This window comes from Phodopus roborovskii, unplaced genomic scaffold, assembly GCF_943737965.1.
Source record: "Phodopus roborovskii unplaced genomic scaffold, PHOROB, whole genome shotgun sequence".
NCBI classification, from domain to species: domain Eukaryota; kingdom Metazoa; phylum Chordata; class Mammalia; order Rodentia; family Cricetidae; genus Phodopus; species Phodopus roborovskii.
In genome coordinates, this window is record NW_026125281.1 from 36,293,077 (window position 1) to 36,436,102 (window position 143,026).

The following is a 143,026-nucleotide window of genomic DNA, read 5'->3' on the forward strand; positions in this document are numbered from 1 at the left end:
CCATTTCTGTTCACTGTCCTCCATTTCTATACTAAGCTTGTCAGGGCCTAGAAAAGTCACTGACACAGCCAACCCCCCTCAGTGACTACAGGGCTGCCAGTCAGCACTGACACTGTGTGGTAGGAAACACCCTGGCTTTGCTACTGAGCTTGTTCTGTGACAGATGTTTCCTCATGGGCCAAGCAAAGGTGTGGTGCAGTCTCTTCATTTCGGCCCGGCCTACACTTCTGCGACTGTGTTCGCCCTCCTTATCCGTGCTGTCTCTTCCTTTGTAGTAAAAACTCTTTACCCCGTTTTTACTTTCTCGCCAAGCTCCGGGACCTTGCCAACTCCCTCTGGGCTCGGCAGCCCAGCCTGCCAGTGCCTCCCTCTCCTGCTCATCCGATCTCCGCCCCTCCCCCACCCCTTCTGTGCCCAAGACTCTTTCCTCTCTCCCGTCCCGTCTAAGTGAGGATCCACTGCCTGGTCTTTCCTGTGCACATACATCGGCTCTGTGTGTCATACGAGGGCAGGTGAGAAACAGCTTCAATTACATCTGGGCCCTCTGTCTGGGGAGCAGGGTCAGAAGGCTGCTACCACGGGCTCTGAGGATGTACAGAGGGTAAAGCCTTGGCAGTGACTTAGGGAGATGTCACAGCACAGACATGAACCCCCTGATGGCCCGGCGAGAGGGAGGGAGGTTAGAAGCGCTGGAGGGAGGTTAGAAGCGCTGAAATGCCGGAACAAACCCTCTCACTAAGGGCTTGGTGCAGCTTCCCCTCCCTATTGGAGACCAGAAAGGTCCCAGGACATGGCTTCAAAAGGCAGAGCAGACTGGGTAAGAGGGAGAGCCTGGTTTCAGAGGTGGGGGAGAGTCAGAAACAGTGTCCTAACACTTAAAATTCTTTGCTTCTGCTTGAATAGATAAGAGCCTGGGGGTTGAGGCCACAGGGTGAATGGTCCTAGGAACCTATTGGGCATTTAAGGCTGTGTGTGTGTCAGGCCCTTCTGCTCCTCAGAGGAGCATATCATAGTCCCTCCTGTCCTGATCCCCTACCTGAGGGAGCTCTAGGGCCTAGGGAACGCTGAGAAAAGATGACCCTAAACGGAACCCAGCCAGGAGTTAGCAAAGGAGCCTAAGGCATTCAGGCAGAAATGGTGAGTGCCAGGAATTCAGATGCGCAGAGGACAAAACAGGAGAAGCCTTCTCCCTCCTTAGTCTAAGGGAGACACGTCAGCCTGAGCCCCGGCAGTCTCCGAGGTCCCGGGAGGGGGACGGGAAGCTGGGGACGGGCTCTAGGGCCCGGCGGCCGGGCCGGGGCGGGGTGGAGTGTAAGGTTACAGGGACCGGACTAGCGACCCTCCGGGGCAGCTCCGGCGGCCGCGAGCGCGGGGCGCTCTGGACCCGGCACGGGGTGGGGCGGGCGGGACTGGGAGGGGACCTGGGCATCCCTCCACTTCCCGAGCACAGGGGCGCCCCTCGCCGCGCCGCCCAGCCGCCATCCCCCAGCCGCCGCTCTGCCAAAGCCAGGATCGCCCCATGATCGCCCCATGCGGAGGGCAAAGTCGCGCCGAGGACCGTGTGAGCCTGTGCTGAGAGGTAACCGGATCCAGCCCGGGGCTCAGGGAGGGCTCCCCCGGCCTGGGCCGGGAGGTCTCGGTGCTTCCTCCCGGGAGCCCAGGCTGACATCAGCTCAGCTCCAGAGGTGAGGACTTAGGCGGCCAGATCGGCGCTGGGGCCTCTGAGTGTCCCGACAGGGATAAGACAAAAAGCCGAATCCGGTTCCGTGCCCCCCTCCGAGTGCCCAGCACCTACGGGGCGGATCCCCACGGGAGCCCGGGGACCGGCATCCGCGCGCGGGGCCCCCGACCCGGGACTGGCCTTTCCCGTGTGGCTGGCGGGAGGGTTGGCGGGTGCTGCTGCCCCGGCGCAGACAAAGGCGCGTGGGGCGCCCAGCCCGGACCCCAGGACGCGCCCTGGCCAGGAGGCTTGGGGGCCCCTCCGCCCTGCGCCTTCTTTGTTCTCCCCAAACAAGTTTCTTGCACAGATGGGGGGGTGGGGGGGTTGGATCCGGCTTTTCCCGGCCTGTTGGCACTGCCTTGAAAAAGAATCTGGTTTCCGGGAGGAAACGTAAACTTTCCAATGGGGAGTTGGTTGAACTTTCTTGGAACGTGACATTTGTGGCAGGCTGGAGAGTGACACATCGGCCCACGAGGGCCCTTGACAGCCCAGAGGGCTGGTACTGCTTCCTAGGGAGCCATGCTGGGGGATGAGGTCCCCTGCCCTCAGATCCTAGGCCTGTCCGCCCTCCCCCCAATCCTTTTTGTTTTTGGATAATGTTTGCCTTTCTGCCTTTGTCGTGTGTGTGTGTGTGTGTGTGTGTGTGTGTGTGTGTGTGTGTGTGTGTGTGTATTGTCTCTATAATCTGGACTGTAGTAGCTTCAGGACACAGGACTCCATCCCAAGGGCCTTGATTCTTAGATTTTGGATAGAATTTGGGGCCCTCTGCTTCCTGCTTCTGTCCACATGGTTCTCTCTCTCTTTCCTCTGAAGACTATTAAAAGTTTGCTTATAGAAAGTTCTTGGTGGTGGTGGAGGGTGCGATGTCTCAAAACAGTGCCAACTCGGCTCACCAGAAGCAAACAAGAGCAAACTAGGGGAATATTCAAACAGCTACAATTCCACAAGAAGCCTTTTCAGGGAGTGAAAAGTCAGGGCTTGAAGAAGGAATGCTCCGCTCCTGGCTTCCTGCTGCCAAAACTAGGCTGTGGATCCTGCCAGACCGCATTGAGATTCTCCCTGGCGCCGACCATATGGGGCCCAGGTCGGCGTTGCCCGGTCCAGCAGTGGCGCTTAAGGATCTCTGGGGTTCAGGATCTTGACGATCAAAGCGCTTGCTAGGGTCGTGCTCTGAACATCACATGGTTTTTCTCTAAGATGGTTTTTTATGAGAATAACGAGGAAACAGTACTTATGTTGGTCCGTGTGAAGGAAAGCAAAGATTTGAGCAGAAAGAAAAATCCGGGTATGGAACAGAGAGTTCTAAAGCCCTCTGACTCGGCGGGGTTTGTGGTGTATGCGTAGGTGGCGATTAGATTTTAGGTGAGCTGGTTTTTGTTTCGTCTTGCATGCCACATTTTTTCCCGATGAGGAGAACTTTGGTCCATCTAGAGGTGACAGGCAAGCAGGAAGGTGCCGTCCCTGCAGCCCCCCCCCCCCCGTTGAAAATAGACTCGTGTCTAGGTATTTCAAGTTCTGTTCAGAAGGTGTGGGCCAGCCTGCACTGAGGACACTGGGGGACGGAAGCTGTTAAGAGCGCACCTTTCCTCGACAGCTGCACATGGATGTAGAAACGTGAGTGAGTTTCTGGGAAGGTGCTCTGCTGAGAGAGTGGAGAGGGCCTCCTCCCAGCCAGCATGCCTGTCTGGAGCTTCCCTGGGTGGTCCTGTGCTCTGCCTGATGTCCACCCCCACCCGGAAGTGTGCCCGGAGAGGCCAGGAGGGAGACTGAACTAACGGGCTGGGGCAGGGGCTCTGCTGGGAGAACAGTTGCCAATGTGCATCCTGCAGGTGTGCTGCCGGTCTCCCGGGTACTAGGGAAGAGCTTTGGGGATGATGAAGCACCCACCGCAGGACACAGGCCTTAAAACACCAGCCTCAGATCAAGGGAAATGCTAGGGACCTGTTAACATTTCTAACTTACCAAAGTTCTCTCAAGAGACACTTGGCTGGGGTCTGTGTGTACCTGTGCGTATGGAAGCTCAGGCCAGGAATTTTGTAGTAGTTTTGAATGTTTTTGTTACCATCGGAGGCTATATTACCCAGAATTCAGTAGGGGCACAGAATCCTTGAAAAGCAAGAGGTGAGGGAGGAGTCAGGCCAGAGGATGTATTTGATGACAAAGTTTGCTAGGAATTGTCTGAGGTTATTGAGGTTTTATGTTTGTTTGCCTAGAGATTTGTTTAAAGTCCTGTTGGTTTGACTTTGCTTTGTCTTGGAGGAGTGGTCCTGTGTACAGCTGGCCATGGTGCACTGCTTTTTCTGGAAGGGAGTTGTTGGTACTCTTGGATGTTGTGCTGGTTTGGGTAGCAGGCTTCTGTCGCTTGCATTCACCCCAGGCTCTGGGCAGAACTCCCCGCTTCCCCAAGGGGCTCGGCATCAGGATGTTTTTGTTTGTTTGTTTTGTTGTGTTTTCCCCCTTCCTTTTTTAGGAGGAAGTAGAGAAGTAGGTGTTAGGGATTCGACCCTGTTAAGTGTCTGCGTGCAGCTTTTTAAGTGTTATGCTGTTGAGCATATCTGACTGTGGGTTTGGAGGTCTCCCTGGGCAGGCTGCAGCTTTGTCTCCGTTTCTGTTTGTCATCTCTTAAGTATGCCCGTAGTGTACTCAGCATTGACTTTCCATTTGAAATGGTGATAGCTTCAGAGGATGTTACAGAATATTAGTGAGGTCTAGCGGCTGGTGGCCATTGCATGGTCATGGCACCCTAGCAGAACAGAGGTGGCATGAACGTAATCCTCAGAGCCTAGCCAGGGGCCTTCAGATCGCATGCACATGTGTGACATGTGTGTACCGTGTTTGCACTTCCCATGAATCTAGTTCCACAGTCAAGATACAGAGCTAGTCCGGTTCTCGGGGTCCCTTCTTGCTTCCTGGCTATGGCGGCACCCGCTCCCTCACCCTATGCCTCCGTCCCTGAATCACAGTAACACCCTCTCACCTCACTCAGTTCTCTGTAACTCTGTCCCGCTTAAGGTAAACAAAGCCTTGAAGCACGGAACCTTTGAAATTGGCTCTTTACTCTGTACTGTTTCCATGAGAAAGCGTTTTGTTTGTATCGATGGTTTGTTCATTCTCATCGCCCAGTAATATTCCAAGGTCTGGATGCTCTGTGGTTTGGCCACTTATCTGTTAAAGGATCCCTAGGATGCTTTCAGTGTTTGCTTAGTACTGATAAGGTTTCTGTGGATGTTCGCAGACAGTTTTGTGTGGATATATTTCTTCACTGTTTCAGATAAATACCCAGGAGGCTAGATTCTATGTGTGTTGTTAATAAAAATAATTGCTGAAGTGTTCTTGAGTGGCCATTTCATTCTAGATTCCTCCCTGCCGTGTAAACACCTGGCTTTTCTGCACCCCGACCAGCATCTAGCAGGCCCTATGTGAGCTCACTGTGGTGTTAGTTTGCACTTCCTGAAGGCCTGCAGGCTTGTGTACCCTCTCTGCATATGCACTGTCTGCTTATCTCTTTGGGGAAAGATTACTTCGCTTCCTTCTGCTTCTTTCTTAATTGGGTGGGTTTCCCACCCCCAGTGGATTCTGAGCATCCTTAGCGTGCATAGCTGTGGCATTGCCTCTCCCACAATGGGGTTTGGGCCTTTCATTCTCTTTCTGGAAGCATTTTAAGAACCTTAGTCTGTAATTTTGGTCAAGTCCAATCAACTGACTCTTATTTTTTTCTCTTTATGCACGGAGCTTTTGCTGTTCATCCCTCTTGAAGATGTCTTGCCTAGGCCTGTGTCCCAAAGACTACCTATGCTTGCTTCTAGATGTAACGTTTACATTTTATGTTTAATTTGTAAATCATGTCTTTAGAATCTTTGAGTTTCAGTGTTGACTTTTATTCATTTTTACATGTATAGAAAAAATATTATTTATTGGGTGTGTATACGTATTGGTGTGTGTGTGTGTGTGTGCTTAGTGGTCCCTTTTCTGATCTCATGACCACGACCTCACACATATAAAGGCTGAAGTGTGGGATCTGGTCTCTGACTCGGCAATCTCCAAGCCTAGTCCCAAGTACTAGGACCACATGCCCCAAGGACTCCTGAACAGCGCATGAAGTGACAGCTTTGAAACACGGGTGGAAAGCTCATAATTCCATAGCACGGAGAATGTGTAAACTGTGAATGCATTGAGTTAGGATATATTTAAAAGAAGAGATTGATCCTTACCTCTGCCACTTCCTTCCTGTGCGTCCACAGGGAATTGGGTCTGCTGAACCCTCTGAGGTAGAGTGGGCTGAACGAAATAAGGCGTAGGTCCTTCTCAGCACAGTGCAGACACGCTGGAGGCCTGTGGCGAGCATGTGCCACCATTATTCTTAAAGAGTGCTGATGAGGAGGCTCACTGGGGGAGCCTGATGACCCGAGTTCAATCCTGGGGACACACATGGTGGCAGAAGGGAACACGGAAGATGTCATGTGACCTGCACACGGATGTGGCGGCATGTGCCTTGCTCCCCCGCCCCCATGAAATAAATATAATAAAAAATGTGCAGAAACAGTAGGCAAGCAAACTGCTTCGTAATTTTAAGTGTGCTCTCATGTGAACCTTACAGAAACCCACCCTCCTTCGGCTTGGGGCACTCCTTCAAACAACACATACGATTGATCCTGTGGTCTCGGAAGTGAGGATGCTGTATTCACAGGGTGTAGAACAGGCCTTTTCCTTTTTAGTGAAAGATACCCTTTCTGTGCTGACCACAGCAGGTGGCAGGATGTATGGCTGCTTCCCAAGGCTGAGTGGCCAGGATGTCATCCGACCCAACCCTCCTGACCTCCGGCTGTGTCCCCCCCCACCCCAGTGACCTCCTAATTTTGTTTCCAGAGGGGAAAAGGCAACGATTCTCACCCTGGGAGTGCACAAGAGTTGGAAGGGTGCTGAGGCAGCCCCAGGAGGCCATGGAGAGGCCTAGGACTTGGGTTTCTAACATGTCTGAACTGCTGAGCTGAGCTGCTGAGCTGCGCTGTAGGACCACACATGGAGAAGCCTGCCTGCCACAGAGCAGGCTTTAGGTTGGGCCGGAAGCAGCCTGCTTTGGGACAGAGTTTGTCTGTGTTTGTAAGGTCACTTTTGGAATGGGCTGGTTTCTGAGGTGAGTGGTGGGTATCGCTGTACTTTCTCCTCGGCTCTCTCTGGTCAATCTCTGTCCCATACTCTCCCCACCCACCTGTGGCTTGTCACTCAGAACACATGCCAGGTCTGGGTCTGGGCCACGGTAGACAGGTCATAGTGCCTGAAAAAAAAATAGTGGATTTGCTCAATATTTATATCCTAAGGTTAACAGGAGTTTAAATGCGGCAACGAGTATAAAAGTTCTACAGAAGACATGAAGGTAAGGTACTGTGAAACCAGGCTTAAAACCATTTTGTTTTTAATTGTGTGTATACACATGTGTCCATGAGAGACTGTGTGCACGAGAGGCAGATGTCCGTGGAGGCAGGTCATCAACCTTGCATCCTCTGGGGCTAGAGTTACAGGGGGTTGTGAACACCCTGACGGGGGTCTGAAGACTGAACTTGGGTTCTCTAGAAGAGCAGTGAGTGTTCCTAACACTGTTCACTCATGTCTCCAGACTCTTTAAAAATGGTCCCATGCATCTTTAATATGTCTCTGGACTTGGGCTGGGCCATCTCTCCAGATGCTAAGAAGGCCACCAATCAATGGCCTCTGCGTACACTAAGACAGTTGCATAGACATATGGAGAAGGTTCCAGCGGGGAATGAGCAGTTGGCTTGGGTGTTTGGGGGCTTCTAAACCAAGATGCTGTGGAGGCGCATTGACAGATGGCTACAGCAGCAACCAGAGATGGGCACAGAGGCTCAAGTGGGGAGACATTCCGTTTCCTTGCGGGACCAAAATGGGATTCCCCACACCTCCCCCGTCACTTGAGGACAAATCTGTTTATCTTTATCTCTTTTAAAGCTGTAGACCTCCAGTGTTCATAGACAACACCAGCCCCCCTTAAAGCAATGGCTACTTAAATCAATGAAAAGCTGAAAAGCTAGGACGTCAGCTCTGATGGGCACAATGCAGGCTCTAGTAATTATGTCCACTGTTGCAGTCAGTCTGCCCAGTGTTGGTTCACTGGTTAGCTGTCAGGTGACAGAAGCTCACTTATGGAGGAAAGGCTGAGTGCCCCCTTGGAATTCAGCTGCAGCCAGATGGGGAGACTCTCCCCCAGGGTGAGCGCTCAGTGGGTGGATGCTTGCACAGGTTGCTCCTCTGTCTATAAGGCAGATCAGCATGGTATCTGTAGGCCAGGGTACGGCACCCAGGCTTTTATCAAAAGGTACCTTCTATTTCTAGGGATTCTCCTAGGGGCTGCTACTCAGGTCGGATACGCAGAAGGGCTGGGTAGAATCAGTACAGAGACCCTTCTTAGCAAGGCCAACACAGCCAGCTTGGCCACCCCACCTTGGTCAGGCTCACAGTCCAACCAGCTTTGGTCATTCAGTATTGGGGGTTAGCCCAGAACCGTAGAACCAGCTTTGGTCATTTGTTCAGCATTGGGGGCTAGCCCAGAACCGTGGAACCGGCTTTGGTCATTCAGCATTGGGGGCTAGCCCAGAACCGTAGAACCGGCTTTGGTCATTCAGTATTGGGGGTTAGCCCAGAACCGTAGAATCGGCTTTGGTCATTCAGCATTGGGGGCTAGCCCAGAACCGTAGAAACAGCTTTGGTCGTTTGTTCAGCATTGGGGGCTAGCCCAGAACCGTGGAACCGGCTTTGGTCGTTTGTTCAGCATTGGGGCTGGTCCAGTTCCTCTCGGCAATGTTTGGCCTTTCTCCCGTCCCTCCTGGGCCTGTCATCCTGACTGTTACGCCATTTGAAAATGTTCTGTAAACTGAGTCCCTGTCCTAATCAGCCTCCTGTCTGTCCCCAGGTCTTTGCAGGTGACCTCCGATGACTTCCTCCTGCTTCTCTTTCCTTACTAGTCTTCCTGGCTCTTGTTTGCCACAGGCACCACGCGGCAGGCTTCTGCTCCGTCTCCCAGGCCTTTTGGGCTGTGTTTTCCTTTCTCTGGTTTTTTCCTCCTCTTTTCCTCCATCATCTCCAAACAGGCCCATCAAGACAAGGATGGTAGACAGCTGGTCTGGCAGGCTTGCTTTGCCAGGAGCCAGCCAGGAAGGAGGCCTCTCCCACCCGGCTGCTGCTGCTGCTGCTGCTCCTGCTCCTCTACAGTTAGGGCAGCCTTGGGTACTGTGGCTCAGGAATGGGTGCAGGAATTCACATGAGAGGAAAGCCTCTTCCTTCCTGAAGGGCTTGGAAACCGTGTTTCTTGTTAGTCCGTGTCCTTGTCTGGCCCTGTGGAAAGTACTCTGGTTAAGTCTGGTGCCCTGTGGATGCTGCCCCTCACCCCCGCCACAGAAGTTCGTTGCTCATTCTGAAGATGTAGGGGAAAGTTGAAAGATTTAAAGGCCGACATGCGAGGAATTTACTTTTGTGGAACTTTGGGGAATTACGGGCACTGGAGAAATAAGGGTAGGCAGTTCGGGACCGTGCTGTTTCAGGATTACGTAAATAGATTTACACGTGCTCCTATGTAAAGCAGGCCATGTATAGAGTGGGGAGGTAAGAATATGGTCTCCTCTGAAATACATATTTTCTTAGTTCTGAGTTTAAAAAAAAATGAGATTTTCCAAAACTGTGACGTTCCTTACATTTCCTCCAAAGTAAATTCCGAGAACTTGGGGGTGAAAAAATGAAATAAATACACACATTTATATTCAGGTGACATTTACCCAGAGGCTTAGATCATTGCATTCATTTAGGGGCACAAAGCAAGGATTTTAGTGAAGGCTGCTTATAAAATGAACAAGTTTGCAGTATTGAGGTGGTTTGTATGTACACAGCCACTCGTGGGTGTGGGTGCTGGAAGGTGCTGTGTCTTCCTCCCTTGACCGCCACCCTGTTTTCCGTCTCCCACTGAGTGTGCACTGGCTGAGATGGCTGGCTGATGAGCTCCGAGACCTGGATGTTGGGGATGGAAACTCTGGTCCATCTCTCCCGCCATAAGTCGACAATTACAGATATGTTCCTGGAACTTCAGCGTATTTCAGTTTTATGGAGGAAGGTATCTGCTGAGCTTACTGAGGTGGTGCGTACTGTTTTTAGACAAATGAGCCAAGATGGTGCAGAAGTGTGAATATGGAATGTCCCCCGGATGAGTGCACACTTGTCCCACGTTATTTAGATGTTTCCAAGGCCCTGGAACTTATGACAGGAAATAGACTGAGCTGTCTCCCCAGCCAAAGTAAGAGCAATTTTTGTGTCTTGTGTCTCATCTTGGCTATATCATTCCAAGGCTCAGTGTTTGGGGGGGCGCTGAACATTAATTGCCACAAGTGTTAAGATTCTAGAAAGCCCATTATCAACATCACACACTTAGTTTCCTCTGCACTGTGAGTGAAAGTACAGGGTCGCCCCCTCAGGGCACAGAGGACCGATTTGACCCTGACCTTTACCTCAGTACGCCACTTGCGAACTGAAAAATTATAAAGCAAAGGTTTGGGGAAGGTTATTTGTTTGTTTGTTTGCTTGCTTTCAATGCAGAAGGCAGATCTGTCCCACCCACTTAGCACCCTGTTGTTGCCAAGCTTAAGGGGCTGTGAACCTTAAAGCCTGGCTTCTGAATACCTCTGCAGACCCCTCTGCTCTAGACTTGCATGACACACAAGTCACATAATTTGGGGGCTTGGAAGAGGCTTTGGGGAATGTCAGATATTCCTTTATTTTGCTCTTTGCCAACAGGGCTACAGCAACATGGTTTCTGGGAAATTATCGGTGTAGCCTTCCCTAGTCCTAAGTGGTGGAGTGTGAAACCAGTTTCAGTGCGGATTGTTCGCTGAAACTCTGACCTCAGAGTCACCTTGACCTGCTGAGCTGCTTTCCACTGTTCTTACAGACTTAACTGATTCCTCATCTCTATGTGTGAGTCCGTGTGTGTGTGTGTGTGTGTGTGTGTGTGTGTGTGTGTGTGCATTCGTGCATGTGTGGTTGTGCATATAAAGACCATGGGTTGACACAGAATTTGCATCAATAGCTCTCCGTTGTAATTTTTGAGACAGGGTCTCTCACTGAACCCGGAGGCCATGAATTTGTCAGGCTGTCTGTCCATCACAAGCTCCAGGGATCTGTCTATCTCTGTCCCCCAGTACTGGAGTTTTAGGTATACTACCACATCTGGTTCTTCGCGTGGGAGCTGGCACCCTAACTAAGGTCCTCACACTCATGTGGCAGGCATCCGCCTGGCTGAACCTTCTCCCCAGCTCCCCGTGATCGTCTTGTGAACATTAATGCTATTGTTGAACTTCCCTATTTTCATAAAACAGATGTAACGTTCACTGAGCACTTACTCTGAATGGGAACACTGCATGACCCTTGTCTCTTCTAGTACTTGTGATTATTTGCATTAGCTTTTGGTAAAATCTTAAGTCTGATGTGATCCAGTAGTCATCCATTATAGGCCTGGATTCTGATGCTAAGCAAAACGAAGCCCAAAGTACGCATGCCTTTGTCTGTTTGCTCCTGTCTTCGTCTTCCAATACTAGGGTTTTGTGTGGCAGGGTCATTCTGTTACCTCGTCAGTCACTCCGTCCTGGTGTCCTTCCCTTTGGGAGTCTGTCCTGGCTTCCTGCTGGATGACTCACCCGTGTCTTTCCCCCTTCGTAAGAGCAGAATGTGTCACGGAGTCCCTCCTTCACCCCGTGAAGTAATCCTTGTTGGCTTGCATCTCTGCTCACGAGCCTTCCCACAGGGTCAGCGGGGTAGCTGTCTGCCTTGGGCGGCACTGTCCTAAATCCACAGGCTTTCCCTCACCCGACAGAGCTCAGCAGTCTTCAGTCTGCCTTCCTGAGTGGTTCCCCGGAGGTGCTAGGCTTCCACCTTGGCCTGGGCTGGGAGGTGACTCATTTCTAATCAGAACCTATTTGTAGCATTTCTCTTACACCTCACATCTTGCAGATGTGCTGCATAGAAGGGATGGGTAAAGTGTGTGATACAGAATAGTGTTTCTCAGAGTCCTCCGTGGAACCCTGGGAGATTCCTGCGTCCTAGCAGTTCTGCGCATGCGCACACTTTTCTCTGCAAGTTGCCATCTGCACCGGGGTGCGGGAACAAATGCTCCGGTGGGCCTGAAGGGGTCAGGGTGCCGCCCTCGACTGCCACACACAATAGAAATGTAAAACTTAGGAATGCTCTAGGTGATGCAGTACAAACGATTAACGCACACATTTCCTCTCAGTTAATGTGCCATGTCCAGGGGGAACGGCCTCTGCGGGGGGGGGCGGGGATGTGGGAGTGGGGGTGGAGGCGTGTACCCGAGATGAGGGACATTTAATGAGCTGCTTTCAAAGGGGAAGTTTTGAAAATCCAGTATGCATTTATTGTATGTGCATGAGTGTTTTTCCGGCATGTGTGGTAAGTATACCATGTGTGTGCAGTACCCACAGAGGCCAGAAGACGGCGTCCAATCCTCTGGAGCTGGAGCTGCAGACACTTGCGAGCCGCCATGTGGGTGCCGAGAATTAAACCCAGGTCCTCTCAAGAGCAACACGTGCCCTTATCCACCGAGGCATCGCTCCATCCCCGAGCCTCTCACGGTTGCAGGGTGCAATAATAGCCCCCCAGTTCTGTTGTGTTGTGAAAATAAGGCCCTAGTACTGTGAGAACATTCCTGCACATGCTCAGTGTAGGGTCCGTGGTTTCCCCTTCTCCCTGAGCCCCACACAAGCTACCCAGAATATCTATTGTTGACATAAGAAAGAGTGGCATTTCCCGTGCTAAAAAGATCTCAGGCCAGTTTCCTTCCCTTTATCGTGGGGGCTCCATACAGCAGCCACCTGACTGCACACGCTGATTACTCCTGGACCTCCACAGCCTTACACTCCTGCATCAGAGCCCTGACTGCAGAATCTGCGCAACTGTGTGTGTGTGTGTGTGTGTGTGTGTGTGTGTGTGTGTGTGTGTGTTCTCTGCAAGTGAATCCTGGTGTCGTAGGACAACGACTGGCTTGCTTACTTCTTTGTATTTAAAGCTCCTATCACGCTGTTCTGGAACACTGATAAGAGCTCAGAGACATTTCTAAGTAAGCACAGCTAAGTTAAACTTTAGACAAGTTTAAATTGTTTATCACACATTTCGCTTTGAGGGAGTCTAAATTAAACAGACATCAGTGTGTTGGCTTCATGTGTTTTCTGGAGTCGGAGGCTTGGTCGGTGGATCAGGATTCGAGTTTGATATGGGTTTGCAGACCATCATGTTTGGGGCTGAGTCTTGGAAGCTTCATGTATTCCCTCCCACACCAAGTCTGTGTTTCAATCATGTCTTTCAGGGACAAGAGTGAGCAAGCCCATTCCACCGTGCATTTCCTCTTAGGAGAGTGTACACTGTGAGAAGGTTGTATATCATGTATAGGTGTGTTGTGCACAGGTGTGTGTTTGTGCACATGTGTATTGTGAGCAGATGTGTTGTGTGTGGCGCACAGATGAGTGTTGTGCACAGGTGCTTGTGCACAGTTGTGTATTGTTTGCAGGTGTGAGCAGGTTGTTGTGCACAAGCATGTGTTGTGTCCAGGTGTGTGTTATGTCACGCGTGTAAAGGTGAAGAGGCTGACTCTGCAAGTCTCACCTTGTCTCAGGTGCCTGCCGTATGACGTGGCTCATCCCTTGTTTTCTGACTGTGCTCTTGGGCTCTCTAGTTCTCTTTGGGCCAGTGTTTCTAGGCCTGCATCTCCTTGACAGGGCTATTCCACACCCCAGGGAACCTCCAGTCCTGCCGGGACCAGGTGCCAGGTCACTAGGTTCAACTGCGAGCATTTGGCACACTCAGCAATTCCTCAGCCCTTCAGAAGGTGAGGTATTAGCTCTGGAGTTGGTTGTGGTGGCTGAAATGTCTCCTAAAGTTAGAGGAGCTAGGGTATGCTGGCAGTGAAGCAGGTTCCAGGTGCATGGGAAGCTTCGGATGATATGTAACAGGAAGTCTGGCACATTGGTGACATCTGGGAATTGTCTTGCTATCACATCTTGGAGGAATGGGCCTGTGGCCTGCAGACCCCAGAGCCCCAGTATTAGCTGCAGAGGGGACAGAAAGCGTTCCTGTGTCTTAGGGAGCCCAGGGTGCAAGGAACTATCCGGAACACCCCAAGGCCACTCAGAGAGGGATGGTTAACTTTTCCTCTCAGCTGTGTGGTGCTGAGAGTCCCAGAGAACCCTGCTATATTCTCTGTGCAGTCAGAGAATATGCTTAACAAGTGCACAGCCTGCCCTCAAAGGCTTGGCCATCTCCCGAGGGTGGTAGCAGCGCCTCACCTTAAGCAGCGCTGTCTCCAAGTCCTGACTGTGAAGTTAAGTGCTAAGTCGTCCATACATGACTTCTGTGGTGGCCGATGGGAGGCTGTGTGTGTTGGGGGATTAGGAAAGGGGGTAGGGGGCCAATTCAGCTCAGGGGAGGCGCTCTAGAGGAAGTAAGCCTAAAGAGTGAGCTAACTGAGAACTTAGAGCAGTTGGAGGTGTGGGATGGGGGAGCACTGGAGGATGAAGGTGACATGCTCACAGGATGGGGGGGGGGATGCTGCCAGCCAGAGGAGGGGCCTAAGGATACACAGCCTTGGGAACCAAAGCAAGTCTGACTTCAACATGATAGACCAGAGTTGTGTATGAAAGAGGTGGGGTGTGGGTAGGGACCAGAAGAGGGGAGTCCTAGCGCGCGCACGTGTGTGTGTGTGTGTGTGTGTGTGTGGTGTGTGTGTGTGTGTGGTGTGTGTGTGGGTGGTGTGTGGTTGGTGTGTGTGGTGTGTGTGTGGTGTGTGGTGTGTGTGTGTGTGTGGTGTGTGTGTGTGGTGTGTGGTGTGTGGTTAGTGTGTGTGTGGTGTGTGTGTATGTGTGTGTGGTGTGTGTGTGGTGTGTGTGGTGTGTGTGGTGTGTGTGGTGTGTATGTGTGGTGTGTGTGTGTGGTGTATGTGTGGTGTGTGTGTGTGTTGTATGTGTGGGGTGTGTGTGTGTGTGAGGTGACACCATGACCGATGACTAGAGTTTAACCCTCAAGGGGACTTCTGAGTCTGCTCAGTTGGCATGGTGACAGATGCTGATGCTCTCAGAGGCCTCCGGTTACCATGGGAACGGAGTTGCGATACTGCTTACAGCCCTCTGCCCTGCCTTTTTCCTCCCCTAGAAAGCTGGTTTTAGTTTAACCCCAATTCATTTTTCTTCAACAGTGAGGCCCCTGATCATCTCCCGTTAGTGAGAGAAAAAGCTTTGGCCGGGTCGCACCACCAGCAGGCCTAACAGACAGTCACAAAGAAAGGAACGATCCAGAACCTTGGAGGGACATACACACGTTTCCAGTGCCCCCAAAGCTCTGAAGTGTGTGTGGGCGGCAGGATTCTGTGGCTTGTGATTTTGTTACGGAAAGGAAAGGCTCTTGGTGAAAGGGGCCTTGTAGGTGTGGGGAAATATTAAACTCCATCGGATTTCAGAGCATCAACTTGTATTGAGCACGCTAGAAAAGACAGTTGCCTCCCTAGACCACCTGCCCAGAGACCTGGTACCCCATGCTGACCTTGGCTTCCTTTCCTGTGTTTCGGCCCTGCCTCCAAAACCTTCAGCAGAGGGTCTGGTTTACCAGAGGTCACCAACTCTAAGTCACTCTCTTAGCCCAAGGGGCCTTGTGTGGAAGCCCTTCGGGTGCCCCTCCACACAGCCATGATGCTGCTGAGCTAGCAAACCGTGAGAGGACCTTGGTCTCCCTACTTGTGGGTCCCTGGGTCTGAGCCAGACCTTAAAGGGGCCTTCTGGGTGGCAGTGGTGTCTGGACAGCTTTTGTGGCTTCTTGCAGCCCCTGCTCCCTGTAAGGAGGTAGCAGCAAAGCAAACAGCATTCTGCTCAGCTGTGCATCTGCTTCCAAGTCCTTAGTTCAAAAATCCTTGGTCTGACATTTGCTTAAGAAAATAGAATAGATTTTTGCTAGAGAAATTCCTTGTGCAAGTCAGTGGAGTAAAATGGGCAAGAAGGACCAGGAACATGTGTCAGAATCCCAAGACCATGTAAACATTTGCTGTCTGACCTAGGAATCCCGTCCAGGCTGAGACGAAACCACAGCCATTTTCCTGGTGCCGTGTTGACTCTGGTTTCTTAGGCAGGGTCAGTGCTGGATAACTGCACTGTCTATTGCTCGAGTGGAATAGAACTACCTGGACCTCTCATCTGTGGACTTCCTTGCCTTTCATGTCTGTATATGTATGAAAGATGTCTTGAGTGACCATAGACATCTGGTATAGACATCTGGTCATCGCTGGGCACAGTGTCTTTGTGTGTGTGTGTGTGTGTGTGTGTGTGTGTGTGTGCGCGTACACGCATGCGTGTGCTAGTTCTTTCATTGGAGACCATGTAGTAAAAGGCAGTGTGTTTTGGAGATCATCTAAGCACAGGTTCCTTTAAAGTCTGCTCTTCCATGGTTTGGCATACTCCTACTTGGCTATCCACGGAGAAACGTGATTGGTATGAATGCTGTTGTGGCTGTGACGGCTAAGTTCATTGTGAGAGCTATATTAAAAGTGCACACATTCTCTCTCTCCTTACATGCATTTGTATATACTCTATTGCTTTTATTGTATTCAGAGCTCAGTCTCTTAATCACATGACTAGACAATACTAGAAAATAGCCTGTAAAGTTGTTAAACGCCATGCTACCCCACGCCACTCCTGACTCAGCACAATTTTAAGAAAACACAACCCTTTGATTGGAGCACATGTGCTCTTGACTCCAACCCCTACACGGAGTGAGCTTGCAGGGTAGGGGTGGGTGGTGGTGTTTTGTGGTTTATTTTCTTCCCTGATGGGTCTCACTTTCCTCTAGCTTTGGGACCCTAACATTCACTGCATATCGGAGTCATTTTAACAGCTTTGTAAAAGACAGCCTGTATTAGTCTGGTGATATATGCCTGCAGCTCCAACTACTCTGGAGGCAGAGGCAGAGGGATTGCATGTTCAAGGTTTCCTAAACTATAGAGTTGAATTGAGTTTAAAACCAAACCAGCCTAGGCAACTTAGCAAGACCCTCTATCAAAATAAAAAAAAAAAAATATTGTAAGAAGCAAGAAATATATCTCAGTCAGTGGTAAAAATACTTCCTGGTATGCCCAAGACATTGGGTTCAGTCCTCAGGACTACACACATAGACACACACACACACACACGTGCACACACACAGATACACACACACTCACACACACAGATGCACACACACACAGAGATACATAGACACACAGAACACACACACTCACACACACCCAGACACACACACCCAGATGCACACACATACTCACACAGACACACATAGACACACAGAACACACACACACACACACACACACACAGATGCTCACACAGAGCAGAGTTTGCCTGGGTTCTACCCTCCTGTGCTGGGGTTTGAAAACTACCCTAGCCTGTGCCTTGTTCCCCTCGTGTGCAGGTAGGAACGAGGTGGGGACTGTACTTTAGAGCAGAGCTGTGCAGAACCTTCCGGATTTATAGGTGTGACAGATGAGGAGCAGGAGGGAGCCTCAGTTCTCTTTTCCGGACTCCCAGGGTTCCCACTGGGCGCTGCGGAAGGAGATGCCCCCGGCATTAGGACTGCGGGTTTAGGCTGCTCTTGGTACAATGTATCTTTCATGCTTAGTGCATGCTCATCTCTTAGTGAGAGTCCCAACTAGATTTATTTCAAATTTACAAGATAAGTATTTCAGCCGTGGAAATCCTAATTTTATCTTTCTGGGCCAGACGTGCCTATGATCTGGTGAGCACACACGAATGCTATTTTACCTGTGAAGTGCGATGACTCAGGGAGAGGGGCTCTATTCCTGCCTCTGGCCCTTGGGTGTTGTGAATCACTAGTAGCTCCCATCTTGTGCAAAACATAGTGGGGATTTCAGGTGCCTGGTTTAAACCATTTCTGAAAATTTTTTTTCTTTTCTTTTCCAAAATGGAGTTATCTTTCAGGCAGGCAGGCAGGAATTTTAATAAATGATAAAATGGGTCTCTAGAGAAAGTGGAGACAAATGGCAGAATGTTAATCTTGGTTTCCATGTAGAGAGCAGGAAGGGAAAGTGGCCAGAGTCACAGATGGCAAATGTGCTGTCCGTAACCCTGAGGTGGGGCTCATGTTCAGTAGCGTGTGTGTCCAAAAGTAGCATCGAGTTTAAGTGCGTGCGTGCGTGCGTGCGTGTAGCTAGCTGAATGGCCATTTCTTGGCTGAGGCCCAGGCCCAAGCCCCTGGTCCTTCTGCAACATGAGACTCAGAAACTTCACAGAGACCGGGCACGCTGTGTCTCAGCTGACACGTGGCCTGGCAGCGTGGCCTCCTCTCCTGTCGTATTTATGGACAGACAACTGCTCTCCTCACCTTTCTTTTTCTGGTGTGTTCCGCCACCTCCTTCCTGCCTTCTACCTTGACCGTGGCACAGCTCATGCCTCTTGTTGTTGCACAGAGGATGCTGGGCAGGCCGCTGGGTGACGGCTTTGTGCCTGTACTCATCGGGTCTCGAAGGCTTGTGGGTCACCATGGTGGGTGGCCACGTTTGTGCCAGTTGTGAGAAGTAGCCTTGGAACTTTATGAATGAAACAGGCAGACTCCCTGCGAGCTGCCGTGTGGGTGACGTGCGCCACACAGGAAGGGCATGTGACTGACACTAACACACACATCTTCCTTCTCTCAGCCCCTCCCCGCATCTGCTACAGCCCCAGCAGCCCTGTGCAGATTCTAGAAGAGCCCGCCTACTTCTCCCCAGACGCGCAGCTCTATTCCGGGAGGCATGAAGCATCTCCTTTGACAGTAGAGGCAACTGGAGGCCTGAGGGGGAAAGGCGGTAAGTTTTTGCTGCTGTCGGTGTGTTGAGGGGGAAAGGTGGTAAGTTTTTGCTGCTGTCGGTGTGTTGAGAGCAGCGAGGGGCAGACTTTCTCATTTTCAGCTCTTCGGCAATAGGTAACCCTGTGCCGGGCTTCACTTTTCACCAGTTTGCTAACCTAAGGCCAATGGCAGTCTGAATAATAGTTTGTAAGTCTTAAATACTCTTGGCAGAACATTGCATAACATTTATTTACTATTGGCTATTACGGATAATCTCTTGCTATTTGTAATTTGTGTTAATTTTATACATGCGCGCGCGCACACACATGGGCACACGCACACACACGCGCGCACACACATGGGCACACGCACACACACGCACACGCACACACACGGGCACGTGGCATTTCCTGGATTTGACACTGTTCTTGGTTTCAGGATTCCCCTGAGGTCTTGGACTGTATCCTTGAAGGTGAAAGAGGATACTGTCTTTCAGACTTTTCTTTATTCTCTAGCCTTAAGTTGCCATCCTGAGCTAAGAGTTGTCTCAGGCCAGGAGATGTATATAATTCATGTTGTACCATGATGCTAATAAGACCGCTTGGGCTTGGGATAGATAGCTCAGTTGCTAAGTGCTTGTCATCCAGGCACCAGGTCACCTACCCACGTGGTGGGACGTGCTTGTCAGCCCTCGTGAGGTGGAGAGAGATGGGTCCCTAACTCACTGGTCTAGTTATTGATCCCCGGGTCCCAGTGAGAGACTGTCCCAAAATACCAGTGACCTTTCCCCTTACCCCAAGGCTTGGAGAATATTGTGGAAGAGAGGACAGAAATATCGTAAGCTGGAGAACGGAGGGAGTGCTGTGAAATGCTGTTTCATGATATGGCTGTGCCATAACTTGAACTCACAGCGGCTGTGGGACCTGCACAAGGCCACCCCACTAGATCAGTCAATATCCCAGCTGGAAGCACTGAGTTCAGTGGGTTACAAAAAGTTAGGGGTCAAGACCATGCTGGCTGGGGAAATCCACAGAAGCAGCTGACCCCAGCTCGTGCACCCCAGTCTGACAGCTGGTAAACAGACTTCTGAACATGGGTGTTAGTTGGGAGGACTGGGCAGTCTATGGGGCCTCTGGTAGAGGATCAGTATTTAACCCTGGTATATGAGTGGACTTTGGGAGCCCGTTCTACATAGAGGGACACTCCCTCAGCCTAGACACATGGGGAGGGCCTGGGCCCTGCTCCAGATGACATGACAGACTTTGAAGACCCCCATGGAGGGCTTCACCCTCCCTGGGGAGCAAAAGGGAGATGCTTTGTTGCCTTTAGGCCCCGAACTCCAACACGTCACAGTGTCCTGGACAGGAGGAGGGTCATGCTTGCTAGGTGAATGAGATGGCGTCTTCCCTTGGGATGTTCATTGTTTGTTGCAATTGTCAGTTTGGTTTTTTCAGGTCTTGCTGTGTAGCCCTGATTAGCTTGGAACTGACTGTGTAGACCATAGTGGTCTCTGCTAGAGGGAGGGAAACAATGAACATTTTGTGGCTCAGAGGCAGAGGAGGTCGGAAGCAAGGGTTTTAGGGGCTGTGTGGAATGTCCCCACAGCTGTTAGCAGAGCCTCCCCTGGTGAGGGCAGTTCGTGGGGTAGATTTGGACAGAGAGCATGTTCGGACGATGCCTCTGCTTTCTTACTGTCATTCAGTATGAAATTTCTTAACAGTCAAGACATGAACAAGACGCAGGTCCGGGAGATGGGGAAGGTGTACTGGAAGTATATTGCCATCAGCCACCATTGCAGAGGTGGCGTGGGACTCCAGAGTTGAAGGCAAGAGTGGACATTTTGTTCAGTGGAGGCAGAAAGGGGACTCGGGAAGAGCTTGGGGGAAGTTCAAACCAGAAGAGGCAGGAGCTTGACTGGGGCCAGGAAGGAGACCGTGGCCTTGGTGCGAAATTGGAAGAACATTTTAAACAGAGAGTAAACAAGCTGGTTGAATGTTCTAGAAAGCTGGATTCGGTTACTCCTCAGAGTGTGCGCAGTGTTTGGAGCACGGGGCAGCCAATGTGGCTGCCTTCTGAGGGCAGCTCTGGAGAAGGACTGTACTAGGGAAGGGAGGTCCCATCACACAGGACCCAGGAAAGGGATGGAGGGGGCGGGGCCTCAGGAACTCCGAGGCGCCGAGGGAGGGTGGTGTCATTGAATGACACTCTCGTGGGGACAGCCTGTGAGCTCGGCTCCTGTTGTCTTTCAGTGGAGGACCCTCTCTCCAGCTTCCACTCCCCGAGCTTCCCGAGGATCGCAGAGGTGGAAATGAGAGGTTCTGAGGACGTGGCTGCTGGCACAGTGTTACAGCGCCTGATCCAGGAACAACTGCGCTATGGCACCCCGACGGAGACCATGAACCTGCTGGCCATCCAGCACCAGGCCGCGGGGAGTGCAGGGCCAGCCCACGCCGCCCACCACTGTTCTTCCACGGAGACCCTCACTCAAGAAGACCCACAAATGGTCTTCCAGTCAGCCCGCCAGGAGCCGCAGGGTCAAGAGCACCAGGGGGACAATACGGTGATGGAGAAGCAGGTTCGCGCCACTCAGCCTCAGCAGAACAACGAGGAGCTGCCCACATATGAGGAGGCCAAGGCCCAGTCTCAGTTCTTCAGGGGGCAGCAGCAGCAGCAGCAGCCGCAGCAGCCGCAGCCGCAGCAGGGACAGGGGCCCCTCGGCCACACTTACTACATGGCCGGCACCAGTCAGAAGTCGCGCACGGAGGGGAGGCCCACAGTGAGCCGGGCCAACAGTGGACAGGCTCACAAGGATGAGGGCCTCAGAGAGCTGAAGCAGGGCCACGTCCGATCCCTCAGCGAGAGGATCATGCAGCTGTCGCTGGAGAGGAACGGGGCTAAGCAACACCTCCCCAGCTCGGGACCCGGGAAGGGCGTCAAGGCCGGAGGAGGAGGGCCGTCCCCTGCACAGCCTGCCTGCAAAGCGCTAGACCCCCGCGGCCCTCCTCCCGAATACCCATTCAAGGCCAAGCCAGTGATGTCCCCGGGCAGCAAGAACCAAGACCACGGGCTTTACTACAGTGACCAGCGCCCTGGAGTACTCCACGACATGGTCACACCTTACCCGGCACCTCAGCCTGCCAGGACAGAAGTGGCTGTCCTGAGGTACCAGCCACCCCCAGAGTACGGGGTCACCAGGTAACGGCCACTCGGCTTTGTAAATGGCAGCCGTGTGTGTGTGTGTGTGTGTGTGTGTGTGTGTGTGTGTGTGTGTGTAGTTCAGTCTTTGTGAGGTGTCTTAGCTTTATACCAAAACTTTTGTCTTGTGCAATTGGGAGATCAGAACTTTTTCCAACAGAGGGCAACTAAGGGTGAGTGACAGTGCTGAGTTTTGAGAAGCGGTGTGTGTGTGTGTGTGTGTGTGCACGTGTGAATGTGTGTGAGTGTGTGTGAGTGTGTGCATGTGTGTATGAGTGTGTGTAAGTGTGTGTGCGTCTGTGTGTGCATGTGTAAGTGAATGTGAGTGAGTGTGTGTGCGTGTGTGAGTGTGTGCGTGCGTCTGTGTGTGCATGTGTGTATGAGTGTGTGTGCATCTATGTGTGCATGTGTGAGTGAGTGTGCATGTGTGTGCGTGCGTGTGTGTGCGCGTGTGAGTGTATGTGAGTGTGTGTGTGTGTGTGTGTGTGTGCCTGTGTTATACATGGATAGGTGCATGTGGAGACCATAAGAAAAAGTTGGCTGTCTGGAGTGTTGTTCTGGTCCCATCCACTTTTGTTGTCTTTTAGACAGAGTCTATCCAGAATTCACCAATTAGGCTAGGCTGGCTGGCTGAGGCGTCCAGGGACCCACCTGCCTCTGCCTCCCCAGCACAAGCACGCCATCACTGCAGCTTTCTTCCTGTGGGTCCTGGGTATTGAATTGGTGTCCCTGTGCTTGTAAGGCAAGTACTTACTTCACTGACTGAGCCGTCTCTCCAGCCACAGGGTGGCTTTATTGTGTTGGGTTTTTTTTTTTTTTTTGTTGTTGTATTAATAACCCATTCCCTCTCCCCTTCCATTCCCATTCCTAGCTCCCTCTTTTCCTTCATTTGTTTATTGAGTGGTTAGGTGGTGGCCTATGCTGGTCTTCAGCTCCTGAGCGTCTTGTCTCTGCCTCTCAAAACTGAGATTATAGGTATGCACCACAACATCAAGATGCCAGCCAGGTGGTGGTGACACACACCTTTAATCTGCACTGGGGAGGCAGAGGCAGGTGGATCTCTGTGAGTTCAAGGCCAGCCTGGTCTACTGAGTGAGTTCCAAGACAGGCTCCAGAGCTACACAGAGAAACCCTGTCTTGGAAAAAAAGAAAAAAGAAAAAAAAATTTTAAAGATGCTTTTTCTGACCTTTATGGCCACTCACACACCCACCCACACACCCACCCCAACACACACATACAGACACACACACTTTATTTAAGAGAGGGAGAGATACTCTGGGTGCTAGAAAGGTCATTAGCAAGACCATGTGTGTCCAATAGTCCCACCTCCTTATTCAGTAGATGTGAAGCTGACACATGGGCATCTCAGTGTTCAGAGGACCCAGCTGCGGTAGCAGGGCCTAACCTCCAGCATCCAGCTTCTTCTTGCCTTCAGACTGATGATCAGGTCAGCGTCTCTTCTTTATGTGGCCCTCTGTGCAGTCTTGGTCCACAGATCCAAACATGCTCCCTTCCCCAAAGGTCCTCGAAGCATTGTCTGTGGGGAAACCAGTATCGGAACCATTGCTGCCATCCAGTGTGATATTCAGCACAGAAATGTGCAGAAGGCACTAGGTGATCGGATAGGATAGACAGGCTCGTCGTCAGAGGATTAAGGAAGTTTCCCAGAGGAGGTGACATTGACTAGGAACTCACAGGATCAATCAATACAAGTTGTAGGTAGAGCTAGACAGGCCATCTCCAGAGGTGGGAAACCCCGGGAACGGTGTGGAGCCTGGCGGATGTGTGTAGGAAGATGTGACAGAGGGTGTTTGGACAGGGAAGTTGTGGACAGCCGTAATAGGGAGAGGTGTGGTGTTTCAAGCTCAGGCTGTTGGTGTGTAGTGACTAGCCTCCTTCGGTGTAGTGCAGGGCGGTTAGACTGGGGGTCAAGGCCCATGACGCCTTTCCAGGGAGGTCAGAGTTCAGAGAACTGGGGAGGGCGGTGTCTGCCCAGTGAGTGGGGGAAATAAAATGGAGACGCTGACTGCTGAGGTCTCAGAGGAGCTGGGCCGGCACTGGAGGCTGCGGGGCTGGTGCGGGAAGAGCCCAGCCCCTGGGAGGGCAGGTGCCACCGACTATAATTGGATGTGTCATCGTCATAGGCGTTTGTCTGTTCTAAACTGAATCAGCTGGAGCTCTTGACGTGACCCCAGAGCGGCGTACAGGCCCACCTGGCTGTACATTTTCTGGGAGGGAGCCGGGGGCTGGCCACATACTCCGCAGCTCTGACACGTTTGACTGTAGGTCACCGCTCTGTTGCTGTAACCAAATACCTGGCAAAAAGCAACATGTAGGAGGAACAATTTATTTTGGCCCATGTTTTGAGAGCGTGGTATCTGTCATGGCTGGGTAAGTGTAATGGAGTTGGAGTGAGGCGGGGCATGACTTGGCCTGTGACTCCTTACGTCTGTCTCAGTGCACCAGGGTGCAGAGGCCCTGGGGGGAGGGTTGCCAGAACTTAAATCCCTTTCAATTCAGTCTGGAATGTGGTGCCACTCACATTTGGTGAGTCTTTCTATCTCAGTTAGGCGTCTCTGGAAACCCCCACACGGACATGCCCAGGGATGTGTCTCCCAGGTGCGTCTACATCCAGTCCAAACGAAGATAAGGCATCGCAGTGTGGCGGGTCAGCCGGGAAGCATCCTGAGCCCTCCTGAGCAGCACAGCATATTGTACTTACTGTATTTGTCCTAGCGTGGGCTTAGCCTGACTCTGTCTGTGATGGAGCCCATGAGTTCTCCCCTCTTTATACTAAAGGAGGACTTTCCCATCTCATGGATGGCCTCAAACAGTTCTCTCCGCCTCTGGAAGGTCTTGATAATGATGGGAAATCTTCCCAAATGAAGTCTCCTTCTTCCTTGTTAGCCTACGGTTTTTATGCTTTGCTTTGTGTGTGTGTGTGTGTGTGTGTGTGTGTGTGGTGTTTTGTTTGCGTGTATGTCTGCGCACTGCTTGAGTGTCTGATGCTCCTGGAGGCCAGGAGAGGGTGTCTGATCCTCGGAACTAGTGTTACCGACAGTTGTGGGTGGCTGGAATTGAACCCTGGGCCTCTACAAGAACAGCCAGCACTCTTGTAGACCCGTCTCTGGCAGCACGTAACCTGGGCCCTCTTTGTTTCTTGGCAATAAACCATGTGTGGTTGGTCTGTGGGGAGTGAAGCCCTCCCTGGAGGTGCCCCGGCTTGTGGAGAGCACCATGAGTCTTGACGTTCTGAGGTCAGAAACAAGAAACATTTGAGGGATTAGAGTTCCCTGCCAAGCTTGGCACTGGGATTTACATGCCACATCAAAATATCTGAGAATATGTAACAGACTGGTCATTGAGTTGGGCCACAAGGCTGTAAGGCCACTCTGTGAGCACAGCCACCGTGAGCCAGCCTGGCTCCAGCAGTACAGCCTTTGGTCAGCTAGGTAAACAGGGTTGTCTTCACACAGCCTGCTCCAGGCTTGTAGCAGAGCCTGAACTCTAGGGTTTGAGCCTGGTGTGTGGCATTGTGTGTGACCCGAGACACAAGCAACGCTCTACTCCTAGGAATCTCTCCGGGCCATTCTGTTTTCTGGTACTTAAGGGGGTTGTGTGTTTGTCACTAATGGTTGGCTTAGGAAGCTTCAGTCTATTGGGTACATATTATATAGATGGCAGCATAGACTTCTGAACCAGAATGGAACCCGACAGGTTCTTGGGCCATCTTCCTGTCTGATGCTGCAGGACGCCCTGCCTGGATACCCAGCCATTTGGCCCAACCCACTACGTTTTAAGACTTGGCTCTTTCTTGCCTACAGACAGGTCTGAAGATTGCGTGCTAGAACCTGGGAGAAGAGTATGGCTCCCAGTCACTCCTAGAGCTTTTGTCTGCTCGGGTCCACTAAGGCGGAGCTCCTGGCAGCTGATGTCATCCCCCATAAGTCCCGTGCAAACTGCTTCGAGCAGCCCCTGGTCCTGCAGCAACTTGGCCCCTTGTGTGAATGGGCTCAAGTGGCTGTGAGGAGGACAGGACAGGGGCTGCTCCAAGGATGTGGCTCGTTTGCTTTCCTTCACCTGGAAATGAAAGTGTGTCACCATGACGACAAGCTGAGGCTAGGGCCATTCTTGTGAGGATGGCGACGCCCTCCACCCCCAAAGCAAACGTTGGCTATTAATTCTGACTCACTCCTGGTGACCTGGCTTACGTAGTGTGTGTTGTTAATGGAAATGAAGGCATGAATGAGTTCCAGGCCTGGTTGGATTTTTTCTACCAGAGCAGTTTGAAGTATGCGAGACAAGATGCATGCACCTAAGAGAGCTGTCTATGCAAAAAAGAAAAGAAACCAGAACTGCTAAAAATTACATATTAATCTTGAATTTCCCAATAAGCCACTAACATTGTAAATCATGGGATTTACAAGCTAGATGTAATCAATCTTGAATTTTTTTTTTTGTTCCTATGATTTATATACGTTAGTCAGGATCATGTATGAAATAAGACTAAAACCTGCTTTCTCTGACATGTTTCAATTTGCCATTACAAATGTGAGGTGCTCTGTCATATCTGTGGAGTGCTCAGCAGCCATGAAGCACTCTGGCAGGAAGGCTGAGCTTTCCCAAGGACTTACTGTGTGCAGACACTTAGTGTGGTCTATAGTTCGCAACCTGTTAGTAGTAAGGTTTTTCTGCTGGTCTGGTCCCATCGCCACGCCAGCCCCAATTAACATACACAGACTCTGTATTTGATATTATGCTGTTGGCTAGCTCTGTCTTAATTATTAACCCATTTCTATTAATCTAAGTGTTTCCACATGGTCTCATCTTACCGGAGAGTGGGGCCGGCGTCCTGCTCTCTCCAGACTCTCCATCTTGACTCCTCCTTACTACTCCCTTGAATCCTCCTTGTCTCCTAGTCCCGCCTATCTTGCTTTCCTATTGGCCAACAGTGCTTTATTCATTAGCTAATAAGAGAACCATATTTACAGATGCCATCTCCCATCAGTAACCTATACAGCAATTTTAAGAAATGGGAACTAGTGGATGTGGAGATGGCCCAGTGCCCAAGAGCACTGGCTGCTCTTACACAGGACCCCGGTTCAATTCCCAGCACCCTCATGGTGGCTCACACCTGTCTCTACCTCCCGGTCCAGGGGATCTAGCACCCTTTTTTAGCCTCGGGAGCACTGTATGCATGTGGTCTACAGACCCGCAGGCAAAACATGTAAGCGATAATTAAATCTTACAAAAAGAAGGGTACAATTAAAAAGCCTGACTTGCAGAGAGAGGTTCTGGTATCAGGTCCTGGGCAGCAGCTTCGTGGCGCAGGACCCTTATCAAGCCCAGGGCCGCTTGCCGCACAGGCCCCCTGCCTCCCAAACACTCTGTAACAATACATGCAATGGAAACACACTAAGTTAGTCACTTGAGCTGACATACCGGGAGAATTTTTAATCAGTTTATTGAATCTCACCAGGCTCTCCCTTCCAGATATCCTGGAAGATACTGGAAGCAAACTTAACTTTGCTGGGAGCTTCGGGCTGTGGTTTTGACTGCAAAATTCACACTCAGGAACTATACAGTCAGGTTGTAAGGAAAAGAAAGAGAAGACAGGAAAGCAAAGGTCTCAGTGTTCTGAATAAGGGTATGATTTTGTGTTTCCTGCTCATTGGACCCGGCTTGGGCTGCAGCTTGTCCCCGTTTGAGGTGGGGTCTGTCATGGAATGTGGTCAGCACTGGCTTTTGACTTCCTGCCTGCTGAGCCCGGGCGTGTCTCTGCCCTTCACTGTGGTTCAGCCATGTCTGCTCTACAGAGGAGCTTTGAGTGGTAGTTTCCCAGAATCAAAGGGAAGGCTGCCATGTGTGTTAGTCTTCTGCTCATCTGTGAATGCAGTGACTTGATTTTTGGCAGGTAGATACCTCTAATGCAGGGGATGGATGGAGGGGCTTGGCCCCAGCCTTCTGTCCCAGGCTGCGGAAAGCTCTGAGAAGCCAGGAGCTGTGGCTTTCCTTGCACAGGGCTGGCTTCTTCCTTCTTGTCAAAAATGTGGCATCATCATCACCTTCCTCCTCATTAAGTTTAGTGAATGTCCTGTACTGTGACTGGGGAAAGCTGTCATTTGACCAAATCATATGACAGGTATCAGGATGCATTAAGCATCTCTTTCCTAGAGATGTCCTTGTGTGTGTGTGTGTGTGTGTGTGTGTGTGTGTGTGTGTGATGTACAGGATCATTATGATGGCTAGTTATATGTCAACCTGATACAAACTGCAGTCATCTGTGAGGAGGTAATCTCAATTAAGAAAATGCCTCAGTAAGATCTGGCTGTAGGCAAGCCTGTAGAGCGTTTTCTCAATTAGTGATTGATGTGGGAGGGCCCAGCCCATTGTGAGTGGTTCCACCCATGGGCTGGTGGTCCTGGGTTCTATAAGAAAGCAGGCTGAGCAAGCCCTGATGAACAAGCCAGTAAACAGCTCCCTCCAGGGCCTCTGCATCAGCTCCTGCCTGCAGGTTCCTGCCCTGAGTGAGTTCCTGCCCTCACTGCTTTTAACGATGAACTGTTACATAGATCTGTGATTGAAGTAAACCCTTTCCTCTCCAAGTTACTTTGGTCATGGGGTTTCATCAGAGCAGTAATAGCTCTAAGTAAAGCACCCTCTGGGAACACAGCACATGGCATCCTGTGGAGACAGGATCAGGGAGGTACTCAGGACCACGTGTGACATGTTAAAATAGCAACAGTTCCAGCAGAGGTCAGTTTAGCAGGAGTATGTACAGAGGCATTGGGAATGGCAGGTCTAACTACAGGCCACGTGCTGTGTTACTTCTTTGTTCCCATGGTTTATATGGTTTAATGCGGATCATGGTAGGTTAGAAGTAGCTGGAAAAGGGGCGGGGGAGAATTTGGGGAGTCGGTTTCTGAAATGGTGAATTAGGATTTGTAGTTTATGCCGTCATGAAAATGAGCCAATGCTGGGCATCTACAGGTAAACCAGATGGCTGCTCAGTGAAAACTATACATTTCCCTCAGCGAAAACAAGGGAGGCCAGCTTCATTTAAATTCTACTGTGTAGGTCAAACTGACCGTCCCAAGTGTTAGCCAGACTTGGTGATGCACGCCTATAATTCTAGCATTTAGGAGGCAGGGAGGTCAGTAATTAAGCCAAAGTCATTCTTGGCTACTTGGCAAGTTTGAGGTTAGCCAGAGTTACATTAAGCCCTGCCTAAAAAAAAAAAAAAAAAAAAAAAAAAAAACCAGCAATGCTTACAGCATTTAGGCTGAATTCTAGCTGGATAGCCAAGCATAGTGAGCGCCTCATGCATCCTGAGAAGTAACTCCGCAGTGTGGGAATTTAAAGAAGCCAAGGTCAAGTTCAGGTCACTTTCCCAGGAAACCTGACACAGCCCAGCTGTAATGCATAGCAGAGGCCCTGTCTTTAAACAGAAAAGCTGTTGTACCCACCCACATAGCAGGGATTCTGGGTTTAGTTAAGTGAAGAGTTGAGCCTTAAACTGAGACCCTGCTTGTCTGCAGGACCATCGGCTACAGGTGGGAGCTTCTGCAGGGCTTCAGCTTCCTCCTTACTTGTTTGTGGTTTTGAGAGTCTTGTCATGTTGCCCAGCTTGGCCTTGAACTCCTAGGCTCAAGCAGTCATGCCTCGATCAGCTGGTTAAGTGGCTGGGATTGGGGGGTTTGTCATGCCTGCCATCTTCAGCTGTCTCGAGTTATGAACAATTTTCCTACAACCAAGTTGCTTCCTTACATAAGCATAATGTTTATTATGGAAACTACGTGTGTGTGTGTGTGTGTGTGTGTGTGTGTGTGTGTGTGTGTGTGTGTGTTTCCTGCTACTTTATTCCCCAAAGGAAGAAAATATTGACTTTCTACAACTGTGTTAAACACTATTCACTATGCTGCTTTAAGGGTCAGAAAGGCTTGGGAAAATACTGTGAGCTGCAAGGCTGTTTTAAAGTGTGAATTGCAATCGCACCATTCCTGGGTCAGGGGAGAAATAAAGAAATTAAAGACTTTCTAGAATTCAATGAGAATGAAGACACAACATACCCAAACTTATGGGACACCTTGAAAGCCGTGCTAAGAGGAAAATTCATAGCACTCAGTGCCTGCATGACGAAACTGAAGGATAGTCACGTTAGAGAATTAAACAGCACAGCTGAAAGCTCTAGAACAAAAAGAAGCAAACTCACCTGGGAGGAGTAGATGGAGTAGATGCCAGGAAATAATCAAATTGAGGGATGAAATCAATAAAGTAGAAACAAAGAAAACAATACAAAGAGTCAATGTAACAAAGAGTTGGTTCTTCAAGAAAAGCAACAAGGCAGACGAACCTCTATCCAAACTAACCAAAAAGCAGAGAGAGAACATGCAAATTAGCAAAATCAGAAATGAAAAGGGATCATAACAATGGACACTGAGGAAATCCAGAGACTCTTCATGTCATACTTTGAAAACCTATATGCCATTAAATTTGAAAATTTAAAGGAAATGGACATATTTTTGGATAGATATCACTTACTAAAATTAAATCAAGAACAGAGAAGCAATTTAAATAGACCTATAACCCCTAATGAAATAGAAACAGTCATCGAAAGCCTTCCAATCAAAAAAGCCCAGGGCCAGATGGCTTCAGTGCAGAATTCTACCAGAAATTCAAGGAAGAGCTCAATACTCATCAAATTGTTCCACACAATAGAAGCAGAAGGTTCATTGCCAAGCTCTTTTTACAAGGCTACAATTGCCTTGGTATCCAAGCCACACAAAGATACAACTAAGAAAGAGAACTACAGACCAATATCCCTCATGAACATTGATGCAAAAATACTCAATAAAATACTGGCAAACCGAATCCAAGAACACATCAGCCACCATGGCCAAGTAGGCTTCATCCTGGGGATGCAGGGATGGTTCAACATACAAAAAATCTATCAATGTGATCCACCATATACACAAACTGAAAAAGAAAAACCACATGATCATCTCACTAGATGCTGAGAAATCCTTTGACAAAATTCAGCACCATTTCATGATAAAGGTCTTGGAGAGATCAGGGATGTAAATAGTTATATTGTTTAAGTATTTGTTCCTGCTTTACTCAGTAAAGTTTTAATCAGTCTTTTTAGCTAAGTTCCCGAGTATTACAGATTATCTTCACTCACATTTCCTGTACCTATGAGATTAGTCAGATATAGACGCTTAATCTTCAATCACTTCATAGACATGCAGAACATGGCATTTAAATGTTTTAATATTAGTACTCCATTGACATGAGACACTGTTGCTCCTGACAGCACCTTATTTACCGATCCTTATTTACCACAATACAGGGATAACAGGAACACACCTAAACATAATAAAAGCAACATACAGTAAACCAACAGCCAACATCAAACTAAATGGAGAGAAGCTTAAGGCGATTCTTCCAAAATCAGGAACAAGGCAAGGCTGCCCTCTCTCTCCATATCTCTTCAATATTGTACTTGAAGTTCTAGGTAAGCAATAAGTCAACAAAAGGAGATCAAGGGGATGCAATTTGGAAAGGAAGAAGTCAATCTGTCTCCATTTGCAGATGATATGATAGTTTACATAAGTGACCCAAAAAACTCTACCAGGGAACTCCTACAGCTGAAAAACACCTTCAGTAAAGTGGCAGGATACAAGATTAACTCAAAAGAATCAGTAGCCCTAATATATATAGATGATAAAGGGCCTGGGAAAGAAATCAGAGAAACATCATCCTTTACATAGTCACAAACAACATAAAATATCGTGGGGTAACGCTAACCAAAATAAGTGAAAGACCTATACAGCAAGAACTTTTGAGTCTTTAAAGAAAAAAATTCAAGAAGATACCAGAAAATGGAAAGATCTCCCATACCATACCCTTGGATGGGTAGGATCAATATAGTAAAACTGGCAAACTTTCCAAAAGCAATCTACAAATTCAATGCAATTCCCATCAAAATTCCAGCACAGTTCTTCATAGACCTTGAAGGGACAATACTCAACTTTATATGGAAAAATAAAAGACCCACGATAGCCAAAACAACCCTGTACAATAAAGGATCTTCAGGAGGCATCACCATCCCTGACTTTAAGTTCTACTATAGAGCTATAGTCCTGAAAAGAGCTTGGTATTGGCACAAAAATAAGCAGGCAGACCAATGGAAGTGAATTGGAAACCCTGACATTAACCCACACACCTATGAACACCTGATTTGTGACAAAGCAGCTGAAAGTATACAATGGAAAAAAGAAACCATCTTCAACAAATCCTGCTGGCACAACTGGATGCTGATCTGTAGAAGACTGCAGATAGATCCTTATCCATTTCCATGCACAAAACTTAGGTTCAAATAGACCAAAGACCTCAACATAAATCCAGCCACACTGAATCTCTTAGAAGACAAAGTGTGAGGTGCCCTAGAACAAATTGGTACAGGAGATCGCTTCCTGAGCATAACTCCAGTAGCATACCGAGATTGACAATTAATAAATGGGACCTCCAGAAACTGAGAAGCTCCTGTAAGGCAAAGGACACTGTCAACAAGACAAAACAGCAGCCCACAGGCTGGGAAAAGACTTTCACCAACCCCAAATCTGATAGAGGGCTGATTTCCAAAATATACAAAGAACTCAAAGAAGCTAGTTACCAAAACACCAAATAATCCAATTAAAAAGTGGGGTACAGAATTAAATAGAGAATTATCAATAGAGGAATCTAAAATGGCTGAAAGACACTTAAGAAAGTGCTCAACATCCTTAGCCATCAGGGAAATGCAAATCAAAACAACTCTGAGATACCATCTTACTCCTGTCAGAATGGCTAAAATTAGAAACACCAATGACAACTCATGCTGGAGAGGATGTGGAGAAAGGGGAACACTCCTCCACTGCTGGTGGGAGTACAAACTTGTACAGACATTTTGGAGATCAGTATGGCGGTTCCTGAGGAAAATGGGAATCAGTCTACCACAAGATCCAGCAATTCCACTTTTAGGCATATATGCAAAAGATGCACAAAGACATCTGTTCAACTTTGTTCATAGCAGCATTATTTGTAATAGCCAGAACCTGGAAGCAACCTAGATGCCCCTCAACTGAAGAATGGCTGAAGAAAATGTGTAATACCCAATGGAGTACTACAATGATGAAATTTGCAGACAAATGGATGGAACTCATCCTGAATGAGGTAACCCAGTCACAAAAAGATGAACATGGATCCTCACTCATATATGGATTTTAGACATAGAGCAAAGGATCACCAGCCTATAATTCACACTGCCAGAGAAGCTAGGAAACAAGGAGGCCCCTAAGAGAGACATACATGGTCCCCCACAGAAGGGGAAAGGGACAAGATCTCCTGAGCATATTGAGAACATGGGAGGAGGGGAGAGGGAGTTAGGAGGAAGAGAAGGGAAGGAGAAGAGGGCATGAGGGAGCAGGAAGATTGAGTCAGGGGAAGAATAGAGGAGAGCAAGGAAAGAGATTCCATAATAGAGGGAGCCATTATAAGTTTATAGAGAAATCTGGCACTAGGAAAATGTCCAGAGACCTACAAGGATCACCCCAACTAGGAATCTAAGCAATAGTGGAGAGGCTACCTTAAATGCCCTTCCCTAACAATGAGATTGATAACTACTTTATATGCCATCCTAGCCTGATAATGAGATTGATGACTACCTTACATGCCATCCTATAGCCTTCATCCAGTAGCTGATGGAAGCAGAAGCAGACACACACAGCTAGACACTAGCTGGAATCCAGTTGCAGAGAGGGAGGAGTGATGAGCAAAGGGGAAGTCCAGGCTGGAGAAACCCACAGAGACAGCTGACCTGAGCAAGGGGGAGCTCATGGACCCCAGTCTGATAGCTGGGAAACCAGCATAGGACCGACCCAGACCCCCTGAACATGGGTGTTAGTTAGAAGGCCTGGGCAATCTAAGGGACCTCAGACAGTGGAACCAGGATGTATCCCTGGTGCAGGAAAGGACTTTGGGAGCACATTCCCCATGGAGGGATACTCCCTTAACCTAGAAACATGGGGAAGGCCTAGCCCCTACCCTAAATGATTTGACAGATTTTGATGATCCCTCATGTTAGGCCTCACCCTCCCTGAGGAGTGGATGGGGAGAGGGTATGGGAGGGAGAGGTGACTGTGATCGATATGTATTTTAAAAAACGAAGCCAGAGGCTGATTCACGAGAATCACTGGGCATTGACCTCTGGCCTACAGATACACGTGTGCCCAAATCTTCGTGCACAGGTCTGTGCAAAGGAGTATGTACCCAGCACTTAGATGTAACAAAGGCCAATCCGCAGAGTGCCCACACTCAGTTAACCCAGGCATCTAAAATATGGTCTTTCAGGAAGGAAAACCTTCTAATTTTCAGTCTTTACTTCTGAGGCCTGTCACCCAGACCACCTGTAAGTGCTCAGCTGCCTCTGTTTCTGTTTTGGAGTGAGGGCTGCGGCTGGGCGACATGTCCCGATTTGTCCTGGCAGAGCCCTGATGCTCATCTCTTCTTGGCCTCCATTCTGAGATACTGACAGAGGGGCCCGGTGTGGTGGGAGTGTGTGCTTTGGCAAGTGTTTTTAACTGTGGACCTAAGTTCAGCTCTGTGGTTTGGTGAATCCCGGGAGCCTTAATTTGCATACTTATGAAATAGAGTGTACGCACCAGGTGTGGGAACTTCGAATGCCCAGGTTGGAGGCGCAGGTTCAGTGAGTGCCGTCAGGACAGCTGTTCGCTGGTGGAATGTGAATCCCTATTTAATATGCTTTGAAGACTGTTCTGTGTGGAGAGGGCCTGTCACTACAGCCCGCTTCTCCAGGGGGAGTAAACACCTGTTAGAGAAGGACAGGGCCCCTGTAACTGTGTGGGGGTCGTCATGACTCCTTGTCTAAGGGACTGTGAGTGACAGGGGCCGCCCCCTTCATCTCAGTGTTGAAGGTCCGTGTCTTTGCAAAGCCATCAAGCAAACGGGAGCCAACGCGTGCTCAGAGTTGGTGGTTAAGTCAATTAACAGAAGTGAGTTTGTGTCGAATCACTATGCGTCATGAGCTTCTATCCTTGGAAACGTTGTACACTAATAATTAGGTAGAAGGAAAGGCGCGTGCGTGGAATGTTACGCGCTACTAAAGTACAGATTTAAGAGTAGAGATAGCAGAAGGCAGGCAGTAGCGTGGGGGTGGGGTAACTAAGACAATGGTGGAAGCTCAGAGGGAGAATTAGGCACACATCCTGTAAAAGAATGGCCCAGGCCATCTCTGACAGAGCCATCTGACCTCCTGAACCTGTGTCTTACAGGAACAGGCCAGTGGAGCCTTCTCTTATTCTTGTGAGAGCTTAGTGAGGCGGGAAGCGTCTCCCTGGCAGACAGGGTGGTCCTTCTGTGGATGTGGCTGGATGTAGGCTACACACAGAGGCTGGCTGTAGGCTGTGCACAGAGGCTGGCTGTAGGCTACGCACAGAGGCTGGATGTAGGCTATGCACAGAGGCTGGATGTAGGCTATGCACAGAGGATGGATGTAGGCTATGCACAGAGGATGGATGTAGGCTATGCACAGAGGATGGATGTAGGCTACGCACAGAGGATGGATGTAGGCTATGCACAGAGGCTGGATGTAGGCTATGCACAGTGGCTGGCTGTAGGCTATGCACAGAGGATGGATGTAGGCTACGCACAGAGGCTGGATGTACGCTATGCACAGAGGCTGGATGTAGGCTATGCACAGAGGCTGGATGTAGGCTATGCACAGAGGATGGATGTAGGCTACGCACAGAGGATGGATGTAGGCATAGCGATGACATGGCCATGAGCGTCCCGCCCATTGTCCGGGGCGGGGTCAGTAGACCGCTGGTTCCCAACAGTTTTGGACTCTTTCAGACTTATTTATTTATGTTTTGTGGGATAGGGTCTTACTCTGCAGCGCAGGCTATCCTGTAACACGCCACATTTAGCCCAGGCTGTCCTCGAACTTGTGGTCATCTTCCTGCCTCTGCCTTACAGGCAAGTCGAGTCTTGTCCCCTCTCCTCCAGTGCCAAGACCTGGAAGTAGACACTAACATGGAGGTTAAGTGCCTGTCTCTGTAAAGACGCAGGGTGGGAGAACCAGACAGACTTTTGTGACATTTGTCCTGAACCCGTGAGGTTGCTGTGAGGGACCGTTGGCCTAGCTTGAGCGAAAGCATGGTGATTCTCGTGAAGCAGGTAACAGAATAATGAAGGCAGAATTTCGGGAGGATGGAGATGGGGTCCGAGATTTGTGATTTCAAGTTGAAACCCAGCAACGGGAATTCAGCCATTAAAGGACACTGTTGGGTGTTTTTTTTTTATCAACAGGCTAGATTTGAAGTCTGGATGTGTAGAGCTCAACAGACAAAGCTGAACACAGATCTTCGCCTGTCCCTTCCCATTGGTTTAATTAGAACCCCTACGCACCCCTTGCGAAGCCCCAAATATAGAAGTTATATTTTATCTTCCTGCCTTTTTATCTCCCCAACCTTCATGTACACAAAGCTGTTCTCCCCTGGGCCATGCCCAGACCTCCTCTCCTGGGCTCTACCCTCTCTATGCAGGAAAGCACCACCTCCCCCCAAGGCAGCCCCCGCTGGCCTCTTACACGTGGCGGTGGCCCCCACAGGCCCTTCCATCCCGTCTTGCGCGGCTGCTTGCCACAGTGTGGGCTTGCTCTCTTCCACGGGGTGGTGGTGCTGGCTGCTGCCGCTTCCCGCCGTGGGTCCTGGGCACTGGGCAGTTCTGTGGGAAGTTTGTCTTTCCCCGGGTTCACCCCCCATCCAAACCGCTGCTCCCTCCCGCTGCCTCTCAGACTTCAGCCCAGACTTCTGCCTGTCAGACTCTGTCCCCGACCTCACACAAAGAAATCGCGTCTCCAGAACTCCATTCTTTGGAGCCTAAGCCTCAGCTTTGTTTAATTCTAGCTCAGCTTGCCCATCTCTCCTACAAAGCAGAGACCTGTGCTGGCCTGCTCACTGTCTTCCCAGTAACCGATGCTGCGTACAAGAATGTGATGGATGCCTTTGAGCCCGAACCTACTGCTTAGCCGAGCGTGGGGAAGTGAAGTGCGTGGGTGCCCCCTGCCCGGGGCAGCCACTGTCACGCCTGTGCTAATGACCTTCCTTCCTCTCCTGTCCTTGCTCTGGAGTCTGATGGCTGGCCCTCTCTTTCCTCACAGCCGGCCTTGCCAGCTTCCTTTTCCATCCACGGTGCAGCAGCATAACCCCATGTCCTCTCAGACTTCCTCCGCCGGTGGGCCTCTGCACTCCGTCTCCCTGCCTCTCCCGCTTCCCATGAGCCTGGCGGCTCCACAGCTTCCGCCGGCCTCCCCCAGCCAGCAGCTCGGACCAGACGCCTTTGCGATTGTGGAGAGAGCCCAGCAAATGGTGGAGATCCTCACAGAAGAGAACCGTGTGCTGCACCAGGAGCTTCAGGGCTGCTATGACAACACCGACAAGCTTCACAAGGTACGGGGCATGCTGAGGTAATTGGCAGGCCATGGGAAGGAGGGCTGCCATTGGCCGGGCACCATGGGATGTGTGGGTTGCATCCTGAGCACAAGAGTGCCCATAGAGGTCTCGGGAGTCCGAGGACCTGTCTTCCTGCTTTGAAGCAGTTCAAAGGAAGGAGTATCCTTGGCGGCCGAACTGTGAGCACAGTTCATGACAGCTGTGGAGGAAGCAGGAAGTCCTTGTTGAGGAGGGAACAGAGGGCCAGCTCCTGGATAAGGGAGAAAGAATCCCACGGTCCCAAGGAACCTGGCTCGCTTAGCTCCGCCCTCTTTAGATAACACGTCTGTTCCAGGGAGGGACTGGAAACATGGCTCTGGCCTGGTGGTGACAAGTCTGATGGCACAGACTCTTCTCCACCATGGCCTAGGGGTCTGCCTTCAGCGGTCACCCTAGTTTCCAGGAGTGCTGGTCTCCTACTGCTTTTCTTTTGAATTCCATTCATCTAAAGAACCTGTCGGCTGGCTTACAAAGTAGCGGATGCCACCCTACCGTTTCCACACACTATGCGTGACGTCCTTTTACCCCATTGCACGTCCGTGTCCCCCTGCCAGGAGTCCCTTCCTCATCCCAGTCCCTTCAGATGTCATTCTCTACACACATATATTTAAAACCCAAAAGGGAACTGGAATCAGCAGTGAGCAAAACCATATCCATGCTTCTTTATAGCCGAATGAAGCGGTGCTGCGCATTAAATCACGTTTTCTTTGTGCATTTGTCTGTGGGATGGGCACCTGGGCTGGGCCCATGTCTCGGCTGTCATCACATCCAGTCTGCCCCACGGAACACAACCCTGTGCGAGGCTGCCGTTGTGACAGTGACAGTTACTTGTTGGATCTGCCTTCACAGTAGGTTAACGGCTCCGTTGTTACTATTCTTGACCTGGTAAAATATGAACAAACACACTCGCACCTACAGTGGCAATCCCATCACAATCCCTCCATATGCAGAGGCTTCCACTCACATCTGTTTACACTTAGGTTCAAGTGCATTCGTTCCCTGTGAGCTGGTTCCGACAGCACTCAGTGTGAAGCCCGGCCTGGCTCAGACACAGGAGCACCATCTCTGAGAGGGTCAATGGGACCAGAGCCTACAAGTCTGAGTTTTTCCCCACCCTAAATCTTTCTTTCGTGAAAGTGGAACTTCATTAATCATTATAAATGATTATACAGAGGCTGGAGAGATGGCTTGGTGGTTCAGAGTGCTTTCTGCTCATGCAGAGGGCCTGAGTTCCCAGTACCCACATTGCATGGTTGACATCTTCCTGGGACCTCAGCTCTAGAGGATCCAACGCCCTCTTCTGGACTCCTTGGGTACAAACACACACCATCACCGTCATCACCATCACCATCATCATCACCATCATCATCACCATCATCACCATCATCACCATCATCATCATCACTGGACTCCTTGGATGCACACACACACACACCATCATCACCATCACCATCATCACCATCATCATCATCATTGGACTCCTTGGATGCACACACACACACACACACACACTATCATCACCATCACCATCACCATCATCATCATCGGACTCCTTGGATGCACACACACACACACACACACACACTATCATCACCATCACCATCATCACCATCATCATCATCATCATCATCACTGGACTCCTTGGATGCACATGCACACACACACACACACACTATCATCATCATCATCATCACTGGACTCCTTGGATGCACACACACATACACACACATATCACCATCATCATAAATATTTTAAAAGGGATGTTTGGCTATTCACCCCGCCTCCTGTTAGTACCGAGACTTTACTGGGTGGTGTTAGAGCACGTGGCCAGATTTGAGAGACTGTCGCTCTTACAGGTCAGGAGGAGTGAAATGGAGCATATGCGGAAACGGGGCACAGAAAGGCGTCCGTGAAGACGCTGCCTCATACCCAGGGAGCCGTACAGCCTGTGTCACAGAGGCCCTGTCACAAATGCCACTTTAACGCTAGGTCTTTCTTACAGTTTGAGAAAGAGTTGCAGAGGGTTTCAGAAGCCTATGAGAGCCTGGTCAAGTCCACCACCAAGCGTGAGTCGCTAGACAGAGCAATGCGAAACAGGCTGGAGGGCGAGATCCGGAGACTTCATGACTTCAACAGGGATCTGCGAGGTGCGACTGTGTGCTGCCAGTGTCAGGTGTCTTCCATGGCATTTCTCCACCTTATTTTAAATTCCGTTACAGGCATGTGAGCGTGCGTGCGTGCGTGTGCGTGTGTGTGTGTGTGTGTGTGTGTGTGTGTGTCTGTATGGTGTCTGTGTGTGTCTTTGTGTATATGTCTATATGTCATGTGTGTTTGTGTGTGTGTGTGTCTTTGTGTATATGTCTGTATGTCATGTGTCTGTATGGGGTGTGTGTGTGTATGTCTTTGTATATGTCTATATGTCATGTGTGTGTGTCTGTGTGTCTTTGTGTATATGTCTGTATGTCGTGTGTGTGTGTGTGTCTTTGTGTATATGTCTGTATGTCATGTGTCTGTATGGGGTGTGTGTGTGTGTATGTCTTTGTATATGTCTATATGTCATGTGTGTGTGTGTGTCTTTGTGTATATGTCTGTATGTTATGTGTGTGTGTCTGTCTTTGTGTATGTCTATGTCATGTGTCTGTGTGTGTGTGTGTGTGTGTGTGTATTTGAGAAAACTGTTGAGGGTTGTTTTGCTCTGCCTTGTTGAAGCATGGGGCCTCCCACTGTTTCTGCTCTACTCCATGCTCCAGGGTAGCTGGATGATGAACTTATAGGTGACTCTCCTGTCTCTCCACAAGAGGACTGCGGTTGCAGAAGCAAACCGCTGCATCTGGCTTTTTTGTGGGTCTGGGAATTGAGCTCAGCTAGTCTGGCCTCCATGGTTAGCCTGTTTACCTGCTGAGCCCCACCCTACCTTTGTACAGAGAGCTAGCTGATATAACTAGGCTGGCTGACCACCAAGGCCTCCTGTCTCTACTCCCCAGAGCTGGATGGCAGAGGCATACCACCAGATGCAGCTCTTACATGAGTGCTAGCATCAAACTCAAGTCATGCTATGCAGAGTGAACCTTGCTGACTGAGCCCATTCCTAGCCCCACAAGGGCTTTCTTATAACTTGGAGCATACCCCCAGACTGCTCCATCTGGGCCCCTGGCTGATGGTGTCTCTCCCCATATTCCTCTGATGTGTGATGACTCAGGCTCATTTCTCCTGTGTTTGTAGATCGACTGGAGACAGCCAACAGGCAGCTAACCAGCAGGGACTATGATGGCCATGAAGACAAAGCTGCGGAGGGCCATTACATGTCCCAGAGTGAGTCTGTGTGTCTAAAGACTTCATCTTTAATACACAGGAGACCGAGGGGAGGGTCATACTGGCTTCTCTTGGGTTTTGCGTTGTGTCCTTTCTGTGAGGTAATTTAGCCTGTGATCTGCAGTCCTCAGATGAGAGTCTCCTCAGTCAGGGGCAAAGCCAAGGCTGACAGACCTCAGTGGTGCTCAAGCTGGCTGTCTCTGTGTCGGCTAGTCTTCTTGTGGCTGTGACAACCTCTTCGACTAAAAGCACCATATTGGAGGAAAGGTTCATTTTAGCTCAAGGTTTGAGAACACAGCTCATTCTGTGGGGAAGGCATGGCAGTGGGTGTGTGAGGCTGCGTGTTTATAATAGGGTAGATCAGGGAGCAGAGAAGAGAACTCTGCCACTCAGCTGGCACCCCGGTACACATTCACAGGGGGCTTCCTTGCTGAGTTGTTTTCTCTCTGTAAGTGCCCAAAGCGTTTCTTAACCTATTGGAGCCGATCTCCAGCTCCTTGCTCGTCTATCACCACACACACACACACACACACACACACACACACACGCATGCACACACACATACATATACACACATGCACGCACACATACACACACACACACACACACACACACACACACACGCACGCATGCACACACACTCCCAGGAAGCATGGTACTTCCTGGACTCACCATTTCAAATAAATCATAACCCTTTTCAGGTTAGGACATGCTTCTTGGTGGTACCACCTCTCAGGTGGTGTTCTGGGCAGGTCAGGGTCTAGCCAGGCTGCTGCTTTTGCTCACACACCCATGTGAACCAACACACCCCATGTGAACCAACAACTACACTTACTCATGCTTGGTGTCCTGGAAGCCTCTCTGTTCACTTCATTTAGGAGTAGGGACAGTGTCCTTGTAATTCTCCAGATTTATTGGGAACATATTTTATTAATTTTGCCAGAGGCAAATGATAGCATCAAATGGGTTTGAAAAAAACCACCAGCCAAGATTTGAATTTTTGCAAAATCATTGCATGAGCCAGAAATGTAGAATTCCTACTGTCATATTTTTAGAAGATGTTTAGAAAATTGTATTCTGGTATATGTCATAATTCTTAGCAACATCATGAGTAAATGCTCAAAGCTTAAAGACAATCCAAAACAACAAAAATGAGCATATCCAAGAAGTAGCCATCGTCTTCTCATAATAGTATCCTGATATATGGATTTGTCAAAGCCCTCAATTCTTAAGACTGAGAAATAATTTTGTAATTTTTGGTAGTTTGGCTTAATTTCCTTTCCAGCTCCCAAAAATGACTCATGATTGGATCCAGTTTCAAGCCCCATCTTTATTTAAATTGCATGCTTTGGCAAAGGTCACTGATGCTAGCCACATTGCTTTGCAGTCTGGCAAGAGATGGTTGCCATGTGCTTCAGAGTCAGAGACTGCTGTGACTCTTTGACCTTTTGGCTCTTGCTCTACAAAAAGAATGTGTCTGTTCATACTGATGACTGTGTTTGCTGTCTCATCTGAGCTTGCGTAGGAAAGTGGTACTGACTGGTTTTATGTCAGCTTGACGCCAGCATCATAGGAGAGGCAGTGGTCACAACTGAGGAAGTGCCTCCATAAGGTCTGTAGACTTGTCCTGTTTAAGGTCCTATCCAGACCTCCTTCATCATGGTGTTTCGTCTCAGCAATAGAACGCCTAACTAAGACAGAAGTCAGGACCTCTGATATTTGCATGGACAGTGTCGACATCTTCCTTTTGGATGTCTGTGTGCCATGACAGAGGGAGACGGCCGGTTGTGCCGCTAGGGTCCATCACACAGTTCATGCCATGCCATGAGCGCCAAGGCTTTTGCTCACATTCTGGTGTGAGCTCACATTCTGAAGACTTTCATGTCTGGCCCAAAGCTGAAACATCAGCAGTCAGGCATGGAGACCCTTCTAGATTTGTAGGGGATGACTCGTTCTGCACAAACATGCTGTGCTGGCCTTCAAAGGCACAGAATAGACAACACAGGCGTTTTCCAACTGCTTAGAGGTACTCCAAGTTGATGTGTTAGGTGACTGAGTGTAGTCAGGGCATCTCCGACAGGCTTGGTAATGGCGCCCTTAACCACTCTACCTGTGTGGAATCTTCTTCACAGTGCACCGTCCACTTCCTTCAGCGTTACCAGGGTTAAACATGTTTGTTCTTCTGGTGTGGCTAAGGAGTGGACCCAGGATGCTATTCCACATTCACGTGGGACTTTTTCCTTAGTGAACCCTGAGGACTTTGGAATGCTGAGAAAATTACCCCCCTCCCAGTTATAGTGCGGATGTCCCCAGGGTCTGCACTTGAGAGCACTGTGCATGTATGGTGCCTTGACTTAGGTGTCCCCCAATCTCAGGAATTTGAGGACTTGGTCCCCAGCTAATGGCGCTGTTTGAGAGACTCAGGAGGTGAGGGCCCATTGGAGGAAGTATGTTAGCAGAGTCAGGCTTTGAGAGAATTGGCTTTCTCGGCTTCCTGCTTGTAGTTTGCGATGCTGGCTCTCAGCTGATCCTGCCCCCATGCCTCCCTCCTGCAGCCACAATCGCTGCTATGATGGACTCTTGACTCTCTATAATAAACTCTCCTAGAAGTTGCCTTGGTTGTAGTGTTTTATCACAGCAATAGCAAAGTAACCAATACAGCATGTTACTGGAGTGAAAGTGATCTATCTCATCTAGCTGCGAACCTGCAAGCTACAGTGACAACCTGCCTGGCAAAATTAGCCCACAAATGCAATAGCGGCATTACATGTTGTGGAAGCAACCAACCACTCTTAAAATTTAGATTTAAGGCCCACCCCACAAGATTAATCCATCCCTGACACTGTTAATGAGGCCAAGAACATGTGCTTAGACAGGTAACTGACCCTAGCGGACAGCCTGCTAAAAGAACAGTGCAATAAAATGGCTCGTGACGTCATCTTATTGTACCCATAGGTCAGTGCGTCACTCAACCCTCGTCAGAAAAGCTTCTCCTTACGTAGGTGGTGACTGATTACGGCATCCTTTATCTTACAGATTTTTTAAGTAACTGTACTTAACGCCTTCTCGGTTTTATGTCATGGTTCATCTTGCTTTTAGTTTTATGCCATATTAGACATAAATCTAAGTTCAAAACGCTCTCCAACGGGGTATTCTTAAAAGGTGAGTGTGATTCCACTGGTCATGTGTCATGTTTTGGAAGCCAGCTAGGTAGGCAGCGTAGATGTAGATAACAGCACCGCTGTCAGTAAGGCAGGTGCTGGCCTTCTATGTACAGAGGCCGGGTTCCATTCCTAGCAGCACACACGGGAAATCCCAGCATTCATGAGGCGCAAACAGGAGGATCCAAAGTTTAGGGTGACCCTCAGCTACGTTTCATATTCAAGTGTAGCCTGAGGGACATGAGATACAGTCATACACACATGAGAAGAGAGAGAGAGAGAGAGAGAGAGAGAGAGAGAGAGAGAGAGAGAGAGAGAAAGAAAGAAAGAGAAGGAAACAGGAAGGAAGGAGGGAGGGAGGGAGAGAGAGAGGGAGGGGGAGAGGGAGAGAGGGAGGGAGGTCAGCTCTGAAGGGTCTCTGACAGTTTCACCTTTTACCCCAGTGCATCCTGGGGGTGAACACAGAGCCCTTGTCCTGGAAGTCTTGATGTAAAGGATGTGATTTACCCCCTGCAGTGAACAGACAGTGGGAGACTCAGGTCATCCCAGGTGACTTCTGGTGGGATTCACATGCCATGCTCTTACTGCATTGGTTTTTCCGTTCACATTCACTGATGACAACACATCCTCTTCAGATGTTCCTAGTGGAAAATACAGACAAGAACAGAGTTTAGATTCTTTTAAAAAGTTTTCTCAAAACATTTGTGAAAGCAAATGCCCCCTCACCCCCCGCCACCGCCACTGCCCAGTAACAGAAATTGGATACAATATATGAAGAGAAATTTCATACCCTGTCCCTTCCAGTTGGCTTTTGGAACTGTTTTTAGTTCATGAATTACAGTGGGAGTCGCAGCTATATCTCAGTGGAACCAGAGAACTCTGGAGAGGCGAAAGATTTTAAGTTGGGAGAACCTGTGTTTGCCGTGAAAAACAAATGCGCATTTGCCACTGGCTTTCTTCTTGCTTACAAGGGAAAGGACAATAAAGTACCTGTCCAAAGGGAGCTACACAGATGCCTGGGAGGTTCCAGAAATTATAAGGAGAGAGAGCACACCATGCTTTCTCCCTAATCAGCCCCAGCATGGGGTACTTTTCCCCCCAAATTGACATTCTCCAAAGCTTCACCTTCTAATCTTCATGCCAGGCTCTGGTGTACCATCTCCCCTCAAAGGGGACTTTTAAAAGCATGACCCTAATTCACGTGTGGCTGTGCCTTCAGTCCCAGCGCTTTGGAGGCAAGCAGATCATTGGGTTTGGGCCAGCCTGGTCTCTAAAGTGGGTTCCAGGACAGCCAGGGATGCACAGTGAAACTCTGTGTCAAAAAACAAAAAACAAAACAAAACAAAAACAGTAAGAAATAGGTAATAAGAAATAAAATAAGTAAGCAAGTGAGCTCTGGTTTCCACTTCCCAGTTTGCCGAGGGGAAGATAAGGAGCCTGTGTTGTGCAAAGCTCCTAGCTTGGTGCCTGGGATGTGGTAAGCCTCCACAAATATGTATTGCTTTGTTAGAAGTAGTCAAACGTTTACTAAGCATTGCATCCCCCAAACAAGCATCTCTGGTGGTAGTTTTAGCCCTCATATGGTCCTACAAAATATATCTTGTTAGTTTCCCGGGTGGCATTGAGTGTCACGAGCTGACGTCATATGTTCAAGCCCTACTTTACCTCCTGTCAAACCAAGCTGTCCCCGCTTCAGAGCCCATGGCACAACTGGTTTTCACAGAAATCACTTGGGAGCAGATATTCTTCTGGTCAATGGGACCAGAGTCATTGGTGAAAGGAGCCCTTCCCCCACTGAGAAATCAGACCACTGAAGGCACGGCCTGTGCATGCCCTTGCCTCTTCAAGGGATTCTCAGCATGCATTGGAGTTCAGTCAAAGCCTTACTGCAAAGCTGGCCTTTCTTGATATCCATCCCAAGATGCTTTCCACCAATGCTGCCTCCAGGCTGCCTAATAAATATTTGCCAATGGACAGGTGTGACTGTGGTTTGATCTGTTTGGAGAAATACAGTATGAGAGTTGTCTTTGCACTGATGGGTTGGGTTGTAATAAGGTGATTGTGTAGTCATCTTTGTGCAGTTACATGGGCAAATCCATGGTTACATTAGCAGGACATGAGTGCAAATTCTGTCATTCTGTCATTCCCCACTAACAGGGTCATTTTTGTGGTTATTTATGGTTTCTTGGTGTTATTTCCTTCAACTGAAAAATAAGAATAGTAATGACTCCCACCTCAAACAGTAAGCCTGGACGGTGTGATGTAATGCAAGCATGGGCAGATACTATTGTAAGTATCACCTTGGATCTCCCTTTGAAACCATGTGATCGAACACACCACTTCCTGTCAGCAGGCCAGAAGCTCAAAGCCTGTGTGAAGGCTACTTAAGGATAGTCCCGCTCAAGTCTAAAGTCCATGAATTCATGACGCTCTTCCTGCCTCAGTTTCTCAGGAATTATAGGTTCGCACAAAGCTCCCTTTTTGCTTACTTGATTTTTTTTTTTTTATTTTGCAGTATTTTTATTGTGTGGCATCATGCACTTGTAGAGATCAGAGGGCAACTTGTAGGAGTTGGTTCTCTCGTTCGTGTTGGTCTTAGGAATCGACTCAGGTCATCAGGCTTGGTGTCAGAATCCTTTTGACAGGACTATGGGGAGACTTGGGGCCCTTCATAGGAGAAGTGAGTCCAGCAGCATTGGGGCTGTGGGCTCTTGTGTATACTTTCCTCTTCCTTCATGCTATGCTGGTACCAAGCCTAGGACCTTGTGCCGGCTTAGAACGTGCCGTCCCACCGACATGCGATTGAGCGCTTGGGAAACCCGTCCCAAGTAGAGCTAGGGTGGGTTTGAGGAAGGGCTCACTTCATTCACCCTCCCTTGCTGCCAAGTCGCAGCAACAGCAGCTCACTGCCATTTGCATGTTTTCTTATTCTCAATCCATGCCAGATGCAGCCTGGCGATGATCCTGAGGCCGAGTACTTTCTGATGGAGCTTTTCCTGGTTTTTTATTGTTCATTTTTCTCCCTTCCAGACAAAGAATTCTTGAAGGAGAAGGAAAAGTTGGAAATGGAGTTGGCAGCAGTGCGGAATGCAAGCGAGGACCATCGGAGGCACATTGAGATCCTGGACCAGGCTTTGAGCAATGCCCAGGCCAGAGTGATCAAGCTGGAGGAAGAGGTAAGACCAGCATGGGGAGGGACAGAGGTGAGAGAGAGGAGAGCTGTGAGGAACCCCCCCCCAGGCAGCATCCGCGAGACAGTAGACGGCACATGGTTCGAGAGCCCCCAGCCTGTCGGAAGGCAGATGCCCAGGGCTGCAATGATTGGCGGGAGCAGAAGCCGCCGATGCCCGCAAAGAAGAGCCTGGCCTCTGCCAAAGGGGGTGTTGTGCTTGTGTCTTACGCTCCCAATTCTGAGGCAAAGGATTGGTTTGTGGGGTTGGGCTGGTTGTCAGCTGACCAACCTTCTAGGTTGGTCATGCCGGACCCCACCCCCTGAACCTAGGAAATGCTGGTTTATCAGTTGTGATGAAGTCAACTGTTTAGCTTAGCTTTGTCATTCCATTGATTGCCCCATTTACCCCAAGAGAGGAGGCAGAACAGTCATGTGTAGGGTTCAGGCGGGGGCTGTAAGCTGAGATAGGAGGAGAGGTATTACCCACAGGGCTTCACCCTTACCTTGTGGCCCCTACAGAGGTGGCTGGCATCCCGTGATGGGGCATCCTAAGCAGACATCATCTTGGCCAGTAGTGCCAGGAACTCCGGAGGACAGCCAGAGAGCATACCAATACTTAACCTGGCACTTGGCACAGGAAGCCAACCTAGGACGACCTGGCAGACTTGCACAGCAAGCACCTACTCAGCCATCTTGTCAGCCTTTCACTTAGTGAAGGCATCTATGGGCATTGAAGATGTGACTGATCACTGCCGTGGCTCCTCTCAATAAGTCCTAAGCACCGTCATGGTCTTGTCTTGGTCTCACTTTTGTATGTCTGTTTTTGGCTGAGTGAAGCCTCCACAGCGGCTCAGGTCTTGCTTTTCATTCCCACTCTCCTCAGGTTAAAACAGACACAGGGTCAGATCCGCACGCTCGAGGACCTTGCACATGCTCAGGGATACTCTTTCACATAACATTGCACATTGAGTTCTTGCTGGGTACTGACCTGTCCCAGGCATTGGAGACTCACTGCTCACTCTGTCCAACAGACACCTAGACCAACAAATCTCATGCATATTCAATCAGTATGTATGGTGGTAAGCTCTTGCTCCAGCGAGGCCACTAAACCCAAGAACCTGCCTAAGCAGACTCTCCGAAGCCTGCTAAGGTGAACAACCAAAAGCCCCATAGGAAAATTACCCTGAAGTCACTTGAGGCTGTGCCCTCCTGGCATAATCGGAAGGGCTCTGTATTGCTCCAGTGGCTCTGATAGGGGTGAGCGGAAGCAAGCGTGGCTCACGGCAGAGCTGCACGGCACAGCCAGAGGTCTCCCTCAGCAACAGGCTGCCAGACCTGGCCGGTTGCAGCCTGCCTGTGTGATTGTGCTTGGGTGCAGAGCTGGGTCATAGGAAAGCAGCACCACTGTCTTCTGTCAGAGCACCGGATCCAGGAAATGTTTTGGCATGATTTCTTGGCCCAAGCTGATTGCTCACAAGATAGAAAACACCTGGATTTATGAATGCGAGCCAGACTCCGAGAGCAGACAGAGTGCCAAGTACTGAGGATTAGGGTTTGGCACTGTGGGTCATGACACTAAATCCATACCTGAGGTATGTGTATGTAATCATTTCACATTCCTTTCCCTTCCTAAGTCATTGGCTCAGGTGCTCACTGTGCCCTTCCAGTCCATGTAGGAAACTATTCAGCTGTGGAGGACAAAGTTACTCCAGCACCTGCCCAAGTGAGACATTTATCTGTTCACTAGCAGGTGTGCAGATGGGCAGGCACATTTGTGTGTATGCATGCATACACATCACAAGTATATACATAATTCCTCTATCGTAGAAATAACGGTGGCATACTTATTACATAGTGTGTTGTTTTATTAATGTATTTATGTAGTTTGGAAATATTTTTATTTATTAGAGAAAAATTAGAAAGTAATAAATTTCTTATTGTTATTGCAGAAATGGCCTTTCTGCCATACAGATAAACATGACAACTATTTCAAGGCTCTTTCCCAGGCTTTTTTTCACAGATCTATATAAAGGTAGACAGATACAACTGTGATAATATAAACAACTTCTGGTTTATGATTTTTCACTTGACTTTAGAGCCTAAGCATTTCTACACACTGAAACCTTTTTATGGATCTCATATCCAGTGGCTGCTGGTGCTATGATTAAATACCAGTAATAATGGGCTGGAGAGATAGATGGCTCAGAGGTTAAGAGCACTAACTGCTCTTCCAGAGGTCCTGAGTTCAATTCCCAGCAACCACACGGTGGCTCACAACCACCTGTAATGAGATCTGGTGCCCTCCTCTGTCATGCAGGTGCATATGCAGCCAGAACACTGTACACTTAACGGATAAACTTTAAAAAGCAAAAGCAAAAGCAAAAGCCAGTAGTGGGACAGGGAGTGTAGCCCTGCTCAGAGGCCCACAGCGCTCGGCCGCAGCGCCCGGCCACCCTGCTGTAGCTGCCACAGGCTCCTGAAGGGTGGAGCTGCGCAGGCGCCTGCAGTTCCGCTGGGTCTGCAGCTGTCTTCAGCACAGCTGCAGCATCACTGCTGTGCACTCTGCACTATTGCACCATCTCCCCGCAGTTGCGAGAGAAGCAAGCCTATGTGGAGAAGGTCGAGAAGCTGCAGCAGGCTCTGAGCCAGCTGCAGTCTGCGTGTGAGAAGCGAGAGCAGATGGAGCGCAGGCTGCGGACTTGGCTGGAGAGGGAGCTGGATGCTCTGAGGACACAGCAGGTGAGCGAGTGTCTGGCTGAGGGGCTAGTGACAGATTCAGATTGCAGCCCTTTGAGGGCCAGCCAATGGACTCCGTGCACCTGCACGGCCTCCAGAGAGACTGGGGTCTCTAAGTTGAGGCTGGAAAGAGGGGCTGTACTTTAGGTGGCCTTACACGGGGACGTTGATTTGATGGGCATGCAAGATAAGACTCAGAGGCAGAGGAGGTGGGCATGTAAAGGACAGGGCCTTGGAAGGGTTGCAAGGCCAGGGCAGTGGATTCAGCTCTGGAGGGGGTATCTGTGAGAGGGTGCCCCCCTGTGGAAGGTGATTGGGCGGATGGGAAGAATGCCTTTTCCTGTGCCAGTGGAGAGCCAGCCCCCCGCCCCCCGCACTTGGGAGATGTTCAGGTTAGGAAGCCTGTGGTGGTCAGGGAAGAGCCCCTAACAGGGCTAGTGGTGAAAGTCGGGGTTTCCCAGGAGGAGCTGCAGGGAAAGGTGAGTAGAAGTCACACTGGTCAACCCAGTTCACTAGAGGACGGCGTTCAGGGCTCCCTGTCGTGAGACTGGCCATAAACTACAGCTCTTCCTACATCTGCTCAGCTGGTGATGTGTGGTCATAGAGCTCAGCTGTGAGGAAACACAGAGAGGAACATGCCAGCCCAGGGTCCATACATGTCTCAGCAAAGAGAATTCCAGCAGGAAATGCCGTTTCAGACAAGCCAGAAGCTCCTGCCTCAGATGTGCTGAGCTTGCCTGGGATATGGGCTGGTTTTGTGTCAACTTGACACAAGCTGGAAGGAGCCTCAGTTTAGAAAATTCCTCCATGAGATCTAGCTTTAAGGCATTTTCTCAATTAGCATTTGACGGGGAAGGGTGCAGCCCATGGTGGGTGTTCTATAGAGAAATGTGGGCACTAGATGAAACAGCGGGACAGCGGAGGCTGGGATGCACTGGACTCATGTGGTCCCTGTGGAGAGCGGAGGCTGGGATGCACTGAACTCAGGTGGTCCCTGTGGAGAGCGGAGGCTGGGATGCACTGAACTCATGTGGTCCCTGTGGAGAGGGGAGGCTGGGATGCACTGGACTCATGTGGTCCCTGTGGAGAGCGGAGGCTGGGATGCACTGAACTCAGGTGGTCCCTGTGGGGAGGGGAGGCTGGGATGCACTGGACTCATGTGGTCCCTGTGGAGAGCGGAGGCTGGGATGCACTGGACTCATGTGGTCCCTGTGGAGAGCGGAGGCTGGGATGCACTGGACTCATGTGGTCCCTGTGGAGAGCAGAGGCTGGGATGCACTGGACTCATGTGGTCCCTGTGGAGAGCGGAGGCTGGGATGCACTGGACTCATGTGGTCCCTGTGGGGAGGGGAGGCTGGGATGCACTGGACTCATGTGGTCCCTGTGGGGAGGGGAGGCTGGGATGCACTGGACTCAGGTGGTCCCTGTGGAGAGGGGAGGCTGGGATGCACTGGACTCATGTGGTCCCTGTGGAGAGCAGAGGCTGGGATGCACTGAACTCATGTGGTCCCTGTGGAGAGGGGAGGCTGGGATGCACTGGACTCATGTGGTCCCTGTGGAGAGCGGAGGCTGGGATGCACTGGACTCATGTGGTCCCTGTGGAGAGGGGAGGGTGGGATGCACTGAACTCAGGTGGTCCCTGTGGAGAGGGGGAGGCTGGGATGCACTGGACTCATGTGGTCCCTGTGGAGAGCGGAGGCTGGGATGCACTGAACTCAGGTGGTCCCTGTGGAGAGCGGAGGCTGGGATGCACTGGACTCATGTGGTCCCTGTGGAGAGCAGAGGCTGGGATGCACTGGACTCATGTGATCCCTGTGTAGAGCGGAGGCTGGGATGCACTGGACTCATGTGGTCCCTGTGGAGAGGGGAGGCTGGGATGCACTGGACTCAGGTGGTCCCTGTGGAGAGCGGAGGCTGGGATGCACTGAACTCATGTGGTCCCTGTGGAGAGGGGAGGCTGGGATGCACTGGACTCATGTGGTCCCTGTGGAGGGGGGAGGCTGGGATGCACTGGACTCATGTGGTCCCTGTGGAGAGCAGAGGCTGGGATGCACTGGACTCATGTGGTCCCTGTGGAGAGCGGAGGCTGGGATGCACTGAACTCATGTGATCCCTGTGGAGAGCGGAGGCTGGGATGCACTGGACTCATGTGGTCCCTGTGGAGAGGGGAGGGTGGGATGCACTGAACTCAGGTGGTCCCTGTGGAGAGGGGAGGCTGGGATGCACTGGACTCATGTGGTCCCTGTGGAGAGCGGAGGCTGGGATGCACTGAACTCAGGTGGTCCCTGTGGAGAGCGGAGGCTGGGATGCACTGGACTCATGTGGTCCCTGTGGAGAGCAGAGGCTGGGATGCACTGGACTCATGTGGTCCCTGTGGAGAGGGGAGGCTGGGATGCACTGGACTCATGTGGTCCCTGTGGAGAGGGGAGGCTGGGATGCACTGGACTCATGTGGTCCCTGTGGAGAGGGGAGGCTGGGATGCACTGGACTCATGTGGTCCCTGTGGAGAGGGGAGGCTGGGATGCACTGAACTCATGTGGTCCCTGTGGAGAGGGGAGGCTGGGATGCACTGGACTCATGTGGTCCCTGTGGAGGGGGGAGGCTGGGATGCACTGGACTCATGTGGTCCCTGTGGAGAGCAGAGGCTGGGATGCACTGAACTCAGGTGGTCCCTGTGTAGAGCGGAGGCTGGGATGCACTGGACTCATGTGGTCCCTGTGGAGAGCGGAGGCTGGGATGCACTGGACTCATGTGGTCCCTGTGGAGAGGGGAGGCTGGGATGCACTGGACTCATGTGGTCCCTGTGGAGAGCAGAGGCTGGGATGCACTGAACTCATGTGGTCCCTGTGGAGAGCGGAGGCTGGGATGCACTGAACTCATGTGATCCCTGTGGAGAGCGGAGGCTGGGATGCACTGGACTCATGTGGTCCCTGTGGAGAGGGGAGGCTGGGATGCACTGAACTCAGGTGGTCCCTGTGGAGAGGGGGAGCATGGGCCTGGCCGATACTGATGTGCAGACAGTGTAGAATTGAAGAACCGAGTATCTCTCCAGGTTAGTGACAGGCCAGGTTGGTGTGATGCCTCTTGTGGCCCATTTGGAGCATCATAGTGATGTATTATTTCTCCAGAAACATGGAAATGGCCAGCCAGCCAGTCTCCCAGAATACAACGCCCCTGCCCTCTTGGAACTCGTACGGGAGAAGGAGGAGCGGATTCTAGCCTTGGAGGCAGACATGACCAAGTGGGAGCAGAAATACCTGGAAGAAAGCACCATCCGGCATTTTGCCATGAGTGCTGCAGCTGCGGTCACGGCTGAGAGGTGAGAGGTTAGGCCCGTGGTTCAGGACTGCAGGCACACGGGGCTGGGAACAGAGCTGACAACGGAAGCCTGAAGCTCAGAAGGCTGTGCCAGAAGGATGAGGGGTGCCAGGACAGCCTGGGCTAGAGTTAAACTTCATCTCAAAAGCAAATGAAAACTTCAGGAGTTCCGAGGAGGCCAAGAGAGGCCTATTGCAGGGAGCAAAATCCACCAATTTTTTTTTAATTTTGTAAACTTTATTATTTAAAAAAAAAAAAACTTGCAAATGAAAACATCACACAGAACAATTAACCAGACCCAAAGCCCATACAGCTCCGGGAACTTCTGTATAATTAGAATTGGTTTTCAGGATGGAAAGCTGTGGGGCTTTGATACTAGATTTTACACTTTCAGTATCAAATATATTTTCTATACACCACCACCCAAACCAAAAAAAAAAAAAAAAAAAAAAAACCCATGACAGGATTAAAGGTAGGAAAGCTCATAGCTTATATCCTCTTTCCTGACTCATGTCCATTTCTTAAACACTGTGTGTGTGTGTGTGTGTTGTCTGTGTGTGTGTGTGTGTGTTGTCTGTATGTGTGTGTTGTCTCTCTGTGTGTGTGGTGTATGTGTAAATGTGCTCACACACATGCCATGGAACATGTAGGAGTTGATATCAGAGAGCGACATTGGTCCTCACCTGCCTTGATTGACACACGGTCTCTCCACAGTTTTCCGTGGAGTACACTGGTCCAGCTGACCCCAGAGTTTTCAGGGAGTCTCCCATCTCTGCCTCTCACCTCCTGGTGGGGACCTGCTGCAATTACATGTGCTACAAGCCAAGACTAACATGGGTTCTGGGGGTTCAAACTCAGGGCATGCTTGCGTGGCAATCCCTGAGGCATCTGCCCAGCCCACGGCACATTTTAAAGCTGTAGTATTTCTTGAAGACACAAAAGTTCTGGTAGATACTGAGTTCCACTCCCCTTGCCCAAACTCCAGCTCCAGGGCATCCTACGCCCTCTGCTGGCATCTGTGGACACATACACCATGTGTCTATGTGTGTGCTCATGCAAGTGTGCACACACATATAGATGAAAACAAAATAAATCCTACAAAAGCATGACCAAAAAACAAAAAACCCCATTTGTTCATTGCGCCGTGGCTTTCCTGATGACACAAAGAAAAGGACCACACAGCCTACTTAGGGAAAGACTGGAATCCGAGCGCCCATCCCCATGCTGATTGGCTGCAGACAATGGGCATTAAGTGGCTGTTTGCAGCCCTTAAGCCCTGACTTCTCTATCAGTGTCCCATTTGTAAGCACTGATTTTTAAACAAACGATATGGTCTTTATGCACCAACTGTTTTTGATGCAAATTCTTTCCGTGGGGGAAGTGTAAACAGCATCCAGCATCCACCCCTCCTCAGAAGGTTCCATGAGTAGACCAGAGCACCCCACCAAGGCCACCCTGGAGAACCTATGAGTTTATTGGGCTCGTTTATAAGGAGGGAGGGGTTAGTGGCAGGGGCTTAGGGGACCCCAAAGTAGCTGCACTGGAAAACCTTCACCTGCTGCGGGTGATGGCTTCCCCAGAGGGTACACAGTTGCAGCTCCCATCCCCTCCCATATCCTCAGCCCTTCCCAAGGCCCTGGGCCATGTGTGGTCAGGGCAGAGCTGCAGACACTGTTTAGGAAGAGTGGTATTTGGTTGCAGATCTCATGGCCCTCCCCGCCCCTCCCTTCTTTGGGGACCATCAACCAGCCTTTCTGACGTGGGAGAAGGGAGAGCTTTACAAGTAGACAAGCTGGCCTTATGAAAGCGGCAGTTGTTTACACGGGCCTTTATTTATCTTGATGGCATTGGCTACAATTATGGAGAGGAGGTTTTTTTTTGGTTTTGTTTTGTTTTAATGTGTGGGCGAGGTCTTAAAACTTCAGGAATTTCAAAGCAAGGTAGTGTTCCTTCAGGATTTTACGGACACTTGCTATCGGTATTGGTTTTTGACCACTGTGCCTGCTGGCTTACTCTGCAGCATAAACATGAATTTTTAAATTTGCCTCTGGCGCCACAAGACTATTTCTCAAAGTAACTTGACGGGAAATGTTCTAGCTCCTAGTCCCTGTGCAGCTGTTTCTGTGAACTCGGGGGTGTTTATAATTCTGTGTGGTGGTTCAAAGTGTTCTGCCTGCTTTCTCCATGATTTGCCTCTCTGATCTATTCACAGCGGCCATGTTTACTGTTCTGAGCCATGTTCTCACCAAGGCCCTTGTGTGTGTTTGTTTTATCACAGTGCATCTTTGCTGAGACCTTCTTCCCAAATACAAATGAAACTTGGGACCATGCTGGGCACGGCTAAGGGCTCTGGGCTTGGGTCCCTTTCCATCGTCCCTTTCCATCACAGCACTCACAGTGTCCTAGCGGTCACTCCATCCTAGCTTCACCGTCTGCGGACACACCGTAAGAGTGGACGCCATGTGTCCTATGCTCTGCTGTCCCTGCGTGAAATAAGTGCTCGCTCGTTGGCAGCTGTCATCAGGAAGGGTAAAGGGCCTATGTATTGAGTAGCTACCAAAGTCCCATGCAAAACAAAATACACGGGTGATACAGAGGCAGAGCTTCAGCTCTGATTAGCAGAGTGAGCTAGGATGCGCGTGGAGAGTAAGTGACGGCCTCCATGTGTAAGCAGAACAAATCGCTAGGCACCCTTCCACACACGCATAACATCAACTGAGCTTAGCAAGCAGCCTTGAGAAGGGGGATTTTTATTGCTGAATATTGCTTTCCTGAGACATTGTCTTTTTTGTTTATGACATGATTTCATGTGAGTGAAAACAATACTTTTATTTATTTATTGTGTAATAGCCCTGGCTGTCCTGGCACTCTCTCTGCAGAACAGGCTGGCCTGGACCTGGCAGACATCCTCCTGCCTCTGCCTCCCGAGTGCTGAAATTAAAGGCGTGCGCCACCATGCCTGACTTGAGTATAATGCATTGTAATTTTATCCATCCCTCAGCATCTCCAACTCCTCCCAGGACCCTCTCCATACCCCTCTATCAAACTCAAGTCCTCTTCTTCTGCACACACACACCTCCTGAGTCTAATTAGTGTTGCCTGTATACACATGTACTGTATAAGATGACCATTGGGACTTAGACAACCCAGCAGGAAATTTGTACCTAAAGAAAATGGACTCCGTCAGCAGCCATTGACTCTTGCCCATGCACTCTGGAACGCTGACTAGCATGGCCTTGTGCTGGACTTCCGCAGGCAGCCATAATGCTGGAGAGTCCATGGGGGCCCCTTCCCTGACGCCCAGAAGTGAGTGTTTCACAGCAACTCTCCAAGTCCTCCAGCTCCCTCCATCTCCCTGCCCCCTCCCCTTGATCCCCGGGTGTAGGGCATGCGTGACAGATGTCCCATTTGGAGATGAGCAATCTGTGGTCAGTTTCTCTGTACTTTGGCCCATTGTGGACCTGTAGACACCTTCCTGCTGCAGACAGCGGCGTCTTTGATGAGGGCTAGAGGTACAGTAATCACAGTCTGTGCGCGCAGCCCTTGGATGGTGTCTTCATCCTTCGGGACAGCCTGGCAGAGGGCTCTTCTGGGACGCTGTCCCTTTACTCCCTTTTCTTGAACTGTCTGCAGCACGCTCCATTCTGGCCCCTATGGAGACTGACCCCCAAGGTGGGGTGGTGGGGGTAGAGGGCCTTCAGTGTCCTCTAGAAGGTGAAGCACACATCTGTTACGGAGCAAACCTCACTCTCTCCATTCTGAGTGTGTGTGTGTAGGCCACCAAAGGGCCTGAGAGTCAAAGCGTGTCTCGTGTTCCCAGGGACACCACCATCATCAACCACTCGAGGAATGGCAGCTATGGCGAGAGCTTGCTGGAGGCCCACATCTGGCCAGAGGAAGAGGAGGTGGTACAGGCTAACCGGAGGTGTCAGGACATGGAGTACACGTAAGCACAGCCATGTGTGGCCTCCAGGTCCAGGGAGACAGCAGCTGCTGTTACACCTCACCCAGATCCCCCGACACACTGTGCTCTGTCTGACTGGCGAGGAGAGAAGGAGGCGCTCCACACAATTCTGTAGGGAGACAGTGAGGACCGGAGCCGTGCAGTAACCGAAGCCCTTTCATGTCCCTATTAGTTCTGGTCATTTGTGTCCATAATCTATCTCCACAGCTCTGTGAGCTGAGAATGAGGAAGAAATCCCACCCCAAGGTCCAGAGATGTGGAGCCAGAACCACCTATTCCCACTAAAGCTTTAAGCGGCCAGTGTGTGCTCTGAGGAACACACAGTTTCCAGCCGTGGTTGTGATGTTACCAGGACCCCTGTGGACCCCAATCCTGAGTCCACATGTGCTAAAGTGAAAGCAGGGTTTCCTGACAGCCGGAAACAGGCTCAAGACTTACTGCTCATCACCAGCCACCGGTGGGGGAGAGTCATCTTAGCTCCCAGAGCCCAGCCGTTCCTCTCCTCCTTCCTCTTCCTCTTCCTCTTCCTCCTCTTCCTCTTCCTCTTCTTCCTCTCCTCCTCCTTCTTCCTCTTCCTCTTCCTTCCTCTCCTCCTTCCTCTTCCTCTTCCTCTTCCTCTTCCTCTTCTTCCTCTCCTCCTCCTTCTTCCTCTTCCTCTTCCTTCCTCTCCTCCTCCTTCTTCCTCTTCCTCCCTCTTCTTCCTCTCCTCCTCCTTCTTCCTCTTCCTCTTCCTCTTCTCCTCCTCCTTCCTCTTCTTCCTCCTCTTCCTCCTTCCTCTCCTCCTCCTTCCTCTCCTCCTTCCTCTTCCTCTTCCTCTTCCTTCCTCTTCTTCCTCTCCTCCTCCTTCTTCCTCTTCCTCTCCTCCTCCTTCCTCTCCTCCTTCCTCCCTCTTCTTCCTCTCCTCCTCCTTCTCCCTCTTCCTCCCTCTTCTTCCTCTCCTCCTCCTTCTTCCTCTTCCTCCCTCTTCTTCCTCTTCTCCTCCTTCCTCTCCTCCTTCCTCCCTCTTCTTCCTCTCCTCCTCCTTCTTCCTCTTCCTCTTCCTCTTCCTCTTCTTCTCCTCCTCCTTCCTCTTCTTCCTCCTCTTCCTCCTTCTTCCTCTTCCTCTTCCTCTTCTCCTCCTCCTTCCTCTTCCTTCCTCTTCTTCCTCTCCTCCTCCTTCTTCCTCTTCCTCTCCTCCTTCTCTCTTCTGTAGAAATGTTTGCGCAGTTACAGCTTACCTTATCTCAGGCCAGAGCTTCTGTGCTCCCCTGGTGTTCCTACCTCCATCCTCCCCCCCCCCCAAATGTGATCCACAAGCAGCCTAGTCTCACAGTCCCCCAAGGAGCCCCCAGTCTCCCACTGCTTTGACCTCCTGTGGAGGGCACAGCTTGCAGACTGCCAATAATGATGGACAGGTCTGCCCCACCCAACCCTGTAATCCCACAATTGCTGTGCAAGCCCCTGAGACAAGGGTTCCAGAGTTTTCTAGCTAAATGACATTTTAGTGATACTTATTTCTTCTCTGGTTTGGTTTTACAGTATTAAAAACCTCCACGCCAAAATCATAGAGAAGGACGCCATGATAAAGGTCCTTCAGCAACGATCCCGTAAGGATGCTGGGAAGGCGGATTCTTCCAGCCTGCGTCCCGCCCGCTCTGTCCCATCCATTGCTGCAGCCACCGGGACACATTCCCGGCAGACGTCACTTACCAGCAGCCAGCTGATGGAAGAGAAGGAGGAGGAGAAGGTCTGGAAGGGGAGCATCGGTGAGAGCTGAGCAGGGCAGCGCTGAGCCACCTCTGCAGCCCCCAACCTCGTCTCAGTTTCAAGGCTCTTCGGTGGGGAGGAGAGCCAGCCATGTTGCATTGTGAGAGCGGAACGAGGGTTGCGAGCTCTTGAGCTTGTGTTGATTCTTGTCAGTGTTGTTGACAGGAAGAACAGGAAATGTCTTAGCGGGGACAGACCTAGAACCCCCTCTGACTTAGTTAGGTTTCTGTTGCCGTGAAGAGACAGCATGACCTGACCAAGGCCAGTTCTTATGAGAAAGCATTTAATCGGGGTGGCTCGCTTACAGTTTCAGGGGTCCGGTCCACTATCCTCATGGCAGGGAGCATGGCGGCGTGCAGGCAGATGTGCTGGACCGTGCTACATCTTGCAGGCAACAGGAAATGACTGAGATTCAGGGCAGATTCCTGTGTATAAGAAACCTCCAGGCCTGTCCCCACAGTGACAAACTTTCTTCAACAAGGCCACACCCACTCCTACAAAGCCACGCCTCCCAATAGTGCTGCCCCCTGAGAGCTTATGGGGGCCAATGTCACTCAAACCGCCACCCCCTCCTGGGCCAAGTCCGCACGGCTCCGAGGTGTGTCTACACCTGGGACATGACAAGATTGGGGAACTGTGCCCAGAGAGTCACCCTCAGGGATTCTCTGGGCAGGAGTGGGTCTCAGCTGAGTGCTCCCCTAGGGTAGACAGGCTTCTTCACAGGCTGGGCCCGGGAGCTTGGAGAGGAAGCTCCCAAGTCCTCTGCCCCTTCCTCTGCTTGCTGATGACTCCAGGAGACTGGGCCTTCTTTAAAGCCTGTCCCTGGCTCAGCACATCCTTTCTCCGCTCCGCCCACAGTCAGATTTCTCGTTTACTGATTTGTCCTACGGTGTAGGAGAACTTCCTATGAATCCACAGAGCTGGGGGCGGGGGTCAAAAACCTCAGACGGCGGCGCATCTGTTTGAAATCCCTCTACTGGTGGCCCCTACAACCTCAGCTCATCCTAGAGGATTCGTGGGGACAGCAATTATGATAAAGCCTATCCCAGGGGCACTTAGCCTAGTAAGAGGCAGATCTGATTCAGGAGTCTGAAATTGTTCAGTTCTGTTGGAGATTTCCCTAAGAGAAATCTGTGCGGCATGCATCCAGATGCCCATCGCCAGTGCCTGGGCGTATGTCTCAACCTTTACCAGGTGGGCACAAAGCCTGAGAGTTAGACACCCTGGCCTGCATCAGTGTTCATCCCTGTCAGTGTGATTAGTGCCCACACGGTCACAGAAAGGGGAGGGACTCTGAGGCTCAGGTGGAGGCCAGCTTCACAGGCTCCTACACGGGGCCTCAGGTTTTTCCACCTTGTGCCAAGAGGTGATGGAGATGGCGGTCTCCATACGTTCCTGGTGCTGAGCGGCTCCCAGGAGAGATTGGTCCATGTCACCTGCAGATGGCTGTGTCTGAGTCTGGGCAGTGACGAGATGGGATTCAGGTTGGCCAGGGTCTTTTTACCCTCTGAGCCTGCCCCACCAGTCCAGATGTGGTTTTTAGCGGTGTGAATTGAGAATACAAATAGGGACTCCAAAAAGCATTTACTTGCATGGGACTCGGGGCTGTTTCTCGTTGCATCAAGCGTGCACGCAAGCACTTATTCAGTGTGTACTGAATAAACCGTGGAATACGTGAAGGCGTCCCCAGTCTGCAAGGAAAAAGGTAAGATTCCTTACAAAGGGAAATGGGAGAAACAGATGGTCCCTGAAAAGCCCCCTCCCCTTTCAGGGTTGCTGCAGGGGAAGGAGCATCAGGGACAGGCGTCTGCGCCTCTGCTGCCGACCACACCCGCCGCGGCACTGTGTCCAGCTTCCACGGCGGCCAGCAGCGCCCACGCCAAGACAGGTAGCAAGGAGAGCAGCACACAGACGGACAGGAGCGTGGAGCTCTTCTGGCCCAGCAGCGTGGCTTCCCTGCCCGGCAGAGGCAGGCTGAGCACTGGCCCTCACAGCAGCCCCGTCCTGAAGCATCCAGCTGCCAAGGGACCCATGGAGAAACCCGGTATGTGGCCCCTACCTCTACACGCGGGGAGGCCCCGCGCCACCCTCTTCGAGTCCCTGTGTGACTTGAGGGAGGGAATCTATAGTGGGTCTGTAGAGGCCAGGACGCCCGGCCCAGGCGGGTCCCGTGTGTCAGCAGTGGCCGTCACAGTGACTCTCGGAGTGTGTGTACTCTTGAATGTTGTGGGACTTAAGTATGGCTAGATATGCTTAGTTCATTACGGGAGGAGGGTCACCCTGCTCGAGTGGCCTGGTGACGAGTGTTTACCCTTCCCCGGGGGAGGGGGTTACTGTGGGCTCCTGGTTTGGGGGGGACAGTCCACTGTAGTAGGCACAGCACGGTGGGACTGTGGAGTGTGAGGCCGCTTGTTCACATCACAGACAGGAAACGGGAATTTGGGTCTTTGACAGCTTCCTTAATTCTCACTCAGTCCGGAACCCTGAGACACTGTCTTCCCTGAGAGCCCCACTACGATCTTCCCAGCCTCCCATGAGTACACCCCGGTGCAAGAGACTCCTGGGCAGGCCGTGACATTAGAAAAGCTTGGAAACCCCAGGCTCACGGTCGCTGATGTTTGCCCCCTGTTCGGCAGAGAGCTCTCCTGGCCACGGGAAGTCGGCAGACCACAGAGGCCGCGTCAGCAGCTTGTTACACAAACCCGAGTTCCCGGAGGGGGAGATGATGGAAGTGCTCATCTAGACCTCGTCCTGGAGCGTTTCACAGCGGATGCTGCAAAACCGGGACAGGTGTGGACACTTGGTAACGTCACAAGACCGCAGAGGGAGGGAGAGAAGATGCACGCAGGCTTGGAAGCGGAGTTGAGAAGAATAGGAGGGGACTGTCCATGGTAGAGAAATTGTATGTCTGGGGAGGCTCCACGCTTCCCCGTTCTCATAAACAGATGAAGAAGAATTGGGCCTTCCTTGGAGTCACCCATTCCCTCTGCCTCATAGCAGGTTTGGTGTAAGAAGAATCTGCTAGAAATCCTGAAAATCCATCTTGGCATAATGTAGTATTTCTGTGTCATCTTGGGGTTGTGCACGAACCCGTGTGTGTGTGTGTGTGTGTGTGTGTGTGTGTGTGTGTGTGTGTGCGTGCGCGTGCGCATGCGTGCCCATACACCTGCCCTTCTAAGATACATCCAAGGTAATGGGGAACTCTACAGGCAAGCTTTGTCACCCGCTTCCCTGCTGGGTTGTGGTCTCAGTGTGAGGCTTTGCTCTCTGGCTTGAGTGGTGTCTTGTGACAGGGTGGGAGTGTGGTCCACGCCCTTGCTCTGCTCTCCTTGCTTTATTTTGTTGTTGATGATGTTCCTTTGTTTTGTTTCTGTTTACTGAGATGCAGCAGACCTCCTCACATGTGGGACTTAGGAGACTGCCACCTTTGCTGTGGTGACCAGTGGATGAGGAGCAGGGGCCCTTGAGTCACGGATTTGATTTTCACTCCATCCACTCTCTTGCAAGGAACCGGACAGTTACACCCGCATTGCCCAGTTAGGACGACTTCAGTAAGACAGGTGCACAGGCGCTCGATGGTGGCTTACACACAGCTCTCCGGGTAGCATCCGAGGCCTCACCAGGCCTCCTGGGCCACTTTAAACTTGAGGCTTTGGGGTATTTTCATTGTTCCCCTGTCCCATCCTACCCTGGCTGTTGTGGGTGAGCAGCTTCCATGATCACTTTTTCTTTGCTGGGAACTTGCTTTGTAGCCCGAGGTTGGTAGATACACGGTGTGGCCAGTGTCTCACAAGGGATACAGCTTCCTCGGAGTGAGGCAGCGATGTCCCGGAAGTGAGCCACCTTGAGCGAGGGGTCAGGGCGCTGAGGCTCTGCTGCAGCAAGGTCTCGTGTGCATTGCGTGGACACTGGCGTCCTGCAGAGCACCGGAGAAGCTGCCCAGGCACAGATGGCCCTTCCGGCTCTCGAACTATCCCCAGCTCAGTAGGATTCGTTTTCCAGGTCCCTATCCCTCAAGGGGAAGAGGAAAGCAGTAAGTCTACAACTTCTTAAAGTTTCTTAAGTGCAAGATGACACCTCTTGGGGACTTCTGCTTGGGTCATTTGTTCCAGGACTTGTCCCCAGGGTAAACCCTGGGTGAAATTATGGCCTCCCGGGTTGAGGGCATAGATTGCAAGACGGGTAACCTGGAGATCAGAACAGATGAGAGGAACGGGAGGGGAGGGAAGGGGAGGGAAGAGGGGGGAGGAGACAGCTTAGGAGACCTTGCCAGCTGAGAAGAGCTGGAGGATGGATGCAGGTGGGGGTGGGCGCCATTGTGGATAGAGCACGGAGTTCACTAACTCTCTTAAGAGCATATTGTTTCCAATTAACGTTGGGGACAATCCAGAAAGGGAAGTGTTTAGGCGTGGGAAATTAGTGAGGTCTTCCAGCCCTGTGCCATGTCTAAGCACCCCCAAACTTAGGCTGTGTCCCTGCGTGGGGGTGAAGCACTGCCCAGCTCACTCAAAGTGTAGTCTGCGTGTTCCAGACACATTACACGCCCCCTGCTCCGGCCCTCACGAACTGCCATGATTTCAAAACACAGAGGGGACTGCCGTGATTTCATTTGTCAAAACACAGAGGGGACGTGGACAGTTAGCGGCTTTAACTGCATGTGTACTGTGGCTTTTTGTCCGAGACACAAGCATATGGCTTCAAGCCAAGACCTTCAGGCTTCCTTCATGTCATTATCTTGAGACATACAGGGCAAAGGAGCTTAGCACTCAGCAGCCACTCTGAGCTCTGGGGAGCTTGCGGGATCTGCTGATGGCGGGCAAGGACTAGAGAAAGTGCCTGTTAGCCGGTCCTTAAAGCACCAGTGAGCGCGGCCAGGCTGGCTCTGCTGGTTGTGCGCACAGATGCTGGAACTGAGCCCAAGAGGCTTACGGCCAATGCTGGGCCTCACAGATTCAGAAGAGGGGTCTCGACCACAGGTTACAGAGGATGCGCAGAGCATGCCTGGCACTCTGTGTCCCCATTGCCAATACTTGTGTGCGCACAGGGAAGCTGCCGCACATCCTGGGACCTGAGAACAGGACTAAGCCCAAACTTGTAACTACCAAACCGCCACTACCATCCTCAGTCGGGGATGGGAGTCTTCGTGTTCTGTTAAAAGCACAACTACAACCCAGATTTAAAAAAAAAAAAAAAAAAAAAAAAAAAGTCCTTCCTCACAGAGCCGAGGTCTAGTCTTCAGGGCTCCCGGGACATTTGCTCATAGAACCTGAGGCTCTTGTGTCAGGGTGAAGGGTAAAGGCGGTGGCTTTTAGTGATGACTTCGCCAGCATCTCACTGTCCCTGAGTGGGCTGTGTGGGGATGTCTGCATGCCTCCAGGAATCCCAGGAGAGGCGCTGGTCAGGTCTCCGCCACTGTGGTTTCATTAAGTAGAGTGTGTATGTCTGTACGTAAGAGCGCCTCCTGTCTGGAGGTTCCTAGCTCAAAGCTGCCAGGAAAAACACACGAATTTCCAAAGAATGAGAGACCAGCAACTGTAGTGTCCTCCAGGGCGGGGCTGCCATGTTCTGCCCCAGCTTTCCTTAGGGGTGGACGCTGGGACAGGTGTTGTTCAGTCCTGCAAAGGTCTCTCTTGGGAGACCATGCAGCTTGACCTTTTGCTTTGAGTGGTCTTTAAGAAAGTTGTTCCAAGTGAGTTCTGGCCTCAGAACAGAGGATGCAGTGGCTCTCCGGTGTCCCCTGCAGAGGCGAGATGTGTGTCCTGAAGGCATTCTTGTGCTGGGCATCTGCCACCCGCGCATATAAACATACTGGCTGAAGCCCCTCCTCCCGGGTGATGGTAACACATGGGCCGCAGAGAGCTGTGCTGTGGAGGAGGGTGCGTGCTCCAAGTGCATGGCCTCTCGTGACCCTGGAGTGCGTGCAGTGTTTCTCTGTGTGTTCACAGTGATCACACACCCCTTTAAGCAAAGGCGTCTTGTGGACATTGGAAGCAAGATCTGACAAATGTTCTTAAATGGTAAAGCCAGAAAGCAAACAAACAAACAAAACCAGTAACTTCCCTAAAAGCTGAGTCAGCCAGTTTCTAAGTATATATGTTGGCTTTCTTCTACTCTTCCTAATTAATTAGCATGTTCCAAATGTCTTTCCTTGATGTGAGGATTGCTTAGGCATTTGCTTGTGGGGTGGGCTGTGTAATGGCAGCCTCAGAAGCCAACCAGCAGGCCAGTAGTGGTTTCTTGTTTAGTAATGTAATGGTACATTACAATGTGTATATGTAAGTGCATTCATATGAGTGGACCTCCTTACTACCCAGAAGACCCCAGCGTTTGCCATGAGCTTTCTGCTTGGGAGGACTGCAGGGGCCCTCAGGTAAATCTGTTGCCAGCTCCTCCAGCAGAATGAGCTCCAGAGTCTGGCACATTCCTCTGATTCCCCGTGAGGTGAGAGGTCCTTGTCTATTGAGGATGGATTTAAGTTTTGGAAATAATCCCAAATTGTTCCCAGCAAAAGTGGATGAACACAGAGGGCAATTCATCAGAGTAAGAGTCCCAGGACCATCGAGATGACTCATAGAAAAGGCATGGCCACCACAGCCAAGACCTGAGTTTGATCCCCAGGACTCATGTGGTCGGAGGAGGGGCCCAGCTCCTGCAAGTGGTACACACACACACACACTCACACACTCATACACACACTCACACACTCATACACACACACTCACACACTCACACACTCACACACACACACTCACACACTCATACACACACACTCACACACTCATACACACACTCACACACATACACACACTCACACACTCATACACACACTCACACACTCATACACTCACACACTCACACACACACTCACACACTCATACACACACACTCACACACTCATACACTCACACACTCATACACACACACTCACACACATACACACACTCACACACATATATACTCACTCACACTACACACACACATACACACACTCATACCCACACTCACACACACATACACGCACTCACGCTCACACACACTCACACACACACTCACACACATACACTCACACACTCATACACACACACTCACACATACACACACTTACACACACATATATACTCACTCACACTACACACACATACACACACTCATACCCACACTCACACACACATACACGCACTTACACACACATACACACACACATACACACACTCACACACATACACTCACATACACTCACACACACACACTCTGTTTAGAAGAGTATCTAAGACATGTTGAAGAGTCATTAGTACAGATGACCTCTAGGACCTCGTTTCCAAGTCCGTTTTTCTTGCCAGTTCTCACATGCTTTCACCCCTTGCCTGTAGACCTAAGTACAGATTATATTCATTGTGAGCACCCTGTAGGTACTCTGTAAAGTGCAATTATACTTAAGTGCATGTTATTGTCCTGCGTGTTGTGGCTGAGGTGTATCCCCTGCGCTCCCTCTAAGGCAGTGTGTGTCCAGCAGTTTCTAGACTCAGTCTCCAGTTTTACCGCCTGTGTTGTGTTTACTTGTGACTTTGCCTGGGAGTCTGCCTCACATGCACACCTGTGAGTATTTATTACAAAGCAGGACGGGGCAGGCTTAGCCACAGTACTTGTATTTGGATGTTTTCTAGGAGGGATGGTGGCTCCTTCTCCTCAGTGAGGCGCACTGACAGACTATCAAATCCTATGAAACAGGGCCAACACAGGCCCAGCTTCGGCCTGGCTGAGTGCCTGTGGCCACTGCCCTTTCTGCTTGCTGTGTGTGTGTGTGTGTGTGTGTGTGTGTGTGTGTGTGTGTGGTGTGTCCCTGTGCTGGGGGCATGTGCCGCACTGCCCAGCATGCTGTGGTAACCCCGTGTAATCTTTGGCATCTTGGTGTCACTGAACTGTGTTGAGAGGTGGTGTACACATCTGTACAGATGGGTCCGTGTGTGGAGTGGGGACCCCCGAACAGTGATTGTGGATAACGTTGCTCAGCCAAAGATTTTCCTGTCCTTTGCTGCTTAAACTTTGTGCCTTAATATTGTAAATAATAAATGGGTCGACAGCAAGGCGGCTCCTCCGTCCCCTCCTTGTACCGTTTTTCTCCAGCGGATGTAAGCGAAGCACAGATGTCCCCCGTTGACACCCTGCCCATGGGAGCACCTCTTGGTACACTCCCCAGAGCCTTGCGGCTGCCCCAGCTGTGGGCCCTCAGCCCACAGACACAGGCTCTTGAAGGCGGCATCGAGTCATAGCAGCACCGCTGGAGTAAGAAGCGGGGGAGGCTGGGCCGGGGTCTGGGGGCCCTCCCTGTGCACATACAGCATCCTCTTAGAACTCATGGATGCTGGCCTGTGACTGGAAACAGCTCTGCCTCGAGGATTCACCCGAGCAGCGCACAGTCAGACATGCTCTGTGCCCCAAGATGCACAGGGAAGTTGTCACAGGAGAATTGGTGGGGTGGGGTGATGGCGGTGAGTCACGTGATAAACTAGACTAACACAGAATAAATCCCACGAGATCCACACGGCAGGCAAAGGCTCTTCTGGTGGGATTGGTGACCAGAAAGCCCTGAACTGAGAAAGGGCCACGCCCTGTCTTTATGTGTGGCCATGTCTCCTGGAGTAGGGATCTGTCTTCACTAGATCCCAGCATGGGAGGGGATGAAGGAGGCAGCTCCCCGCCCCCACAAACATGGTGTGGTCCCCTTCAATCCTCACAGTAGCCACTATCTATCTGTAAAGACCGGGAAAGTAAGACTCAAACAAAAAGCAAAAGGTAGCAGGGCAGAGATTTCCACCCTGGTCCTCTGACACAGGTGACAAACTTGCTTACAAAGCATGCGTGAATCCCTAGAGGTACGGGGCTCAAGCCACCGTCTGCCTCGCTTCTGGTACATCCCACCTTCTACCCAGACACATCCTGCGAGGAACCGTTTCTTTTGGGAGGTATCTTTCACTACTTAGGGACCCAATCACAAATGGGACCAACGATTACTTAAGAGAACTCCTGCTATTGGGCTAGGTGTTAGAGCTTACGAGTTGTTGAATGAAAGCAAAGCGAGTGCAATAATTCTTAAAATAGAACTTCGGAGAAAGCACATCGAAAATGCAAATAAACTTGTCGCATCCAACAACAGGCAGCAACCTGCGTCGCCGGTGCAGGTGCACCAGGAAAGAGGAAAGGATTCTGAGGTTAGCCACAATCTGGGAGCCGGAAGGCCAGGCACGCGGATGGTGGATGTGATGAATCGAGGAAGTGGGTTAGGACCTCTCTGAGACTGCTGAGTTCTGTCTCTCCAGGACTCGGAGGGGAAGCCCGATGCTGGGGCAGAGGGACCCACATGCACATTCCTCAAGCCAGACCCTCTAAATAGCGTTTCCCTGGGTATTGGGCTTGTGAACAGGTAGGTATAAACAACATCCTTCCTCCTGACACATCGTCTCTTTCTCTGTGTCACTGTGAATTTAGGCCCCTCCTGAACAATTGCTCTTCATAGACACTTTACGTGGAGAAACAGGTGCTTTTAGAGACTGGAGAAACTACTCAATGATTAGACTGTATGCTGCTCTTCCAGAGGATCTGAGTTCAGTTCCCAGCACCCTCACTGGGGACTCACAATGCCCTCTAAATCTGGCTCCAGGGAACAGAGGTTTGGGACATTTGCCTCTTCCAAGGGATGCTTCTGGAGCTAATAAGCCATCATGGGTGCTTGAGACCTATGTAGGGAGGACCAGAAACAAGAGGGACTATCACAGCCTATGGGCAAATAATGGCTCTCTAGCTCAAGCCATGGGCACCTCAGTACCTTCCATACAAACAAAGCCAAAGGAAGGAGAGAAAGAAATGAACTGGGTGCGGTCCAGACTGGGCTGAAGCTGGGAGGAGTAAGGATGCTAAGCAGATGAGGAAGATTGGCCCATCACTGGTGGGGTGGAATCTTCCAGTCGGATTCGGAGCAATTACTCCTGGCTAGATGTTTGGGAAATGGCTATTTCCTAGGAAAGTAGTTTTTTACTACTGTTTCTGACGACCATTAAAAACGTTTCGATTTCCATTTCGATGTCCCAGTTGATGGTTAAATAGCACAGAGGAAGAACACGGTAACGCGGAGCATCTTTGTAACGCTGAGCAAATGCCACTGGGACACCACACAGCTGTCCCCAGACCACAGCAGGCACCCTTGGTGTCCTATAGTTGGAAGATTGTAACATTCAATGTCTCCATCAGGCTTCCGCCACTGCATTAAGGAGTCCGAGGAATTCAGCTTAAAGAAGGGAGCATTTCTTTTGATTTATCGTTTTGGAGGCTTTGCTCTATGGTTGCTTGGCTCCGTCACGATGGGTCTATGGCAGAGCAGGGAACTGAGCTAGCAACTCCTGACAGGCAGGTACAGCAAAAGAGGACAGAAGGAAGAGACAAAAAGAACAAAAGACACCACTCAAAGACGCGTCCCCAGCGTCCCCAATGACGGGCTTCCAGCTCCACTCCACATCACAACAGGTGCCCACCTCCAAAAATACCGTCGGCTGGAACCAAGCCTCAGCACAGCCTTTGGGTGGCATTCCGTATCCAAACTGTGGCGTCCTATCCCTGCCCTGAGAGCCTCACCAGGCATAATACAGTCTGTCTCCAGACAGCTTCATGTTAACAGCTCCAGTACTGTTCAGAGTCCAGATTCCAAGACAAGACTCTTAGCTGTGAGTCTGTACAAATTAAAAATCCATTTGCATCCAGGAAGTGGTGGCGCACGCCTTTGATCCCAGCACTCGGGAGGCAGAGGCATGTGGATCTCTGTGAGTTCAAAGCCAGCCTGGTCTACAGAGTGAGTTCCAGGACAACCAGGGCTACACAGAGAAACCCTGTCTCGAAAAACAAAATCAACAACAACAAAACCCACTTGCATATTTCTAGCACAAAATGGCATAGAATAAAGGTTTCCATCCCAAAAGGAGGGAATTGGGAGTGGGGCGTATAAAAAGGAGGTAGAACAATGCAAACCCAAACCCAGCAAGACAAACAGCCATGCCCAGCACCTGAGGCATGCGCTGATGGATGGTCCCTGCACAGGAATGTGGCGGCGTCATCACTGTGACCTTGGGGCTTCAACCATACGGCTACCCCTGGGCTCCCTCTGCTCATTGTTGGTGCCTTTCCCCAGCATGTTCCTGCATCTCTGACTCCCTGGGCTGTCCACTGCATCCCAACTTCACCCTCATAACTCCAGGCACTGTCCACTCACAGGCTCCCTTGACATACAGCATTGCCTCCAAGCTTTCCTGTGGCATCCGGGTGAGAATCTCCATGATCAGCTCTTGCATTTTGCATATCCATAAAACTGTGCCATGAGCATGGTGAAGTGACTTAAAGCCAACCCTGGTCAGTCCCATGTGATCTAGGCTCTCGGCATTCACCCCTCAACGCAAAGCCTTTCCAACAAATGTGTTTTCACAGCCATGAGACTGACAGGTGGCATCTGGCCAATTCCAGCGAGGCCTCAGAGCATGCTCCCCATTGTCCTGGCCCAAAGTTCCTGGCTTCTGTTCAATGACGCTAATCTCTTCAGCAACACCACCTTCCTCTGCCCGATTTTCTGTCCAAACTGCAAATCTTTCCACTCTGCTTTGTGCTTTCCATTTTCATTACAAACCTGGCCAGTATTCTAGTAGCCAGGAATGCCCATACCACATCATGAATGATTGGAATGATTGTTCCACCAGATTAATATGTCCTTCATCACAATGTAATAGGAATGACCTTTAGAAGAGTCCCCAGTGGAGCCCTGGTTTGCATATGAAATCTGGTGGCCACGCCTTTTAAAACCCTTTTCCTATTAGCCTCCTGTTGCTGTAAGAAAATAGTCTCTGCTCACAGCCGCAGAGATGCCCAAGCTTGCTCACCAGGCTCCATTGCTGTGGACCTGTGAGAAATCCTAATGCAGGGGCAGCAGGAACACACGGCTGAGCAGACTAACGGCTTCACAACAGCCAGGGAGCAGAAAGACCGAGGGGGACTCCATTTCTGCGTGTGTCTATGGCTGCTCGTTGCAGACCCCCGTCTCTCGGTCCAGGAAGATCGCTGCCTGAACATTTTCAGTTTGGAGTTGGATGCCACCTTCTGAGTCATGCCTACCTTCTCCTGACTCCTCCTCCTGACACAGTGCTTGCAGCTCATGTGAGGCATCCCTGGGATGCTCGCTCGCCTTTCTCTCCATCCTTTGTACTGCGTAGGGGAGCAGTCCTCATTCCACAAGCTCGCTTCCAGGCAGGATGTGGTGCAGCTGAAGGGAGCATCGTCTCCGTGCTGGACATTATGGAGATAGCGGTGCCTTTTAAATGGCCTGAGCTCAGAAGTTAGCTTGCATGATAAATCAGGAGCCATGAAAGAGCTTTCCGTCACCAAAAGATGTTATAGGTGCTGTGTGTGTGTGTGTGTGTGTGTGTGTGTGTGTGTGTGTGTGTGTGTGTGTGTAATGCTTCCTATGTCCCTCACATTGTGTCCAAGTGAGGCAAAGCTCCATTTGTCCCTGATAGAGTGACCCAGGCTGCCATCCCCCAGAAATCATCACTGTGCCCAGAAATTTTTGAGCATCTCTATTTCTCCCTGTGCCCATGGGGTCCACTGACGGAAACGCTCCCTGGTCGTCTTCCCACATCTAACTTATTCTGCAGTGTTCAAGTTGCCAAGGTCAAACTTGGTTGCTGCTCTTGCATCATGAGTTGTCACCTTGAGAAAGTGTTTGCACCACGGGGAGCAGACACCGTGTCCACCTTTCCCCTGCTGTGGCCCTGGCACCCAGCGCGTTTGGTCTGGGTGAAGCAGCTCTGCGGCCTGAGTTGGCCCTGCCATCATAGACGCCAGTTTCCCGGCAGCCCTGGCCCTGGCCCTGTTGGCCTCGTGTGAACTCTTTACCAGAGCACCTGCCGGCTGCTTTTCCTGGGCTGGGGATGCTGGGTTGGATTTAGGGAAGAAGCTTGTTTAAGGCTAACTGTGAAGTGTCCTGAGCTTCTCCATCCATGTTCAGTGCCTGTGTCATGGACATCCTGGAGGACTTCATTTAGAATGTTTATGTGAGCAGCACATATTTGTTACCAAGGCAACAGCCAGTGTAGAAATGTGGGAATAGAAACAGTCCTTCCTGTAAGTAGCCATTATTAACAGCTTGGAGGATTTCCTTCTAGACTTTTCTGCAGATATAAACAGACAAGTGGTTATATGTTACACACAGTAACCTGAAACAATAGCTCATGCTAATCAAACAATTCGGTTTTTATTAAATACCCCATCACAGCTTTCCCGGACCGCACACACAGACTGTCCTTTATGTTGAGCTGTTCAGACAGCAAGGTGGTGAGGGTGGCATGTGCATATACACAGAGATGGGTTGGGGCAAGAAGGCTTTTTCTACAAGCACAGCTGTATCTGTGAGACAGCACAACAACCCACAGGTTGCTTGCTCACCGCCATGCACCTGGAGGGCCCCAAAGGCGGGAGATGTCGTTCTCATAAGAAGTACGGTTGGAGATGGCCAGGGTCAGCTCTGCGGAGTTCCCTGAGGCTTGGAGAGTCAGGCGGGCTCCGTACCGTGCAAGGGAGAGTCTCCTGCAGGAAGTATGGTTTCCTCCATCAGTCAGTTGATAGAACCCGAAAGGCTGCTTGGCAGAAGCTGGACCACTGGGCATCTGTTATGTAGTGTGCAGGGGACAGGTGACGGAACAAAGCCTCAGAAGGGGAGACAGAGCGTGTAAGTGCTGCAGACACTGCCTGACTCCTGCAGGAGTTTATCCTCAGACAGGTGCTGATTCTGCGGGGTCCTGCACTCCCCAGCTAAAGTGAGGGCTACCCACACGCAGAGCCCCCTAGGAGGGGTGATGGGAGCCTTTGCTTTTGTTTCCAGGCGAACTGCCCCTCTTCATGCTCAGACTCGAAATTCCAAACTTACAATTTAATGTCTAACTTTATTACTTTTTTGTTTTGTTCTTGTTTTTCAAGACAGAGTTTCTCTGTAGCTTTAGAAGCTGTCCTGAAACAGGCTGGCCTTGAACTCACAGAGATCCGCCTGCCTCTGCCTCTGCCTCCCTAAGTCTGGGATTAAAGGTGTGAGCTGCCACCACCCAGCTTAACTTTACTTTTTAAAAAATATTTATTTATTATATGTAGTCTTCTGCCTGTGTTCTGCCTGCTTGCCAGAAGAGGGCACCAGATCTCACTATAGGGGGGCGTGAGTCAACATGTGGGTTGCTGGGAGTTGAACCCAGGACCTCTGGAAGAAAAGCCAGTGCTCTTAACTTCTGAGCCACCTCTCGGGCCCTAATGTCTTCCTTTTATTCAGTGGAGGAGGGAATATTGAGAGAGGGTCTCTCTCTCAATATTTTGCATCCCTGGCTGGGCTGGCCTTGAACTCACAGAGATCCGCCTGCCTCGGCCTCCACAGTGCTGGGATCACAGGCACATGCCACAATGCTTGCATAAATAGTTTCTTTATAAAAAAGGTATGATTTCCATGATGTCTGTATGAGCAGTGAAATATTTTAAACTGCAGAAATTGTAACTTTGCTTTAGAAATAGCTGTGTATCGTTTCACCCTGACCTTGGGAACATTAACATTGTGTCTGTGCTACTCTCTTCTGGACCTGGACACCAGCTGTTACTCTGACCAAGCTATTTAGAAATACATTCTAAGTGTTTAGTAATAATAATAAATAGCAAGCCAGGCCTAGAGAACTGGTACCCCGGGCCATCTTAACACTGCCATTCTCTTGCCCATAAACTGTTGAGCAACTGTCGTTGCAGCTGACATTGCAATCCCCCAGACTCCACAGAGCCCCAACTTCCCTCGTGCAACACAGCCTGACAGCTCCACTCCTACCCAGAAAGCCTCCGGCAGCTCTTTCAAGGGCTGATTTTCCATGTCATATCCTACCCTTTGGCCTGCAGAACGTAATTCAACTCAGCCCTCGCCCGGCCCAACCTCATTCAGAGAAAATGATCACTCCCTTGTATCACTGTGCAAGGGCCTTTTAGAGCTTTTGTTGTATTGTTTTACAAATATTTAGCTTTAGGAGTCACTTGTAAGATGGCCAGTTCAAGACTCATTCCTGAGGAGCTGGAAAAGGATCGCGTATCCAGCGTGTTTCCCGTCCTGGGTGGATGCAGATAATTCGGACCACCTTGGCAATCTTGAAGGCAGCAGAAGAGAGCATGGGTGAACTGGTCTCTGTGTGTGAAGCATATTAACCCTCACAGCAAACACAGTGGGAGCCAGAGGCTCGGCAGAGTACCAAGGGACACATCTAAGCGACAGGGTGTCATCTGAGAGGAGGCTTGGGTGATTCCCAACGCCAACGCTTCCCTTGGAGCTTCCAAGTCTGAGGTCAGGAGACAAGAATAGAAAACTTCTTGTTTATTGGAGCATCCGCTAGCCTCAGTAACAGAGTGTGTGACCTTGGGCCTGTCACTCTGTCTAACAGATCAAGTGAGAATGTCAGTCCCCTTCTCATGGAAGTTCCCAGAAGGGTGTGATGGGTCTGTACCCTGTGTAGACCCAAAACACTGCACTGGCTTTAAAACCAGCCCTCCCACCTGAGGCCATGTTTGCCCCAAGATCGGGGTGACAGGAAGCCCCCTTCTTCCCACAGTGCATTTCTGGAAGCTGTTGACACAGGTCTTCCAAAGAGCATATCCGTTCGGTCTGTGAAAACCTGTTTTCTTCCTCCGTTGATCCCAGGGTGGGCTGAACATGAGCCCCTTACCCTTCTGGCATTGCTTGCTTGCTTGTTTTTAATCTTATGTCTTTTCTGAAGGACTTGGAGGTAGCTCACAACAAATCACACAGACACTGAAGATCCTTGACATTTGTGATTCTGAGCACATCGGCTCATCTTTAACAATGCTGACGATCACTGATATAAAACAACTAAAACAAAATTGGAATTCCCTGAAATTTGAGCCCCATGGGACACTCCAGGCTATCTGCCAGTGCGTACCTTCCCTCTCCCCAAGGCCAGTGGTTCCCTGTAGGACAAAGCTGGCAATACCTGCTCCCTTGCCTGTGCTCACAAAGCCCAGCCAAGTCTGTGCTGATGCCAAAGGGACTTGAATACACTGGTAGGAGCTGGTAGATTTCAGACAAGACCGGTCATGGACAATTAACTGATTTCAATGGATTCATTTGTCTAACCTCCTAAGGTGTTGATAGACACATCTTCAAAATAAAAATCTTTCGAAGGACAAACACCCACAGGCTCTCCTCTCGGATAACAGGTCCCCAAAGCCCTGTGTTGAGGTCCACGTTTTAACCTCATTTGTATGGAAGGCACACACGGCGACTTTGTGTCCCAGATGAGGTGCTCGGAGCCCAGAATCCACTACCTCTATAATAAGCAGTAACACGCTCACTTTTGTTCCCAGGGAGACATACCTCCTCCCTCAAGGCTGCTAGCTGCAAACGCAGCCTTGAGACATGGCCCAGGAAAGGGTGGCTGGGAGCTTGTACTCTTGAGTGTTCAGTGGGAACCTGCAGAGAAACTCAGAACCCATCTGAATACGAGTTCAGGGGCAGTGCCTAGACTAGCCTTGGAGAGGAAATGGTTGCCATGGGCAACCAGGACTGCTAAGTGGCCCTGTTCCAGCTGTCACTCCCTCAGAGAGCTCCAGCCCAGCTCTCCGCGGATGCAGTCTCTGACCTCTGACCTGACAGCCAAGAGCAATATGGTGGTTAGCATCCCGAGGCCCGGCCAATGTGTTATTTCATTTCCAACAGTGTGCCCTCCTCCGTTTGCAAGTGAGGAGAGAGGGGTTCAGAAAAGCAAGTGACTGAAGCCAAGACTTTCTGCTCTATAGACTGGATGGTCTAGTTGGGTCTTGGCAAAGTTTTGTATGCCGAGATGAATTCATCTTTATTGTCCTTTGACCTCTGGCCTCTGTTCCCAACCTGACTCAGTCAGAGGTTCTTAGGGAACTGTGAAATTAGCCTGGATAAATGTGTTGTAGAGGTTGCCGCTAAACACAATGGGCTTCTGGGACAACACAAAGCTACCGATAGCTACTGTAAATTAGACAAGGACACTCTTCCTTCAAGACACTTGACTGCCATTTGCTGGCAAACTACCCAGGGAAATGCTAGGCTCCTGTCACCGTTTGCAGATGGGTAGTGTGTAACTTATTCAACCATGCACGTCATGCTGTGTCACCCAGACCGTTTACCAGCGGTTTGGACCAGAAATTAGGGCAGGAATGGTACTCAAGTTCCAGGAGAAGAGCTCCTCCTGCTGAGAGAGACCATGGAAGTCCCGGTAGGACAGGTGGCCTCTCCGATGCCATTCAGCTTCAGGAGAGATGAGTGAGACCCTTCTGGGCTCTCGTGTTTCTCTCCTCACAGGAAGAGGAGCTTTCCTGGCAGTGAGCCTGGGCTTCAGGCTCTTCCCTGCTTCAGAGACCTAGTCCTTGCTTCCGCAAGCATTCGAACTGCTTCCTCTCCATCACACCTGCTTTCAGAAAATGACAGACGGGGCCTCCTGATTGGAAATTTGCCTCTAAACAGTTTTAGAGTGAGACTCCAAACCTCATCAGTGAGTGCCAGCCCTGGGGAAAGACTTCTTGGTGCCAGGACTCGCTTGCAGCCTGCCAGCAGGAGCCTGCCTTCTGGAAGCTTCTTCAGTGAGCCAACAGTTCTCCCCACTGTGAGAGCTGACCTCCTGCACTGGGCTATGCTTCACCTGGACCTAAATGTTCTTCCCTCTACCATGACCCAGGTGCTCTATCCACGGAATGCAGTTTCTAACAGTAGATTTTGGGTATGGAGACAGAAGTAACATTGAAGTCTTTCCTACCGACCTGCCAAGGAGCCCTTGTGATTTGGTCAATTCCCCGGGCTGAGAAGGGGGCGGCATTGTGAACTTGAGAAGTGTGAGGAAAGATTTATGGAAAACCCTTGAGAGAGGCCTGAAACATGAGCAGGTTTATATTCAAGGCACCAACACTGAGCAGGCTAGGACAAGCCTGTAGCCTTGTTTCCCCAAGAGGTCACCGTCTGAACCCCAAGCTGTCCTGCAAGCCCCCTCAGTACACACAGCCCCCCCTCCCCCTAATCGGTTGCTCGGCATGCAACATGTGTGGTCTTCCCTCCAGATCCATTGCTCCACGTGCCTGTTAGGAACAGCCCTCATTTTCTAGAACGTGAAAGGCTGACTTCGAATCCAAGGGATCCTAGCAGCAGCCCCTTCGCCCCGTCAGGAGTCTCGACACCTTGTCAATACTTGGAGGATTCCAGGGTCTTTTCAGGGTCTAGAGTTAGGTCTACAAGTCTGTACTGTGAAGTTTTCCACAGTTCTGCAGCATGAAGAAGCTGAGGGACTTGTCAGAAGTGCGGTGGCTCCTCTGTGGAGTTCACAGGGACAAAGAGAGCAGGGGAAAGCTGCCCTGCCAGTGGCCTCCTCAGATGCGAGAGAACACAGCTCAGCAGCGCCAGACCAACAGGAAACTCACCAAGTATTCCACAGGAGAAAGAGAGCCCGCATGAACCGCCCCTCACGCCCCAGGCTGCACCCCGCTGGCTGCCCTGGAGGTGGCTGCACAGCTGTTTGCCCTCTGGTCTAAATGGCGGCCTGTGGGGTGCAGGAAAATCAGTCTCAGCAGAAAGCAGGGTGCTGGCTCCCTGGGCCCTGAGGATGCACTTTGTTCGTCGCCCTAGCCTGGAGTTTGGGGCTTGGGGTGATGACTTTATTTCAGGCAGATTTTGCTTCAGGGAACTCTGACTTCTCCGCCCAGTCCTTTCCCCACTCGCCATAAACGTACAATCTCCCCCACGGGTAATAGAGCGCCCACATGTAATCAGCGATGAAACTAGGGTAGGGCCTGTGGGGCTTCGTGCCAGGCCACGATGGACTCTGTTGGTCAAGGACTCCTGGGTTTTGCTTGATCCTGATTGGGAAGATGTCAATCCTAGCTTAAGGGACAAGGAACCAATGAACTCGACATAAGTCTGTCTGCTCTCACAAAGAGGACAAGGGTGAGGAAGATTGGAGGCCACTGTAGAGGCTTTCTGCATTGGAGAGGTATCAGCCTCTCCCTGGTAGGCCTGTTTCTTAATCTGATGTTAAAACACAATGGAGGCAGACTCAAAAATGCTCATAACAAGCCTCTATTGATTCCTTCTGAAAAATCATAGTAAGGGGTGGAGAGATGGGCTCAAAAGCACTCGCTGTTCTAGCAGAGGACGCTGTTTGGATTCCCAGCACCTACATGGTGGCTCACAACTGCCTGTACCTCCAGTTCTAAGGGACCTGACTCCCTCTTTCAGCCCCTGTGGGCACTGAGCACATTTGGTGAACAGAGATGCATTCAGGCCAAACACCCACATGCCTAAAATTTAAAACCAAGCCGTTTGGGGGCTGGAGAGATGGCTCAGCAGGTAAGAGCTCCTGCTGCTCTTCCAGAGGACCCGGGTTGGATTCCCAGGTCTACACGGCAACTCACAACTGTCTGTAAGTGCAGCTGCATGTGATCCATGGGTTCCTCGGGAGCACATGGATGTGGTGCACAAACACACATGCAGGAAAAACACCTGTACACACAAGAAAGTAAATTTAAGAAAAATCAAAGTATATCTTTCCAAAAGAAGCTCCGGGGTGCATTACATAGCAAATAAGTGATCTGGAGAGATCCAGAAGCTCAGTCCCAGCCAGGGGTGAGAGCACCATACCAAGTTCCGCAAGAAGCTCTACTCAAGAGAGACTGAACCACACCCTGCTGCCAGAGAGGCTAGTGCTGGGCGTGGTGGCGCCGGCAGGTTCGTGTCTGTGAGTTCGAGGCCAGCCTGGCTAGGGCAGTCAGAGCTATAGAGTGAGGCCTGCCTTAACAAACAAACAGGCAAGCAAGCAAACATAAAGGAGAGGCTGCTGCAGGCGGGCATTGCACTAGGACAAAGTAAAGAAAGGCAAGGCGGACGCAGGTGCCCCAAGTTCAAGCGTCAAGGTCACTTCCCAAGGTCACGTCCCACGACTGCCACAGCAGTCTGTGAAGAGACGGCCCTTCGGTAGGCGTGGTCCCTGGCGCCAGAGGCAGGGCAAAGCCATTCCACCCCCGTGGTTGGTCACAACCATGTGACACGGGTTGACCGGCTTCTTTGTGTTCATTTCTTTACCAAGTAAATCTGTGCCGTTAGATATTTTCCATGCTTGACACTTCCTTCTCATGCGGCGCCAAATGCAAAAGAGTGGATAGAGTCCCCATTAGGAAAATCAAAAGCATTGCCTTTTCGTTTCTCTGTGTAAGAGCCCCAGCTGTTGTAGGCCAGGCTGGCCCACGCCTCCCGAATGCTGGGATCAAAGGCGTGGGCCACCACTGCCCGGCAAAAGCATGAATTTTATAATGAACTTAGAGAAACTGTGTGCTTAGTAACATTCCTTCAGCCGAGGGGGAGGAAGCAGTTAGCTCTCTGCTCCACCTTTGATATTTTGACAGGGTTCGGAAGTCTTGACACCAGAAAACGAGTGCTTGTCAGAGCGCTTGCTGGGTTGGTGGTGGCGCCCCCTCGTGGCCAACCAGGGGAATGACTGCGACATTGGCTGGGATCTAAACCTGTGAGTGTGGGGCCAGGGAGCCTGAAACAAAGAGATGTAACCTCTGGGGTGGCTCACACAGCTCCCACATTCTCAGGGCAGGGCGGGTCTGCTGAGGACTCGGGAAAAGTCTTCAGGGTTACATTTTCTCTACAGAACTTGGTGAGTCTGGCTGCTGGAGAGCAGCGACTTAGGAAGAGGGACAGAATGAGACGGAAGAGGAGCTGACTTTCTAGTCTCTGCCCTTGCAAGGAGATCCTCCTAGGAGTCTCTTTTGCTGCAAATTACTTATGGAAAATGGGCCTACAATGGCCACAGAGAGGCCCTTGGGCATTAAAGGACACAAATACAGAATATATATTCTCTGCTCCTCAGTCCACAGAGCAGCCGTTTCCATCCTGGGCACAAATTATAAGAGCATTTTTAGGGTTAGAGAGAAAGTTCAAGCAGCTGAGAGCACTTCTGCTCTTGCGGATCACAGTTTGTGCCTGACCTCCGACTCCAGCTCCAGGGGATCCAGCGTCCTCCACTGGTCTACATGGACACCACACACACACATGTACACACACTCACACACACACGGACACACATGTACACACTCACACACACACACCACACACATGTACACACACTCACACACACACGGACACACATGTACACACTCACACACACCACACACATGTACACACACTCACACACACACGGACACACATGTACACACTCACACACACCACACACATGTACACACACTCACACACACCACACATACATACACACTCACACACACCACACACATGTACACACACTCACACACACGTACACACACTCACACCACACTTACACACACACCACACATGTACACACACTCACACACATACCACACACACACATACATACACACCACACACACACACACAGACACACACCACACACACACACACACTTTTCTACAGATGGTTTTTAAAGCTCCCAGTGTGTTAATCTCCCTTTAGACAAATGTCTGTAGAAAGATGTGTCCAAATGTCTTGGCAGATAACAAAGTTATTTATTGACCATCTGCCCTGTGTCGACACTGAGTGCCTCATGCCCACACTGCCTACCCTACCCCTGTAGTCCTCCTCCATGTCCACCCCAGCTGCCCTTGCCTCCACGGCCTCCCCCATGCCTCCACGGCCTCCCCCATGCCTCCACGGCCTCCCCCGTGCCTCCACGGCCTCCCCCGTGCCTCCACGGCCTCCCCCGTGCCTCCACGGCCTCCCCCGTGCCTCCACGGCCTCCCCCGTGCCTCCATGGCCTCCCCCGTGCCTCCACGGCCTCCCGTACCTCCACGGCCTCCCCCATGCCTCCACGGCCTCCCCCGTGCCTCCACGGCCTCCCCCATGCCTCCACGGCCTCCCGTACCTCCACGGCCTCCCCCGTGCCTCCACGGCCTCCCCCGTGCCTCCACGGCCTCCCCCGTGCCTCCACGGCCTCCCCCGTGCCTCCACGGCCTCCCCCGTGCCTCCACGGCCTCCCCCGTGCCTCCACGGCCTCCCCCGTGCCTCCACGGCCTCCCGTACCTCCATGGCCTACACCACCCCGAGCCTGCACAGCCTGTCTTGTGCCTACCTCATGGTAGCACGCTCCCTTAAACACGGTGCTTCCTCGCTAAGGCCACTTACGTGTCCTGTGTTTGTGTTCATTTCATGAACTATGACTACTCAGGTGGAAATTGGCAAGGAGTAATCTTAAAAAGAAGGGAGATGAGGTGGTGAGTTCATTCACGGTGGATTCTATGAGCAATGACTTCCAACCCTGTGCTCACTGAAGATCGGCCAGTGGGGTCAACTTCAACTATATACCAGACATTAAGAGTCTGCTGGAATGGCGGGACACACTTAGTAGACTTCCTAGGGGAGGCCTTACCCTCTCTGAGGAGCAGATGGGAGGGGGAAGAAGAGGAGGGAGGGGGAACTAGGATTGGAATGTAAAAAATAAATTAACAACAACAACAACAACAACAAAAAAAAGATTCTGCTGGATCCTGAACATCTAGCACACAGGATCCCAGTCGGGCTCTTGGGAAGTAGATGCTGAGACAGTTTGGGGTGTGAGATGAGGTAGAGGATTCAGTAGAGCTGCATTGTGATCTTACCAAAGCCCTGCCGTGAGTTTTCCAGTCGGCCTGAAACCCATGAATGGCCTTCTCCCCACTGCGTACCTCCCTGTGTCTGTGCGGAGCTGGAGGTTGGAAAGTGTCTGCTGGTAGGCTCTTTTCAATTGTCCTTCTTGGCCGGAGGCGTCTTCGTTGCAAAGGGGCCTAATGGAGACTTGAAAAGCAAACTCCAGGTAAGGAGGCAGGACGGTGGTTGCTTTTCTTGTTCTGATAACAACACCTGGCAAAAAAAGCGCCTTAAGGAAGGAAGGGAAGGTCTTGGGGGCTGGTGACTTGAGGGCAGAGAAGTCACAGTGGGGAGTACTCGGTGGCTGGCCACATTGTATCTGCAGTCAAGAGGAGATGAACGCTGGTGCCAAATTAATTGTCTCCTTTCTATTTCTTCCAGGACCCAGCCGATGGAATGATGACACCCACAGCCTCCAAGAACTACGCTGGTGCCAAATTAATTGTCTCCTCTCTATTTCATCCAGGACCCAGCCGATGGAATGATGACATCCACAGCCTCCAAGAACTACACCCAGGGAGGTGTGTCCATGTTGATTCTAAATACAGCCAAAATGGCAAGAATAGCCATCATAATCACCAACATCTAGAGACTCAAGCACATCACCTAAGTCATAGCGTTTGGTTTCTGGGTTTTAAAGTTTTGTTTTCATCTCATAACGAAAAATGCACGCAGTTGATCTCCACAGTCCTTAACAGACCCAAAGCCTCTTCTGAGAGTCAAGGTAAACTCCAAATTTGAACCTCAGTAAACTAAAAAGCAAGGGGCACGCTTCCAGTATCCGATGGCATGTAACAAAGAGCCCATCCCCAAAGGAGGGGTGGGAGGAGAGCAAATTAAGACAGGGGCAAAAGATGACCAAAATTCAGCCAGGCAAACACCAAACCTTATAGCCCATGTCTAGCACCTGGAGCTCATGAAGGAACAGACTCCAATAGGCATAGGTAGTCTTGGATTTCAGTTCTACACAAAGCACACAGATTCTCTCCTAGGCTGGCTCTACATCTTCGCTATGGAGCTCCTCAGCCATCCTGACAGTAATGACATCCTGGGACCTCCTCTGCAACTCTGCCTTCACCTCCAGCTTCATGCAATGGCCTCTCATGGATTTCTTGCAGGGAATCCAGGGATCCACTTGGTCTGGAAATGCATTTAGGGATGTTTGGGACATCACTTGTGGCCTCTCTATGAAGGGTAGGTTGGGACTGTAGATCTGGTCTTGCAGGGTGAGGAGGCCTGCCCTTTGATTTCGCTACTCGGTGAAGAGAAACCGGAGTGTAGAAATGTGCTTCGGCAATGACAGATGTCTCGGAACCAGGGCGCTCGCTCGGAGGATGCTGGAAGATGCAGCCAGTGGTAAGGAAGAGCAGGAGGAAGATGAGGCACCCCGTGGGAACTGGAGATGTCCTCATAGGAGGCGAGGCTCAAGTCGGGGACTTCGTGCACAAGGAGCCAGAGGAGTGAGGTGACAGTGAACGCTGCCATCACCCTAGAGCCCCTGATGTCAGGCCTTGCCGGCCACCATGGACCGTGTCTCTTCAAACCGTGAGGCAAAGTAAGCCCTTTGTCCCGTAAGTGGCTTTGTGAGGGATTTTTGTCACAGCTGCATGTATGGTAATTAGGACACCATGTAAACGATTTTACAAAGCCCACACCACTACAAACTCATTCCAGTATTTGAAGGGTGTCATGTGGTGGGGCCCGTCTCCCCATTCTGGGTCACGTCAGAAAGAAATCTGGAGGCCCAGGCCAAGAGAGAAGCACATTTGGCCATACCCTGAAGAACATCTTTCTGATAGAGTACTCCATGCAGAAGAGAGAGGCTTCCAAGAGACATCTTGGAAGATGTCCTCAGCTTAGTCTGGGGGCTACCTGTTCAGAATGCCTGGGTAGCCACCAGCCTGGAGACTCCCGAATTCTTCAATGTCTGAAGTCCTGTGGGGGTTTAAATAAGATTGACCCCCATAGACCCATATATTTGAATGTTTGGTCACCAGGAAGTAGAATTGTTTGAAAGGATTAAAGGAGGTGTGGCCTTGCTAGAAGAAATGGACCACACCAGGCCCAGGGCCTCTCTCTCTCTATCTCCCTCTCTCTCTCTCTCTCTCTCTCTCCCTCTCCCTCTCCCTCTCCCTCTCTCTCTGCCGCCTGTGCAACAGGCTCTCTGCCTCGTGGTGCTATGCTTCCTACCATGATGATGATGGACTAAGCCTCCAAAACTGTAAGCCTGCCTCCAGTTAACCGCTTTCTTTTATAAGAGTTGCCTCAGCCATGGTGTCTTTATAAAGCAATAGAACAACGCTTAGACAAGTCCCATTGCTGGGAAAGTAAACCAAAGCCTGATCCAGTTATAACTGGCCCTGACCTCACTTTCTTTATGCCATTCTCTTCATGACCCAGAGCCCCACATCCTGCAGAGACATAGCACACTGGGAATTGACAGTCCAGTAGGAACACGGTGAAATGAAGGCAATGAGCATGAACAAGCCACCTCCTGTTCAAAGTTCCCGACACGTTTGTTCACTCACTGCAAACCCAGGGAAGTGGACTGGGCAGAAATCTCTATTTCTGCTCTGCAGAGAAGGGGACTCGGGGAGCCAGGGCCTGTCCAGCAGCTTCGGCCAGTGAGGACAGGGTGGAAACAGGAGAGGTGGTATATGCCAATCACTGCAGCACATAACGGCTCCAGCCCCCAGAACAAACAGCACAGGCATCATGATCTGAAATTTGTCCTTTGAATATCTTTGAAGAACTGTGATGGAATCTTGATGGGGATTGCATTGAAACTGTGGATTACTTCTGGTAAGATGGCCACTTTTACTATATTAATCCTACTGATGCATGAGCATGGGAGATCTTTCCACCTTCTGCAGAGACAAGGAATGGAGGACAGACAAACCTAAGGCTGCCCCAAAGGGTATCTGAAAGTCTTCCCTGGAGGAAGACGGAATGACCTACATTGCAGGCTGAAGCAGGCTAGTGCAGCATCAGGGACTGTTAAGGCAGGGACTCCCCAGATGCACTGAGTGGATCAGAGCTGGAGCAGGTGCTTACCTGTCACTCTGGCCTGGAGGAAATGTTTCACTTGTTTAAATGCTGGCTCAATGGCTGGGATGGCTGAATACTCCAGCCTTATGTTATCTTTCTCTTGTTTGGGTGGGGGAAAATGCCTGACATAACAGTCTACCGCAAAGAATTATTTACTTTGTGTCATAGTTTCAAAAGTTTCAGTCTGTGGTCCTTGACCCCCTGGGTTGTGAGCCCGTGGTGAGGTAGAGCTTGATGGCAGAAACAGGTGGCAGAGACCACTGAGCTCACAGGTGACAGGGAGCAGAAGGCAGAGCTGTTGCTTTCCTGTGCTCTCATTCAATCCCACCTGTGTTCAGTGACTCCGCCCCCTAATTAACCCTCTCTGGAGACAAGCTCGCAGGCACACCTGTGGTGCTTTCCCAGTCTCAATACACTCACAGAGATACTCAAATGTAACGTCACAGGATGGTTGGTTTGTATCCTAACTTACTCCTAAGCTGCATCCCGTGGACAGCAGCTTCTGACACAGAGGTGTGTAGTGGTCTTTGCACATCTCAGACAGGCTGCAGACTAGCACCCTTAGAGACAGCCATGAAGCACTCTGCAGAAAGAATGCTGTGTCCTAGTCCAGATTCCAAGAAGCACAGCCCGTTGGTTAATAATAAAGCACTGTTGGCCAATAGGAAAGCAAGATAGGCGGGACTAGGAGACAAGGAGGAGAGAGGAAGTAGTAAGGAGGAGTCAGCATGGAGAGACTGTGGAGACGCTGGCCCCTCTCTTCAGTAAAATAAGACCATGTGGAAATACTTAGATTAATAGGAGTGGGTTAATAATTAAGACAGCTAGCCAATAAGAAGCCATACTCATCAGCCAACAGTTTCATAACTAATATAGTATCTGTGTTTATTTGTGGCAAAACAGCTGTGGGAACCTCACGTTACACTAAGTATTTCCACATGGCCTCATCTTACCCGAGAGAGCAGCTACCTTCCCAGTCTCACGCGGCACCTGCTCTCTGCCTGCACCTCCCAGATTCTCCTCTCCTAGTCCCACCCATCTCCCTGCCTCTATTGGCCACACTACTTTATTCATCAACCAATAAGAGAAGCATATATACAGAAGGACCTCCCCATCATATAAGCCCCTCCTCTGCCGTGACGGCTAATTCTGCATGTCTCCTGGGACAAAGAGCACAGAGATATTTGGTGAATCATTATATTATGTCTGTCTTTCTGGGTGGTAATAATATCTGAATCTGTAGGGCAAACCAAAACGACCTCCCGTTGTGGCTGGCCCCACCCAACCAATCCAGGAGAGGCTGGGGTGGAAACAGATTGCTAGGCAAGGAAGGGTGCTGTCACTCTTTATTGTTAACCTGTGACATCAGTCTTTTCTGTGTCTGTCTCAGCCTTGAACTGAAGCCTACACCATCTACATTCCTGGCCCCCAGCTGTGTCTGGACCCAGACTGGAGCCATCAGCAAACACTCATGAGTCCCCAGCATGGCAAACACAGATCATGAACTTCTCAGGCTCTGGAGTTCCACAAGCCAACTTGTCAGTGAATCACAGGATGTGTTGGTTCTGCCTTTCTGGAGAATCTAAGCTACTAACATACCTGTTGGAAAACACTACTTACCACACCCCCTCCTCTTTTCTTATTTTATTTATTTACTTTTTTTTATTATCACTGCCATGGTGATTACTGTGTATCTGCTTTGTTGGCTTCCTGATCTCTGACCTTATGGACAAAAGCCAGAAGAGTAATGATGCCTAACTACTTCATTCAGGGAGAAAGGCACAGCCCGAGGACCAGACTCTCAGGAAGAGATATGGGTTTTCCTGTCTGTAGACCAGTCAGTGGGTTGTAGGTAGGAAGTTTGCAGCTGGAATTGCTTTCTCCTCCTTCTCCTCCTCCTCCTTCCCTTCTCAAACTTCTCAAACTCCTTCTCAAACTCAGAGAACTGCCTACTTCTGCCTCCCAAGTGCTTGGAATTGCTTTTTCAAAAAGGGCACATCTCAGTCAGAGGGCTGAACGGGGGTGTTCCACTCTGTGCCTAACTAGCTTCAGGGAGACAAACGTAGTTTAAGTAAATCATTCATGAGTCAAAACCAACAGACCAAACAACAAACCCAGAGAGTGGGTAGTCTTTATTGACCTCTTAAGATGTTGTACACCTTGCAGAGTCTCTCTGGAACCCTGAGCAACTAGCCAGCAAGAGAACAGCAACTTCCTCCATTAATGGCTCTTTGTAGGTGGTGAGATCCATAATGCAAAAGAGCAGATTTACCAACTTTGGGTTTTAGGGTTCAACATTATCAACTTGGACTTGAAGTGTGTCCGGACTGACCTCGATCTTATACAGCAAGTGTGCACATAGGCCACGAATGACACACGTGTGCAGTGTGACGGAATAGAGATGATACTGAAAACATTACCAGAGGAGGTGAGCTGCCCTGTGCTGAGGTAGTTTCTTAGGGGCAGCAAAATCCCTGCTGGGCTTCTGTGGTGGGACACGGCATCACACCACGGTAGCCTCATACCCCGGATCCCTGAGACGCGCATGCAGGGACTCTGGGAGAAATCAGAGCATGTTTCGCAGGACTCTGCCTTGTAGTCGGTTCTGCTACATCACAGATGTGGACCTTCTCAAGAGGTCCCATTCTGAGCCTTGTTTCTGGACGAGAATCCCGAGCATCCCATTCGGGCTCTTGTGAATGGTATATGATAAAAAATAAACCAAGCACTCCGCGCTGAACCTCATCATGCAGCAATATCTCAGCAAATCAGAATGTCCTCATCTATTGTTCCCCAACATGTACCCACTCCTCAACCCAACTCTACCCGTTGTGGGGATCCGTCACCCCACGGGGCTGGGGACACCACTACAGACAAGGAAAAAGACATCCGAGGACACCCTGTGAGATCATCTAGCTCCAACCCTGGAGCTTCACTCTACCCTGGAGCTAGACTCTACCCTGGAGCTAGACTCTACCCTGGAGCTTCACTCTACCCTGGAGCTAGACTCTACCCTGGAGCTTCACTCTACCCTGGAGCTAGACTCTACCCTGGAGCTAGACTCTACCCTGGAGCTTCACTCTACCCTGGAGCTAGACTCTACCCTGGAGCTTGACTCTACCCTGGAGCTTGACTCTACCCTGGAGCTTCACTCTACCCTGGAGCTAGACTCTACCCTGGAGCTAGACTCTACCCTGGAGCTTCACTCTACCCTGGAGTTAGACTCTACCCTGGAGCTTCACTCTACCCTGGAGCTAGACTCTACCCTGGAGCTAGACTCTACCCTGGAGCTTCACTCTACCCTGGAGCTTCACTCTACCCTGGAGCTTCACTCTACCCTGGAGCTTCACTCTACCCTGGAGCTTCACTCTACCCTGGATGGATTCGCATCTTTTTCTCTGTCTGGGTGTAGGCATGGGGGCCAGACGAGGGCATTAGATCTGTGACAGGAACTGAACGTCCTCTTCAAGAGCAACAAATCCTATTAACTAATGAGTCAAATTATCAATAAATTAACTCCAGTCACCAAATTAATATGTATGCATGCATGTATGTATACATACATACATACATATGTATTTTTAATGACTAAAAACAAGCGGGAATGATGCATGACAATTGTTTCTGGAAAGTCTGATCTGGGCTTGGTGGCTGACACTGTAAGCCCCAGTTCTTGAGCTGGGAAGGGGCTGTCCAGCTTTGAAGTGAGCGTACACAACATAACATCTTAAAAATAAATGCTTCCCATTTGTAAAAAGCTCAATTGGTGGCCCCGAACTTTCTACTGAAGCAGCACATTTAAAGTCATGTTTCTTAGAAAGTATGCTTTTTATAGCTGTATTTCTTCCTCTGGCTTCACACAGAACTGTCTTTCATGAAAACAAGCCATTCAAAGAATAGCTTTGTCAGCGTTGATGTAAAATCAAGACAGCTTTGTATCTCAGTGCATGGGCATAGCTCCAAAGAACATGAATAAGTACCTGTACTCATTTATGTCCTGGGAATGGATGTCACAGGCCAAAAGAAAGAACAGTCTGCAGGACTGATATGGCGGGCATCTCCTGACTCACGCCAGGTGACTTACGTTGACATGTTCTCTGACGTGAAACCCCCCTAACCCTCCACCACACTTACAAAACACAGCGCTGTCACCTACCAATGAGGGATAAGGGGAACATTTAATGTGTCAAAAACAACACATAAAGATACTTTTTATTTTGAAAAGAACTGATGCAAGTTTTTATAAGCCACATAAATTATGGCAAAAAGTGGGGACACTGGTTTACTTAGGTTAAAAATATTTATTCCAAGCAGATTCCCTTTTCCCCATATTAAAAAGAAAATAAGACTGGAAACATTTAGAGACTGGAAGCTGGTTAGACCCAACCCTAAATCCATGATCAGATAAAATACCACACTAAGGGAAAGAGACTGGAAAGAACAAACCCCCCATAAGTCAAATTGATCCTTAACATTTTATTAGACTTTAATTAAGCACATAAAACTGTACTACTTAATATATTTCTCCATGAACTTTTTGTGAAATTCAGATCGAAGTGTATCATTTACAAATCTTTTGTCTTTCTTCTGATCATCTATACCTTTTGCACAGTTCTTGAAAACGACGTCATCGTCCCACCTAAAAGGGAGAAAAATAAAATAAATCCTTACAATTTTATCAGGAGACAAGAATACCACACAGGCTGTAATGTAAAGCTTGATCAACACAGACACTCAGCAAGCTGCCACTCGACAACAAATGAACCACTGTGCCTACGGTGGGCGGCTGTCACTCAGAGCACAAAGATCGGCCCAAGTGTCCATTAATACTGAAGACGAATCTGCTGAGGAGCCCAGAGCAGAGCTCAGCTGATTTCAGAAGGCATGCATGGGAGGGTGCTGTGGAGTGTAGTGTATACAGAAGGTGCTGTGGAGTGTGTGTATACAGAGGGTGCTGTGGAGTGTGTGTATACAGAGGGTGCTGTGGAGTGTGTGTATACAGAGGGTGCTGTGGAGTGTGTGTATACAGAGGGTGCTGTGGAGTGTGTGTATACAGAGGGTGCTGTGGAGTGTAGTGTATACAGAGGGTGCTGTGGAGTGTGTGTATACAGAGGGTGCTGTGGAGTGTAGTGTGTATACAGAGGGTGCTGTGGAGTGTGTGTATACAGAGGGTGCTGTGGAGTGTGTGTATACAGAGGGTGCTGTGGAGTGTGTGTATACAGAGGGTGCTGTGGAGTGTGTGTATACAGAGGGTGCTGTGGAGTGTAGTGTGTATACAGAGGGTGCTGTGGAGTGTGTGTATACAGAGGGTGCTGTGGAGTGTAGTGTATACAGAGGGTGCTGTGGAGTGTGTGTGTATACAGAGGGTGCTGTGGAGTGTGTGTATACAGAGGGTGCTGTGGAGTGTGTGTATACAGAGGGTGCTGTGGAGTGTAGTGTATACAGAGGGTGCTGTGGAGTGTGTGTGTATACAGAGGGTGCTGTGGAGTGTGTGTATACAGAGGGTGCTGTGGAGTGTGTGTACACAGAGGGTGCTGTGGAGTGTGTGTATACAGAGGGTGCTGTGGAGTGTGTGTATACAGAGGGTGCTGTGGAGTGTAGTGTATACAGAGGGTGCTGTGGAGTGTGTGTATACAGAGGGTGCTGTGGAGTGTGTGTATACAGAGGGTGCTGTGGAGTGTAGTGTGTGTATACAGAGGGTGCTGTGGAGTGTAGTGTGTATACAGAGGGTGCTGTGGAGTGTGTGTACACAGAGGGTGCTGTGGAGTGTGTGTATACAGAGGGTGCTGTGGAGTGTGTGTATACAGAGGGTGCTGTGGAGTGTGTGTATACAGAGGGTGCTGTGGAGTGTGTGTATACAGAGGGTGCTGTGGAGTGTGTGTATACAGAGGGTGCTGTGGAGTGTAGTGTATACAGAGGGTGCTGTGGAGTGTGTGTATACAGAGGGTGCTGTGGAGTGTGTGTATACAGAGGGTGCTGTGGAGTGTAGTGTGTGTATACAGAGGGTGCTGTGGAGTGTAGTGTGTATACAGAGGGTGCTGTGGAGTGTGTGTATACAGAGGGTGCTGTGGAGTGTGTGTATACAGAGGGTGCTGTGGAGTGTGTGTATACAGAGGGTGCTGTGGAGTGTGTGTGTATACAGAGGGTGCTGTGGAGTGTAGTGTGTATACAGAGGGTGCTGTGGAGTGTGTGTATACAGAGGGTGCTGTGGAGTGTAGTGTGTATACAGAGGGTGCTGTGGAGTGTAGTGTGTGTATACAGAGGGTGCTGTGGAGTGTGTGTGTATACAGAGGGTGCTGTGGAGTGTAGTGTGTATACAGAGGGTGCTGTGGAGTGTGTGTATACAGAGGGTGCTGTGGAGTGTAGTGTGTATACAGAGGGTGCTGTGGAGTGTGTGTATACAGAGGGTGCTGTGGAGTGTAGTGTATACAGAGGGTGCTGTGGAGTGTGTGTATACAGAGGGTGCTGTGGAGTGTGTGTGTATACAGAGGGTGCTGTGGAGTGTGTGTATACAGAGGGTGCTGTGGAGTGTGTGTACACAGAGGGTGCTGTGGAGTGTAGTGTATACAGAGGGTGCTGTGGAGTGTGTGTATACAGAGGGTGCTGTGGAGTGTAGTGTATACAGAGGGTGCTGTGGAGTGTGTGTACACAGAGGGTGCTGTGGAGTGTGTGTATACAGAGGGTGCTGTGGAGTGTGTGTATACAGAGGGTGCTGTGGAGTGTGTGTGTATACAGAGGGTGCTGTGGAGTGTAGTGTGTATACAGAGGGTGCTGTGGAGTGTGTGTATACAGAGGGTGCTGTGGAGTGTAGTGTGTATACAGAGGGTGCTGTGGAGTGTAGTGTGTATACAGAGGGTGCTGTGGAGTGTGTGTATACAGAGGGTGCTGTGGAGTGTGTGTATACAGAGGGTGCTGTGGAGTGTGTGTATACAGAGGGTGCTGTGGAGTGTGTGTGTATACAGAGGGTGCTGTGGAGTGTGTGTATACAGAGGGTGCTGTGGAGTGTGTGTATACAGAGGGTGCTGTGGAGTGTAGTGTATACAGAGGGTGCTGTGGAGTGTGTGTACACAGAGGGTGCTGTGGAGTGTAGTGTGCACACGTCTCCTCTCACACAGTAGTCACTAGTGGGATGTCTTGGCTGTCCTCCTGTCCGGCTGCTTGCTCCTAGCCTAGGGTTTTAGATGCCAAGGCTACTTTCAAGCACTTACTGTGACTTACACTGTGCACTAACTACTGCAGGCACTGACACAGCCCTGACTCCCTCTGCCCATGCTGTCACTCCCACAGGAGTTATTTCCAGCTTGAACCAACTGCAGAAACACACAGGCCAGATGCACTTAGAGATGCACAGAGCACTGCAAACCTAGCATGCCCGACCTGTCCCTCTTCCAGGCGCAGCAGAAGCCACCCTCCTGCCTTGCGACTGCTCAGGTCAAATGCTTAGTCTGGTCTCTGAAAACTGCTCCTTGTCAGCAGCTGAGTGTACTGCTGTCTTCAAGAATGTGCGCTAAAGTTTTAGCTTTATGTCACAAGAACTGTTCTTTTACTGTGCCGAGCTTAGAGGACAGCAGCTATTATCGACTTTAAAAGAGCCTTGGTGCTGGAATGCGGACAGAGCTTTCTGTGTGCATGAGCAGGGGCATGCACTTTGTGGGTGTGGGGACGGGGACGGGGACGGGGGTGGGGGCAGGAGAGCGCTGGGGCAGCGCTTCATCCTGGCGTGACAGCCGTCGTGGAGGTGCCAGGAAGGGAAGGCAACAGGGCTGGCCCCTCACAGCTGACACACGGCAGCCCCCCCCAGCTCCTTCCTGTAAGGGCTCACTCTGCTTTCCTGTACACCCCACCCGCCATCACACCGTGCACACTTTCTCTCGCTCGCTCGCGCCCTCTCCCGCCATCACACCGTGCACTTTCTCCTGCCAGCTCGCTTGCTCGCACCCTCTCCCAGCCCTGCCTCCCAGCCTCCGGTTTCACTGCTTAGTGACCGCTCCCAGGGAATAGGAGTGTAAGGAGGTCTAAGTTTCCCACCTCGTGACCTGGATGCATATCCACGAATATTCACAACTGTATGACCTGTGCGTTTCTTACAGTATCAAACATCAATAAGGCCATGCCAAGTCCCCTGAACGCTTCTACACCTGAACTATGAGGGGCTCTTGAGGACCCTCGCACATCTCACACACTGGTGGCGTAGCTATGGTCATATTGAGACTGCTGCTCGGCAGACACTTGGTTATTATGAGTGTGCATTAAAGTGAAGCCATCCTGCAACCCTTCCTTCTCCCATTAGTCACAAATCTGACTGAGGGTAAAAGAGGAGGCAGGGCCTTAGAAGCCTTATGCAACAAACACAATACCAATCATGGACCACACACTCATGACAACCTACTACCTTTTCCCTCCTTGGTGGAGACAGGGTTTGTATGGTCCTGGCTGTCCTAGAACTGGAGCTACAGACCAGGCTGGTCTCAAACTCACAGGTCTGCCTGTCTCTGCCACCCAAGTGCAGGGATTAAAGGTGTGCCACCCCCGACCGGCCAACCCATGACTTTCAGTACCTTCTTTTAACCTTGAAGTTGGCCTGTGGCTGGGATGGGCCAGTGAGATTAAGGAGGGGGTTTCCACTCAGAATATTCTCCATTCGAATTCTCTCTTCCTCTGCTTTTTGTTCTTGTTCCTGTCACATACAGAGGCAGACACAAAGTTACTAACTCCAGGTCCACAAACCTTCCCCAGATGGCACAGGGAGAAGGGAACATTTTCTTTCTCCTTCTTTCCCTTCTCTTTTTGGAGACAGGTTCTACTGTAGCTCAAGCTGGCATGGAACTTGCTAGGTAGCAGAGGATGACCTTGAACTTCTGACCCACCTCCCGAGTGCATGGCTGTGCACCACAGGTGTGACCTAGGGCTTCGTACACGGCAGGAAAGCATTTTACCAACTGACTCACTCCTCTTCTTGTTTCTTGATAAATATCAGAAAAATCTTATTCAAAAAAGTAAATACTCTGCCGTTTTTATTACAAATATCACTGCCAACAGTCATCAGGCTCTCTCTAAATTGTGACAGGCTAAGATGCAGATGTAAACATTTGATTTAGTTACAGAGAGTTCAGGAGCATATTAATAAACATTTAAGAACATATCATCAAAGACTACTTCAGCAAGGCTAACACTTTGCTTTTTAAAAGATTACAGACAACACACTGAATGTTAATTTTACATTATTAACAATGTAAGCTTCCATCTCTAGAATTGCTGAGTTATTAACTAAGGTAGACTATTTTACTATTTTTTACATTTAATTAGAAGACTGAAGTTCAAGTCCACTTGTTCTTTTTTCTGTTTTTTTTTTTGAGACAGGGTTTCTCTGTATTGCTTTGGAGCCTGTTCTGGAACTCGCTCTGTACAGCAGGCTGGCCTCCAACACACAGAGATCTTCCTGCCTCTGCCTCCTGAGTGCTGGGATTAAAGGCGTGGCCACCAATGCCCGGCTATCGCTCGTTTGTTCTTAAACTGAGCAACATTATTCATGAGTGAACTATCTGAAAGGGTTTCACATAATTAGGGAGTTAGACTCCATTTAAAAGGACAGATCTATAGGTGTCACCGTATTTGGACATGGTGTTTCCTAGTGAATGATTCCCCCAGAGTTAAGAAGAATTCTGGTTTAGAGTGTGTGACGGGGAGGTGTGAATTCCAAACTCTACCTTTCTGGCCTGTTCTTCAGCTCGTTCCTTCTTGATCTTTTCCAGCTCTGCGAGAAGAGCTGCGGTATCATCGTCATCGCTCTCTTCTTCAAAGTCCTCATCTTCCTCCTAGGACAGATCAGGGTGACCCAGGGTCCAGAAAGAAAACTCACTACTCACCTTCCACACAGAAACCCTACTCACCAAGTCTTTGGAACAGAATTAATTTTCCTAATTGAAAAGCAAATGTACCAAATATCGTAGTTAAGACCAACAATCAATAAAAATATGATAAATAAAACCCAACAAAAAATTATGAATACTAACTAAAATATCAACTCCTGATAAAGTATCTTTCATATTTAGAAGGTCAAAAAGAATTTTCTTTTTTGGGGAGGAAGGGGAAGGAGGTTAAGGCAGGGTTTCTCTGTGTAACAGCTCTGTCTGTGCTGGAACTTGCTTTTAGAACAGGCTGGCCTCGAACTCACAGAGATCCACCTGCCTCTGCCTCCTGAGTGCTGGGGATTAGAGCTGTGTGCCCTACCACCAGGCCATAAAGGATTTTCATATGGAAACATTCCAAAACAAGTACTGCTTCAGAATGAAGCAGTGTAGTGTACAGTGTCTCACCTCAAAAGAGTTCATGGAGCTCAAAATGACCGCGTTAGCAGGCCAGAGTGCTAAGATTGCAGATGAAGGTATTTTGAGTGAGTAACAGAATTTCACTTAACGTAAAGCTTCTTATTTTATTGACTGTCGACTCTATAATTGCTGACATATGTATGCAATCAGACACTGCTTTAAAAAGGTCATGTATGTTCAGTTATCCAGAAAGTGGCACGGTGGAATCCGGTGTGGAAGGTACATTTGTAAACCCAGCACTCGGGAGGGTGAAGTAGAGGTGGGCCTGGAGGGTTCCGGTTAGCATCCATGCTCAATCTGTTCAGATTGCTTGCCTCCCTAATCATGAAGGGGCCATGTGCGTTGCATGTCTAAAAAGGGCATGGAGGCGCTGTTCACAGGGCACTCAGCCTGAGAGTGCCCCATAGAGTCACAGCAAGGAACCTTAACCTTCCACACGACTGACAATTCAGTCACAGGTCCTTTTCCACAGACTGCTTTCATGCAGGCCTCCAAACTAAGCCTCGAGTAAAAGAACTGACCCAGAAGAATACTTCGTCTTAAGAACAATTATTATATTTTAAATTTAAGTAACTTAAATTTAAATAATTAAAATTTAAAATTGAGGTCAATAATATATTTCAGGAACAGGAGGCAAAACTAAATGCAGATCATTTCACAAAGTCAAACAAGCTGGGCCCAGCGGCAACCAAACAAACCACGACCCAAACAAAAGCTGAAGCACATACATCTGTGAGCGGGTCATCGGCATCAAGGTTGGCAGCAGGAATCTGGTCTAAGCGGGGCTTCTTTGACACTGAAGAGGAAGTTGTATGTTCTGAAGAAAACAAACATTTAGCTTAATGAAGTAAATACTGCATCTAAAAATAGCATTTTAGAAACTTCTGGGCAAAAAGAATGCACACACAACAGTGACTGGCAGGGAATCACTCAGTGGCTGGCAAATAAGCCTTTGATAAATATTTGGTAGTAAATATTAAACGAATTAATGAGTTATGATGATCACAGCGTCTCAGGAAACTTAGCCAATGTTCACACACACTAGAAACACAAGACGCTTCTCCATTTCACAGAGAATAAATAAAACAGGCAGCTCTGCAGCTCTGGACAGAAGGCCTGGGTTCCAGCTGCCGTAAAGCCGGTCTATTGACAGGAACTGTATTGACAGGTACTGAAAGGATCGCTTTTAAACACCCAGATCACCATTTCTTCTAATACCAAAGCATGGGAAAATCAGACTGGAATGAACCCCATCATCATCTCTAATCACTTATCAAAGAGGAGTAGTGCACAAAAGTGTCATCTCCAGTGACCAAGACACAAACAGTTCCCACCCATAGCTGTGAGGCAGCAGACGCCCAGGCAGTGCCGGTACCTCGGGTTGGACGGTCCCTGTTTTTTTCCCTTGCAGCAGCTCGCTCTCTCTCTTCCAACTCTCTCCTAAAGTCACGGTTGCGGACCTCTTCAGGGGCATCCTGTGTAGTTTGTCTTAAGCAGAAAGAAAGTGGGTTAAAAATGTTACTCTCACTTGTCAAGGAAAAGAACCTCTATGGCTACAGCAATTTAAGACAATTCAGAATACAACAGTCTCTAATGCATAAAATGGAAGAGGTCAAAATAAAATTCTAATGTGAAGGGTTATCAATAGACAAGTGTGACGTTTCCAGTATTAGTATTAGAACAAACTGAAGCACACACTTTTCTCCACTATGGCTGCAGACTGGATGAAACTACCACAGTGCACAATTTTATTGTCTCCTTCGAATTCCATTTCTTTGAGGACAGGTAGCGTAAATGTAACAATCTAGACACAATCATAAGTCATGTGGGTGTGGTCCCAGTCTGTGAACTTGGCAGACGAAAGGCCTTATTACCTGTACTTTATCTTTGTATGAGAGGGGAGGTCTCTGCTTGAATACTGCTTTGAGAGCTGGCTCAAATCCCCTTCTCCTTTTCCTCTTCCGCCTCTTGCAGGCTCAAACGTTGGCCTGGCTGCTGTCGTCATCTTTTATCCTCTGACAAAAGTGAGATTAAGTTATATTCAGTAACACTCTCATCTTAGACATCATTCGTAAATATCTATCTTTATGACTAATTCTCAAAACTCTCCGTAAAATTGCTCAAGTAGTTTGCTTAAACACAAATTCCTAAAAGTGCAGAAAAACGAAACTCAACGTGTATACATGTCCTGCCAGGCAGCTCTTAGCTTAAACAAATGAATCAAGCGTATGAGGATCTGAGTTTGTGCTTTCGTTCTTCCGAGGTAGCCTTGGGCAAGTCCCCTGGCTCGTTTTTTGTTTTTGTCATCTCTGGAATGCTGGCACGTCTGCAGTATTACCATGACAATCCTGACACACGATGGTAGACGTTACACAACAGTGCTTTTAAAAAAATAGATGTTTGAAAAGTTCTTGTGGCCCGACCAGCACCAGCTCTGTTTTGCTGTGAGACAGGGTCTGGCTGCCCCGGAGCTAACTGTGCGGGTCGGGCTGGCCTCGAACCCTGCAGGGGCGGCCCGGGCTCTGCCGGAGGAAGGCGCGCGGGCACGCGCAGCCCAGGGCTGCGTTTCTGAGACCCCACACTCAGCAGCCAACCAACCCAGGGGGCGCCGATGTCTTCCGAGGTCCCTGATCCCCGCCGGCGCAGCCGAGCCCGAGCGAAGCCATTGGCCCCGCGGGCCTTCGGGGAGCGCGGCGCGGATCCGCCCGCCCGCCCGGCCTCCCGCCCGCCCGGCCTCCCGGCCTCCCGGGCCGCCGCAGTGCTCACCCGGCGGCGTGCGGCGTGCGGCGTGCGGCGTGCGGGCCCGGCGCGGCTCCCCGCTCACCCTCGCACCATCGCAGCTCCGCGCCGGGGCGGCAGCCCGAGACCGGAAGCGAGGCGCGACCCGGAAGCGGAGCCTCCGCGCTCCCAACGGCTGCGTCGGAAGCGCACACCCCGCAGCCGGAAGCAAACCCGGGCGTTTGAACCGTTGCTGCGGCCTCCAATCGGCGGCGACCCGGCAGGGGGAGTGGGCGTGGCGCCGTCGAGGGGCGGGGCCGCGGAGCCTTGGGGGCGGGCGTTTGAAAGCGGCGCCGCGGGGCCGAGCCTGAGCGTCGTCGCCTGCGAGTTCGAGGACCCGCTGCTGAATCCCTGCGCCTCTGCTCCCCGACCCGGCCCGGAGCGGACCCCGGCGCTGCGGGACAGACGGCGTGGGAGGCCTAGGGACTAGAGTGCCCGCCACTTAAGTGGACGTGAAGGAGGCGCAGATAGGGGCGGGCGGCCACGAGCCTTCCACAGGTACCAACCATTGCTGCGAAGCCACGAGCCTGGGAGGCAGGGGCTGTGGCGCATGGCTTGCCAAGGTGCAGATGCAGATATAGACTTAGGTGCATATATTTGCTAAGATGCAGATATAGACATAGGTGTATTTATTTGCTAAGATGCAGATGCAGATTTAGATATATGTATTTATATATTTGCTAAGATGCAGATGCAGATATAGATATATATTTGCTAAGATGCAGATGCAGATATAGATATATAGATGATAGATAGGTGATGTATATTTGCTAAGATGCAGATGCAGATATAGATACATATATTTGCTAAGATGCAGATGCAGCTATAGATGTATGCATATATATATATATATTTGCTAAGATGCAGATATAGACATAGGTGTATTTATTTGCTAAGATGCAGATGCAGATATAGATATATAGATGATAGATAGATGCATAGATGGTATGCATTAAGTAGGCGGCGCAGGGTGAGGGCACACGCCGGCCGTGAGCGTTAACGTTAACGACACTGAGCATTTACAGAACGGTGGGCCTAACTGCCAGGACGGGCATGAGCTGCAGTTAAGATGGCTTCCCCGACGTTGCCTTGGGGCCCCTGTCGTTGAGATCTTGGGAGACGGTAGACGCCCAATAAATACATGACCATTCCGGCGCTCTCCAGTCCTTCCTTTGGAACTTTTACATGAAGAAAGAGAATTAGAAAAGACCCCTCCCTCTCCCTGCCACCCCACCCCCACCCCGAAGAAGTCGAAGGTAGAATGCTTCTCTTCCTCATGGAAGCTCCGTACCTCCCTCAGCCGCACGCGACCTGAGACCGCTGCCCTCGGGTTAGCGGCTCAAACCCAAAGCGCAAGGTCTTCACACGCTGAGCTCCTGCCATCTCTGCGCAGTATTGGGAGAAGTGCCCTGAAGTTCGTTTCCCTGTCACCACACCCGTCCAGGCCGCTCTCCTTTTGTATTGGTCATTACCCCCGAATGGACCGTCCTGCGCTTTTGCGCAGAATGACCGAGTTTGGGTATTTAGGATAAAACAGCCACTTTTCGTAACTGGATTCTGACGCTTCTTTATAGTCTGTCTCCTGGCTTCAGTCAGCCATGGGTACACCACGCTCTAGACAGCTGGACATTGCTGTTTCTCAGAGCAAGGCAGGGGTCATGTTTACTTTGAGTTTTGAGACAAGCTCTTGCTTGGTAGCCCAAGCTGGCTTTGGACTTGAGGTCTATGTACCTTGCACTGACCACCCTCCTGCCATGACACTGTTGAGGGGTTTCCCTGTGCCCCACTCCTAGGCACACATTTATAGCCCCTAGTCCTGTCCTTTCATAATCCTGAACACCAGCTGGGTTTACTGTTGGCTTCCATTACCTTCCACAGCTTTTTCTTTTTGGTCTGAGCCAAAGTATTGAGACCCATCCTGTGTGCCTCTTTCGGCTTTAACCCGAGGGATCAGCTGTGTGCCTTTTCCCTTGGATGCCCTCCATCCCTTGTGCACAAGTAGGGGTAATTCTTTGTGGTACTGTAAGTGATTACATAATTATTTGTAAAGTGCTTAGAACTATCTCAGCAAGCAGACTTGCTAAGTCAGTATTGGCTGGTACTGATATTATTATTGTCTGTCTAACGGTATTAGAACCTGAATTTCAGAAAAGCAGGGACCCTGTATTCACTGGTGTCCTCTGCATATAGAACAGCGCTTGGTACATAATAGGTGCTGAGTAAGTACTGGTTGAATGAATGGATGGATGAATGAATGACATGTTATAAAAGAGGAATGAAATTTCCATAGTAGGGTGGTAACAGGAAAATGCCCAGTTTTTTTTTTTATTTCAGCTGCCTTAATCAGCCCCTCGATAAGTCCATTTAAATTTTGATTTATTAATTAACACTTGATTATTCCATTATAATTTAGCAAAAGAAAAATTAGTTCACAAAATTAAAAGAATTTGATTTCAATAGTCTGGAAGTATTAGTAAGAAAGGTAAAACAAAAAGAAAAAAAAGTTTTTAACTTACAGGACCTGCAGATACTAAGAAAATGATACCATAAAGTTTTTTACTTGAACAATGAAAACACTTAGGAAAGAGAAATAAAGTTGGAAAGATGTCTGCATTAGCCAGTGTTCTCCATAGGAACAGAGCTGGTAGCGTGAATATGTATTAATAGGAACAGAGCTGATAGCGTGAATACGTTTTAAAAGGAACAGAGCTGATAGCGGGAATATGTATTAAAAGGGTTTTACCAGATCGGCTTACATGATTTATTTAGTGTGAGTGTCCACACTGACGAGTCACAGCCCACAAGGCTGCATGTCCCAGCAGTCTCGAACAGCTCAGCTCCACTGTGATTCAGAATGCCTGAAGGGTTCCCTGAGAACGATTGGTCTTCATTCCTCTGTGGAAGAATGAAGAGCTGGATGCAGTAACAACAACATCCCCTGGTAGCAGCAGGGGATGAGCTGCACAGCCCTGAGAGCAGAGCGGGGATGAACTGCACAGACCTCAGAGCGGGGATGAACTGCACAGCCCTGAGAGCGGGATGAACTGCACAGACCTCAGAGCGGGGATGAACTGCACAGCCCTCAGAGCGGGATGAACTGCACAGACCTCAGAGCGGGATGAACTGCACAGACCTCAGAGCGGGATGAACTGCACAGCCCTCAGAGCGGGATGAACTGCACAGACCTCAGAGCGGGATGAACTGCACAGACCTCAGAGCGGGATGAACTGCACAGACCTCAGAGCGGGATGAACTGCACAGACCTCAGAGCGGGGATGAACTGCACAGACCTCAGAGCGGGATGAACTGCACAGACCTCAGAGCGGGATGAACTGCACAGACCTCAGAGCGGGGGATGAACTGCACAGACCTCAGAGCGGGATGAACTGCACAGACCTCAGAGCGGGATGAACTGCACAGACCTCAGAGCGGGGATGAACTGCACAGACCTCAGAGCGGGGATGAACTGCACAGACCTCAGAGCGGGGATGAACTGCACAGCCCCGAAAGCGGGATGAACTGCACAGCATGATGGAAGGCAAACAGGACAAACCCAAGGCTCTCCTGTGGGCCTTTGTCTGACTACCACTAATGGTGCCATTCTACTCAAAATAATCTGAGCAAGGAAATCCCTTACAGGTGGCTCTGCCCGCTTATCTCTTACTTGATTCCAGGTCCAGGACAGAACTAGCTGTCTCCTTCCCTGAAAACTTAAAATTCACTTGCCAGCTAACTTTCCTGGTAGAAATCATATACCTTATTAATCTTGCTTGATTTGCTTTTGTTTACAAGCAAGGTGTTACTAGGTAGCCCAGACTAACCTCCAATTTACTATGTAGCTTAGGCTAGCCTTATGTCAATCCTCTGCCTCAACTTCTCTGTGCTTTTATTTCAAACTGATTTCCACAGAAAGTAACCCTCTCCCGAGTTCCTCCTGTGATCATCTTATAGTTCCTTGCTCTTGCTGACTTTGTCTCTTGGCAATATTTTTCACATTTCCTTCAAAGCAGGCCTTTTCTCAAGCCTTTGTTTAGAGTAGAAGATCCTTGTGTGTGCGTGTGTGTGGGGGTGCACACATGTGTGTGTGTGTGTATGTGTGTACAGTTCCGTGTGTGTGTGTGTGTGTGTGTGTGTGTGTACTGTTCCTTGTATGTGTGTGTGTGTGAGTCTATGTGTGTGTGTGTGAGTCTGTGTGTGTGTGTACTGTTCCCTGTGTGTGTGTGTGTGTGTGAGTCTGTGTGTGTGTGTACAGTTCCATGTATGTGTGTGTGTGAGTCTGTGTGTGTGTGTACAGTCCCATGTATGTGCATGGGGAGGCAAAAGGTCCATGTCGGTGTCTTCCTCTAATGTTCTCTGCCTTTGTTTTTGAAAGTGTCTCACCAGAGCTCATTGGGCTAGATTGGCTGGCCCTGAAGACCCTCCTGTCGTTGTCTTTCCATCATTGGGTTGATAGATGTTCTCTGCCACACCTAGCTTTGGTTGAGGGTCAAAATTCAGGCCCCCATGCTTTTACAAGAAGCTCTTCCCCAACAGAACCGTCTCGCAAGTCCGCTACTAGAAGATCTTTGAATTTGGAATAGAATCCCCTATACAAGGATGTCTTGCTTGGCCTATCTGACAAGTTACTTTCCCATGCATCGCTACATGAGATGACCCTATCTGACTCCCGGTGCTCTGCATCCTGTTCTCAGAACCTTCCTAGTAACACATGTCCCTTCCCTTCTAGACACACCAGCTTCATATGCACCTTTGTCTTTAATATGGCAAAGATAGTGTTTGAGTGTCAGATATTATGTGCGATGCTTGTGATTTTAAAATTGACTGCATGGAGGAGACAGTGTATGAATTCTGGCTTGAAAATTACAGAAAAACGGTGTCCAAAGGGGACAAAAGAAACTTAAAAACCCCAGAAGAAATTTTCAGAAAGTCTAGTACCTCATGTTTGGAAGGTCAGTGTGATGAGGGCAAAACATCCTATGGCTTTAGAATAAACAATTTAAAAATCAATTTGATGTTAAATTTAAACAGGGTGTGGTGACCCATACCTGTGATCCCAATACTTCTGAGGCTGAGTCAAGAGCTCTGTGTAAAAATGTTTTGTTTTGTTTTTAGAGACAGGGCTTCTCTGTACTGCTTTGGAGCCTAGCTCTGTAGCCCTAGCTGGCTTCAAACTCACAGAGATCCACCTACCTCTGCCTCCCAAGTGCTGGGACTAAAGGCGCCGCCACCACCTCTGGCCTCTAAAAATGTTTTTATCATGAGCTAGGCCTGGCATACACTTCTAAGTCCAGCACTGGGGAAGCAGAGGCAGAGGATCTCTGAATTTACATAGTAATTTACACAGAATCTACATAGTGCGTCCAGGAGAGCCAGGGCTACATAAGTAAGTTAATAATAGGAGATGTGAACAAAGTCAACACCTAAATGTCCAGAAAGGTTCTTCCTACCCACTCAAATGAGACAGCCAGCTGTGACATCCCTGGTGAAGGTTGGTGCTGTCCTCTAACAGGACCTTTGTCCTTTGTCTCCTTCTTTTTTTTTTTTTTCTTTTTTTTTCCTTTTACATAGCGCCTGGGTGATCCTGTGTTGTTAAAATCACTGTTTCACCACCTCCATGCAGAGCAGGTAGAATGTAAGTTCTATGAGGGCATGCTCAGTGCTATAGGCCAACCACTTAAAACAGTGATTAGCCCTAAATCCGGCTAGTAAAACTTTTCAAAAATAAATGAGTGAACAGGCGAATGAATGAACCTTAACAAGAAGAAACCCTGTCTGGTGTAAAAGTTGTTAGTCTGTGTCATCTGTGTGTCACTTTGGTGGTACATGTGAAGTGAGCAGTCTACTACCACACTAACACCTAGGAAAGGCTAACTTGTGCTCTGCTTACCCTAGTCTCCATTCAGAAGAAAGCACACACGACCCATGGGAAAGGGTTCTGCTCAGAGGGTAATCTCTTAAGTGGAGACTCATGTGATGGTCAGGCTCCTCTATATGCCCATCAAAATTCTAGATAGGCCAGCCTGCCCCAATCCAGTTATAACTGTAATCAAACATTTTCCCTTTTCTACCAGTGCAATCATGTCCCTATATCTACTAAAACCCATTTATGAACCCAATAGCTCAAAAAGGTGAACATTTTCATAAGAAAAAAGTGCGTGCTGTGACCATGTACTTCTGTGTGAGCTGAGGATTAGCGCTAAGGCTTTCATGCTTGTACAGCAAACAGTCTTACTGAACCCTCCCCCAGCTCTCAAATATATTTTACTAAGTGCCTGCCCAGAATGGATTTCTAAATGAAACTCAGTCTTGTTAACTTTGCATTTTCTGTGTATTTAAATGTATATGTAAACCTTATTTTTTCTTTTGTGTTTTAATTTCGCCATCTCACTTAATGTGTGGTGTATGTAGCTGTGTGGAATTTGACTGTAAGGGTTACTGCCTAAGTCTAACAGTTATGTTTCTGTTACAGTGATATTTACAAAGGCAGCTAATCTTGTAAGTGTGCAGAGGAGTACACACGTCATTTCTTATGAACACATCAGCAGTGGGAGAGCTCTCCTTGTGGAATCTCGCCATGCCTGACACTATCATCTCAGTTCCATCTGACGCGCAGTGTGGGTAGTGACCTGTCATTGACATCTTGACGGTGTTCCTTGATGTCTGAGTAATGTTTATTATCTACTTTGATTTGATTTCCTCTGTGAGTAACTTTCCTATTGTCTTCCTTACAGATGTCTGAGTTGTTAGACTTTAGGTACTAACTCCTGCTACTTATACTGCACAGATAACATCCACTTCTTTGCTTCTCATTTGGAAATAGTTGATACTGATTTCTATGGAAGGAAATCTTCCATAGGTAGGGGGTAGTTCAGTCCTTCTTTTTTTTTCTTTAAAGTGGGTGCTGTATTTTAGTTGAGAATGTTATAACTTTGAAATCATGCTGACAGTGTGTAAATATCTTCTAAAGGCTTCACAGGCCTTCCTCAGACAGGCAGGCATTCATTTTTTCCTGTACTGTAGAAGCATCTTGACATCTACTGAGCTATTCTTGTTACCTGTTCCCCTCTCTTCCAAGATCTCTGTGCCCTCTGTATATTCAGGAGCCAACTGCCAAGTTCTGGACACTTGGAGTTTTACCTGGAATAACACTGCATTTGCAAATTTAAGAAGTGTTGTTTTTACGATATTGAGTCTTTGGACTTAGGCACAAAGTATATCTTCTCATTTTTTTAGATCATCTTTGTTTTCTAAAGCAAGTCAGTACACTGCCTCTCTGTGCATATTTGCATTCCTGCCTCGTAGCAATCTCACAAGCTCTTGCTGGATTTAGGTATAATTACTATTTAATGTATCGTCAATGTCATTCTTCAATTTGGATCATTTGTAACTGGTGTACGTACGTATAATTGATTTTCGCATATATCAAATTTAAATTCAGAGAACTTTCCAAACTCTCCTGTTAATTCAAGCCGTTTACTCTGGACATACACACACACACACACACACACACACCCCATCTGCCAATAATGATAATGTATTTTTCTCTTTTCGTCTTTCCATCCTGCCTTCCTCTTTTCCTAGCCTTGTGTTGGTTAAAATGTCCACAACAATGTTGAATAAAGATTCTGACGCAGGTGTCTTTGTTTTTTGTTTTTGTTTTGATCTGCAAAATAAGACTTTAATAGTTTTTCTTACTATTTTATATTGCTGAAAAATACATTTAAAAATGTCTTACATGTCACACTCAATAGAAGACTTTCTTATGACCCTTTCATATGTGCATGTAATGTATTCATATCTCTTCCCCTCCTACTGTCCCAAATTCCTCTTCCCAACTAATCCCTTTTCTACTTTAACGCCTACTCATTGCCTCACTTTATTGTGGGACCCAGGGTTGCTTCCAGGAGAATGGGCTCTTACCAGTGGCTGTACCACTGGAGAACGTGTCTTTCCTCCCCCTGGAAATCATTCATCACTTACAGATGTGCAGAGAGCGGTGGGTCCCTCCCTCTCCTATCCCACCTTGTGTAGGTGGTGCAGAGGGAATCGCAGCTTTTGAGTTCAAGAGTGCCTGAAGATCATTCAACACTGCCGCTCAGCTTCCTTGGGCATTTTCATTCCCCTGCCTCTTCCTCTGTGTTTTCGGAACCTTAGGGGTGAGCAGGTGCCCCATTCAGAGCTGAGCACTCCACAGCTATTCAATCTTAGCACCTTGACTAGTCAGGGTCTCTACAGTCAGGGCTGCATGCTTTGAAAAGAAGCTCCTCTGCTGAGAGCTTGTCAGCAGCACTGGCCTACAAGTGGAAACCGTGTTTAAAATGGCGAGCGTCATTAAGTAGCTGTTGTGCATTTGAGATTCCCTTTTAGTGTCTTAGTGTGTGTTAAACGGATTTGTTTTAGTTTTACCTAGTCATTTATTTCCAGACTAAGCCCTCTGGACCACCGTGCACATAGTCAGAGTCTGCGGGCATCAGTGTTCAAAAATGATATTAACTGTTTTCCCTTATCCTATATCCTTTGGTTTTGTAACATACAGATAAGGAAGCATATTTTTCTGTTCTCTGGGAAAATTTGCCCAAGGTTGGAATACATTTTTTTTTAATGGTTGGTAAAATTTCCCAGTATAGCTGTCTTGAGTTTGGAATTTTCTTTCTAAGAGTTTGGCTGCTATACTTCACTTTCTTTGATGGTTATGAATATAGTTAATTTTCTCTTTTCTGTGTTTGCTATGCTTTTTCTAGCAATCTATTCCCTTGATTTTAAAAGCGTATTAGTGTAAAATTGCCCATACTCTTTTTTTCTTATTGTATTTTCTTTTTATTTTGTTTTTACTTCTTTTACAGACCTCTATCTTACCAGAGCTGGTTATTTGTGTCTTTAATTTTTGTTCTTCATCATTTTCACTGAAGACTTTTTAAGTATATTAAAATTCTCAAAAGTTTGGGTTTCCCTATACTCTATTTTATATTGTTTTGTATTTCAATTTCTGATCTTATTTCTAGGTCCTTTTAATTTTTATTTTTGAAAATTTTTTTTTTCTGAATAGTTGCCTACCTAGTTCATATAATTTCCTAGCCTTCTACCTTACCTGCCTCTTTAAGGTTTTGAAATTTTCTTTAATATCATTTGCTAGCATACCACAGATTTGAAAAGTAGTATTTTCATTGTCAATTTTGTAGAATAGATTTACTCATTTAACTTTTTAGTTCATTCTTATTAAAGTTTTATTTAAAAATATTTTTAGTTTTACAAATTTGGTAGTTTCTAGTATTTTTATCATTAATTTCTGACTTCATTATTTTGTACTTGTAGAACATATTCTGGATATTTTTGAGTTTTGACACTTGTAAAAACTTAATAGCTATACTCTATGGTCAATTTTTTGAAGTACTTGAAAAATATATTTTGCAGTTTTGGAAAATACTCTGTTTTTGTTGCTTTTTAACTTGAGGAAGATTCTGGCTTAAGGTGGCCATCTGGGCCCCTTTATATTTAGATGATAAATGATGGGATATGATAGTATTAATACAGAATTGTTACTTAATTGGCAATATTTAGCATTCCACTAAAGGATATGTCTAGTTGCCAAGAATTTGTATTATGTAAAGTTCTAAAGCAAAAGAGTAATAATTAAGAGTAATAGAACTATGATAATGTTTATGAAATATGCTATACTCAATGGTCGGTCAAAACAGAACTAATAAAAATAATATTTAAGAAGGAATGTAAAATCAAGAAATAATGAGAAAAGTTTATATCACACACACACACACACACATACACACACACACACACACACACACACACGGAAGAAGTCCACAAGAGAAGCAAAAATTACTTATAGCAGATAATTACTCTATAAATCAAAGTCACTTATACTATATTTAAAACCTGAAAGTTAGGATTAATTGGATTAGCATCTGATCATTCATGGAGAATTTCAGATTGGGGATTGTGTTCTATGCATCTGATCATTCATGGAGAATTTCAGATTGGGGATTGTGTTCTATTAGCCATTGCTGCCCAAAATCACTTCCAGCTGCATTGCCTCTCTGATTTCCATGGGGAAAAGTAAGTAAATAAAAAGATACATGTGTGGTCTCAAGAAGGTAGAGTACTTAAAGCATGAAGGAGTAAGTCATAATGGAAAAGTAATAAGCTGCATTTAAATTTTTTAAATGTGTGGCTTATAATTTAAGTGAAGGTTGTGGGTTAGAAGTAAGGTCTTTGCAAAACATATTGGTCAGAGTTCATTCCAAACATTAAAAGTGTGCATGTTGACAGCACTGAAACTTGGAAAGTACTAGTAAGTCAAAATTAATGAGAAAAGTCAAACTGTCAAGCCCAGGAGCGGGCCTGGAGGAATGAAGCAACGAGCTCTGGGGGTATGTTTTTAGTTTGGCCACCAGGTAGACCACACCGACACTGATGTGCACAGATTCAGTGGAACACAGGTCCCAAAGCCCTTATAATCAACAGATTTTCAGCAAACCTGTCAGAACAACTCAAGGAGAAGAAAGATAATCTTCAAAAAAACAAAATAGTGCTGGAGCAACTGGATATTCAAGTACAAAGAATGAGTTTGGATTCTTGCACAGAAATTAATTTCAATTGAGACCATGGACTTAACGGTAGGCCAAAACAACACAGCATTAGTAGACACTGCAACAAATGCTGTGTGACCTCAGACATAGCACCAAAGACAGGCAACAACAGACAACATCGATAGGTGGACTTGGTCAAATTTTAAGGTTTGTGCTGGGTGTTGTAGCACATTCCTTTGTTCCCGGCAGTGGAAGATTGCCAGGCCCTGTCTCAAAACACCAACCCAAATAAAAAGATCCAAAAGTGTGCACTTCAAAAGACCTCTTACAATTCAGGAATAAAATAAAGCAAAAGGTTTGAACAGACATTTCTCCAAAAGCATGCCAAATGGTTGGTAAGCTTATGATAAGACCCTCAATGTCACTAAGGAAGTCCATGATAAAACCAGGATGATCACTCCTGAGATTTCTCTGAGAGAGAAGACATTCTCATAATTGGTGGTGGAAGAAAAAAAAATGTCATTTCTGGAAAAAAAGCATAACATTTCTCAAAATGTTACATAGAGTTGTCAATTGGTCCAACAATTTTAGGTATCAAGACAGATTTTGTCTGTGAATGTACATAACAGCATCATTGTTAATAGTCTCAGAGTGAAAACAACCCAAATTTATGACACCTGATAAATGGACAAGTAAAATATGGACAAGAACAATATTTGGCCATAAAAAAGTAATTAAATTCTGCTATGTTATACAACACAGATCTCAAGAGTTTGCACGGAAGCAGAAGCCGACCAGCTACTTAGACCACACACTCCACATTTCACTTACATTAAGTATCAGGCAAATTGAGAAAGTACAAGAGTTGCCTGGGTGTGAGTGGGAATGAGCAATGGCTAAAGATGGAAACCTGCTTTTTCAGGTGATAGAAATGCCTTACGATTATTTTGCAGAGCTGATTGCACAGCACTATAGTAAAAAAGCACTCCAGCTGTACGTTAAACGTGTAAATTCTGTCTCAGAAAAGTTTTAAAAAGTGCCTGAAGCAAATAGAAAAGGTAAAGTTATCAATTCTTACAAGTTGGATTTTAGGCTTTTGTCACGGATTATCTGATTTGTTTGTTTCAGAAAGGGCTCCACAGCGTGGCCCTGCCTGTCCTGGAACTCACCACTTAGCCTGGGTTACCCTCTGTCTGATGGCCCTCTTGCCTCTGCTGGGATGCTGAGATTAACAGCATCAACTTTTAAGTGTATCCATTAACAGCAAAAATGAAAAAGATCTGGGCATAACGGCACAGTAATCCCAGCACTTTGGAGACTGAGTCAGGTGGATCTCTGGGTTTGAAACCAGGCTCATCTACAGAGCCAATTCCAGGACAGTCATGGTTACACAGAGACACCCTGTCTCAAAAACAAACAAACAAACAAAAAACCTTCAGACACCATAAATTCCTGAGCCTCAGTTACTAGTTAAAAAATGTATTGCTGGGCATGTTGGCACACGCCTTTAATCCCAGTACTTGGGAACAGAGATGGGCAGATCTCTTTGAGTTCTAGGACAGCCAGGGTTATGTAGAGACCCAATCCTGTCTTTTTAAAAAAAGATATGTTTCCAGTCTTTTAATTTGACTCACCTTTAGATATTGCCAGGTGTTCCTGTCTCCAAAGGAAATGTCTAGATTCCTACCTACTGGAGCAGTTACGCAAACACAGCAGTTACGTAGTACAAGCTTCTTAAATACAGTTAACTCGATACAGGGAAACCGGAGCATCCTCACAGAGTGAATGCAGAGAGAAAAAATGCAGTGCAGAGAGCAAACGAAGCCTAAAAACGGAAACAAACAAAAAACTAACCCTCAGCCAGGTGTCCGTGACTCTTGCCTTTAATCCCAGCATTCAGAGGCAGAGGCAGGTGGATCTCTGTGAGTTCAAGACCAGCCTTGTCTACAAGAGCTAGTTCCAGGACAGCCTCCAAAACCCTGTCTCAGAAAACCAACCAACAAACAAAACAAAAAAAAACTAACTCTCTCAAAGGGAAGATCTGCAGCAATTAATCCTCAATGCACATTCACACAAGGAAAGTAGCTTCTGGAAATGAAAACAGACAGGAGGCTTGGCTAATAACAAAAGAATAAGATATTGAAGAGAGGCCGGTAATAAAATTAAGGGCTCAGTCATGAGGTTTTGCTTCAAATGATGTTTTACATGAAGATGGAGAGGAGAAATGGCGTGGGAAAAATACACGAGAGGCCGTTTGACAGCAGTGCAGAATGAGCGTGTGGAAAGCATGCCTAGACAGCAGCTCGTCAGACTCACTGTTCATTCCTTAACAACATTGTAGAAAACGATCCAGGCATAGTCTAGGAGTGTGCACAGAACTGGAACAGAGCTTATCAAAGAATTAGCAAACTAGTTGGTTTGGGATTTCTGAGAAGAAACAATGGAGTACAGAACAAAGATATTTTTAGATATCCAAAATCTAGCAAACAGGAGCGTTGCTTATTTATAGCTACCCAATAACATTAAGGTTCTTGCTTCATAGTTAGGAAACTTTTGACATGATCCCTTCTTCACTAGAGCTGAAGTCAGAATTCTTTACACAGCATCTACTGTAGACATTGACCTAGGAAGACCTATTGGATAGATTTTGCTATGTATCTTTGTGATGGATGTGGCAAGTTTACAGAAGCAATGGTGACAGGAATTCTAGTTGGAAATGACTTTTTCTCGGCATCTTTGATGCCTTTGCTAAGGAAATGTTTTACGAACACCCAGTACAGATTGTTGGCTGTTCTTCCTGAGTGCATCTTCAAACTCCTGGAGGTCCTTCATTTCTAATAAGCCTCCAGGCACGTTTCCAGTGGATACTCCCTGCTGAAGCAAGTGTGATCTCTAGGGAGGAGCCTGAGGGACCTTGCATAGTAGAGTGGCAATCTTGGATTATGGAGGACGAAAATGCCAGCATCAGGCTGTGCAACTACCTAGGAATACTGGCTCAGCTCCAAGCAGGCATGAAGGCTCCAGGAAGAGCATTTCTGAAAAGAGCAACTTGCTTCAGTAACCTAGTTTGCTTTGTGCATTTTATTTAAATTTTTATAAGTGACTCAAAGAATGAGTATATATAAAACAGAAAAGGAAAAATAATAAAAATGTATAAACAAGCAGCAAGCAATGAAGTCATTGTTCACCACACAAATCAGCTGTGGTTAATTTTATGTGGCAAAGATTCAGTACTTTGACCAGAGAATGTGACAGGGATCAGCTATGTGTGTTGGGGAGAGGCATCACAGAATAAAGATCACAGCTTCTATTATATGTGCTCATGAGATCTGAAACTGGAAAGTCTAAAACACATGAAAAGCGAAAGAAATACCTAAACCACACAAGCAAGCGTTTGACTTTGGGGAACAAGAATGAAGGAGTGGGAATGTGTGGGTGAGGGCTCTCTGTTGTGTGCTACAAAATTCACTGTAGCTTAAGTCAAAGCGAGATTGTGTTACAGTGTTAACTCATGTATGAGACTTGCAAACTCACTCAGGGAGTGTGTCTAAAACTTACAATTCAAAGTAATTTATTCATTGAATGGTGAAGAAGGGCTCTCTATAGCTGGGTATCACCATTGCCATCCCGGTTCCCATCACGGAAGTCACAATGTGACACATTGCTGGGTTTAAAGACCAAGTCTTAGTCTTCAGGATTTATGTCACAATGTAACACTTACCGATTCTTGCTGCTATGTATATTTCTTTATATCCGTACTTCCTGTATACTCCCGACTTGAATGTCCGCAGAACATATAGGCATTCATAGGCACAGGCTTCACAGAAAAGCCACCTCTTCACTTTCCCTTTGGTTTGCAGCTTATGAGGAATGGACACCAAGGGTTAGGGGGCAAAGACACACCCTGTGCCATGGGTCACAAGCAAGCACAGCTCTAGAAGAGATGCTTCGATTGCCTTCCGTGAGTGCTGGAGGGGAAAGCAGACTGCCTTCTGGGAGCTCCCACTTCAGCAGACACCTGCTAAGCAGCCTCCCCCAGTGTGGAAGACAGAGTCCCCACCCAGCCTTGGACTAGTGGAGAAAGAAGCAGCAGGCTCCTGGCTTGGTTTGCAATGCAGAAATTGGAGAAAGAAGTGAAGTAAGAGACCATGAAGTCAGGGTGATGGCCAGAAGCACTAGACATGAACCAAGATTCACACGAGGACATTTACAGCGGTGCATTGTGTGTGTGGGGGGGAGGCATGAACACAATAATTTTAATGCCACCTTATTTTTTTAATTTCCCCAAACCCTCTTGAAGTGGTAATAACAGGATTTGTATTTTGGCAGACTTACAAAAGAGCTAAATGAGAGAATATAGCAGATTGTGACAAAATGCAGACCCTTGAAATTAGAAGGAGAGATGATGCTGATTTATGTAATCTGACTACAGAGCCCTAAACTAGCAGGGAAGTCAAGCAACCAGAAAGTTATTGCTGCAGAACCCGAGGGTGATAGGGTGCCATGGCAGCAGGCCACTCTGGAAATGAGACTTTTTCTCCAAGATCTAGGACGTCATCACTCAGATGGAGCAGAGGATTACAGTTCGTGTTCCACAGCAGGAGCAAAAGCTAGTCTCTGGACTGGAGCTTTCCAGGGGTCATCAGGAGTGAAGAAATCAGGTGAAGTTCCACAAGCTAGACAGTGGAAGTCGGAACTGTCTGTTTCCCTTCTGATGGAGAGGACAGCCCCGCTGCCTCTAGTGGGAAAGAAAGTTGGGAGACTTCACTGCGGACTATGGCCAGCCCGGAGGAAACAAGGGCGTCTCCATGCAGGCAACACTGGATGAAGCCACATGCCTGCAAGCGTCCAGACAGCTTTTCTGCTCTATAGCCAGCTAAGCACAGCCAGGCGTTTGAGGAACATTTAAATGTGCCTGTGAGAGACCCAAGCCAAGAGGCAAGCCAAGCAACCTCTTCAAGAAACAAAACTTTAAAACCCATCGATATTTTAGTGGGGTTTTTTGTTTGTTTGGTTGTGTGTGTGTGTGTGTGTATGTGTGTGTGTGTGTGTGTGTGCAAAACAAGATCAATATGAAAGGGGGAATCCACCTAACCCAAGGCAACAGGAATGAGCTATTGCAAATCCAAAGTTCAACAAAGGAAATGAAAACTATACAACTATGGGTTTGGGAAGATAAGGGAAAAAAAAAAAAAAAAAACAAATCTCAGGAGGTGCAGGATAGTGATTTAAAAACCAGACAACTAGGAGAAATTCCAGCATCCAGTTAACAGGCTATAAGCAGGGGAGAAGGGTGGAGAGTCATCCAAGATGAAATTTGGAAACTTCATGGAGATAACCCAGTTTGTCAGACTAGTCAGACTTAAGGACACTGGGAGAGAAGGTCCTTGGGGCAAAGGGGAGAGGGAGCCAGAGCAAATGAAACCACAGCCAGCACAGAGAGCTTACCATAAAGACCAAGGAGGCAGCTAGACCAGAGCCCACAAACAGTCATAAAAGGTAAGCCCCTCACATAAAAAGAAAAAATGAAGGCAATACTTCCATGTGTTTACATGGGGAAGTCTAAATGACATAAAACGGTAAACACAAATCAAGCATTTTAATTTCAGTGAAATTAAAGAAATACAAGAAATATGCCAAATAGGCAGAACTATCTAACAAAGGATTTAAGGTGTACAATTTGTAAGTTATATGTAAAGTGTTCATATAAATAGGTTAGAAACACACCACTGTTAGCAGAAAATGGACAAAAGAGAATGAGGTAATATGTTAAGAGCCAAAGGTCCGCGTTAATGAAAAGTCTTTATCTCCAAGGTAGTGAAAAGTCCAGCGTGACCCAAGAAAGGTAAATTATGAGTTATACTTCATCAGATAGTAAAAGGCTTAAAAAGTAGCATTGGGGGATGATCATTTCTTACAGGAAAGCTTTGGCACCATGTGCTAAAGATCTTACAATAATGTCTCATCTACAAGTATGTACTCTGAGAAATTTCATTCAACCAATATTTTACTGGATGTGCTGTTTCAGATACTTGAAGCTGAGGTAAATATTTGCATGTGATTGGTAATAACTGTGGACATGTGAACAAATAACTGTCCAGGGAGAGAAGAGGTGAGTCTTTTATTTCTATAGAACATTTTCAGCTATGGACCACTACGAATGGTTAGTGAAGATGATGCTGGCTAAAGAAACGGTGGATAACATCTGGGGCATGGTGTCAGTGATCCCCATCTGAAGCAATAGGTTTGGAACATGCATACAGCTTGAAGGACAGTTTCCTCCTACAGTCTGTGCTATGACAGTAGTAGAAAGGGCCATTAATACTCAACTTCATTTCCTATCCTCTCTCCTGTAACACACACACACACACACACACACACACGCACACACACGCACGCACACGCACACACGCACACACGTGCACACACACGCACACACGGTGGAGGGTTCCAGGGTAAAGTGCTGCGGAGCATGTGTGGAAGCCAGGGGATGCGTTGGCGTCCTTCCTTCCCTTCACCATGTGGGTCCTGGAGATGGAACTCAGATCTTCAGTCTGGGCAGCAGGTGCCTTACCCACTGAGTAACCTGGCTGACTGGAGGCATTGTATTTAAGTAATGTGGAGCAATGGCTTTCTAATTTCCAGAAATCCTTCAAGTAAGACACCAATTATGTTTTTTTTTTTTTTTTTTTTTTTTTTTTTTACATTCTGATGAGATAAAACACGTTCCGGTCTCTTCCATGAGGACTCCTGTTACTGTGGTTGCCGCAGATCAGATAAAGTCTGCCAGACACGTGTCCTCTACTGGTCCTGTGGGCTCTGCTTGAGAGAAACCATAGGCCAGACTTATGTAAAGGTGGCCATTTGAGATTTAGCACACAAGGATTACTGTAACTGTAGTGGGCGGATTCTAGGCAATACTATTGTGAGCACAGACTACACTTACAAAAGCCTTATGTACAGGGACACATTGCCTTATTCTTTTAGAACCCTTACAAATGCAGTTTAGAAAACACTACATACCTAGCTCAAAACACATTCAATTAGAAGAGGGGACTTGTGTTAACATCAAGCATTTTTATTATGTCTTGGAGGAAGAGCCTCATGTAGTATTTAAGTCTCCTATTAAATTACCTCACTTTTTCAGACCATGTTTGCAGACTAATGAAATATTTGCCTACATATTTAACATTGACTATATATGTCAAAGCAATTTTCAGGATGACTGGGGTGTGTGTGTGCATTGTATGCCTCAGTGTGCACATGAATGTACACTTGTTTATGTGCCTTTGTAGACAGTCAGAAGTACATCTCGTTTTTTTGAGCTGAGTCTCTCACTGAACCGGAAGTTGGTTAGACTATCCATGCCCCCTGTCTCTGCCCCTAGCCCTCAGCTCTAGGGTTACAGACAGCACCATGCCTGACTTGTACATGGGTACCGGGGATTTTCGCAGTAGGGAATTTACCCACAGAGCGATCTCTCTAGCCCCACAGATAACTTTTAAGATTAAAAACTTGGGATAAGATGGAGGTTACCATGGATGCGTGAACTATCAGTAGCCCACCTTCAGGACTGCTTGAAGAGACTTGGGGAGTGCAGTCGGCAGGAGAGCACAGGCGGCTGCATCATTGTGTGCCGGGCGAGAGCACAAAGAGACTTCCTGAGGACGAAGCTGGCCACGGGGTCTGAGTGCCTTTGACATCTGGGGAATGAGATGAAACTATCGGTGATGCTGAGGATAGCTGTGTTAGCGTCCACCAAAATTAGTCTCAAAGAGGAAATGGTTGATTGTCCTTTACAGTTGACTCTCGGGCCTCCGTGGAAGGTCCAACACAGGAAAGCAAAGGAGAAAGTGTCGTTAAGGGACTGACCGTGAGTTATGTGGAAGGGAGAGGCAGATCAGTACTAACCAATGCCAACAGCATGATAGGAAGTTGAGCTTTGAGATAAGGTTGCACTATGTAGTGGCTGGTGGTTGAGGGGGGGGTCAAAGGAGAGAAAGAAAATCCAGGCAAGAGGAACAGTGCCCTAGAGGTCAAGGATGAGGAGGAAGGGGAGGCATTCCATAAAACACCCTCTTGATAAAGTGTAACCTAGAGCGCCATCTGGTGGGGGAGGCCGTTTGTCCCTGAAGACTCGACTGTAAACAAGTTTGGACACATTTTAGTTCTGAAAAGAAGGTGAACTGGAGACTGGGACGTTAATGAAGAGAGTGGTGACGGTGCTTGCTTAACTGATGGAGTACTGGAGTGAATGGGAGGGGCAGGGACAAGCTCAGGAGTAGCCTCTGCTAGGAGGAGAGCAGGAGATAGGCTGCAACCAAGGGAAGACAGGCGCTGTGGGCCCGTGGGCCCCGTTTAATTCCATCTCTGATAAAAGAGTTGCAAATGCCTACAATAAAGTTAAGATCTGTGGGAAATTGCATGACATGGAGATGAAGCTCTCAGGGTGCCGTGGAGGCCAACAGGACCCGGCAGGACTGGAGACACGATCTTCCCCGTTGGTGGATTTTCTTATCATCTTCCCCACGTCACGGTCTTCAGAAAGTGGGAACGCTGGCAGAGCCAGCTCCACGGAACAGCTGTGGGTGGAAGGGTAGGATATGGAACTTTTAAAATAAAGGTCCCAGCCAATCAAGGCCAGGAGGTAAGAAGAGATGGTATTTTGTGAAGAAAGTAGGAAGATGAGGGTCAAGGTCATCTAGTTAGGAAAGGGCAGAAGAGCTTTGAAGCATTTGAGGAGAGAGATTGTGAAAGGAGAGAAACAGTTTGTAACAGCACAAAGTAAGAACTAGGAAAGCTCTCAAGACAGATACAAAAAGTTTAAAATGTGACTGGTTTAGAAGCCAGTTTCAGTGTCTCGTTCTTACTTCACAGTACCCTAACAGAAATGTTTGACCTGATGGAGAAATTAACCTTAGAATGAAATAGTGCCTCCTCCTTCCTGACTGCCCTCAGTGCTGTCATGTTCATTTGTATATAGAATAGATGAAATGGCCCGTAGTTGTTATGAGCTCCCATCCAACAACCAATACTCTCTGGACCTTCGCTGCTATACAGCCATGAAGAAACTCTAGCCTGACCAAACACCTACCATTTCCTTTTTTCATGCATTTGGACAGCCCATACTCATAATTCTGTCATCCTGTGTTGGTCTGTGTAAGACCAGTTGCACAAAACATTTAAGTGACCATAAAAAATGACACAATGTGAGTTAAGGAAATGCATGACCCCTGTTTACTTTTTTTATTTATTTGTTTTTTCTTGAGACAGGGTTTCTCTGTGTAGCTTTGGAGTCTGTCCTCACACGTGCTTTCTGGGCCAGGCTGGCCTTGAACTCACAGAGATCTGCCTGCCTCTGCCTGCCGAATGATTGAACGAAGAGTGTACACCACCACAGTCTGGCTATTTACTTTTTTTCTTAACAATCTCTTCAATTGGTTCACTTCTAATTACTCTTTTCCTTCTAATCCAATTATTTGTGCTTCTTTGGCTTTAGTGTTTATTTTCCCGAACTGTTTTATGCTAACAGAGAGACATTTGTAAAGATCACCAAGTAGGTGAACAATCACAATGGGATGCTCTGATGGGCATGAGGCTGCAGCTAGGCTCAGAGCAGACAGCAACTGCGGATCCCCCCTTAGGCTCCCACCCACAAGCATCTCCCTTTCACAGAGATACCCACTCTGTGAACTTCGAACACTAACTTTGAACACACATTTCCTGTCTCATCTCAATCTTAAATAGATGGGATCATGTAATAGGTACCCTCTTGAATTAGAAAACCCCGATGTCAGCTTTATAGAATTGGTTGCTGTATGGAACATTCACCTTTTGACTTGATGGCCTTCTGTTGGACAGACTTACAGAAATGCACCTCTGCACTCTGCTGTTGGTGGGAGTTTGCTGTTTGCAGAATGTGTCAGCCAGAGAACAGTAACGTCAGCACTCTGGGCCATGGCTCTCAGTGCCTAGGCACGAGCATTTTCTGTAACCGAGTGACTGGATCATAGCACACATGTGTTCAGTTCCAGAAACACTGTCACAAAAGGTCCCTAAACTGACTGCTCTGTGTCATATTCTATTGGGTGGGGACAAGATTCGCCCTGCTCTGTCCCCTGCCACACCTTCATTTGTGCTGAGAGCATGCCAAGGAAGAGCTTCTGAAGAGACTGTGCAATTGAGTGCTCCATTTCCAGTTCTCTGAGCCTTTGCTAACATTTCAAACTTTGTTCTTCCAGATTGCACTTTAGTCACTTCCCTGAAGACAGCATTCTGCTACACCCCTATTTGTGCAAGCCAATAGACAACAAGAGGAAGCTGAGGGACAGCAGAGGCCGCCCTTCGGTGTCTGGACTGAGCGCATGCCCAGAGTGCCGGCTCTTGGTGTGCCAGAAAGCCGAAGGAAGGCTGTTCTCAGCACACACAGAAACTGACTGGTAGATTCTGCTACGGCACCCACAGTTATTTATTTATATACAACCCTGTGTATATATTAGAATTTTGTGTTTAAATTGAAGCTATGAAGTCTAAGTCCAATTGTACTCAGAATCCAAATTGCAACATAATGATATTTCGTCCAACCAAAGAAGAGTTTAATGATTTTGACAAATACATTGCTTATATGGAGTCCCAAGGGGCACACCGAGCTGGCCTGGCCAAGGTCATCCCACCCAAGGAGTGGAGAGCCAGGCAGTCTTATGACAATATCAGCAACATCTTAATAGCCACTCCCCTGCAGCAAGTGGTCTCTGGAAGAGCAGGTGTGTTCACTCAATACCATAAGAAGAAGAAAGCCATGACAGTTGGCCAGTACCGTCACCTGGCCAACAGTAAAAAATACAGGACCCCGCCACACTTGAATTTTGAAGATTTGGAGAGAAAATACTGGAAGAATCGTCTCTATGAGTCACCAATTTATGGTGCAGATGTCAGCGGCTCCCTGTTTGATGGGAAAACACAACACTGGAACGTGGGACACCTGGGGACAATTCAGGACCTATTGGAACAAGAATGCGGCATTGTGATCGAGGGTGTGAACACGCCCTACCTGTACTTCGGCATGTGGAAGACCACCTTCGCGTGGCACACGGAGGACATGGACCTGTACAGCATCAACTACCTACACTTTGGGCAGCCCAAGACATGGTACGCCGTGCCCCCTGAGCACGGCCGGCGTCTGGAGCACCTGGCCAGGCAGCTGTTCCCGGGCAGCTCCCAGGGCTGCCAGGCTTTCCTGAGGCACAAGGTGGCGCTCATCTCACCCACCGTGCTCAAGGAGAATGGCATCCCCTTTGGTCGCATGACGCAGGAGGCTGGGGAGTTCATGGTCACTTTTCCCTACGGCTACCACGCTGGCTTCAACCACGGCTTCAACTGTGCAGAGGCCATCAATTTCGCCACCCCGAGGTGGATTGACTATGGCAAGGTGGCGACTCAGTGCAGCTGTGGGGAGGCCAGGGTGAGCTTCTCTATGGACGCCTTCGTGCGGATCCTGCAGCCTGAGAGATATGAGCTGTGGAAACGTGGCCAAGATCAGGCAGTTGTGGACCACACAGAGACTCTGGGATCTACTAACCAGGAGCTCACCACGTGGCGGGTGATCCAAGCTCCAAGAAAAACTCGGGGACTGAGGGATCTCGGGCTTCGCCAGGTCTCACACTGTCTAGCCACTGACAGTAAGACTCCTTGCAGTTCTAGGCAGCCATCAATTGCCACAGCTGAGGAGTTCCAGAAGCCTGATTCAGACCCAGGCTCACCACCTACCCTGGATCTGTCTTCTCCTGGTCACTACATGTCAACTGGAAGGCGTGGTCTTGGTCGGCGCCATTGTGAACTAGGAGTTCAGGAGGATACCAATGAGGCTCCAGTCAAGAGGCGCCTGCCAGCATGCAGGGTAGACACAGGTCTGAACGCAGACCTGTCCCAGTCTGTGATTCAGGACTTGATAGGACCCGAGGGCCCTGGTCCACACTATCCAGTGACAGCTTCTGAAGGTAGATTGACCTCTGACCCCTAAATGTATGTCCTGCCTTTCAGCTCTTTGCCTTCCAATCAGGAAGCTTGTGACAGAGTTGGCAGGACACTGGCCACGCCTGAGAGAGCTCCTTGTCAGTTCTATGTGGTAAACTCATGTGTACCTTTCTCTTTCTAGAACCGGCAAGCCTCTGGATACTGGTAACTCCCATGCTTCTAGCTGAGGTTGCGCTGGCTGGTCATTTTGGGTTTCTCAGAGCTGAGTGCAGCAGAGGCTGCTCCAATCTGACCTCTCATGCTCTGGGCCAACTGAGGAGAAAGCTGAAAATCCAAGTTTCCCTCCCTCTCTTCCATTTCTTGAAAAAATGTCAACCTTTGACCATTAGATTAGTAGTCACAAAAAAGTCTCATACACAGAGAGAGACAGAGAGAGGGGGGGAGAGAGACAGAGACAGAGAGACAGAGAGACAGAGACAGAGAGTAAGACAGAGAGAGAGAGTCAAAAGTCACCAGAGAGTCACAGACGACCTCTCAAAGTTGATGAATTAAGACTGTATCTTACCCAGTGTTCATAAATAAAGGCAAATCAGCCATAATGTTCATTTAGACTTGATTTCTAACATTGTAGTTTCTGATAATAGGATCTTTGGGATAATGACACTTTGTCTGTTTGCAGACAGCCATGGTCATGTCTAATCTGGAGGAATACACCAGCACGTTAGCATGTTCTATTTGTTTCTCCCACACCACACTTCCCATTTGCGCCTAAGCCCATTCCTGTTTTCGTGTCTGTGTGTGTGTGTGTGTGTGTGTGTGTGTGTGTGTGTCGCGTATGTCTGGGAGTGTGCCTGCTCCTTTCCTCTATGCCTGAACAAACAAGCTTCACTCCATTCCCAGAAGAACGATCTCCAAACCAGTGTTTCTCAACTCTGGGGGTCAAGTGACCCTTTCAGAGGGGTCACATACCTGGTATCCTGCATCAGCAGCCCCTAGAGGTACAAGCACCCTTGCATCAATTGGAAGAAGAGGTGAGTGACTGCTCTCCCTGCTAAAGTGCCTCAGTCCCTAGGCCTTAAGCCCCAGGGCACATGCCTGTCCCTTCCCCTCCCATCTTAGCCCCAGCAGCTGGCCAGCAGGTGAGAGCCTTGCAGGCTGGCCGCTCCACGTCCATCACCACCCATTGGACTCTGTAAACTACAAGACCCACTCTGCCACCCAAACCCACCAAACCCATCATCCTCCCCTGGCCAACCATTCCCCACATCATCAAGAGCCTCCAGAGGCACAAGCGCCACCTGTACCGGTCGGTGCCCAATCCCACCCACCCTAGCATCCTCCCCATGAACAGCCCTGCCAGCAACATCAGCAGACCCTATAGGCAAAAGTCGGAAGAACAGATCCCAATGGTACAAGTTAGGCCCACACCAGCCAGAAGAACTGAGTCCCTGTAAATCTCAGCTGAGGCAACCCTACTGGACCTGACAGCCAATCACCAGAACCCTTGGCCATTCAAGCCAAAGGACAATAAAGGAAATAATAAAGGAGCAAAAGACTCATCCAAACAAAGACACCACAAAAATCAACACCGGTATTTATAATTATACCAAAACCAGATGGACAAATGATAGTGTAAGAATACATTCAACAACATAAAAAGCAGTTTGGCACTGTAAGAACTTAGTGGTTCTACAACAGCAAGACCAGAGCATCCTAACACAGATGGATCAGAAAAAATAATCTTTAAATAACTTTATAATACCAGGTGGTGATGGCACACATCTTTAATCCTAGCACTTGGGAGGCAGAGGCAGGTGGAGCTCTCTGAGTTTGAGGCCAGCCTGGTCTTCTGAGTGAGTTCCAGGACAGTCAATGCTGCTACACAGAGAAACCCTGTCTCAAAAAACCAATCAATCAATCAATCAATCAAACAAACAAAAAAAACTTTATGAAAATGATAGAGGCCCTTAAAGAGGAAATAAAAATTTCCCTTTAAAAAATGGAAGAAAAGAAAAAAAAAAAAAAAAAAAAAAAAAAAAAAGGAAGAAATAAATCTCTTAAAGAAAGCCAAGAAAATCAAACAAGTAAAGGAAACAGTTCAAGACTTGGAAAATGGGAAAAGAGGCAATAAGGAAATAGATTCATTGGTCAAAGAAAATATTAAATCCAACAAAGTCTTACACAAAACATCCAGGAAATCTGGGATACCATAAAAAGACCAATCCTAAGAATAATGGGGATAGAGGAAGGCAAAGAATTTCATATGAAAGACTCAGAAAATGTATTCAACAAAATCATAGAAGAAAAATCTTCAACCTAAAGAAGGACATGCCTATGAAGGTTTAACAAGTGTACAGAACACCAAACACACTGAACAACAGCAACAAAAGTCCCCTTGCCACATAATAAAACACTAAACATAAAGAATAAAGAAAGAATATTAAGAGCTGCAAAAGAAAAAGGCAAAGTAACATATAAAGGCAGGCCTAGCAGAATTACACCTGACTTCTCAATGGAGACTCTGAAAACCAGAAGGTTCTGGGCAGATGTTTTGAAGACACTAAGAGACCACGGATATCAGTCCAGACTATTGTACCCAGCAAAGCTTTCAGTCACTATAAATGAAGAAGAAAAGATATTCTATGACAAAACCAGATTCAAACAATACCTATCCACAAACCCAGCCCTACAGAAAATACTAGAAGTAAAACTCCAACCCAAGGAATTTAGCTGCACCCATGAAAACACAGGCAATAGATAATCACACACACACACACACACACACACACACACAAAACCACCATCACAAAACAAAAACAAAAAACAGGAATTAACAATTACTGGCCATTAGTATCTCAATATCAATGCACCCAAAAACACCTATAAAAGGACAGGCTAACAGAATAGATATGAAAACAGGATCCATCCTTCTGCTACATACAAGAAACACACCTCAACTTCAAAGACAGACATTGCTTCAGAGTAAAGGGTTGGGAAAAGATTTTCCAATCAAATTGACCTAAGAAACAAGCTGGTGTAGCTATCTTAATATCTAACAAAATAGACTTCAAACTAAAATTATTCAAAAAGGATGAAGAATGACATTTCATATTCCTCACCGGAAAAATCCATCAAAATGAAGTCTCAATCTGAACATTTGTACTCCAAATACAAGGGCATAAATGTGTAAAAGAAACATTACTAAAGCTTAAATCACACATCAAACCCCATACATTAATAGTGGCAGACTTCAACATCCCATTCTGACCAATGGTCATGTCTGTTAGGCAGAAACTTACCAGAAAGGGAACTAACAGATGTTATAACTCACCCAAACACAAAAGAATATAGCTTCTTCTTAGCACCGCATGGAACCTTCTCTAAAATTGACTACATACTCTGTCAGAAAGCAAATCTCAACAGATACAAAAAAAAAATTGGAATAACCTCCTGTATCTTTTAGGATCACCATGGCTTAAAGCTGGATTTTAACAACACTAATTGCAGAAAGTCCACAGACTCATGGGAACTGAACAGTGCTCAACTGAACCACCACTGGGTCAAGGAAGAAATAAAAAGAGTAATGAAAGACTTCCTAGAATTCAATGAAAATGAATTCACAACATGTCCAAACTTATGGGACTCTATGAAAACAGTGCTAAGTGGAAAGTTCATAGCAATACGTGGCTACTTAAAGAATCTGAAGAAATCTCATGCTAGCAACTTAACAGCACACCTGAAAGCTCTACCACAAGAAGAAGCAAACTCATCCAGGAGTAGACAACAAAATATAATCAAATAGAAACAAAGGGCTGAAATCAATAAGACAGAGACAAAGAGGACAATACAAAGAATCAATGAAAAAGTTGGTTCTTCTAGAAAGTAAACAAGATAGACAAACCCTTATTCAAGCCGACCAAAAGCCAGAGAGAGAATATCCCAATAAAGAAAATCATAAATAAAAATGAGGACATAACAGACAATAAAGAAATCTAGAGAATCATCAGGTCATACTTCAAAAACCTGTACTCCTCAAAATTGGAAAATCTAAAAGAAATGGACAATTTTCTATGTAGGTACCACATACGAAAATTAAATCAAGAACAGATAAGCAATTTAAATAAACTTATAACCCCTAATGAAATAGAAGCAGTCATCAAAAGTCTCCCAACCAAAAAAAAAAAAAAAAAAAAAAAAAAGCCTATGGTCAGATGGTTTCAATGCAGAATTCTACCAGAATTTCAAAGAAGAACTAATACCAATACTCCTCAAATTGTTCCACACAATAAAGGCAGAAGGAACAATGTCAAACTCTTTTTACGAGGCTAAAGTACCCTGATACCCAAACCACACAAAAACACAACTAAGAGAATTACAGGCCAATCTCCCTCATGAACATTGATGCAAAAATACTCAATAAAATACTGGCAAACTGAATCCAAGAAAACATAAAAAAAGAAAGAAAAAAGAAAGAAAAAAAAATCATCCACTATGATCAAGTAGGCTTCATCCCAGACCAGAGATGCATGGATGGTTTAACATATGAAAATCTGTCAATGTAATCCACCATATAAACAAACTTAAAGAAAAAAAAAGAACAAGACAAAAAAAAAAAAAAAAAAACAAAAACCCACATGATCATCTCATTAGATGCAGAAAAAGCCTTTGACAAAATCCAATACCTCTTTATGATAACGGGAGATTATGGGAACATACATGAACATAATAAAGACAATATACAGCAAGCTGACAGCCAACATCAAATTAAATGGAGGGAAACTTAAAGCGATTCCACTAAAATCAGGAATAAGGCAAGGCTGCCCTCTCCATATCTCTTCAACATTGTACTCAAAGTTCTCAATAGAGCAATAAGACAACAAAAGGAGATCAAGGGGATACAGATTGGAAAGGAAGAAGTCAAACTGTCACTATTTGCAGAAGATATGATAGTTTACATAAGTGACCCTAAAAATTCTACCAGGAAATTTCTACATGTGATAAACACCTTCCATAATACTGCAGGATACAAGATTAACCCAAAAAATCAGTAACTCTCCTACATACATACATAAACAGGTTGAGAAAGAAATCAGAGAAACATCACCCTTCACAATAGCCACAAATAACATAAACTATCTTGGGGTAACTCTAACCAAACAAATGAAAGATCTGTATGACAAAACCTTTAAGTCTTTGAAGAAAGAAACTGAAACTGAAGTATAAATCACAAATGGAAAGATATCCCATGCTCTTGGAAAAGTAGAATCAACATAGTAATAATGGAAATCTTACCATAAGCAATCTACAGATTCAATGTTATCCCCATCAAAATCCCAGCACAATTCTTCACAGACCTGGAAAGAACAATATTCAACTTCATATGAAACAAACAAACAAACAAAACTAAAAAACCCAGGATAGCCAAAACAATCCTGCCCAATAAAGGAACTTCTGGAGGCATCACCATCTCTTTATGTCTACCATAGAGCTATAATAATAAAAACAGCTCAATAACCTATATGCCCCTCAACTGAAGAATGGATAAAGAAAGTATGGTGCATTTACACAATGGAATATAACTCAGCAGCTAAAAATAATGGCATAATGAAATTTGCAGGCAAGTGGGTAAAAAAGTATTCCAAATGAGATGACCCAGACCTAAAAAAACAAACATGGTGTGTATTCTCTCATAAATTGATATTAGACATAAAGCAAAGGATAGTCAGGCTCCAACCCACAGCCCCAGAGAAGCTGAGTAACAAGGAGAACCCTAAAAGGGACACATGGGTTACCCTGGGAAGGGGAATGGATGAGATGTCTGGGGAAAGTAGGGGTAAAGGGGAGAGGATGGAGGATGGGAACCTGAGGGACCTGGGTGGTGGATTGGTGTAGAGTCCAAGAGGGAGAGCGATGAAAGAGTTATCTTGATGGAGCCATTGGGATTAAGGAAAAACCTGGTGCCAAGGAATGCACAAGGATGACCCAAGCCTAGACTCCTAGCAGTAGTGGAGAGGATGCCTGAACTGGCCTTCTCCTATAATCAGAATGCTGACTACCTTGTCACCATAGAACCTTCATCCAGTAACCGATGGAAGCAGATGCAGTGATCCCCAGCCAAGCAGTAGGCCAGGCTCCAGGAGTCCAGCTGAAGAGAGGGTGGAGGGATTACATGAGCAATGGAGGTTGAGATCATGATGGGGAAACCCACGGAGACATCTGACCTGAGCTTGTGAGAGCTCACTGACTCTAGACTGACGATAGGCAGCCTGCACGGGACCGACCTAGACCTTCTTCATGTGGTCTGTGTTAATATGTAGGCATCTGTACAGCCCTGTCCACAGGACACGCCCTCAGCTGCAGCCACTAAGAGCACCACCTGTGCACATTCACTACGTTCCCTTTAAAAGGGCCCCGCCCACCTCCCATCTCTCTCTCTCTCTCTCTCTCTCCCCCCCCCACCTCTCTGCCTCTCTTTCCTCGCCCCCTCTTCTCCTGCCCCCAGGGCAGTCCCTCCTTACCCCGTTTTGTGATCCCTTTCCTTTAATTAAAAAAACAAAAACAAAAACTCTCCCATTTGAAGTCTGGCATGAGGCATCTTTTTCTCGAGCACTGCTTTTCTAAATTAAAATAGCGTGTTTGTGGAGCCCCAAGCAGTGGGAGCAGGACCTGTCCCTGGCCCATGAGGGGCTTTTTGGAACCCATTCCCTTTGAAGGGATGCAGCGTGGAGGAGTTTGATCCTGCCTCAACTTGATGTGCCATGCATTATTGACTTCTGTGGGAGGCCTTACGATTTCTTAATGGAGACAGAGGAGGGATAGATAGGGAGGGGTTGGAAAGGAGGTGGGGTAGGGAATAGGAGGAGACAGGGGAGGGGAAACTGGGAAGTATGTAAAATAAAAGCAAAATTAATAAAACAAAGATGTCATCCTGGTTGGAGAGATGTCTCAGTGGTTAAGAACACGGAGTGCTCTTCCAGGGAACCAGGATTAAATTCCCAGCACACACATGGCAGCTCACAGCTGTCTGTAACTCCAAGATCTGACACCTTCACACAGATATGCATGAAGGCAAAATACCAATGCATGTAAAATAAAAATAAATTAAAAATATAAGTCATCATCATCAACAAAAAGATTAGTTAGTAAATGTTCTTCAGTATTGGGCAGATCTCCAGCCCCCAAACTTCTAATTTCTAAAAATGCTCCAATATTCCATTCATGGCTTTGCACACTTACATGAAAGCAACAGCTGATTAAAGAACACTCATGACAAATTCTCCCTGAGTCACAACCCACTCAGTGGATGAAAAGTTCCAGTACCTGATGGACGGTGATGTTCAAGGACCGTGAGGTGGTCCAGGGACAGGGCTGGCACGGGGTTAGCTCCAGGGCTCGCTCAGGAAAGGGGACATGGTCTCAAGGAAGACAGCGTGACTGAGGCAAAGGCCCCCATGCAAACCAAGGTTGGCCCCAGTGACAGTGGGAGCTGCCCACCGGCACCTCAGGAGAGACGCCTTGGCCGTATGAGAAGGGGGTGAACATGCCACCAAGGCTTGCTTGTGGGTCACAGACACACAAACGAGTATACATCTGTGACATGCAATGGTATTCTCAGGGAGACCGACTGTCACAGTAGGGGAAATCAAGTTTCTGAGATCAGAGTCTTACTGTGTGGAGAGCCCAGGCTGTCCCCAAACTCAGCAGCCTGGTGTCCCTTATGATGCTGGCACAGGGTGAGACACAGTGGCACATGTCCCGTTCCCTGGCCTGAGCTTCCCTTTCCTTCCAGCATGGCCTTTGGGGCACTCTCTGGCTTCTGGTCATAGAAACCGACCTACAAGACCCTTTAAACCACACACCTGGGTCCTTGCTTCTGGGACTCCGGAGGGCCTCTCCATGGCTGGCGTCTCTTTTTCATCCTGACAGTCTCGGGAACCCCAGGCTGGCCTCAAATTTGCTACATGAGCCAGAGGCTCAACCGGGAACGCCTGCTTCTGCTGTGCCGGGGCGTGGATGGCAGGCGAGCAGAACCACACCTAGTTCATGCAGGTTTGTGGGTTCAAATCCAAGCACTGTGCCAACTGACATACATTCCAGACTATGCTGCAGGTGATTTAGCCTCAGCCTTTGTGAATACCATTCAACGCCTTGGATGCTAATCCACCCAGATCATATTCATATGCTTGTCTTTTTATTCAGTTCAGCTGGGCCGTCTCCTTTTTGCTGTATTCTCACTTTATCTTAAACTATTTTACACTCTCTGCTGTCTTCACGATGTCAGGACTCATTAACACCATTTCCCATAGTCTGCTTACTGTGGTCTCGTTTCTGATTGTTTCAAAACAAAACACACACATCCTTGGTTGTTAGTTCTTGTCGGGTATCCGCCAGGGAAGATGCTGGGACATAGGGTTAAAGCCAAAGAGAGTCTTTATTGGCTGGCTTGAGACTACACTGGGTGTTGAGGATCCCAGGACAGCCACAGGCCTTTCTCAGGGTGATCCTTTTAGCACAAAAGCCATGCTCTGGTTTGATATACTTCAGTCAGCAACAACAGTTAGCCAAGCACAACTACAGAAGCCAAAAAGCCGGGTTAGTATGTCTAGAGACTGTCCCAGAACTGTCACAGTGATGGGTTAGGTCTTTGTTTTCATTCTGATTAGTGGCACTGTCTACACACTGAACTCTATTGCCTGACTGGTGCTTCCATCATGGAGTCAGTCCTGCTAAGGTGCGGGGGCCTGTTATATTCCCCACTGGACTTAGTGGATGAGGAATGAATCACTGTTCTCTGAAGAGGTGTAGTTGGTCCTACGTACCATTAATTGTACTAAACACACATAATTTGCCATATAGTATAGGAGGCAGGCCCCCACGTTAATTCAGTCAAAATGAAAATTAGAGGGCCAGTCGTTGCCAATGGCAGAGTAGTTAGCCAATGGACCAGGAGCCAGACGCTGCTGCCAATCATCTGATTTATGTCTTTGTCTCGTTTTCTTTTTGAGGTTTGGTTTTGTTTTCCAAACAATTCCTGATGGGTTAGCACTGAAACAACAGGTTTCTCCCAAAGCCTCACACAGTCCCCTTATCCCATAAGAAGGGAGTCTAAGCCTCTGCAATTGTTGTAGGACCATTTCGCCAAGGGAATCTGTTTGTTTGTTTGTTTGGTTGGTTGGTTGGTTTTTCAAGACAGTTTCTCTGTGTAGCTTAGGAGCCTGTCCTGGAACTCGCTCTGTAGACCAGACTGGCTTCAAACCCACAGAGATCAGCCTGCCTCAGCCTCCGGAGTGCAGGGATTAAAGGCAGGTGCCACCAACACCCAGCTCTAACTGTTCAACCTGGCTACTTAGTCTGGAAAGCATCAGAAGAGGCAGGTTCAGTCACACCTTGTCCTTGCCCACCAAGTATCTCAGAGGACTGAAACAGAGCTATTCTGCAGATGACTTAATGTACCAAGCAAATAGCAGACACCTGCTCATAAGGGGAAGGGCCAAGATTAGCAGTGTTGGGTTTTAGACAAATGTCAGCCCCTTGAAAGTCTCTAACATTAATTTGGGCTGTCCCCTGTCACCAGGAGATTGGTCAGTCTTGGGGTGACCGTCTGGTTAGTCCTCATCCCTGTGGAGTTGGGGAGCCCTAGAGTCTGAGCATGACCAGCCAGCCTGGCCAGTGGTTTCCTGGGAGCATGAGATGATTCAGACTTTGCTGCAACGCCAGGATATCTTCAGAAAAGTTCATGCTTAAAGCCTAAAGAAAATATACGAAAACTGAGTCATTGTTTAATGATTCAATCCAGTGGGAATACTGAGATGAACGTGAGCTAAACAAGATTGGGCTGGCAATGTTAATATCAGAACTCAAAGCCAAATCAACCAAAATACAGGCCAAAAGAAAGGGACATTTGAGCCCAGGTGGGGAAAGCATGCTTTAGATGATAGGATCTTAGCTGGGTGGGGCTGACACACACGCCTTTAATCCCAGTACTTAGGAGAAGGATGCAGGCAGATCTCTGTGAGTACTAGGTCAGTCTGCTCTACAGAGTGAGATCCAGTACAGACAATCCCTGTCCTGAAAAAAAAAAAAAAAAAAAAAAAAAAAACCAAGAAAGAAAGAACTAGATGGATTGAATTTTGGTGAAATAAGGACTTGGGAGGAGGTGGCTGGAAGATCAGGAGGTCAAGGCCATTCTTGGCTCCTCTTTGAGTTAATGGTCAACACTGACATCTAAGAAATGTTTAGTCACTCAACTCAAGGAACTAGGTGAACTCACACCAAAGTAAAATGAAAGAAACAAACCACAAAGGAGTAAAATGAAACAGTCACAACAGAACCTTAACACCAACAGGGTCCAGCACAGAGAGGAAACGCTTTCCTTAGGAAAGAGGCTTAGAGGTGAAAGCCATACTTAGGGCAGGAACATGTAATTAAATCATCACCCAGGGGCTGAAACACCTTAACATTTCCATAGTTTCAGGCTGGACTTGGATCTTATAAACCACTAGTAATGTTCCACAAGTACAAATACCCAACCCTGACCTAGGACAGAAGAAGTCAAGTAACCTTCCATGCAAGGCTCCTTTGTCGTTTTATTTTGTGCCCTTCCTGTTTGTTTATTTGGTTTTGGTTTTGAGAGAAGGTGCTTCTGTGTAACAGCCCTGCCTGTCTGGTAGTTACTTTGTAGACCAGCTGTCCTGGAATTGACAGAGATCCTCCTGCCTCGTCTGGTCTCTGCCTTCTGAGTGCTGGGATTAGAGGTGTGTCTGACCAAGTCCTGCTTGCTTTGCCCTTACTAATGTTAGCTATCTTCCAGTTTGTTACACTGTGGCCAACACTGTGCTCAGTAGTGATTCTATGACGTTTAACATTTTTGTACCTCAATATTGATAGAAGTTTGAGAAAGCTTTATGCATATGAAAAGGTTTTTTTTTTTCAGGTTTTTGTGACAAGGTATATCTGAACCATGGGAACCTAATGATTGCAGGAGAAGGGGAATTAGATCTTCAAGAGATGAGTCCCATTAATGGTTGTCCAGAGCAGAATTCTCTGCCTTGAATCTACACACACACATACACACACACACACACACACACACACACATAAATGAAAGTGGACTCAGCAGGCTGTATCTGTCTATATTAGCAAATACAAGTAAATACACATGTATATATGTAGTAATGAAAATTTTAAAGAGTCTATCAACTTAAGGTTTATGTGATAGAAGGTTGGAGAGAGGCTGGCTGGGAGGAGGAAAACGGTAAATTGCACTCCACTTCAATTAAAAATGTATTTAAAATCTTGATTTAAAAAAGGTGTTTTCACAGGGCAGTGATGGCACATGCCTTTAATCCCAGCACTAGGGAGGAAGAGGCAGGCTGATGTCTGCGAGTTCTAGGCCAGCCTGGTCTACAGAATGAGTTCCAGGTTAGCCAAGGCTATACAGAAAAGCCCTGTCTCAGAGAGAAAGAAAAAGGAGGAGGAGAAGAAGAAGAAATTTTTGCTGGGCGGTGTTGGTGCACGCCTTCAATTCCAGCACTCAGGAGGTAGAGGCAAGCAGATCTCTGTGAGTTCAAGGCCAGCCTGGTTTACAAGAGCAAGTACCAGGACAGCATCCAAAATCACAGAGAAACCCTGTCAAAAAATATATTTTCTTCTTTTGATTTCTAGAGTTCCATGACACATGTTTCTCCAGATTCAGAGCAGTCTCAAGACCGGAGGATGAGGTTTTCATCTTCCCATTTGCTCAAGTCTCTGAATAGCCATGCAGAGGGTTATAGTGTTATAGAGGATACTGTGTATAAAAGGTCACTAGGTTCCACAGTGGAGATGAGTTGCTGTTTCAGTTTGGTATGAATCTTCCTCCTGATCCATGTATCAGAACACTTGATCCCCAAGTGGATGGCTCTTTTCATAGGTCATAGATTCTTTGAACATGGAGTCTAGAGCCTAGGGGGTAGGGTAACAGGAACAGAGCAGGCAGGTTTTATTGCTGGTCTTACAACAGGGATGATCCTCGGCTACCATGTCTCTTTACATTGAAACCAACTGCGAACTAAAATAGGTCCTTTTCCTCTGAGTCATTTCAGGCCAGGTATTTGGATCCAGTGAGGAGAAAAATTATATTGTACAACCCCTGGGCAGCTGAACTGACCCCAGGACTTCTGAGATTGTCTACTATTTCTCTTCTTTGAAAAGGATATGGTAGTTATCGCTCTGAGGAAGAGAACAAGTTCAGCCAGGACCAGTCTCAGAGCAGAGATGGCCAATCTTTTGTGCTCAGCATTGAGCTTCATTGGGAAGGGGCGTGGTTTGTTTGAGGCAATTTTCTGCAGCCCAGCGCTCAGACAGCTCATGGCTATCTTTGAACTGCACAGTAGGGCCAGCAAGACTTTAACTGAGGAACAAAAGCCTCGAGTCTTCAAGCATGTGTTACATAAAAAGCTTCATCTCCCCCCCCCCACACTGCCCACACGGGGCCCAACAGGGGTCCGCTGCTCCCTGTGACTTCTCTCTTTGACTTGCCCCCATGATGTTAACTCTGTACCCTGTGCTGCTCTCCCTTGAAGGAGGGTTAAATGAGTTCACCAGACCCAAGGTAATGATAACCAGTGTTTTATTGGGAGAACAGTTACACAGATGAGAATAAATAACCACCGAGGCCTTCCTGCTCCAGAGGTTGCAGTCTGTGCCCTTCTGATGATCTCTGCAACCCAGGAGAGCGTGCTCCTGCAGCTCCTCTATCCTAAAGGGTCACCATCCACACACGAAACCACTACAAATTACGCCATTACACTCCCAGGCTTCAACCTCTCTGCACCCTTTCCCAGCAGACCGGCTTCCATCCCCTGCCCAGGCAGGAAAGGCTTTTGCATGGGGAAGGAGTGGAGAACCAGGCTTTGCGGCTCTTTTGAAAACTTGAGGCAGCCATGAGGGTTTCTTCTTTCTCCTTGCTTGTTTTACATGAGCAGCCCACTCCGGACCACACTGCCGGCCCACGCCATCTCCAGTGGTCTTCCACTGCTGCAATTGGAGACGGGTCCTCCTCAGAGCTAGAGCTACCATCCCCTTTCCCCAGGAGGGGCGAGACCCTGAGCTCACAGGGGCTGTGGTACTGTCTCCAAGCAGGCCCAGGTGTGAGGTGTCAGTCTCTGTTCAGACCCTATCACTAACAGACAGGGGATGTGAGAAGTGCCCGCACCTCCAGGGACTCATAACGGAGTCCCAGCTAACGGGAGACTCATTTGATGGCAAAACCTGGGGGTGTGCCTGCTTCCCGCCCTTTGCCAGCAGGCACACAGCCTGATACCCCCCCATACACCCTTACATAAGAAGAGTTGTGTCATTCCAGCTGATTGGACTGCAACTTGATATGATCTCATGTGACTGGGCAATGCATACATATATGCCAGTGAATATACACATTAAGCCCCATCTGCACCTCAATGCTGGTCTCTGGTTTCTACTTCCTGGGAAAATTCTCTTAGATCCACCTCCCTCACCCATCCTGAACCATGCCATCAGTGACAGACAGCAAAACAGGTGAAGCTTGGGGAGGGGTCCAGCTCAGAGTCTCAGGGCCACCCAGTGCTGGCTGGTGGGGGGGGAAGAGGAGGAGAGAGCTGGTCCACAGCAATCCTGGGTGGAGGGAGCTGGTCCACAGCAATCCTGGGTGGAGGGAGCTGGTCCACAGCAATCCTGGGTGGAGGGAGCTGGTCCACAGCAATGGGGGGGGGGAGCTGGTCCACAGCAATGGGGGGGGAGCTGGTCCACAGCAATGGGGGGGGGAGCTGGTCCACAGCAATGGGGGGAGCTGGTCCACAGCAATGGGGGAGGGGAGCTGGTCCACAGCAATGGGGGGAGCTGGTCCACAGCAATGGGGGGAGCTGGTCCACAGCAATGGGGGGAGCTGGTCCACAGCAATGGGGGGGGAGCTGGTCCACAGCAATGGGGGGGGAGCTGGTCCACAGCAATCCTGGGTGGAGGGAGCTGGTCCACAGCAATGGGGGGAGCTGGTCCACAGCAATGGGGGGGGGGAGCTGGTCCACAGCAATGGGGGGGAGGGGATGGGGGCCAGGACAGGTGGTATCCAGTCTAAGGTAGGGACTTATTGGAGGATCCCAGTCCTGGGGAGACACAAGCGCCTCCCCTCCTTTCTAGCACCCCAAATACAAACAAACCAAAGTAACCCACCACACTTCAGTTAGAACTAATACCTTTATTGGGTCTGCTTAGAGAACATGGGTGAGGGCCAGCTAACAAGATAGTGACCTGTCACCCTAACCTGGACAACTCATAGCTCCATGGCTGGGGCCCCCACTCTGTTAACTTCCCACACTGTAGCACCCGAGGCTAGGAGACAGTTGTGGCGGAATTACAAGAAATACCCGGAAAACACAGCAGAAACAGTCCATCTGCCTCTCCTCTTCACTGCTTCTAGGCCAGAGAGTCAAGTCAGTGCATTGATCTGGGGGTCACTGGCAGGCCCTTCCAGATGTTCTGAAGGTAGTGCCAAATGCCGGGTGTCCCCAAAGCTGCCTTCTTCGGGAGGTTCAAGTCAACAGCCACATTCAAGGGTAGGAGGCATGGGGCATGCTCAGAAATGTGTCACTTCCTTTCATTGAGTTTAGCTCCCACCTAGAATTAGTGTATGGCAGGGTAATGGAGGGAAGGGATCCTTTGACGCACGGTTCCCCAGCCTGGAGGCAAATCTGTTGCAGTCTCCCATGAGGACATCTGTGGGCACTTGTCATCACAGCAGGTGTGGCCTACCTCTACAACCACATGAAGACTCACTCCATCCAGGGGGCCCATCCCCCAGGACCTATCTATCTAAGCTACCAAGGCCCCAACCTTGACACTACAGTCACAGGGAGCATCCATTCTCTTCATCAAGCGCACAAGACACTGCAGATGCAACCTTTGCATCCGTTCTGAGGGTTCAGGCACCATGTGCAAATTAAAAGGTGACTAAAAACCCAGATCCAGTTTCATTTGCCAACATATTGGACAGCAGTTGGTTCGGATGACTAGGAAGGTCCACTGGTGGCCAGAAGGTCTCAGGGGAAGGAGGTGAACAGTGTCCACTTAGTTCAAGTCCATCTCCGTTGAGCGGCAGGGAGATTTTGGGGGTCCCATTCAAGATTCTACAGGCCTGTGAATGCTGTGAATGGTCCATGGCTTCAGCATCAGCAGCATCCACGAGGCTCGCAGAGGCCCCCGAAGCTTGGGTGGAGAATCTTCTCACTGGCAGTGTGAATTGAGGGTCCAGAAGCTTGGATGTTGAAAGGCACAGGGGCTCAGAGCTCACCCTAGCATAAGGGCTGCTGTTGCAGGCTCTGCCTACCCGATTTCTGAGGAGGGGTCTTGGACGGGGATGCCTCCGGGTCAAAGTAGAGGTCCCCTGAACCAGTGTGTGGGTCCCGAGGATCAGTTCTTGCTTAGGGCTTGAGGTCACCTCCAGGAAGTCCACAGTTCCATAACCGCCTTCCTGTTTGCACAGTTTACTTTGCTCAGGCTGCAGGATCCGCACGAAGGCGTCCATAGAGAAGCTCACCCTGGCCTCCCCACAGCTGCACTGAGTCGCCACCTTGCCATAGTCAATCCACCTCGGGGTGGCGAAATTGATGGCCTCTGCACAGTTGAAGCCGTGGTTGAAGCCAGCGTGGTAGCCGTAGGGAAAAGTGACCATGAACTCCCCAGCCTCCTGCGTCATGCGACCAAAGGGGATGCCATTCTCCTTGAGCACGGTGGGTGAGATGAGCGCCACCTTGTGCCTCAGGAAAGCCTGGCAGCCCTGGGAGCTGCCCGGGAACAGCTGCCTGGCCAGGTGCTCCAGACGCCGGCCGTGCTCAGGGGGCACGGCGTACCATGTCTTGGGCTGCCCAAAGTGTAGGTAGTTGATGCTGTACAGGTCCATGTCCTCCGTGTGCCACGCGAAGGTGGTCTTCCACATGCCGAAGTACAGGTAGGGCGTGTTCACGCCCTCGATCACAATGCCGCATTCCTGCTTCAAGAGGTCCAAAATGCTTCCCAGGTGTCCCACGTTCCAGTGTTGAGTGTTCTCATCAAACAGGGAGCCGCTGACATCTGCACCATAAATTGGTGACCCGAAGAGACGATTCTTCCAGTATTTTCTCTCCAAATCTTCAAAATTCAAGTGTGGCGGGGTCCTGTATTTTTTACTGTTGGCCAGGTGACGGTACTGGCCAACTGTCATGGCTTTCTTCTTCTTATGGTATTGAGTGAACACACCTGCTTGTCCAGAGGCCACTTGCTCCAGGGGAGTGGCTATTAAGATGTCACTGTGGTCCTCATAGGACTGCCTGGCTCTCCACTCCTTGGGTGGGATGACCTTGGCCAGGCCAGCTCGGTGTGCCCCTTGGGATTCCATGTAGGCAATGTACTTGTTGAAATCTGAAAATTCTCTCATGGTTGGGCGGAAAGTCATGATGGTATTGCCTGAGCTCTGGAGGCCACTGTGCTCTGATGCCATGGCTACTGTGGCTCTGAGACCTTGGGCTTCTCGGGGGGATCTGTCTGTCGGTCTGTCTTCTCCTCCCCCCTGCCTTCCTGCAGTATTTTCTTCACTCTCTTTGTTCCTTAAGCACTCTCTTTTCTTCTGTGCCCTTTCCCCAATTCTTTATTTAGTCTCCTGTTAGTCAGGGTTCCGCTTTAAACAATAAACGGACTCTGGGGAGAATCAGAACTCTGAGCAGATGCTGGTCTATGTAGCAAGACCATTCTCTTCACACTCCAAACAAGAGCCAAGGAAAAGTAAAAGAGAAAGCCTTGCTGGTTTGGTTTTCCAGGAAATTGGCTGGATGGTGACCCTCCTCACCTCAAGAGTCTCTACGGGGCACAAGGCTAGCCCAGGCCTAGCTCAGCCAGCTGCCCTGGGTGGGAGGGGGCTCCGTTCAAGCTTGTCACGTAGAGATCTCTTCTGATGGTCTGGAAGGCAGAGGAAACTTAGGGCTCTTGAGGAGGATTAACCCCAAACCTAAAGAAAATAAAGAGTAGCAGAAGATAAATGGACAGAAGAAATACTGAGCTAAACAGAATTCAAGTTCAAATCAAGAGATACAAATATTTTAAACTCAGAGAAAACCAAATTTACAGGGTGGGAGCCATAGTGACACTCACCTTGACCCCAGGACTTGGGAGTTGGTAGCCAGAAGATCAGGAGTTCAGGGTTGTTCTTGGATCCAAACAGTACTCAAGGTTGCCCTGGATATATGGGAAATAAAGTGATTAGTCATCAGATTCAAGAGCAGTGGTGGCACACACCTTTAATCCCAGTACTCAGGAGTCAGAGGCAAACAGATCTCTGTGAGTTCAAGACCAAGCGTGGTCTACAGACCAGGTTCCAGGACAGGCTCCAAAGCTACAGAGAAACCCTCTCTCAAACACCAAAGGGACAGGGCAGGGAGGGGACGGAGAAAAAAAGCTGAATATTTCCAATGCAACTGTTAGAAAAGAAAACCTAATGTCACTAGGGATGAGCAGAGAGGATCCCTGACTTCTCTAGACAGGACTCAGACCTTAGCGCAACTGACTCCATGACTGAAGTGTCATTCAGGCCATAAAACTCAGCAGGTAGACAGCACCACCAGCCAAAATTAAGACAAAGGCCTAAGCCATCAATGGCCATAGCTCTGGACAGTCTTGAATGTCTTGAGAAATTCCAGGTCCCCTGGGTTCCCTTTGACCAACCCCTGTCTAAGTCTTTGGAGAAGTCTGACAAACACCACCCCCAAAAGGAAACAAACTAGCCTCCTCCCCAAAACATGCACAGTGGGAAAATGTAATCAAATGGCCATGACATTTAAAAAATTAAAAATCTTGAAATGCAGCAATAAAGCTTCTGACCCTTGGGAAGCAGGGGACACCTGGGGAACCAGACTCTATGCCACAGGGAAGGAAGGACCCAGGGGACAGAGGTAATAATAGTTCCCAGCCAGAAATCAGCCAGAATGGACGGCTGACTATGCTTGAACGCCCTCCAGCCCCCATACCTCACGGAGGCAGGAACTAACTGGACTGCCAAGCCCTTGACTGACAAAACCCATTGTGACCAGGGACAGTCCAGATTAATGTTGCCCACAGTAATGAGACCTTAATGCCAGTCAACCAGAGGAGGGGACACAAACAAATTACAGACACTAAAGCTAACCACAGTTGGTCAGACAGTTCTAACGCCTAGGAGAGTGATTGAATCTTGAGAACCCAGATACAGGCATCTAAAGTTGTTGAAGAGAGACACAGATGACTTACCCTACAGCAGCAGAATGCAAGCCTGTGCAGTGCAGCACCAGAGAGCGGCTTTCCTCTCCAGGACTTTCTTTCCTATGGAGCTGGAGACCTAGACCTCCTTCTTTTATACCCAAGAAGGTGGGTACTGTAACCACTGCATGCACACCCACTGTAGAATCACGCCCATCACTGGACACACCCTCCCTTAGCCCCGCCCAACTCCCTTTGAAGATAAACCATCCAATGTGAGAAAAGGCAAACAAGAACACACTAAAGAAAGACAGCAATATGAGCAATATTTTAATGCCAGCTGTTCTTAGAACCACTAAGAACATTTTAGAATTTCTCAAAGCCAATAAGAACACATGAGAGAGCTTCACCACAGTGAAACACAGAGACACACCACACAGGTCTGTGGTCTTGCTAGACAGGCTTTGTTTTGTGGTTATACCACCACTGTAGATCCGGACACAGACAAGAAAATGAGCAATGTCCTCAAATTTTGGCTAACTATACAATGATGATCATGTGTCCGGAAAATAACACAAAACAAGTAACAAAAATGCGTCTTTGCCAGGTGGTTGTGGCTCAAGCCTTTAGTCAAAGCCCTTGGGAGGCGGAGGCAGCAGATTTCTGACAGGCCATCCTGGTCTGCAGGGTGAGTACTGAAGGGCTATACAGCTAAACCTTGCCTGGAAAAACCAAGAAAAAAAATAAAGCCTTTTCATATGCATAAGACTTTCTCAAACTTCTATCAATATTGAGGTACAAAAAATGTTAAACGTCATAGAATCACTACTGACACAGTGTTGGCCACAGTGTAACAAACTGGAAGATAGCTAACATTAGTAAGGGCAAAGCAAGCAGGACTTGGTCAGACACACCTCTAATCCCAGCACTCAGAAGGCAGAGACCAGGCGAGGCAGGAGGATCTCTGTCAATTCCAGGACAGCTGGTCTACAAAGTAACTACCAGACAGGCAGGGCTGTTACACAGAAACACCTTCTCTCAAAACCAAAACCAAAACCAAATAAACAAACAGGAAGGGCACAAAATAAAACGACAAAGGAGCCTTGCATGGAAGGTTACTTGACTTCTTCTGTCCTAGGTCAGGGTTGGGTATTTGTACTTGTGGAACATTACTAGTGGTTTATAAGATCCAAGTCCAGCCTGAAACTATGGAAATGTTAAGGTGTTTCAGCCCCTGGGTGATGATTTAATTACATGTTCCTGCCCTAAGTATGGCTTTCACCTCTAAGCCTCTTTCCTAAGGAAAGGGTTTCCTCTCTGTGCTGGACCCTGTTGGTGTTAAGGTTCTGTTGTGACTGTTTCATTTTACTCCTTTGTGGTTTGTTTCTTTCATTTTACTTTGGTGTGAGTTCACCTAGTTCCTCGAGTTGAGTGACTAAACATTTCTTAGATGTCAGTGTTGACCATTAACTCAAAGAGGAGCCAAGAATGGCCTTGACCTCCTGATCTTCCAGCCACCTCCTCCCAAGTCCTTATTTCACCAAAATTCAATCCATCTAGTTCTTTCTTTCTTGGTTTTTTTTTTTTTTTTTTTTTTTTTTTTTTCAGGACAGGGATTGTCTGTACTGGATCTCACTCTGTAGAGCAGACTGACCTAGTACTCACAGAGATCTGCCTGCATCCTTCTCCTAAGTGCTGGGATTAAAGGCGTGTGTGTCAGCCCCACCCAGCTAAGATCCCATCATCTAAAGCATGCTTTCCCCCACCTGGACTCAAATGTCCCTTTCTTTTGGCCTGCATTTTGGTTGATTTGGCTTTATTAACATTGCCAGCCCAATCTTGTTTAGCTCACGTTCATCTCAGTATTCCCACTGGATTGAATCATTAAACAATGACTCAGTTTTCGTATATTTTCTTTAGGCTTTAAGCATGAACTTTTCTGAAGATATCCTGGCGTTGCAGCAAAGTCTGAATCATCTCATGCTCCCAGGAAACCACTGGCCAGGCTGGCTGGTCATGCTCAGACTCTAGGGCTCCCCAACTCCACAGGGATGAGGACTAACCAGACGGTCACCCCAAGACTGACCAATCTCCTGGTGACAGGGGACAGCCCAAATTAATGTTAGAGACTTTCAAGGGGCTGACATTTGTCTAAAACCCAACACTGCTAATCTTGGCCCTTCCCCTTATGAGCAGGTGTCTGCTATTTGCTTGGACTCTGTTTCAGTCCTCTGAGATACTTGGTGGGCAAAGACAAGGTGTGACTGAACCTGCCTCTTCTGATGCTTTCCAGACTAAGTAGCCAGGTTGAACCATTAGAGCTGGGTGTTGGTGGCACCTGCCTTTAATCCCTGCACTCCGGAGGCTGAGGCAGGCTGATCTCTGTGGGTTTGAAGCCAGTCTGGTCTACAGAGCGAGTTCCAGGACAGGCTCCTAAGCTACACAGAGAAACTGTCTTGAAAAACCAACCAACCAACCAACCAACCAACCAAACAAACAAACAAACAAACAGATTCCCTTGGGGAAATGGTCCTACAACAATTGCAGAGGCTTAGACTCCCTTCTTATGGGATAAGGGGACTGTGTGAGGCTTTGGGAGAAACCTGTTGTTTCAGTGCTAACCCATCAGGAATTGTTTGGAAAACAAAACCAAACCTCAAAAAGAAAACGAGACAAAGACATAAATCAGATGATTGGCAGCAGCGTCTGGCTCCTGGTCCATTGGCCCCAGAGATCCGACTCCCCGCCCCTAAATCAAACTGAAGACAAACAAACAACACAGTACAACAACAACAACAAATTTGAACATTTCATACAAGTGAAAGAGAAAATTTTTAAAACCTGAAATGGGCTGTGTTTGTGTGTGTGTGTGTGTGTGTGTGTGTATGTGTGGTGTACCTTTTCCTGGACAGTTAAGTTTTCTTTATTGAACGATTTTCAGAAGGGAAACTTGCTGAAGTATAAACCTAACAAACCTTTTCATTCCCAGCATGCTTTTGGTTGTGGCGTTTCACTGTACCACTAGAAACCCTTTTACACTCTGGTTCCAGGAATTCTCATTTTCAATTCCATCATCACCTCTACTAATTTTATTTACTTCATGGTGGCTCATTCCCAGTTTTGAACGTGGCAGCATTTACCTTATTAGGTTGGTTGGACAATCTATATCTCAGTCTTTGTAAAGGGTTAAGAGGTGGTACTGGGCTGGGCGGTGGGTACACACTTTTAACCCCAGCACTCCGGAGGCTGAGGCAGGCAGATCTCTGCGAGTTTGAGGCTAGCCTGGTCTACAGATAGAGTTCCAGGACAGCCAAGGCTGTTACACGGAGAAACCCTGTCTTGAAGAAGAAAGAAGAAGGTGGTACTGGCCAAGTTAGATTTCTGAGAGACAACTCATTTTGAGGTTGACTCCAAAGTAGAAAATGTATTTCTGGCTTTGGGGATCTATCTCCGTGAACAGGATTGCACAGTGTGTTTACCCCTTCAGTCTTGTTTCTTGGGTTCTGTTTTGTTTTGTTTTTTTTTGTTTTTTTTTTTTTTTTGTTTTGTTTTGGAAGATTGCATCAGGCTAGATAGACCAGGCTGCCCTCCTTTCTGTCTCCAGATTGAATAATGCTGGGGTTTCAAGCATGTGTTTACCATGCCATCATTTCCTCCCTCCCTTCTTCCTTCCTTCCCTCTCTCCTTCCCTTCTTTCTTTCCTTCCTTTATTTTTTCTTTCCTTTAATTTACAGATGACATAGGAAAGGTTGTTTTTACAAACATTATTAGCAAGCATTAAAGGACCATAATGGTCAACTACTGACTTTGTGATACTGGGTTTATACTGGAGAATACTGAATAAAATTGTGTTTTCTTGGCTGAATTTCCTGTTGTCCATGCTTGCCTCAAACTCACTATGTAACAGTTAGCCTGGGACCCCAGCTCCCTTGGCTTTCACCTTCCAGGCACTGGGGTTACAGGTGCATTTGACCATGCAGGGCAAAAATTATTTTTTAACCATACCTCTTTAACCATACACATAAATATTTTATGTGTAGTACAGATATCTATATTATCAATAAAGAAGCACTCTACTTCCTTTGTTTAGAAACTACTGGTCAGCTGGGCTATGGTGGCACACTCCTTTAATCCCAGCACTCAAGAGGCAAAGGCAGGTGGATGTCCGTGAGTTTGAGATCAGCCTGGTCTACAGAGTTCCAGGGCAGCTAATGCTATACAGGAAAACCTTGTCTCAAATAAACAATAAAACACAAAAAACAAATCAAAACAAACAAAAAGGACAAGGGGAAATTTCTTAGTCTAGGATTATGTTCTTTGATGTATTGATGAATTGCAAGCTTGAAGATGTTTTATAATCTCATTTGACTAAGGAATTTAAGTTAGAAATTTGAGGTTACAGTATTTTCCAGTAGCTTTTGTGTGATAGTGTTTTTATATGTATATGTATATGAAATTTCATATACACACTGAAAAGACCTCAGGACATAGCACTTGGTAACAGCCATTTTCTTCTTTCTTATACCCGCCCCCCCCCCTCTGGTGTTTCGAGACAGGTTTTCTCTGTGTAACATCCCTAGCTATGCTGGAACTCACTTTGTAGATCAGGCTGGCCTCAAACTCACAGAGATCTGCCTCCCTC

The 143,026-nt window shown here is 48.5% G+C and overlaps 4 protein-coding genes across 4 annotated transcripts; 2 read left to right on the top strand and 2 right to left on the bottom strand.

Moving 5' to 3' along the window:
- The first annotated feature begins 1,427 nt into the window (after nucleotides 1–1,427).
- Amotl1 (angiomotin like 1) lies at nucleotides 1,428–61,517 on the top strand. Its single transcript, XM_051198919.1, has 13 exons — nucleotides 1,428–1,579; nucleotides 18,473–18,622; nucleotides 20,853–21,798; nucleotides 37,020–37,308; nucleotides 39,353–39,497; nucleotides 40,573–40,662; nucleotides 46,854–46,999; nucleotides 49,585–49,734; nucleotides 52,860–53,050; nucleotides 56,870–56,995; nucleotides 58,532–58,758; nucleotides 60,531–60,803; nucleotides 61,396–61,517. The coding sequence occupies exons 1-13, from the start codon at nucleotides 1,531–1,533 to the stop codon at nucleotides 61,500–61,502; spliced, it is 2,889 nt and encodes a 962-aa protein (XP_051054876.1). The 5' UTR covers nucleotides 1,428–1,530; the 3' UTR covers nucleotides 61,503–61,517.
- Nucleotides 61,518–89,001: 27,484 nt separating this feature from the next.
- On the bottom strand, nucleotides 89,002–96,919 carry Cwc15 (CWC15 spliceosome associated protein homolog). The gene is made up of 6 exons (XM_051198930.1): nucleotides 96,748–96,919; nucleotides 96,249–96,361; nucleotides 95,602–95,690; nucleotides 94,253–94,360; nucleotides 93,104–93,222; nucleotides 89,002–89,184 (listed from the first exon to the last, which is right to left on the bottom strand). The coding sequence occupies exons 1-6, from the start codon at nucleotides 96,876–96,878 to the stop codon at nucleotides 89,055–89,057; spliced, it is 690 nt and encodes a 229-aa protein (XP_051054887.1). The 5' UTR covers nucleotides 96,879–96,919; the 3' UTR covers nucleotides 89,002–89,054.
- Nucleotides 96,920–118,537: 21,618 nt separating this feature from the next.
- Kdm4d (lysine demethylase 4D) lies at nucleotides 118,538–120,258 on the top strand. Its single transcript, XM_051198942.1, has one exon. It carries the CDS (start codon nucleotides 118,718–118,720, stop codon nucleotides 120,212–120,214), a length of 1,497 nt encoding a protein of 498 aa, XP_051054899.1. The 5' UTR covers nucleotides 118,538–118,717; the 3' UTR covers nucleotides 120,215–120,258.
- Nucleotides 120,259–135,121: 14,863 nt separating this feature from the next.
- On the bottom strand, nucleotides 135,122–136,681 carry LOC127233124 (lysine-specific demethylase 4D-like). The gene has a single exon (XM_051199557.1). The coding sequence runs from the start codon at nucleotides 136,655–136,657 to the stop codon at nucleotides 135,122–135,124; it is 1,536 nt and encodes a 511-aa protein (XP_051055514.1). The 5' UTR covers nucleotides 136,658–136,681.
- Between the last annotated feature and the right edge of the window lie 6,345 nt (nucleotides 136,682–143,026).

What these genes read in the sequence shown, in the direction of transcription:
- LOC127233124 (XM_051199557.1), bottom strand. Translation starts at nt 136,657, where the DNA reads ATGGCATCAGAGCACAGTGGCCTCCAGAGCTCAGGCAATACCATCATG.
- Kdm4d (XM_051198942.1), top strand. Translation starts at nt 118,718, where the DNA reads ATGAAGTCTAAGTCCAATTGTACTCAGAATCCAAATTGCAACATAATG.
- Cwc15 (XM_051198930.1), bottom strand. Translation starts at nt 96,878, where the DNA reads ATGACGACAGCAGCCAGGCCAACGTTTGAGCCTGCAAGAGGCGGAAGA. An exon ending in CATACAAAGATAAAGTACAG is followed by an intron (nt 96,362 to 96,747) that starts GTAATAAGGCCT and finishes TTTCTGCTTAAG; the next exon opens with ACAAACTACACAGGATGCCC. An exon ending in AACTTCAAGGTTAAAAGAAG is followed by an intron (nt 89,185 to 93,103) that starts GTACTGAAAGTC and finishes TCTCCCTTTTAG; the next exon opens with GTGGGACGATGACGTCGTTT.
- Amotl1 (XM_051198919.1), top strand. Translation starts at nt 1,531, where the DNA reads ATGCGGAGGGCAAAGTCGCGCCGAGGACCGTGTGAGCCTGTGCTGAGA. An exon ending in GTGTGAGCCTGTGCTGAGAG is followed by an intron (nt 1,580 to 18,472) that starts GTAACCGGATCC and finishes TCCTTCTCTCAG; the next exon opens with CCCCTCCCCGCATCTGCTAC. An exon ending in CTTCAACAGGGATCTGCGAG is followed by an intron (nt 39,498 to 40,572) that starts GTGCGACTGTGT and finishes CTGTGTTTGTAG; the next exon opens with ATCGACTGGAGACAGCCAAC.